Source organism: Athene noctua, chromosome 6 (assembly GCF_965140245.1).
Source record: "Athene noctua chromosome 6, bAthNoc1.hap1.1, whole genome shotgun sequence".
In the NCBI taxonomy this organism is placed as follows: domain Eukaryota; kingdom Metazoa; phylum Chordata; class Aves; order Strigiformes; family Strigidae; genus Athene; species Athene noctua.
In genome coordinates this window covers 14,162,543-14,284,415 of record NC_134042.1, presented here as the reverse complement: position 1 = coordinate 14,284,415, position 121,873 = coordinate 14,162,543, and the positions used below count along the sequence as shown (strand labels likewise).

Below are 121,873 nucleotides of genomic sequence, written 5' to 3'. Positions count from 1 at the left end.
GAAAAACCTTTAGGCTGGCTGAGAGTTGGAATGAATCTGCCTGCGGTTTTCTGATCTGTGAACTCCACCACTACTGTGCTGCTCAGTATCTGCTCTTGATAGGAAGTGGGGAACGATCTCATGTGATAAATAAATATAGAGGAATGAATAGCCTTAGTTTTATCCCACTGCCTTGTCTCTGAACCAAGAAAAAGCTCACTTGTACTGACTCTGCAGAAGCTGTGACAGTTTGTACAGATGCTCTTCATGTTAAACATCACTCTGTTTAATGAATCAGGACCTAGGACATTTGGATGCTGGCTTTGTCGGCGGTTTACATCCTGTACCGGAGTCAACACCTGTACAAAGGAATTACAGATGCCTCCTTCGTAAATTGCTTTCATCTATGGATAAAATATCCTATATCCCCCTATATCTAACACCCCTATACCTATACCCCCCTATATCTAACACATACTTAACAGATAACACGGAGTAGCAAAAAGTGAATCTATTTTTAAGTTAACTTTTTTTTGGCTGCACATTGTTTCCTACTCAATGTGGTGCCACCGTGCCCCTGCTGTTGATGAGGACTGTCAGGCCTTACCTGTACAGATGAGGGCAAATAATTCTGATGACAGACCTCATGGACACAAGGATAAACGTAAAAAGTGAAACACGGTCTGATGTAAAAAAGGCTGAAGACTATCAGCTAATGAAACTGAAAGAAGGTTTGCATGAAAAAATCATGCTGTTTCAGAACCTGTGGTGTACCTGTATATGTGCATGAACACATCTGTCTATGTATGTGCATATGTGTGCTCTGTGTTCACAGTGGCTGTCTTACTGGGTTATAGCTAAGAGCTAGTTGAAAGTAGGGGCCGCAAAGAGAGGCTGAGTTGAATGTGTGCATGTGTTTCTGTATAGCTATGGGTTTCTTTTACAGTAAGAGCTTCCTCCTAAATCATCTTAACATGAAATGCAGTTTACCGAGGGTAGGCTGAAATCAGTTGCCCACTGAATGGCTGCAACAAATCTATTCAGCCAGCAGGGGAGGAAGAAGATCTTTGTAGCTGCTGCTGTTTTCCTGATGAATAATTATGCCACCTCCAGCTGGCTGCCAAAGACCCTTTCTTTAAAAGCCATATGTCCTCTCTAATAAAGCTCTAATCACACCTCCTTCAGGCTTCCCTCATTCTGCTGTACTTGTGCCTGATTTCATTTGGTTCATGCAGTTGTATGGCTGTAGGATGATGGCTTCCTTAAGCTAGTGCTTAGGGAAAGCAGGGCCTAGAGAAAAAGGAAGCATTGTCTGGGACATCCTGGGTCTGTGCCTCTGTGATTCCTGGAACGTTACTCACTGGGTAGCTCATAGGGGTTTTCTTTTTAAATAGCTCTTTAAAGGGTTGCTGGAATCCATGTTACTTTAGATCTGCCATAAAGTGGCAGTGTTTCAGGGCACTCCCCCCCAGATTAATAATTTTCACATTCTGAAATCTGTCAACTGTACCTTCAGGCACTGCCAATTCAAGCAAATACAAAAATAGTAGTTACAACACCTCAGGGCATGATTTCGTCAGATTTCCTACACTAAGCAGGTCTGACCTGCTCGATATTTATCTGGGAGACCTCCAGAGAACAGAAAGAAGAATACAGGAAGGGGCAGATCTTGTGAGGCAGCTGAGATTTCTTGCCAGTATAAATCATACAACATCTCTGGGAATTCAAACCTTGGTTTTTTAAAAAATAGAACGGCTTCTGCTGAGACTGACCTATATTGGTGCTGAAGCAGCATGTGACTAGAGATGCTACCTTCCAAAAGGGATTTAAAAATGAGATTCTGCAGTTCTTTTCTCGAATTCAGGTTGTTAACTATGGCCACATTCCATCTCAAGGCAATGAATTACATACTGTTTCCCATAGTCTTGAATGTCAAAATTATTCTTCACACCTCCTACTAAAGCACACAGTCACTGCCATATTCCACTTCAGACAAGGCTGTATTCAACAAGGAGTCTTACATGCACAGTTAGCAAAGGAGTTGAAATCAGACAGAAATATAAAGTCAGTTTTCTGTTTATTCAGAAAGAAGCTGAAATCCAAGAAAGATCTAGGGAAACTACCAAGGCCTGCAGGGCCTCTCAGCTACTCTGCCTGAGTGGACTCTTGTGCTAGTATGAAATGCAATCGCATGATATTGTGACTTATAGCCCCTACGACATTGTGGTCTTGCAATGCCACTAGTTATTCCACAGATTTCCACAGTCCCTGCTGTGGAAAAGATGCCATCACAATTTTCTTGCAAGAAACACTACAACAACCATCTTTAGGAAGAATGCACATTGCTCTCAGCTTCTTCACTGTGGCCATCACCGCAATGCCATAGCTTCCTCCATACTTCCCTGCAATAATCTCCCCAACCCATGTTTCCTGTGTACACATCTTTGGCCTGCTAACTCTGCAAGACATGGTCCATGCTGTGGATAATATGAAAACACATCCCTGTTGATAAGCCAGCTGGTTTAAGACTATTCTTCAGATTCTGCTAACATTTCCCCTTTGGGAATCCTAATGTTGGCCTCTTCTCATTACCCTGAAATTGGGAGGCATTTAGTATTTAAATTCTGCCTCTGACAATTTACTTGAAATAGAAACTCCCCCCTAGACAGGGACTTACCAATTTAAAAGGCTTAAGTTTCTTAGAAGAAATGGCTAAAAAGAACCACAAGAGAGAGGAAATCCTTTAAAATGGGGAAGATGGTCTTGGGGACTCATTCGCATGCTATGGGAACTGTGTACTTCAGACAGAGAGTTTTAACTGTGAACAAAGATCTTAAATAGGACTTTATCCCAGTGGCATCATGAATCTTTGTTTGGTAGAAATTTCTTACAGTGAGGCACCACTGTGCTGTACTTTAAAGAATGCGGTATAAATGCTGCTAAAATACTGTCGGCTTGGTGTTTGGATATTCTAATTTTAGCCTTGTTTATTATATTTCATCTCCATGGTGTTTTTAGGCAATTCTTGTACCGGCAATGCTAGAAAATTCCTCTTTTTCAGAGCGAGCTTGTGGTCACTGGGACACTGATGATGCTTCTCTGTGTGATTTCTGTATGGACACATTCACACAGTTAGGTCCTGTAATATGAAAGTGGATGATGCCATCACGGTTTTCTTGCAAGAAATGCTACCAGAACCATCTTTAGGAGGAAAGGTCTTCTTTAAACTGCACTGTCTCTAGCAATGGGAGCATCAAGCCATTCCAATTGATTTTTCAACCATGCTGAAGCAGCTGCAAAAGTTTAGGATAGTGAGACTGGGGCCCACGTAGCTGCTAAAAATGTACAGCAGAAAGCTGTATAGAGACAATTCCTAGACAACAAAGAAAAGGAGTGGAGTTGAAGATGCTGTTGTTCTAATGGCAATTTACAGGTTGCTATCAACAAGTTGGTAAGAATTCTTTTTTCTTAGCTGTCATGGGACTTCTTTGTCTGCGTGGATCTATTTTAAACAGTTTTCTCCTTTCAGCACTCCCTGGTAATAAGAAACTTATGTAAGTGCTCTTCTTCAGGGAGAATCTCATTTTGGTCTGGTTATTTTGCCTTGTGAAAACCACAAGGCTCAGAGAGCATACAAAAAGAGCTTACATACTCAAAAGGTGCAGCAGGCAACTGAGACAAACTGCAAGGGCAGGATTAATGGGACTGTGAGCTTCATGGTTCAGATGTTTGCGGATCAGTAATTAGCACCCTCCACCCAGTGAATTGATCTCTGCCTAAGTAGCACTGTGTAGTACTATGGAGAGCTGTATTAGACATAGGGATAGTTGAAAAAAATATTAAAAAGTGCAACCAAACCTCAAACCATTCTTCCCCTTGTGAGGGCAAGAACTGGTCTCCCATGCTGGGAGAGAAGGAATGGTTTTGGCCCACCCCACCAGCTGCTGGGTAGGGTGTATACTGAAAGGGCAGGTGGATCTGGGAGTGCATTTGGTGCCATGGCAGTGATAAAGGTAGGTGTGGGCTGCATTGACTGCTCTGAGCAGCGACCCTGCCAGCACAGCAGGGAGAAGAGGTCTTTTGCTATATAACTTTCCTGCTAGTAAATTTGTGTCTGGTCTGTACTGAAACCTGAGAGAACAGGCATTTTATTTTGTTGTAGTTTTTTTATGGCTGTATTCCGGTTGGGAGGAGGGGTAACATACAGGACTGGCTTTCACAGGGTAACTTTATAGCAATCTCTTAGTGTACAAAGCTGAATCTAGTGTAACTTCTCTGCTAGGAAGGGAGTGTGGTTTGTGAAAGGGTCTGGCCCTTGTTTAGAAGCTTGTTTAAAAACTGTGCGAATAGTAGGTAAGTTGCTATCAGATGCTACTGTGATGGCAATATGTTCAGTAGAGTCCTGCAGTTGTCAAAAAACACTCTACTGTAATTAAAAGCAAATCTAGAACAACCTCCTGACACGTTTTATAAGAAAAGTAGCTACCTTACAGTGAAACCAGGCTAACAAATATCACTGCAGAATTACTTTCCGCTTTCTCTCATCCTTGTAAATAAGCCTAGTTCTTAATTCTCATATGCGATAATAAAATACATTTGTCACCATTTATGACAATAAATAAAATTAAATATATGAATATATTAATAGATAAATAAATGTAACAAACCCTTTTTTAACTAGGTTGTGACTACACGGGAAAGGTGGGGGAAAAAAGTCAAGATTTAAAATTATGTAAACACTCTTAATGCCTAAGTAGTAAGTATATATTTTAACTATTCCTTCTTCAGGAAATCAAAAGGTAGTATACTTCTTTCCTAGGCTGATTATATAGAAAATCGAGTTTTGTCTTTTTCTTTCTTTTTGGAGACAAAGTTGCTGCTTTTGAGACTGTATCCAACCCACAGCAAGTAGTATGTGTCAGCAGGATCCAAAAGTTGGGGTTGAAATGCTGCTGCTGTCTAATTATAGATCCTGAGACAAGGAATCAATAGGAAGAAGTAAATAGAAGTTGTTAGTGAGCCACCAAGGCCTAGTTTGTCAGTCTTTGTCTGAAAACAAATGCAGCATGGAGAAAGAAGTGCTAACCCTCATAATTGTAAAGTAAGTAAATCGGTGTTTTCCTTATCTTCTGCCATTTGTTTCATTAGCTCCTCACAGCTTGGTATCATACTGTGATTACTGTAAAGAAAAATTACAAGGAAGTGCCAATCATAAACTTGTTCCTGGACATAATAATCTTTACCCAATTTAGGTAAAATATTCGTTTAAACTTTCTGTTCACCTCTTGTCCTAATTATCTAAGTTATGTTCTCGTAAAACTTCGGAATTCTCTTGATAACTAATTTAAAAATGATAATTTTGGGTATCCCGCAAAACATGTCTGGAGGGAAAGTGTAGAACTTCATTCTGTTGAAAGAGAAGATAAGAGAGACTAAAGTACTACCAATGGCACAAAGCATGCTGCAATAATAATTTTAGGAACGGCAACATGTTGAAGCATTTTTGTGGCAGGTTTCAGTGTTTTGTTACTGTTTTGATTAACTTCTTGTTATATCACAAATCAGAAACAGTGTGCTCACAAGGCTGGTGAAAAAACTGTGATTAGTTTTAACCACCTGAGTATTTGGTATAGCCTACGTTCCACTGTGTACCACAGAGAGCGCTGCCCTGATTTTGCAAATGCCCTTTCAACCCACTGGAGTGTGACATGAAGTAAAGAAAAATGTTTCTCAATATGATGACACAATAATTCCTCCTTGGCCAAGTCCAGGTTGAAAGAGCCATATCTTTAATATGATGGCATACCTAAGAGACCCAGTAATACTAATTTGCTGCAGAAGTATCCCCAATAGCCTGAAGTTGTGAGGAGGGCACCTGACTTGTACATATATAAAGAACGTGAAGAAAAATGGAATTGAAGTATCATCTGACCAAAATAAATAACAGTTAGTTTTGAGCTGGTCCCCTCCTGTGTAACACTAGCATATGTGGCAAATTACTTCTTTGCCTTAGTCTTGGCATACTAAATTGTAAGAGAAATATATGCTGGAGAAAATTAGGGTGATCTCCAATCATTTGATTTAATGCCCCCTCTAAAATATTTTATCTAAAATAATATCCTCACTGGTGTCATGCTCTGTTCTTCCTAGAGCACATTCTTTTCCTTACAGAGAGTAGTCAGTACCTTTCCTAAAACAGAACTGTAAGGCTAAAGTAGAATGCAGAAGGTAAACTAGTTATTTGTTGGATTGCAGAGGTTTGATGCATAGATTGAACCTACAGCTGTTACTTTCTATCTGGATATAGATTGTTTGTTTGTTTTGGTTAAAAGCTAAAACTGTTGGGTTTTTTTTCTTACTTTGTTAATGATGCCTATGACTGGGCTTGTTATCAATTTTACCTTCAGGCATGGATGGATTCCAGTAATATTATTTCCCCATCTTGTGTTCTAATGTTTTCAGCCTGTCTGCATTTAAATAGCTAAACAATGAAATTTAATTGTCCTCTCAAGCACGTGATATTCTGTCGCTTATTTTACTGGACACAGACTAGATCATGCCATGATGAAGTGCTCTTGAACAGGGCTATCTGTGCTAAACTAGGTTACGCTGATTTGGATCAGAGTTGAGCCTGTAATATTCATGCTTTGTTTCCTCTGTTTGTTTTTTTGCTTTAACTGCCCCCTTTCCCCCGCCCCCCAAGCCTCTGTCACTTCATGACTGGTCCAGTGACTCTAGGAGCAGGTTGGGGAAGCAGCCATAAGCTTTGACTGCATCCAGTCTCTCACACTGGGGCACTGTTTAACATGTATCATTATTATGAGGCTGAGGCTAAACTGCCCAGATTTAATCAATGGCCCCTAAACAGAAGCATAAAGGTTTTCAAAGCATTTACTGCAGCCTTCAGGAATGTTATTTATGAATGTTATCCCTCTTGCCTCCTTTTTTTTTTTTTGTGGAGAAGGTGAACAGCTTTTATGTAACATTCATAAAACAGCTTCTGGAAGAACTGCTTCATAATCCTGATCATTGCAGTATCATAGTATAGTTAGGGATAACAGACCCTAAAAGCTTCATCTTTTAACAGCTGTATTTGTAATTTTAGTTTTTAATGGTATTTTGGCAAATGATATAGTTGAAACAGGCTTAACAGTTTTATTTTTTCTGAGCCTACTGTAACTGGTGAGGCTTGTCTTGCTTGGCTTTACCCCAAAAGGATAAAGGATATTCCCCCTCCCCATCTATGATAACCCTCTGTTGGTTTTTTCCCCTCTTCTCCCCCACCTTCTTTTTTTTCCTTTCATATCTCAATCCTGTTTGACAGAGTGAAAAAATGCTCCTTTGCAAAATATTGCTAGCGTTCCTGTATTTGAAAATGCACTATCCGAAACAATAAAGTTAAAAATGGTTTATTTGTTTATACCGGGGAAGCAAGCCATCATGATTGGGGTTTTCTGTCCATCCCTTCTCCCTACTTTCCCACTGGGGAAACAAAAAATAGATGATCTACATCTGCTTTGAGTCAGTCACTTCTGTCTTCTGGTTTTCCAAGAATAGCCAAATGCTGCCATTGGTTCGCTAACTGTCAGGGAGAAAAACACTGTGGAGACTGTGGCATTAACGCAGCCTCTTGAAAACACCAGCCCAAATGCATGCTCATCATGACTCATGACGGATTGCTCGGGTTATTTCATTCCTGCAATTTCTCTGCGGCAGAGCCCCAGAAGGTGCTATGGCCCTGTCTCATACCTGCTGGAGTGGGACAGTAACTTGTTTTCAGGCCAGAACCTACATGGGATCCTTCTGCCACCACAGAGACAATATCATAATGTGACCTCAAAGCTACTTTTCCCAAATGTGACTGGAGAGTCGGGCAACTTAATCGGGGATTCTCAGTGTTACTCACTCCTAGGGTTTGAAGGAAGAGATGTCCCCTTTCCCCTGCTTGACAGCACTCTCAAAACTCCTCTCGTGTGCCTTTATCCAACGTGTGGCTCGTGGGATGTGGTTGTCTAAGAGGAAAGCTTGAAAAGCTGGGGCTTGATAAGAACTAGTGAACTTCTGTAAAAATAGGTGTATGGGGAAGTTGAGCCTTAAATTTGTGAGAGACTTGTGGCGTACCCATGGCCTGCTGCGCTGAGTTCTCCTTTCTAATAAATCCAAGTGATTCTGCCTTTCTATTTGTTGAAAGCAACAACAAGATAAAGCCCACGGTGGGAACAGGCATGTGAGTTTTGGTAAAATCATGTATTGACGGTAAATGGAAGGACTCCAAAATCAGCAAGGTGGTCCTCTTGCTTTAATTTTAAAGCGTTAAAGCGTAGAAGGGACAATGTCCTCCTGCCTCGCCGGGAGCAAGGCCCTGAGAGCGGGGAAGGAAGAGCCGTTTGCGGCGGCTGTGGCTCCCTCCATTTTCTAGGCGTATCCTACCAGGGTACGCGCCCCGAGAACTGCCCCGGCCAGGCCGCGGGCACGAACCCGCCTCGGTGACGGGGGGTCACGTTCCTCCCGGTACTCCGGGCGGACCCGGCCTGCCGCCGCCTCGTAGGTGGGGTCTGGGCCCGGGCTGCGGCCCGGGGCCGCCGGCGGCGGCAGCGGCTGGCGGGGGCGGCCCGCGCCACCCCAGCCTCCTCCGCGCCGCCAGGGGGCGCTGGCGGCGGCTCTGCCCGGCGGGGCGGGGGCAGCGGGGAGGCCGCGCGCAGGCGCAGGCGGGGCGCCCCCGCCGCGTCGTCCCTCCCCGGCGGCAGCGCGCGGGGCGGGCGTCCCCTGCCGCAAGGGCTGCCGGTCTATCGGCGGCGCGGGGGCGGGCGGCCGGCCCGGGGCCCGGACATAAGATGGCGGCGGCGTTGCTGGGGAGGCGGCGGCGGCGGTTGCGGCCGTGCGGGTTGTCGCGGAGCGCGGGGGGTGCGCGGCTCTGCCCGGGCTCGCAGGGCGGATAGAGCGGGGCCGGCTCGGCGGAGCGGGGCCGCCATGGGCTCCCAGGTGCTGCAGATCCTGCGCCAGGGCGTGTGGGCGGCGCTGAGCGGCGGCTGGTACCAGGACCCGCACCAGGGCGCCGGGGTCAACGCGCTGCACCTCTACCTGTGGCTCTTCTTGCTCGGCTTCCCCTTCACCCTCTACATGGTGAGCGCAGGCCGCCGCCGCGCCCGGGGGGTCGGTGTCGGCCTGGGCCTCGGGGCGGGCGGGCCTTGTGGGGGGCCGCCCGCCTCAGCGGCGGCGGGGAGGCTCGGAAGGGGGGCGGAAAGGGCCGCGGGCCCGCCGCGCGCGCGCCCCCTGCCCGCGGCGCTGCCTGCGCGCTGCCGCCGCCGCGTTGCCCCGGGCAGGGGCGCCCCGGGGCCCGCCTGCCCCCGCCGGGGCCCGTCTGTCCCCGGCGCTCTCCGGTCGGCGCTCGCCGCCGCGGGGGGTGGCCGGCGGCGGGTCCGGCGGCCGCCGTCGAGGCGGGTCGGGAGGCGCCCGAGGCTGGGGCGGTTCGGGTGCATGGGCCTGTTACCGGGAAGGTGGGGGTGGGCGCTAGCGGGGCGCACCGGGCGCGGCAGGGCTTCGGTCGCTGGCGCTGTGCCATCGTTTTTCTGTTTGCTTTCCTTCAAAATTGGGCATAACTACTAGCTTCCGCTGCAGATTTACTGGTATTGCAGGAAAATGCGCGGTTTGTGTAGGAGCTGTCAATATCTAGCCAGTGTTTCTGCTTGGCAGCTCTACCACTTTGTCTTCTGACTTTTGAGACTGGGGAGGGATGTGCTTTAGGGTCCATAGTCTAGAAGTTTATGTGGCCCTAGTGCGGTGCACTGTGTGCTGGCTGGCACTGTAGCTGGGCTGTGGGTTATCGACGAGGAGTTGTTTAGGTTTTTTGCTCGAGTTCCAGACTTTAGTGTACTTGGTCTGGGAGAATGCCTGTTGAATATATCTTTGCATCTGACACTTGAATCAAAGCTGTTAAAATACTAACCTTTGGACTTGGAGAGAAGTATAGGACAGGTATGGTCAATTATGGGAGAAGGGGGCAGTTTCCTGTTGGCCGGTGCTTTTCTTTCTGTGTAATTTGTGAGATGCTAATATTTTGCTTAAGATTTCTCAGATTATGGTCATATTAGGTGTGTTGTGACCAGTTTTGAGCATATGAGGTGGAAGGTAATTTGCAAGTTTGTCAGGTCCAGATACTGTGACAACTGAAAGTAGAAATAGCCTTGTGAAAAAATGTTAGTGAATGAAACCTTGGAGGAAAAACTTTGCGTGAGTGCACTTGCAGAGACTGAGAGCTCTGGGGTCAGGTATTTGCTTTGTTAAAAAGCAATTTGTAAGATTGCAGTATGAGACACTTCATACTAAGAAACAGGTAATGTGGAAGAGGAGGTTGCAGCCCTGTATGGTTAGTTTTTAATTCATATTACTGTGTCTTGGAAAAGGTAGCTCCAAGGCTTTTTGTTTGAAAACTTTAGACTGCTGGCAAGCAAACCGCAGGCTGAGACAAGCTGGTTTTAAAACCAAAGTTTATGTGACAACAGCTAGATAAAACTTTGAACTAAGCAGATCCTCTATAAAAACTGTGAATCTGTTTCTATTTGGAGTTCCACTGTATATGGGAAGAGAAGAGTCCTTTTGGTCTCAAATGTAGGGGTTTTTTTCATAAGTACTGCTCTTCTGCTTTGACAGAATATTCCATTTAATTAGTATTGCCTTGATGAGAAAGCTTTTCATAAAGGTTTGGTGAGCTGTATCCTGCATGTACAGAAGGCTTTTGGAGGGGGGGCTGATCGATATTGTACATGAGTCTTTTGACAGCTGGTAGATCTGGACCAGCATTTGAGTCTGCTGCTGCTCTAAAGCAGCAGTTAAGCTTCAGTTGCCCATACTGTGGGGTAAACTTCAGTGTTGCTTAAACTTTTTTATTTTCCCGTGCAAAGGGAAAAGACAGGCAAAAGCAAGCTGCTTTGGGTTTTGTTGAGGTCAGAGAAATTGTCTTGCTTCATAGCTCTGGACAAGTTAAAGATGCCACAACAAGTGCCAGCTTCCCTGAGAATAAGTAGGGAGGTTAGTCACAAGTTAAAGCAGATTGAATCATATTTGGCTGTTTTCCCTCTTTCCACCCTCTGCAGTTTAAGTGTTGTCTAGACATAAACTAAACAGGCAGAACTGTGATGGTCATCTTAGCTCTTTAGCATCCCTTAAGCTCATTTTCAGAATAAAAAGCAGTAAATATTGCATTACTGTAGAACATACGTAAATAAGCAGAATTTGCTTAAAAATTCTTAGGTAATCGTAATCTGAATTCTGAGCATGGCTCACTGGTGTGTAGGAGGGAGTTTCTAAGCTAGCTTCAAGTGACTTGTTGCTGGCAGGCAACCCTGTGTTTAAAAAACCAAGGTATATAGAAAGACTTAGAATGCTGTCAGGTTTTACATTATTATAAAACTTTCTCATATAAAGAATTCTAAGATCATGGTGTTGCTTTGCATTGGGGCAGCAATAACGGCAGTTATTCCTAAATTGGATTGTAGCAACAAAGGGGAAAGGATCCCCCAAGAACTTTGCTTGTAGCTGGCTCTTAAGGCTGAATGCATTTTGCAGGAAGCTAATTACTTTTTTTCAGATGTTATTTAACTCCCAACAGGAATGGAACACTGAATCTCTTTTGGATATGGCAGTTTAGATGCACTTATTGCTTAAAGACTTGGTTTATTGCACCCATAGTTGCAAATCTTTTATCTGTGCATTCCTTCTATTGATCCTGTATTTTCAGAATGGAATCTGGGAATGGTTGTGGTCAGCAAGTAATACCATAAATCTGTGTTTCTTTGCCAGGGTTGTTATGCGTTAAAGCCATCAACCCTACTGTAAACCAACTGAAGAAATCGAGAATTCAGCTAGCCTTTCTTCCTTGGTCCCTCATCTGCCCTCTGAGCTTAAGCACATGAAAGTGGGATCTGTGCCCTGTGTAAAGAAGACATACATAAATGTATCTATGTTACAGATGTGGATACTTTTCTTTTTTCTCGTGTATTTATCACTCAACCTGTTCTTGTCAGAAGTGTGGCAAAAAGAGGTGTGTAGATAATGGAGGAATTGGGGTGTAGAGGAAGAGAAACGTCTGCTTGAGTGAAGCTGCTTGAATCTGTACTCTTGGATCTGTGGCTTGGCAGCATGCATACAAAAATACTGCTTTCTAGACTAGTTAAATCTATCCTGTTTGGATATTTGTATTCAGTAACAGACTCAACTGTGCTTGTTGATCTGCATATCTGTTGTAAGAGCTGATCCCTGTTTTTACTTTAATCCAAAACTCAAGTTGTGAGAAGAAAATATGCTACATTATGGGGAAGCTGTACAACTGGGTTGTAAAATATAGTGGTAGAGTTGGAAAAAATACCATAAATGCAGAGGCCAATGTTATGCATCAGTGTTTCAAGGGGGAGGGGAAGAGCAGAGGCTGCCAAAGCACTTCCCCTGGTCGGAATGCTGTTTCAGCCCCACCACGCGCGCAGGAGGGGGTGAAGTCTTGGCTCCGGCACTCGGGGAACTTTGCCAGTGACTGAAGAGGAGCCAGGACTGTACCTTGCTTGGGGTGATGGGCTTGTATGTACCTACAGAACTTGTCTGTCAAAGTCAAGCTCATTTAGACAACAGTTCACTTAATACACACTTGATTTTCTGACTTGTGTACATAGTTATAGAAGTAGGTCATATAAATGTAGCTTCATGTGAAAGTCTCTTCCCAGTGAAGTGTCTGAAATAGGTGCTGTTTCTTAAACTAAGCATTTAAGTACTTGAATTTGGATGTATGATGAGAATCACTGGTATCCCACATTCTCTAAGCCACATCCAGTTTCTTGGCTACTCGAGTTTCATTTGCACAGCTTGAGGTTTCAGTCAAAAACTAGGCAACTCATAACTGAATGAGCTTCCTGATAACAGCAGTTCTTAAGGGCTCTGGCTGTTCATAAACAAAAAATGGGGACGAAACCACATCTACTGTTGCTTTATCTTTCCTCATCTCCTGGATAAATGCTTCTATAAAATACTGGCCTCAAAATGTTTGAGCTTGAAATCATTTTACGAGACAACTGTTACTGCTTAATGAATGTTTGATGGATATCACTTTTACGTAAGGACTTGCAATCTGATTTGGGTTGGGAGACTTTCCTATGAATGTTCTCAACAGGTAACACCTACACATCTCTTTTTGAAAAGAATCTGGAAACCTCATTGCATCTGTAGTGTCTAGCTAAAGCTAGGTATGATTAGTTAAGATCCATATAATCTTTCTTAGTTAGTATGCAACACAGCCTGTGATCAGTGAAATTCCCTCTGGTTCCTGGTGTTTAGGTATTGGAAATAGTAAATTGAGATACAGTGACCTTTGTAGTTCAAGTGGGAATATTGTAGTCCTGTAACTAGTGGTCTGAAGTTTCTTTTCTGTTCTAGGTTGACCACTGTAATCTAGGAGTACTTAAAGCTTTTTCTACCCACTCTTTCACAAAAGATCTGCTGTGATACAGCCAAAATCACTTAAAACCGGCAAGACCTAATAGCCAGCAGCTTTCGGAAGGGACAGTCCCACTCCTCAGCTGTGCATTCCTGCATCTTACTTTTGTCTGTGTGTATAGTATGGATTTCATAAGCTGTCTTGAAAGGTATAAATTTGGAAAGTAACTTCTGAGGGAAAGGTGGTAGAAAAATCTATGTCCTTCCCCTCTCTCTCTATCTTAGAATACTAAACTTGAAGGTTTAGGGAAATACTTGCAGTGAAGAGTTTAATGATTGGTTTGTTCACCATAAGATGACTGAAGTTTTCAACAGAATGTAATTAAAGCAGGCAGTTTTTGTATGGTCATGTCTAGCTCTTTCCTCTACAAGAGCTTCAGTTTTGACTACTGCTGTTCAGTGTGTTTTCTTTTGGTGTTAATGGAAGTGACTGGAGATGTGCAGTTAAACGGGATGTTGTCTGAAATGTTGTTGCAGCTACAGACTTGTAGCCAGCTGGTGTCTGCTAACAAGCTCTAACCTGAGGTTCTTCGTCTGTTGTGCCCAATAAAAATGCTTTAGTACTTGTGAAAAGAACTCAAATGAGATCTAACTGCAAATTTGTAGGACTTGGATTTGTATTCCAATCTTGAAAATGATATTGTATAGGATACTCAGTTAAGATGGTGACAGATCCGTCTCCCCTCAAATGTGGTAAAATATCAAACATAGTTTAAAATACTAATTCCACTTTAATTTGCCTTGGCTTGTGGAGAGAAGACCCCAAATGGAAGTTGAATGCTTCTAAGTTTGGCAAAGAAAAATAGAGAAGGCAGTAGTGGTTTAGGTTAATTGTGGTAACTCTTCCTCTTGAGGCTGGAATGCATTTGAGTTGCAGGTACAGTGGGTAGCACTGCTGTGCCACACAGCATGAGACTTAGTATAGAGTATGATCAGACAGCAGAGTATGCCAGACATGCTAGAATTTCTTCTGGCCTATCCACAGAGGAGTACCTACTAATGAATATGAGGAATAAAAAGTAGTGAGTTAACTTATTTTTAGCTTTCTGCAATTCTGTGGAAACAGGACGTGAGGTAAAAGCACTCTTTAATTCTTTACTGGGTTTGCTGCAAGTTACGTGAGGTGTTTCACCTTTTTCCCCACTTATTCTCAAAGCTTTCCTTTGCAGAACAGAATGTGTAGATTTTGCATTCCACAAAATAAACTGGGTACGCTGTGTGATCCCGCTGTTGAAGGAGCAAAAGGGACAAATTGAAGAGCTCTACAGGCAGAAGAGTATAGGCTTGCTTTTTATACACTAGCTTTTGTCATCTAGTGTTAAAAGGACTCTTCTGGTAATGGCTTCTGAACACTGGTACTTGTAAAGGAGAGGGTAGTTTGTGATTGGGTAGCAGACTGCTTAGCAGGTATGGGAAGCTCACCTATTTTGCCAGAGTTAACGGGCTTGCCCTTGCGTGCAGGGAGCTAGATGCCTCTGAAGTTCTTGGACGTGGAAGCGTGGTATTTCTTGAGGAAACCCTTGTAGCATTACTTCAGGGGTTGTGTGGATGCCATTAGCATCATTGTGGCTCCTGGTTGCTTACTGATGCTGTTTTTAAATAGCTTAGTTTCCTCTTTCTCCTCCTGAGGTGGTGCTTGGTAAGTGAATCTCCCTGTCCATTAGGGTCTTGTCTAGCTCAGCATGCAAAAATCTTAAATTAACATACCTCAGCTTAGTTTGCCTGTCCTACTTCAAATGTTATGTTAGGTGTTGACTTGTTTTGGTGGAAAAGGTAGATAGAGCTTGATCTCTTTAAGAAAATAATCCTAATTAGTAATCTGCCTCCTGATTGATTCCAGACTCAATTATTTATACTTGTTCGGCTTTAGAAATGTTATATTGATTATTTGTTTTTTGCTTACTGCCAGAAAGCAGCCAGATTAAAGACTGGGTTTGTTCTGAAATCAACAGTCAATACAATATTCAGAAATGTTTATTCTTTAATCACCTTTATTAGTACAATATTTTGTATTTGGAGATCTGTTAAAATGGTGTTTTTTCTAGACTCATGAATTAAATTGTGTGACAAGCACTTCCAGTTCTTCTAGGACTAATAAGCTCTGGTATATGTAGAAATATTAATGTTGTAATCAGATCTCTTTTTAAATGAATAAAACTAGCTTTATGTGCAGAACAGAGAGGGCTCTCTTGTTTTATTCTCCAGTCATGTTCCCTTTCTAATTCTGCAAAATGTGCACGCTGCTTTTATCACCATAAAGACTCTTCTCTTGCAGTGGTCTGTATAAGGAGGGAGAACTAGGTATATGAGTCAGTCTGGAATTCGCCTTAGGCTAGGAGGTCAAAAAAGACAGTTCATTTATTCTCATCTGTTAAATTAATGTTTGCTGGGTAACAAATGCTGTTTAATTCTGACTCTTCTATGTCTCTGTGTGTGTGTATATATATGGCTATTGGAATTTGGTATCGAAGTACACCACCAGTGGAGTAAAAGATAGTGATGCAGCAAGATATTTGAGAGCAGACTTAGTGCTTTTATAAGGAAGGTGGTCTACTTGTGGATGAAGACTAAGAGTTAATATCTCATTTTGTTTAGTGACTGCTTAAGGAAATGACAAAATTATAAATATGAATAAAAAGTGAATTAGAAGGATGAAAGCCTTGAAATGATATCTGAAGTTTAACTAGTACTCTGAACACTTCTTTTAACTAGCTGTTAGGCCACACTTATTATCTGTTGCTGAAGTGATAGATCTGTAAAATCATTATGGGCCTTGGCAAAAGTTGCAAGAGAGGTCTGAACTCTGAGTGGAATTTCAAAAGTTGGTTTCAGTGAGGTTTTTCACATGGCTTCTGGCCCCCTTTGACACAACTGAAAAATTCTCTTTGGAACGTCTGCATCAGCTGCCTTTCCATGGGCATGTAATAGTCTAGCACAAATAATCTTTGCAGCGTATGGTTTTGCAGGTTATTGTGGACTACTGCTCAAATGTGTGAGCCACAAATGTAAACAGCCTTTTTTTTTTTTTTTTTTGTATGCAGGTACGGAAAAGTTTGACTTTTGACTGATCACTATTTTGTTATGCAAGCGTAGCTGTTGGAAGCTGACAAGCTAAGTCAGAATGTCTATGTTGGGTAGTTGAGAAGGTTTTCTCCCATCCAGCATGACATCAAAGTCAAGTCAGTCTTTCCAAAGTGGACTTGGTGCTGTGTACTAGTCCTGAAGTAAGGTCATACCCTGTGCTTGGTTTAGTTTTCAAGTTGTTTAAAATCTTCTCATCTTTTCTTATTCATAACAACAAATCAAAAATATTGGGTGTGACACAAAAAATCATGCTAGCTGTAGGGTTCCTAGTCTAGGTCTTGCATTCCAATAGCCTGGAAAAAGAGAACAAGAGTTGAATTTGGATCTCAAGCTTCAGTGATAGGTCTGCTTAGCATGCTGCTGTGGTGTTTTGGTATCTTGTAGTTCCACTGTTCCTTTTTTTCTAGGTTGCTAGACTTCGAACAATCTCAACACAAAGTTTGACTGTAGGGGATGTGTGTTTAACCTTCATTTTCAGTATGATCAATATTTTCTGTATGAAAGAAACTGTTGAACTCTAGATAGCTTTATGTACTCTAATGGACATTTGATCTTGTGTTCATTAACTCTTTCTTACTCTCTTTTGAAAGGCTCTTCCTTCTTCCATGATGATAGTAGCTGTCTACTGCCCGGTGATAGCAGCTCTCTTTATCGTTTTGAAGATGGTGAATTACCGTTTGCACAGGGCACTGGATGAGGGAGAAATTGTGGAGAGGAATGCCAGTGAGCATATGGACAGAGGTGCAAAACCAGAACAAAGCAATGTTTCAGCCAAGAGGAAAGACAGCAATGGGCCCAGGTAAGATGTCTGCTGATGCTTGTATTCTGCTTCAGATGATAAAACAGTCTTGTTTTCATCAGATGTGTAACTGGAATGGTGGTTGAAATAAGCGCTGAGGAATATAGATGCAGACCTCTGTAGTGCTGACAGACCGTTTCAGTCTGGTCTTTAAAAGCAGACTTATCTATGTATTGGGTATGAAATGATGGATTCACGTTAATTTCCTGGTTCCTTCCCCAGAGGAGTTCCAGGACAATATCGAAAATGCTGGAAGCACTGAAACAATAGTGTGGAAAATGTGTGCTGGTTAGGTCACTAAATACTTAATGAACACAACCAGTACATGCAATCTTATTTCTGCAGTAGACTTAGTTTTAAAAATGTAGCTGTCAAAGACCACATACTACATGTTAAGTCATTTATCTCTAAAAGGATAGTTTTGCAAAAGCAGGAGTCAGATACAATGCTTGACTGCAGTCATAGTCTTGCTCCAGGAGAACACTGTTCTGTGAATTTAGAAATTCTGAATTTCTCAGCTCAGTAATGAAGATGACGATTCTGAAGTACTTCAATAGGAGGTGATTCCTTTCCACAGATCTTTGCTGTCACTAGCATAAAAAAACCCCAGAGGTTTTCCTCCTTTGACCAGACTATTTGGAGAAAGAGCAAAAGATGACTCATCAAGAAGGCCAGCCTAACCAGTCTGGTCAGGCTATGGATGTGTTACCAGCTCTATTATCAAAGCCTCTGCCTGGCTCCAGATAATTGAGGCCATCTTGAGAGTTAGACTGCATGAAATAAATCAGCCTTGAATTGCTAGCTTTTACAGAAGACCTTTCTTTTGTCTGTGAGTTTCTGATACTAGTAGCCATGAATAGTTTTCAAAGTGATGCAGTTAGTATGCTGTCCTGACTCTTAAAAGGTTGTGTGTGTTGTCTTCAACCCAAACCAAAACAAAAAAAACAAACCTGAAACTTCTACATGGACACGTGTGCTATAAGGAAGTGTAGATGAAAGAAGCCTCTTAAGTCTGTTTATCAGGATGCTTAAAGAAAGGAAGTGTGAAAGTGATACTCTTGGAAGTACTGAGCCTAGAAGTAAAAGGACTTCACTGTGCATATGGGCTAGCTTCTTAGGAGATGGGTCTTAAGTTCTTCTGTATCTGCTCTCAGCTCAGGTATTGTTAGCAAAACCAGTGTCTTAGATTCCTTTAAAGTTGATATACAGTAACTTCTTGTATCAATCTTTTATAACCTGACCCTTTTTCCATGTTGTGTTTGGTAACTGAACCTGCTGATTTTAATTGTGACTCCATCTAGATCACCATATACCTTACTAAAACCGTATTGAGCTGTTTTGGCAGAATGCTTGCCTAAATGTATGTTAATGCTTCTTCTGCTTAATAAAATTCATGAAAGTAAACTAGTGGTCTGTTCTGTTTCAATGCAACCTTGCTAATGCATGTTTTAGCTGTGATCCTTAGATTCTGTTTTGTTTTGGTTGTTTTTTTTTAGCCATGTAGCTTTTGCTTCCAAAACAGTAGCCAAGACTTGGCAAGGGACTTCTTTCGACTGGTATTGTGAATTACTTCTGGATGTTTCAGAAGTTCTGTTTTGTCTAAGGAGCAGCTGACATGGGACAAATTACTACATTATAAACATTTGTGAGCTCAGAAGTAGAGGTTAGTTTGCTGTGTGTCCTGCTTGCCAACTAAAGTTTCATTAACTTTTATATGATCCTTGTTCCCACTTTCAGGTCTCTTAACTAGAACTGGGAACAAGGTCAATGCAGAAATTACGGAGTTACTTTTTGGTAAGTGGGATGTACAGTATATACTAATCTTTGCCTGGAAGCTTACAAGAACTCTGGGGTAACATTCAAACCAGTAGAGGGGATGTAGAATGAGTGTTTAATATTGAGCTGTCACCTTCTTAGTAAGTTAAATTGGAACACTAATTAAAAAAACAGTCTTGGAAGAAAGTGTGTATGTAGGGTTTGTTTTTTTTTAAACTCTGCTCCCCTAGCATAAGGTGGAGATAGGGGAGATCTAAGCAGACATTCTACCTTAAATATTTGCATAATCAGAACATTAATTTTGATAGCTTAGTCTACAGCATGTGATGCCAAATAAATACATAGTATAGAGTGCAAAGCTGTCCTCTGGTCTTCACCCCACCCCACACATCCTCCCTGAGATCACTTTAGATAGGAATATTAGTATTTCTGAAGGAATAAGCAATAGTCTGGTTTCTATTCAAAAGTTATGTTCAGGGTTCTGTTTAGCTTCTAAGAACTACTGTTCTTTCTTTCTTGAAGATGTTTATCTGCAAAGTGGTGCTTTCAGGTATTGGACTAAAATTATGTGCTGTCATTTGTAGGTTTACATGAACTGCTCATTTATTTTTGGTTCACATTACTTTGTGAATAGGATCCAACTCGGAGTTTTTCATCTTTTCATAAAACTTTGGCATGCTTAAGCAAAGAACAACTTACTGTTCCGTAAGAAGTGCCTTATTTTTCCTCATCCTCTTTTAAAGCTGAAATTCTCTAGTTAATATTTTTGAAAGAAGCTAGTCTAAATTTAGAGATGGGAATGTGAGTTGTCTTCTGTAGCTTCTAGTGCAGTTGCTGCTTTCATACTTAAGGGTGTAGCGTTAGTAATGCTTTTGTGAGGTTTCCCGAGAACAAGTAATGGGGATACAGTCCCCTAATCTCACATGAAAGGTAGAAGGAACAGTACAAGTGTAATCTTTGTTGGGTATCAGGGGACCCACACAGATACCTTAAAACACTCAAGTCAGTCTTGCTTTTGGTGGTGTGACTATGGCTTCTTTCTTGTGTCAGTGACAACTATGGGTCAAAGTATCATAAAGCATTAACCTAGTGACACTGGTGTCCCTGATCTTCATCAGCATGGGGGAGCTGTAATCATGATGCTATGTGAATTTCACATGTACTTCTACAAAATAAAACTGACAGTTGGGGAGTGTTACATCTTTGAGTTATGTACAGTCTACTGAAACAAGTATGAGCAAGAGAATTAAAGAAGTAATCTCTGCAACTCAGGCCCTGCCTTTGCTATTTCTTCTTGCAGTTTTCTGTGGCTGGCAGATGTGTCCTTGAGCTTGGAGTTGTTTTGCCTATTTGACTCTATAGTTAGTGATTCAGGCTTTAACGAAAACTTCTTGATACTTGAAACTGTCATGGTCTAGTATTTGCAGTATGTGCTCTGGTTCTGCTGTGTTTTGAGAGCAGCCTCCTGACTAGTTATCCTGCTATTTTCGTTGGAAATTAAGGACAGAAGAAGGTATTCAAAAGAAAATAATAAAACACTTCCTCTGCTTTGTCCTGACATCAGAATTGCTCATTCCAAATTCTCTCTGGAAGTTCTACTCTGAATATCAAATTTCTGTAGTCAGTCAGCGTAAGTCAGGTTTTAAACTTCTGAATTCATGTAGGCTTACAGCCTCTTCAGACTTTTGGTTAGTCTCTGACACGCTGATTTAATATAGATGCAGATAGTAATTTCAGGAAGGACAGTTACTAATAATTAATAATATTAGTTTTAATTTTTGTGCAGTCTTTGCCTCTTCAACAGCAATCTCCATTTCAGGTAGCTGGACATAATTTATTCAAGTCTTCTCAATTTGTGTAGTAACCAGGTTTTTTTGCTTCTGAACTGAAAAGCATAGCACTAGCTCTAGGGTATGAATTCAGTAAACTGTAAGAAACTGTTCACAGAACTTAATAGTAGAAAGGAATGGCCACAACACTAGCAGAAAATAGCTCCCTACATGCTGTTGTAGTCCAGGTCCTTATGTGTACAATAATTAATCCTAGAAATCTATAGTTCTTGCTTGTTTCTGCAGATTTTTTTTGTTACTGTTTGTTATTAGCTTTTGTTAATCCATTAGTTTGTGTGTGCTGTCACAAAATATAGCAGCTGTGAGTAGAGTGGTGGTGTTGGGTTGTATTGTTGCTTATGCTGATATATGTTGGTTCACTTTTAGACAAAATTGCCTCTTTCTCCCACCATGGCTAACTACCCAGTTCTGTAAGTGAGAGCTTATTCTCATTGACTTATTTTTCTACTTCATAGGGCATACTTAAATCATATGCAGTGTCTCTCAATGTATTATTCAAACAGGAAAGGAATTTCATCTTTCTGTGAATGGTATTCTTTGTTATATCTTCAGTTATCATCATGTACGCTGAACTTAAACATTGTGAGATTTTTTCAGTTTAGTCTTTAAGTTCATTTTACATACTTATGTGTTCTTAAAGTGCTTACATAAGGAATACTTTTTTTGGCTAAAGCTGGTGGAAGTTATTGAAGCTGATTTTTTTTTTTTTTTTTCTTCTCCTTACCTGGTTCTGCCTTAGAATAATTGATAATATCAGGTCAGAGAAGGCTCTGTAAACAGCCATCAATAGGAGCATGCTTATGTGTCACTGCTGTACCAAAATAATGGCTTTTCACTTCTTTCTTCGATTTGCTGGAGTCAGACCACAATTGTTCTGCTAACTCATGATGGATTTGTCTCTTAAGTTAACTTATTTTTACTGAAGTAATGTATTCCTAACTTCAGTCTATTTTGTCATCTCTTTGATGTAGGAAGGTTCAGGGGCCTCCTATATGGTCTAGAATGGTTCCCAAGGCTGTACATTTATGCCTCTCTGAGACGACAAGAGCTTGAAATGTCATGCTGCAGAATGAATGATGTTTCAGGTCCTTTAGTCTACTGACAGTTTGTTTATAATATCCTAGATCAATGTCCCTATATAAATTAAGTGTAGGTCTTCTTGCATGAGACTTTTCCATGACACTGTCTGTTTCTATGAGACAGTGCTTCTGTCCACTTCTGTTCCCTTTTCCAGAGAGGCTTCATCTTTAGTTTTAGTACAACTGGGGAAGGGTTGTGCATATGTTCTTTCTCCAGTAAAATGTTGGAGTGGACTTCCCACAGCTCTCAATCAATGATTGTTGGGAGGCAGTTGATCATCTTTGGGAAGGAGCAGAGAGGGTCATCGTCAAATTACACTATAGTTACTTCTGTTCACAAATGTCCTGGATCACGATGGTTGAAGAGAACTATATTGGGAGAGGAAAAAGGATGCCTCAACTTCTCGCTCTTTGCAGTGAACAAACAGTGCTAGGTTGGATCTCTGACTTGTAGTCCACAACTGATTCACAGCCTGTTGTCCTAATGGACAGCTCCAATTTGCCGTTGTTCCATAAATACCTGCCTTTGACAAGTTGAATTACACTGAATTACAATTTGGTGATGTTGATCGAGGAAAATACTTTCAAACTAATACTTATTGATCCTGAAAGGGTGAAATCATTAGGACATGTTATAGATGTTTTACCTCAAAATATTTCTTGGTAAGGCCTGTAAATTGACTGAAGGGAAGTTATTTTCTGGTAGAAAGAAACGGTTTGCATCCCTGGGAGAGATACCATGTCCCTGTATGTCTCTGCCTTTCTGGTAACTTTTACTGACAGTGTGTGGCTTTCTTGGTTAACCCATCCTTACTCTTGCTCCTAGATCCAGTCTAAGGAAAGATCTGGAGTCCTTTCCTTGCTCTTTGAAAGAGATTCTATTTAGTACTTTTTCTGCTGATTGATTTGAACAGGTGATCTGAAAGTTACATGTGTGTACACACAGACAGAGAATGTCATACGTGAGCATTCCTTGTAGTTCCTGTCTTCAGGGTTTGTTGGCTGGTGACAGTGGACTTCACAAGGCAGCAGCTTCTGTGGCAGTATATAGGGTACTCCTGCTCTGACTGACCCTCCTGTGTCAAATGGGCGGTGTTCATCTGAGGTACTGGGCTGTGCTTGAGCCCCTGATACTTGAAAAGGGTTTTGAATCTGTGCTCAGTGTAGACAGACAAACTTCCGTTTCACTGGAAGGTTAATGGTTTGGGTTTTTTCCTTATTTGTTTCTCTCAGTGACCCTGGTGGAGGGATTGAGATGTCAGAGTTCATACGAGAAGCAACTCCCCCTGTTGGCTGCAGTTCACGCAATTCTTATGCTGGGGTAGATCCAAACAACCAGGTAAGAATTAAAGCTACTGCAGTTGTTGCCTTAGTACTGCTGACTTTGCAATCTGTAGAGTAACCTTCGATATATTCTTATTATTTTGTTTATCCTAATACAATTAAAAACACCCTAACAACTTATCTTTCTGTGTTTTAACTGCCTTGTTAGAGTGGCATTGCACTCTCCTAGCTGCATAGCTCTTGCTTTTCCCACCTTGTGATCATTTTAGGAATGGCTGAATTTTACAAGGGAGCCCACTGTCGCATCAGAAAGTATTCCCTTTTGCTCAGTTAGTTTTCTTATGATTGAATAAATCAAAATGGCTCGGAGCATGGTCAGGTAAGTACTAAGACCCACAATGGTGGGCTTCCTTTCTTTTGCTATCAGTGAGCCATTAGATAGCTCAAGCTGTAACTTCATCCTTATGCTCCAACTTTGGTTTCCTCCCTTAGTTTTGTGTGAACTGTCATTTAAATGCTTAATTGGCAAACTTCAGTTATCCTGAGTTTGAGGAGGGTTCTGTTAAGTCCTCTTAGAATGTATCTGCTAATGATGATCTTTTGCAGTGCTTAAATGGCTTTCTAAAAGTTGTTATTCCTGACAGTTCAGACTCTGCAGTCAAAAATGCTAGGTTGCTAAGGTCCAAAGCAAGATAAACTGGTAGAAATGGAAAGACTAAACCGGTTTATTTCTGGATGACCTCTGCAAGATCTTCACTATATTGACACTTCAGTAGGGGTGGGAAGAAAGCAATAAATAGGGGCTGCTGTGAACCAGATGGAAGCTCTGGAAGTGCTAAAGAACTTGGCTTTATTAGAATTTAATGCAACTTCATTATGCTCTACTTGCATTGTGATTTCACTGGGGAGGTTGTTCTGTTTCCTTATGATGTCTGCTAGATTTTTGCTTTCACCTTCTGTAGTGCTGCATGTGCCGTTCCTTCTGTTTGGCTTGTGATGTTTAGCCAGTTGTGGCATATTTCTTTTGCCAACTCTTCATGAGGACAAGTAGATTGACTGGCCAGACTGTATGGTTACTTTAACAGTGAGCAGTGCAGCATCATATTAAAGATACAGAAGCTATGTTTGAATGATGTGGAAATCCACAATGTTGTATTACAATATCAAGTCCTTCTAATTAGCTCTCTGAGCAAGCAGTAGATAATGTAGTGCAGTGTTATGGTAATGTTTGTTTATCTGAATAATGCTTCATTATGCAGCATAAATAAGAGATTTTCTTTGAAGAGAGCAGGTACTTGGTAGCGTTCAGAGGAATAGGAAGCAATGGTCCATGTAGGAAGACAGAAGTAGACTGAGGATCGTGTTTCTTTGTCTGTTTTTTGGAAAAAAAAAACCAACCCCAAACTATTCCAAACGTACTCATAACAGTTTCAGTGTTAAAGCATGTGAAAGAAGCTCTTGTGCTCTTTCCTGTGTGCTTTAATGCTGACACTAAAACATAGTTAAAGCTACTGTGAAAGCTATTATAGTGTTTAAAATGTGTTTATGCTGATAAACTTAGTGCTCACTAGTCCCCTGTAATTGAATTTGCAGCATCAAAAGGTTACATGAACAATAAGTATGGGAGTTCAGTTTTTTGTGTGAAGTAGCTTTCCTATGCTGATGCATTTGCATTTAGCTACAGTATTCAGCAAGGCATGTTACTGAAGGGAAAGAAAAGTTGAAACATGATAAAATTACTAACTAAAAGTGTGCATGACAGTGTAGAAAAGAAAATGTATTAAACAAGCTCTGACTGCTTTTTTTGCATTGCACATAGCAAAGCCATTGTTCTTCTGTCGTATGGCTGAATAAACTCTGCACACATCTTCAGATTACTTTAGATTTGCCTTACAGAGAAGAATTAGTAGGATTATGCTTTCTTTTCCTCGGAGTTGTCTGAACTAAGGGATTTTTGGAAAACAGTATCCCAATAAGTATACAATAAAGTTAAATTGCCATCATTTTTTATATCTTGGGTTCAGATTTTGCCTTTGAGTGCCCTTCTGTCTTATTTCTGAGTGGTTTAATTATTTGACACATGCATTTTTGTGTGCTATTCGAAGCTCTTTGAGAGAGGTGGTATTGGAAATATTATTGAAGGAAAGACTAAATTCCTAAATAATCTGCTACAGATTACAGGACACAGAAAAGGCAGACTGCAGACCTAAATTGCGAGTGTGTTTTTGTATGAAGTACATGTCTGCTGGTTGACCATTGGACATGGCTGAAAAGCAGATACTATAAATTTGAAATGTGAGTGTAACTAATATCTAAGAATAGATCAAGCAATATTGCAGTCTTCCACTAACCAGGTTACTTGCCTTGAGGTAACTATAATCTGTGAATTTGGAAACTGTCTTCAAAAGAAAAAATGGATTTGCAGGAACGAGAGGGAGGAATAAGATACAGTAAAATGATTAGGTTTAATTGTTTAAAATTTATTCATCTGCCAGCAGGGACCATCCCTGGTCATGCTACTGCCACTTTCCATGTACCAGCACTTAGTTCTTGTGGTTACCTAGTCACTGGATCAACTCTGAGACAGACCTGAAAACTAATCCTGGTAAAAATACGTATCTTATCCAATGGGAACAGTTTCTGGATTTAGCTTGGTGTTTACTATGTTGAACAGAAGAGTTTTATGTTAACATGGTGTTGTCTTTAAGCATTTTAGACAACCATGATCACTGTGTTAAACATTTAGCTTTACAACAGCAGTTATTACTGTACCATCACGCTAGTAGTTTGTTTCCACATTAGGTATTTTCATGGAAAAATTCTAGAATAGAAACATTTTAAAAGCAGCCTAGTAAAATCTCCAAGTGCATTTACTATAAAACAGAATAATGCAGTGATATAGTTGGAAGCATAATTAGATGGCTTGTCATTTCTGTTTGCAATAGAAATTCTCTTGAGTTAGAAAGGATATTACAACACTGTACTGTTGGATGGTTTTGTGCCTTTGAAAATCTCTCCTAAATATGTAGGCAAGTGCATGCATTGCAGTAATAGTAAATGACAGTTGGGTAATTCCTGAAAGTTTACATCTTTTTATGTAATTCCCTGTTTCTAGGTTGGATCTGGGTTATCTCGTCTGGGAACAGCAGTGACCATCAAAGGTGAGATTTGTGACTACTTCTTAAAATTACCTTGCAGTAGTACTTCAGATCACTATTGTTTACTATGTTGTTTCCAAATACTGTCTACCTTGTTCATTTTCAAAACTGTTTTGTAAGCTGTGTACAGCCTACAGAAGAAATTTTCCTTAGAGTTACAAATTACATGCCTAAAATACTAGGAGAGAATATCCTGGAATCCTGCTCTGTTTTCTATGTCACATCAGGTTTTTCTTTTGCTTGTGAATGCAGAGCCAAGGGATTGGTTTGAGTGGACTTTTCCCTATTATTTTGAGTTCTGTGCAACCAATTGCCCTTCCAGTGTTGTATTTCAATGACTGGATTATTTCTAGTTGCTTGGCATCTAGTGAAAGTATTGTTCAGGACAGCCCTTGAGAACTCCCCTGAGGCAAAAAGATAAATTATTTGTAATATGAGAAGTTGCTATCTTGTAAATTTGTTAAGCCAGTAAGATGACAGAAGAAAATGAGATGTGAGTTGTTGTCACCTTCCTGATTTTTCCTTAGCTACCTTTACATGTGTTTTGTTACAATCTACCTCTCATTTTTATTGGCATGTAGGCAAAAAGGAATAGTCAAATATATCTTGAAAGGAAAAAAAAAGGAATTTTTTCCATTGGGTTCTGTGTAACATGCTTTTCCAGTTCTTCATGGCAGATCTGTTTAGTAGAATGAAAGCTTTCTTATATATGTAATAAAATAAATAGAGTAAACAATACTTAAATTTTGTGTGACTTGTAATTATTTACCTTCAAATGAATAAATAAAAGCAACAGTCTTTCATGACAGGTAAGAAATTTGCAGTGTATGTGGATGTATGTGTTAATACTTTGAGCACTAGTACTCTGCTTTCTTCAAATTCACAGGAGATACTGACACTGCCAAGACCTCTGATGATATCAGTTTAAGTCTTGGCCAGAGTTCTAGCCTATGTAAAGAAGGGAGTGAAGAACAAGGTAAAATTTCTTCTTCTGCATATTAAACATGGTATTTTGTTACCAAAAACCCTTTGCTTAACATGCTAAAGAAATTAATGCAATTTGTTGATAGACTCTAAGAAAGGGTATCTTGAAGCTCTCTGTTTCCTTTCTTAATTAATCCAAGTTCCTGGGATGCATAACTTGAATACTTATAACTTTATTCTTGGGCTGTGTGTTTCTTGTTCTGGCATCTTCCAGCAGGTAATAAATATTTACTGTCTCCTTACTGCTGAAAGATCGCTAGCTTACATGTCTCTAGATGATCTCTCTCATACTGAAAGTGGCTTGGGTTTCATGGACTTAATTATAGACTAATTTGCTTTGCTTTCCAGTACAGCCAAATGAATTTTTTTAAATCAGGCATGCTTTTACGTAAAGTAAATAATCCCATGCAGAGTTTTGTGTTTCTGGACCTACAGACTGCTTCTAATACGCAAGCTATCAAGAGTTTTGTAATTGTTTTTTCCTAGTATGTAAGGAAACTGCTAGCTTGTGTTCTTCAGCTATCCAGTTTTGTTTCAGATCTCGTTTTTCATTTAGCTTTGTTGCCAGAAAAGTGTCTGCTCGGACTAAAGCAGCATAAAAGTTAAGGGAAATCTCTTGTTTACTGTTTTTTAAAGTATGTGGTGATTAGCAGGAAGTTAACTCTGGGAATACTGTAGTTCATTTTGGCCAGTCTAATCAGACTGATGGGTTCCTTTCAGTCCTTAGTGTGATTCAGCACAGAAAGTATGTTTAAAATAGAAGACTACAGGTGACTGTGCTGTTGTAATAGGCAGCAGGGTTCTGCTACTTTCAGCAGAGTAATGGAACTGTTGGTGAAGTCTCTTTAAGTTATACATATGCAAATACTCTCTACAAAAACTCAGTAATTGTAGTAACTTAACTTGGCCTTCAGATCTTCTATATTTTTAGTGACAGTACCAAAAAGTAGCCTGACTTGCAATACTGCCTGCAGGTGGATACTTCTATAGGAATCCCACTTGTGATGGATAGCAGAAACAGTTGCTCTGACCAAGAGCTAGCAGCAAATCCTCATGATTTTCTTTAACAACACCAGTTTTAGAGGTAGTAAAACTCAGTAACTTCGTAGGGAGTTTCATTATAGTACCAGTAGACTTGTGTCAGTGCCTCCATCCTTGCTAACTGTGAGCTTACTTAGTATCTGGTAGGAAAGGTGATTTTTTTTTTTGGGTAGTTTTTTTTCTGACTGCAAATTTAGTGGGGTTTACTCTGTTCTCTTTAACTTTAAAGTTTATGTGAAACAATTTACTGCAAGTAGGAAATAAAACAAAAGGCAGGCTACCCTTTTATAATTAAGGAACTTTGAGATATATAAAAAACATTAAGTCTGAGGCATGAACAATAGAGGAGGTTGATGACTTGTCGGAATAATGTTGTCTTATTACCTGCTAAGATTAAACTCGTGTTCATTGTTTCTTCTTTATAAAAAACCAGTCTCTATCAGGTTTGCCCAGATGCTAGGAATTCTTTTAAACCGTAATGTGATGCATAGTACTTGCAGATGTATTTGCCAGCTTATTTACTTTATCTGACATAAACAAGCAGTTGTAAAAGCAGATTGTGTAACTTACATGAACGTTCTACATGAATATTTTCAAATATGTACTTAAACAGATTTGGCAACTGATCGGAAGCTTTTTCGTCTGGTGTCGAATGACTCCTTTGTCTCCATCCAACCTTCATTATCCTCTGGACAGGATTTGCCAAGAGACAACAGTGACAAAGTGTGCCTCTCGAACAACCAGCTTGTGGACCAGTCTAAAACCAGTGCATGTGACACAGAAGTAGCTTCGCTTGTAACTCTGCATTCTCACTCCTATAGGAAGGATCATAGACCACGAGGTGTACCAAGGACTTCTAGCTCTGCTGTCGCTTTTCCAGATGCTTCACTAAATGACTTCCCTCTCTATCAGCAAAAACGAGGACTAGATCCTGTCAGTGAGTTAGAAGCTTCCAAGCCCCCTTCTGGATCCAGAGAGTCCTTGGCTGAGAACTCTTGCATTTCAGGAGTTTTTCAATTAGATGACATTCTGAAAAGTAGCAGCCCTCAACCATTGGCTAAGAGTGGGAAGAGCAAGTCCCTGAAAGCAGACAAAAGTGTGGACAGTCTGAGAAGCCTGAGTACTAGAAGCAGTGGTTCAACAGAAAGCTACTGTAGTGGGACTGATCGCGACACTAACAGTACCATCAGTAGCTATAAAAGTGAACATACGAGCTCGACACATATAGAAAGTGTGTTGTCAGAGCATGAGGAGGAGTCTCCTAGAGAAGAGAAAAAGGATGGTAAGAAAAAGGACTGTGGCATTGACTCAGAGGAAGACAGTAGTTCTACTACTGACAAAAGGACTAGTAGCGAAAGGACTGCTGTGGAAGTGAGCACTACCAGTGGTGTTCAAGAGGTGAAGGGTTCAAATGTGTCTGATGAGGTGCACAGCCAGAAAGGTCTGGGTGCCTCTGCTTCAGAAGAGGCCAATAAGAACCCACATGCCAATGAATTGACTACACAAGCTGACAGGCCACCGGGGAAGGCTGCTGAACAAAGAGATGAGCAGAGTGAGAAACTGGCTGTGTTAGCAGATTCAAGAACTTCTAAAGAAACAAGTGGAAAACAAAAAGAAGGTGATGTTCGACCAAAATCTTCTAGCTTAATACATCGAACAGCCTCTACCCACAAGTCCAGCCGGAGAAGGACAGGAAAAAAACGGGCTAGTAGTTTTGATTCAAGTCGGCACAGGGAATATGTTTCCTTCCGAGGTGTATCTGGTACTAAACCTCACAGTGCTGTGTTTTGTCATGATGAGGACTCCAGTGATCAAAGTGACTTGAGCAGGACATCAAGTATGCAGTCAGCTCACCAGTTCAGCAGTGATAGCTCTTCCAGCACCACTTCCCATTCATGCCAGTCTCCTGAGGGGAAGTACAGTGCTCTAAAGACCAAATACGTTTCTAAGGAACGTGGGGGCACAGACCCTGAAAATGCTCACAAAATCCATGTAAGCTCTGAAGGAATTAGCAAAAAACGATCTACACGTCGGACTTCTAGCACAAACAGTGCCAAGAATCGTGCCAGAGTATTAAGCCTGGACAGTGGTACTGTAGCTTGTTTAAATGACCCAAATAGTTTAATGGCACCAGGTAACATAAAACAGTTAACTACTTCAAAATCTGATTTGGAAGCCAAAGAAGGAGAGGTGCTAGATGAGCTATCTCTGTTGGGAAGGGCTTCACACTTAGAGTCAGTCACTCGTTCTAGGAATAGCTTACCAAGCCAGGCTACATTTCCTGAAGGGGAAGAGCAAGAATCAGCAAGTGGAGGTAAGTAAATGACCTACCAGAAGTACCTTGCTGTTAATGAGTCTGGTATCTATGACTTAAGTTACTATACTTAAGTGTCTTCCTGTTTCTTCATTCTTGCCTAATAAAACTGACAAAGCATTTCCTTCATAATCTCTTGGAAGATCTACAGAAATGGGAGTTGAATTCAAACAACTGTTATGAAATCTATGGGTAGAGGTGTTACGGGTGTGACTGGCGGTCTTTGTTAACCAGAGCTGTATCTTAAAATTGTTATTTGTGACCAGATCAGACCTGCTTCAAATTGTGTGTACTATTTTAAATTACCTGTACTATTTCAAATTGTGTGTTCTATTTTAAAAGTTAATAATAAGAGAGATTGTTGGGTGTTTGGTTTTTGTGGTTTTGTCTTTTTGTTTTTTTTAATTGTGCAGTTTAGAAAATTTGGAAGTGATTGATTGTAGTTACTGCTGCTTCTTAGATGAACTCTCTGGCATGGCTTGAGGTGGTATAAAAAAAAATCACAACAAACAACCCTTACCATGCTGCCTTGAATTGTGCATTCTTACAGTGGTCTAGTTACTAAGCTGAATTCTCCTGGGGATTTGATTTTGCTTAGCCTTGCCATTGTTGGCTAGACAGTGTTGTTTAGTTTGGTTTTGTTTTAGTTGCTTTTTTTTTTCCCCTCATTATGAGAACACAATAACCTTCCTGTGCCGGAGAGAGCAATGTAGTTTCCTCTTACTTTCTATAACTATTGCTTTTCTTGGTGTAGTGTAATGTGAGTACTAAGCTTACATGTAGTAGCTGGTATTAATATAGGTTAATGGGGGCTTTAAAAAAAAAATTTGGAGCTCTTAATCATGTTTTATTTATCACTTGTTATGACGTTTCAGTCTCTTTTCTTGGTTAGTCATATTGACTGCCTTAACTGGAAAGGTTTTTGTGTCATGGAAGATAGGTGGGTTTCAAATATGTTTTCAGAGCAGTATGGAATTGCTAATTACCTCAGTCTGACTTCTGGGTTGAGGGGAATACCTACCAGATAATCTGGATCTTGTTAGCTAAGCATACAAATGATTCATCAAATTGTGGTTTAGATCAAGACATAGACACTTTAAAGAAATTGTAGCAAACTTACTGTCCTTGTTATTTAGATTGCCGAAGCAAAGTAGTGACTTCTGTCTTAAAAGGAGAGACTTCTGGCTCACAGTGAGATGAAATATGACCAATAGTGCTTTTGTTTTTCCCCTGAAACTGACATAAGAACAAAGTCAGAAATGAGTACAATTAATTTTGGGGGAGGGGAAGAGTGTGTGGTATACTGAAGTTCAGCTGTGTATCAATTACTGATCAAATTTGGCTGGTTTACAGTTAATTCAGACATATTTAGATGCCTTCACTTCTTTAAAAAAAAAAACAAAACAAAACCCTGCATATTTTGGTAATTTCTGTCTTAGTTATTGCTAGCAACAGAGTTCTGCAGTAGCTTTAATGAAAGAGTCCAGGTTGCTTTTTAGTGCTAACTCTGCAAGCTAAACACTTAACATACATTCTCAACATGCCTTGTAAAAGTGACAGCTCTTCTTTATGTCTACTGAGAGTAACTTGACTAATAAAAGTTCTGCTTTATGTATTTACTGTTTTGACTCTATGCTCTCTTTAGCACAAGATTTAATTTAATTTTGGTACAGCTTTAAAACGGTTAAGGTCCTCTCGTGCAAAGGAGACAATATACCTTACATTATAGAACATGTCAGACTTTGTATGTGCTCACCAGTCATTGGTGGTCTGAAAGAATCAGTGCATGACTGGTGCTGTATATTGCCAAATATTTTGATTGCTCTTTTAAAGAGTGAAATGGGGAAGACTAAACCTAATGCATTTAAAAGCAATCTTAAGGATCCAAGTCTGTAGCAGCTTAAGCAGGAAGTGTTGTCATTCTTGCTGGACTATTCTCTTCAGTTTCCCTTTGAAACTTTGTTTAGATAATGGTCATTTTGAAGTTGTTAGTATTTTTAATAAATGGCGTGCACCCAAGTATTACTTGCCCATGGGTTTTAAGCTGACTTTAAGAAGCAATCTGGATTCAGGTTCAGGTTCTCCAGATTTGATGACATCATAGGATTAATAACACTTGGTGTATCTTATGGTTCTTATTACCAATAGAATAGAAAATACTTCCTTTATGATTGTAAGAAATTAATGTCATTCTGCTTTTTTGGAAAGCAGAACAAAAATAACTTTTTTAGCATTGCTGAAATATTTATGCAGTCATTTCTAGCATCAAATAATTTTGAATTTATCTGTTCATGATTGATCTGAATAATTTCTTTGTGTTGTCCTTCATTTCTACTGGTTTTTCTTTAGTCTGTGGTGTTGGGAGGTTTTTTACCCCCAGATTTATAGTGTATATTACAAGTTTTGTAACAGCTCTGTATTTAACTGTGGCTTTGTTTTTTGGGCTTACCTGTGACTAATAATAATCAGAGAAAATGTTTTAACATTTTAGAATCTGAGTTGCTTTATATTTAGTATTTCTCAGTATTGAGTTGTTTTTACCTTTTGAGAGTGTTTCTAAAGACATCATACATGTGTATGTGTATAGAAATTATTTGAGAGGATTAGAAAGTTATTTACATGTAGCAAATGAATTGCAGAATAAACTTGGTTGAGATTTTCATAAGATCAGAGGATATTAGTTGAATGAAACTTTTAGAAGTTGTCTGGTCCAACCTCCTGCTAAATGATTATTTTACAGTTTTATGTAAATATTTTTTAATTTCTGTGATTGCTGATGATAACTTGCTGAAACAAACAATTAGCAGATGCATGCTGGGATAACTAAAAGGCTTGATTGTAATACTGTGTCTTCTTTTTGTCAGCAGCTTTCAGTTCCTATTTTTCAAATTCGACTTAAATCAGTAATTTTAACTTGATTTTAAGTCTTTAGGGAGTAAACTAAAAAGTACATTCTTACTTGTTCATATAATCACTAAAATGTGTTTCATGATGCATAGAGCCTTTAGTGAACTTAGGAAGCAGGATGCTATACAAACCTGTACATCTTAGACTTCAGCAGATATGATGTAGCAGTTTCATTTCTCTTATTATGCCAGGAAGTGGTGAATGACTCACTTCTTACAAGATAACTTGTGCATTTGAATAGAAATTGCAGTTCATTTAAAATGCAGACAAACAACGTTTGAAAATTGTGTAATAAAATACATGTGGTGGATGTATAACAAAAAAAATGGAGGATATCTTACAATAGTTATCTTTGTTTAACTACTCAGCCTCTAAAAGTAGCTAGTGAATTGATGGATTATGGGTTAGATGAAGTTCTTTAGACATCTAAAAGTTTGTCTAGATGTCTAATAGTATTTTGGAAATACCATCTTAATATTCCCTTGTGCCTGGTTTCTGTCAAATGTATGCTATTTCTGGATTGCTGTTTGTAAAGATTTAAAGAAACAACATAATGCTGTATGTGACGGACTGACATTTTGTAAAACTTGAGCTGACCTGAAAAGTCAAAGTGTTCTCCCCCCGTTTCATATTAAGTATAAAAGATGTACCGTTTAAGTTGCTACTGTTTTACAGCTTGCTGTAAGTTAAGATTCATTTATTTACTTTAAGTTCTTGAGTTTCATACCCTTTTGTAACTAAAACTGCATGCATGTCATGTAATGCATTTTTCCTTCTGTGCATTGTATAGTGATATTGAAGTAATAGCTCACTCTGTCCTTCTGTGTTTTGTGGTCTGCAGTACATCTCTAGAGGCAGGCAAAATAGGGTTTTGTGTTTAGATTAGAATCTTGTGATTCATATGGCATATGGAAACCTGTTAATCTCTTCAGTCTGTGTGTATTTGTACGTATATGCTTAGCGTATCTGTCTAATCATTAGACCGTATCCTCTCCAAAATTAAAAATACAATTCAGTTCTCTGCTAAGCAGCCAGTGGTCACGTCAGCTCTTACCGTTATAGCACGTCTTCCCTACTGTGCTTATGTCATGTATGGCCTACAATCATTACTTATTTTGCCTGTGTTTGTAGAGCTGTCCATGCTTCTGATGGCTTCAGTTTGATAGTTTTCTGCAGGTGGAATTAATACAGTTACAGAAGATGGGGCTTCTGGTCTGTTTTCTGGGAGTCTATCCAGTTCACATTCAGACTGCTAAATGAGTTTTCCATGAGAAATCAAACTCTGAAAGATTTTAGAAATGGTAGAAACTGAAAAACATGTCAAGTTATTGTAATCTGGTTGTGTATATGTTGGCTATCTCTATTCATGTGTTCAGCAGGAGTCCTCCTGTAACTGGATCAGATTAAGCAGATTAGCGACTGTAAGGAGCTCTCTTCCGTATCAGGTTCTTTATTGGAACCAAAGGACTGTGTTCCATTACTGATTCTTAAACATCAACTAACAGTGTCATAATGTACATGGCATTTGGTTCAAGGATGACATAGAAATTTTAATGTTAGCTCTCCCCAAGATCTGTCCTTGGAAGCATAATGTTCTGTCACAGCTTTGGTGTATAAAGGTTGACTTGTACAGAATTGCCTCTAATTCTGGATGTCTTGTCATCTCAGCAGAAGTGGGATGTTGTCATTCAACACTTAAAGATGTAAACAGTGTTCAGAGTGATGTGAGGCTGAAATGGAGTTCTGCAGTTTTGAAACTTAACAATGAAATAACACTTGGCATGAATCTTGCATCTACTAATTCTTCATCACTATCTACTAAGGCAAAATGCAGTTTTAGTAAACATTGCATGGGGATTCCATCCTGCCTGTGTTGTCCCCTTTCTGGTGTTTATGGATAATAAGGGGCTTCCATTACCTTCCTGATACTTTGTGGTTCCATAAAGATGGGGATGGGGAACAAACAAGCAAAAACTTCAGGTTTTGTCCAACTTGCAGCAGTGGCTGTTGAGAGCCAGGAATATGTGTAATGGCTTGGCAAAAGCTAAGAGAACTACTGGTAAGAGGCTTACTGTCACTTAGTAACACGCTCATTTTAGTGTGTCACCTACAGAGTAGTAGGTATTCTACCTAAAGTTCTGTAGGGCTAAGGAAATTATTCTGTAGTTCTGTATTTCTAAGGAAATTAGGATACTTGATGAGAAATGTATGCCACAGCATTACAGCATATACCAAAAGTTAAAAATGAAGCAGAATACACTTCATATCATTTTCTGTTTGTTGGGTTTTTTTCCCCGGGAATATAATTTATAAAATTTGATCCTGGTTAAATTCTTTCAAATGTCCTAAAGAAACCAGGAGTAGTAGTTCTTTTAAAATACTTTCCATTGCTATGGAAGAGAGTTATTTAAATGTCTTTGGTAGTGCAACTACTTCTCGCAACAATTTTTACTTGATTTGGAAAGAATGGTTCCATTTTCTTGACAAATGGCATGTGTTGTTCATAAACTTGCTAAGTATTCATCTCAAACAGGAGTTGAATAAGAACTTTTGATACTTGGTGTAAATGAAGCTGCATCTACTAACAAGTTGATAAACCACATTTTTCATGCTCCTTTGTAGATGTAACTGGATTTATTGTTATGCATATAGCTGAGAAAGTTCTGAGAGCTGTCTGAATTGTAACAGAAGTGCTCACGTTGCTGCCAGAGGTAGCTATGAGATATAATTGCAGGATATATTGAATCTGGCTACTAATTAACATTTGGTGTTATAGTTAATAGAAGCCCATTCAAAGCAAACATGACTTTCTGTGTATGATATACTAATATGGAATACCACTTACGCTGGAAGGGCTGTGTGTTCTAAAGATTTAAAGCATCTTTTCTTTAAGGTGAATAAATGCAAATACAAAGTTGTAATTAAGTTTCGTAAAGATCAGTGTAGGTTATGAACATATGTCTGCTGCATGAACGTACTACCAATTATTGCTACCCAGATCCCTGGATATAGGGACTCTATTGGACAGCGGATCAGATTAGGTCATAGCTTTTGCTCTGTGACTCCAAGTCCATCAACATCATATTCAAGAAGTATGTGTGAGTAACACCTAATGCTTTTAAAAATTGAATAATTCAAGTGAGAAATACAGTGAAGTAGAATAACTGAGACTCCTGGTTTTATCTTTGGCATTACTATAGAAATTTGTCTATAAGATGATCTGTAAAAATGTTGGTTCAGAATTCAAAACAAATGGTTTCATTGTCCTGGTTATTTCCTGCTTGACAGTGTTTTACTTTTTGGATTGTTGTAGTCGCTGGTTTGATATAATAGTAGATGTTCCCCTGGCCTAGTCTAAAAACTGTTTTTTTTTTCTCCATACATTCAACCACAACACATAAGTTTTGGGCTTTACTTCCCTTGTTTCTCTTCTCTCATTTTCTTTGGTGACAAGCTTTCCTTCCTAAATTGTGTGTTCTTTTTTTCTCTGTCCTATTTTCTTGCAAAAGTTTGTATCTTAGATCTTCTATTCTTCATTGCTTCTCCTTTGCTGCCCTCATCTTGATTCTTCAGAAATTGGCGGTAGTGATATTTTTCATTAAATGTCCACAGTAAGTTATAATACTGTAAGCCAATACTTTGGCTTTTTCATCAGATAAGAAATCCCTGCAATTGTAGATCTTAAAATGGTACATAATCCATGGTGATATACTGAAGATACAGACTGAATGGACTCCTTTCTACTTGGCTATCTTACAAGTATGTTTTTTAATAGTGTTAGGGCACATAAGAATAAACTACGAGTGCCTCAACTGTGAGGAGAGTGGTGGTGTTAATCCATAAATGTGTGAGAAGTATGGCTTTTCTCAGTTTTTGAACACAAATGAGATACAGAAGAGCAAGATTTCAGCTATTTGGTTTGGCAAAGTAAGTTTGGTCTTAGAAGACAGATTTCATTGCTTATGAGAACGCATGAACCATAAACTATTCATTTTGTCTCTCGTTGAGAATTTGTAGGGTTGGTCATTACAAGTCTTTGAAAATAGATCACAATTTTCCATTTGATAGGGAGAGAAATGGTATGTCTAAGGATCACTCTGGTTCCCTGCACACATTAACCGTGCTTAACCTGACTAATGTTCCAAACCATCTAGGCTTCAAGTGCTGGGTGGCTTTTTTTCCTTTCTTTAGAAGACTGAGGGACAATGTGCTTCCATTGCTTGTGGGTTTTCTGGTATTTTGTTTTCTTTCCAGTCAGACTCATGTTTGCATTTTTCATCCTGAGAAGTCTGTGTCCACGTGGATATTTCACCTCCATACTGCATTTTTCCAGGAGTGTTCTTACTTGGGAAGAATTTATCTGTCTTTGAGAGATTCCGAGGCACTGGTTTTAGAGTTTTTGCGTAGCAAAAATGAAATGGCACTTGTTGATGAAATAAAAGTTGAAAATTCTGTTTTTTCATCTCATGCTTCTTCAGTTTATGTCTTTGAAGTTTGGGTTAGAAGCAGTGGTATGTACAATGCAGGGTGAGGTTGTAAATGTTTTGGCCTGTATGTGTAAATGTTCCTGCTTGAAAGAAAATATTTCTGTGTTACATTTCAAGCTAGTTGTATTGTACAACAATTGTATAGCTTTCCTGTAAAACTTGGTCTTCAGTTCTGTTTAAAGCTTTGAGAAACTACAGAGGTTTACATCAAAAATACTTGTGTAGTATAGAACAAGAAGTTTTGGGAAGGCATACCCTGCAGGCACAGTGGTTCAGCCTATGTTCAGATATTCCCAGCTGTTTGGCGAAGGGATGTGAATTATTTGTTACTCTAGAACTTTCTCTACAATAAATTTAGTTCTTTTATTGGGAAAGTACCTTTCCAAATGTATGACGATGATGAAATGATACCCTCATGACTTTCTAAGTATGTAACTGCTAATGTGGCTTTTTTCCAAACAGAAATGTAATGAAAGAAAAAAAAAGGATGAATTTTAAAAAATATATGTTCATATGCACAGTTGCATTAACAAATACAGAAGTCAAATTATTTCCTCTTTGAAATCAGGTGTATTACAGTTGGGAATAGGTGTGGGAGGGTTAGGTTTGCTACAGAGTTGCCGTTAGGTCTTCACCTCTTATTTTATTGATCTCTGGCATGTAAGTTTGTAATTCTAACTTCTGCACTTTGAACTTCAAACCTGATCTTTCTGTTCTTGAGAACAGATAATGTTGGGAGCTCAAATTCATATGACAACAGGCAGAAGAAAATTCTACTTAAATTTTTTGAAATTTCTGTTGAATCACTACACTGAAGTTGAGAATGAAACAGAAAAATTAGAACAGGCTTCAACAATAAACACTATAACCTGAAAGACTAGTCTTCCTTTACTGATTTACTTAAAGTGAGCAGGAACTGTAAAAGAATAGCCTATGTTATTTCTTTGTGTTATATCTAGATTTTGTACATGAGTGTGGATGTTGGATCTTACCTTTCTGGAATGTAGAGTAAGTGGTTGTAAGTAGCAGCATCAGAGAAGAGAGAGTGATGTTCTAAAGATGTATTTAAAAAAACCCCTTGTCTTACAGGGCTATTTTTATTTGTTTAGTTTTATTTTCAACATTAAAACATCATGTTACTTTGTAAATGTTGAAGGAAGCTTATTTATGTTAAAACAAAGCTATTTCGATTAAATTGCTGTCAGAGCATGATAGAGGATAATATTAGGAGCTTTATCTTACATCATACTGGTGAACTCAAAAGCAGCTGTACTACTTCTCATTAAAGACAAGTAGAAACACAAAAATTACATATTAACATCAGTAGCTTTCCATGCTGGTGTGTGTATATATATATATTTTTTTTATCCCGTGTGTTATGTAAAATGAGGAGTTTGTGTTTTGTTTTTTAAAAGAACCAAAACCTAACTTTGCTCAGTTTGGCTTTCTACGCTTCAAACAAACTGTAAACCTTTTTTCTCAACTGGCTATTTATTTTACTTTCTTAGTCATGGTTTCAACATGTAGCTTCTTGAGATCTTGCATAATGTTAGTAGACTTGGAGCTTGTTGAGCTTTTTGAAAAGCTCTGCAGTCTTTTCAAAATAACTTACAGACTTGCTTAGTGATCCTGAATGTCAACACCTACATTCAGGAAGAGTGTATATAGATGATGTTCATTGAACATAAGTTTCAAGATAAAACAAAAATTCCTTGGTAGATAGGTAGAAAACTATACCAAAACCTATTTTGATTTTTAAAGGTTAAAAGTGAAATAATAAAAAGTTAGCAAATGCCAGAACTATTTGTGCAGCTTTGAATTTAACCCCCAAGTACATGTGAATTTTGATTTTAAATTTATTTTAATCTTCGAACATGTTTATATCTCTATTTTTCTCACAGGACCCGGCCTCAGTGAGTACCTGAGGTAGACTTGCTTTAGTGATAGATTGGAGCTGTGTAGGAAGGACCTCTAGTGTTTCTGTAATCTGGGTTTCAGTTATTGCAGAAGGTGATGTTTACTGAATAAAAGATATGAAAAGAAAACCAGATGTTGCCAGTGTTAACTATGCTGTCTTGAAGAATTGCTCTTGAATACTGCTTTTGCTAAGTAGTTGCAAATGGTAATTAAGATGTAATGCTGATGTTTACCATCTTAATGGTAATTAGGATGTTTACGTTTCAGTTAAGACTAGTCACTGTTATTTATTTTGTGGTGATTAACTATGGCCTGATTAGCAGAAATGTGTTCAATCGCTCTTGCATCTCAAGTCAGTGGAAACTGTGTTGTGAATGTATGAGGTTTTATATGCTCATGTATACACTGGAAAAATTGGAGCTTTGCAAATTGGCACACAAAATTAATGGACAGTTTTGACTTCTTGTCTGTGAACTTAATCCACCAGAAAAAAGTCGGGGTTCATACTCTTGTTTAGTGTGTTTCACTTTCCCACTACTTCGAGAGCTATAAAGAAATCCTCAGAGAAATTAGGCTGTGTATTATAATAAAGCGTGAAGCTGTATATTAAACCACAAGAGAAATGTATTGAATTCTTGCTGAAATACACTGAAAAAGAACAATCTATTCATGCTTAGAATAATAAAAACATTTGTGGAGAAGGGAGGAGAAAGTGAGCAATCCCACAGTTCTCCTGAAGATCTAGGAAAGGAGTGAATTAAGGTTGGCCTTAACTTCTGACATGTTGGTAATGAAATGCTTGTAACTTTAATGTCAGTCTGAAAGTGTATCTCTTCATGTAGCTTTTTAGCTTTTAAAGCAAGCTACAGATGGAAGTTTCATGTACAGGATTCACTTGATAACCTGTGGTTCATGGGTGGAATTATACTCTTGTTCCATGCCCTCTTCATTGCTTGAACTATGGCAGTCATAAACAGCAGCAGTAGTAGTAGTAGATTGCTATAGGTTGCTGTTCTCTGCAGACCAGCATTAGAGTCTTTGCTGCTAAATTTTGAAAGCTTAATGACAGGAATGTTGTAACTTGATACATGCTTAAGGGAACATGGACTATTCTGCCAGTGATCTTTCTGCCGTAAAAAAAGCATTGCTCCCTTAGTGGTTTTTCTTTTTTTCTTTTTTTTTTTTTTTGTTTGTTTTGGCTTGACACAATCCTTAGTTTTCTCACTCCAGTAATAGGCTTCTTAGCTACCAAGTTGTGACTTTCCCCTCGAGATGTGATTTTCCTCTTGTACTGACTTCATGTCAAGTTGTTTGTTTGGTTTTTTTTTTCTCCTCCTTCACTTGCCTGCCAAAACCTAATTTTCTCTGCCACCTATTCATCTGAACTCTGGTGCTCAGCATTGAAATTGGTTAGTAGATTCCTTGGTTCAGGAGGAAGACTGGGGCTGTAGACACACCATGAAGTAGTCGAAATCTGAAGTTGTTCAGACTGTGAACCTTAGGGAGCACAGGTGCATTCTGGGGGTTAATCTGTGGAATCAGACTCCCAAGAGTACATACAAACTGTCTTTACAGGGTTTGTTGCTTTATAAGTGGACCAAACCTTTTGTTTGTTTGGTTTTGTTTGTGGAGTTGAAATAACAAAACCACCAATCTATACAAAGAAGTTATTCTCTCAATCTCAACTCCCTGCTTCTTCAAATCATAGTGTAACGAGCCTAAAATGAGCAACATATAACCTTTAGTGCTTATGAGGAAAAATTAAAAAACAACTCTGTTTTTTCCCCTGAGGAGGTGTGATGAGGTTAACCTCAACCCTACCTGTTTGGCAGAAATTATAAAATTGAGAAGGGAGTATTATGGTGAGGAGTGGCAGACAATCCTTCTAGATTGTCCTTTAGGCTTCTCCTTTAATTATCTATTAAATGAGATGAAGGGTGGAATCAGTCTTGTCTCTTCCTGCCCTGTGTAAATGGAAGAGATTTGGGATATCCAACTATTTGCAACCCGGCTATTTGGATCTGGGGGTTAAAAAAATCAAAGGCATATTCAAGAACACACACACACTCCACCCCCCCAAACACCCAATCATCCAAATTTTTACTTAATAATTGTGTGTTGTGATCCTTTATTGAGGCAGGTTATTTAAACAGTCAGTGTATAAGCTACTTTATTGTTGCAAGTCAAGTTCATTAACTTGGGGAGGGTCAGGGGGAAGAAAGGAGTCTTAAGTTACTGTGTACGTAACTAGGATGGGTTCTTATTTGACCTAAAGTCTGTCTTGATGCAGCAGCACAAGCCAGCGAGGAGACTGTCACATTTCGTCGTGAACGCAGCACATTTAGGCGTCAGGCAGTACGACGCCGGCACAATGCAGGGAGTAACCCTACCCCTCCTACATTGCTCATCGGATCACCCCTCAGGTAGGGTATCTAAATGTTCCACCATATTTAGCATGCATGCAGCAGACCACTTCTCCCCACACCCACCAGTGTTGCCAGAAAAGCACTTTTTACTTCCTTCCCCACCATAACCTCCTTGAGCTGTCACTGCATGTCACTGTGGGCTTGTTGAATTGTGCATGTATATGTGGCACTATTTTCAAAATGATCAGGATAGCCAGTCTCTTAACATGTTATAGCTGATTTCAGATTGATAACAAAATGAACTAATGCTAACAACCTTAAACTCAGTGGTTTTTTATCTGAAACTTTAGAAACTTTTACTTTCAAGCAAGGAGAAAAAAACCAAGAAAATATTATTCATGACTCCTCATTTTGGTTGTCTTTAAGCATTAGGGACTAGTACTGTAATCACTTTTCATGTCTGTAGATAGTGAGAGATAAGCATAATAACAAAATGGCAGATTATTATAAAGAGCTAAGTCATACATGCAAAGGTTCTAAGTCTAAAATACAGATAGACCATTGTATGAATATCCTGCAGCTTCTTACACCAAAAGAAATAATGAAGTAGTAGTGACGCTTTTGTTGCAGAATGCACAGTATTTCTCAGTATTCAGTCTAATTGTGTGGCACTTTGCATGCCTTGATGATGCTTAAAATGTAGTACATATAGGTATCCCAGGAGTCCCCAACCTCTACTGGGCCATTTGTTAACAATACTGAGCCTAGTGATATGTTACATGGAGCAGCTCTGGTCTGCTTGAACAGTAGAAGCAGCAACCGCAATAATTTTTTAAACTTGCCTTTTAAATCTTTCATTCCCATGGCTGCCTATGGTGTTGGAGAATCTGGCAAGCAGAAAATTACCTGTAGAGGAAGGAACAACTCCCCTGTACACATCAAATTAATTCTTCCTCCAGTTATGTGATAAATATGCAGGAATAATTGTATATGTTGTGTATTCTTAATAATCTTCATTCATATGCTGAGGTACCTTTTAATAATAGGAGCAGTCTGGTTTTGTGTTTCATGAATACTTGTGTAATTTTTTTTTAAGTGGAAAAAGCTATAGAAACTGAGCAAATAAAATCAAAATACTTTAAAATAGAGGATGAGGGCGGGAATTGTGCTATCTTTGTGGCACCACTGAAATAATCCAGGTCTGAGTTTATAAATTTTCCTCAGGCAGGAGGATTGCAAAAATGGTAAAATCTAATGAATGAAGGATTGATGTCTGCTACATCAAGAACTGAAACTAGTTAGATGTGTTTTTAGTGACTAGTGCAGTATGTAGCAGTAATCGCATCATTTCAGATATTTTTGTTGAGCTTCTTGTCTTGCTGAACATGGCTTGTTTGACTTTTACTGATTTACTTCATAGTGAGGGATACTGAAACTTTGCATTCCCTTAGATCACTTTTGCTTTACTCTTCCATTACATTCACTTGCTTCTGGTATTTTTTTGTATGTGTTTTCCTTTACACCCTTCTTTTAAACAAAAATATAGTTTTGTGTATTGGCTCCTAAGAGGCTGTGCAGAATAATCAGCACCTTAACTGTGCATTAGCCAGGAAACTTGAGTTTCTTTCCTTTAGACAGGTAGAAAGTAGGGGAAATAAAGGACTCTGTTTTAAACCGGGGCTGACAGCTGCCTCATTTTCTCATGCTAGTGCAGTCATTAAGGTTCCCACGGTTTAAGCTGGACTTCAGTGAGACATCATGAGAAAACGGAACTTGGTAGAAGTAACTTTTTAATCAGACAAGATGTTCAATGGTGAAAAAAGCGGATCAGATATTCTACCCTTGTAGTTCCTCCAAGCATCTTTGAGTTATCTAAATTTGTTCCTCTCTAAATAAAAAAAAAAAAAAACAAACAAAACAAAACCCTGTTCTTCTTCTGACATAATGACATACGTTATTAAAACCACTTGTCTTACAAACATGTTCAGAATTGAATACTTAGTGAGGTTACTTTGCTCCAGGCATTGTTTGTGATGCTAAATGACTGTCCCTTGCAGTGGGGTTAAATTGCCTTAATTCAACCAAACATCGAAGTGCTTTCAGATTTGTTTGACATAAATTCCGTTTGTACTACCAACTGTGGAAGGAATCTGAAAAATTGTATTTATTACCATTCTGATTTCTAGATGAATAGGCTGAAGAAACTTTATTTTGTATGGGTAGCTTAATTTTAGTGTAACTTTTAAGGGTTTCTTCTTCTAGAAACACATAGGAAAGGTTAAAAAAAAAATTGTGCATAAGGAAGAAATGTCAAGAAATACAGATATTTTTTTGCCAGTGACCACCAAGTTCTTTTCAAAATACCACTGCAACTGTACTGGCATTACTTGTGTATACTAGTGGTCAGCTGCCTCAGTCTAGTTCCTGATATTGTTAATCCGTATGACTTCAGATGTTAAACTTCTAACAGTATTAGATCTACTAATCTTTGGTTGCCCTGATGTTACTTCTTTCTTATTCTTGCCAGCAAAACTTTAATCTCCTAATCTTCTAACTCTGGCATAAAATTGGATATTGTGGAGATGTTCCCTTTGAACCTGTTGAGTTCAACCTGATTATTTTTTAAAAATTTCTCATTATTGCAATTACTCTTCACTTCCTCTGTGAAATCTTTAGTAAAAGAGACAATGGCATTATATATGTGTGTGTTTGGTAATAGTAGAACATGGTCTAGTAAATTCCATTGTATTGATTTTAAATTAGACACAAGAGTATGTTGCCTAGTAACTGAAAACAAAACAAACCGCCAAAACCCACCACAAAACAACCAACCACCTCTGATTTTGTCCTGCCTAAATGTCAACAATATTTTGGGTACTTCAAGCATAAGTGTGCACTGGCATCCTATGTACTTAATGCTGTATTCATGTGTGTCTGATACAAGGTAGTAAGTGACTGTCTTGAGCAGAATTTTATTTTTTGTAATTATTACTTAGGCAGAGAATAAATCTGTCTTTATCTGTGTAATCTGTTAATGTCAGTGTTTCGGTTTGGTTTTTGTTGTGATGGAGATGGATAACCACTGAAGGGCAACTTTGTATATGCATTTTGATATGTAGCTAGTATCTAAGGGAAAGCGGTATTGTTTAGTGTTGTTTTGGTGATGCTGATAATACTTAAGGGAGACAGTGAAGGCTGGCACATCTGTGAGCTTCTTTAGGGCTCTTGTTGCCACTGAAAGCCTTGTGTACAGCAGCAAAACACCAAATTTATAGTTCAGATTAAAATATGTTAGAATACAATAAATAATGAATTGGTGTTTTTACTTCATGAGCTGTGTGCATGTCTGCTTTATTTTGCATGAGCTTTTCTTAACACCTATTTTTATACTTATATCCATATTTTGTTTTCCAGTGGTGCTCTAACAAAAGATGAAAAGTAGACGTTCTAAAAAATACTGTTAAAAGCAAGTACATCAGATATAAGCCCTCAACTCTTAGTAAGATCTTGCTTTTTCAGTTGCCTCACTTGCCAACTGTAGCATCGCACTGTAAACAGAGAAATGTTAAAAGCAACAGGTGATTAAGACTGTTTTCAACGGTGTTTAAGGTACTTTCAGTAGTCTTAAAAATATAAATTCTTATATTTGTCTAAAAAAAAAAATTGATTTATCGTCTCACAACTAATGACTGTGACAACATCTTTAAATGCACAAAATAATGGGGCTATTAAAAAGCTAATTTCACAAAGTAGGTGTGATATAAAAGTACAAACATCTGTTCTGACACTTTACCATGATTAATATTAAATAAGCTATTAAAAATATCTACATTTGTAAATAGCTTTATAAAATAATTTTTGAATAAGAAGGCTGTGAAGAGGAGAACTAACGTTTTCAAGCATTGTCTACTCATGGCTGTAGACTTACAAATTTCTCTGAAGCCCAAGTTGAGTTTTAAAACCTGTATTTTGGTGCAGGTATGTGTCCGGGTATAGGAGAATTTCTTTGTGGTAGTAATAGTGAGTAATAAAGTTTTTGCTGTACTGTGAAAATAATTTCAAAACAGACTTAAAAATTTTACCAATTAATAATTTGTTATAAGCATTCTTAATATGTTAAAAGAATAACTGAATCTAAGCATTTAACTACAGTTATCAAGGAGGTCTGTGGTAGCGTATGGCTACTGATAAAGCTACTAGGAAAACTTTTCTAGTAGATTAATAGCAAGGAAAGTGGTGTTATTGTCACCAAAAAACCCCAAATGGCCCACTAAACAGTTGATCAAGTGATCTCAATGAACAAAAAGAGCTCTAGCTATTGTGAGAAGACTGGAATAGTCCCTACTGTATGTTGGTGATACCAACTAATTGTAGACTAACCACCAGTAATTAGCTTTTGCACCCACAAATTAAGGCTTAGAAGAATATACTTGAAGGTGACTTGGGGAGATTTTAGAAAGCAATACTACTTCTATGAAGTGTGGGACAGGAACTGTGTTTCTAGATTACTGAGGAAACTAGTGTCCAAATATGTTGTTATACAGGACTCATGGGTTATCTTAACCCTAGTAAGTGGCTTCTTAATGCTGTACTCTTTAAAGTTTTCCTCTTTAAACTGAAAAGTCTTGTTTTGCTTCACTTCTAGCTATTTTTTCTTCTTCCTGGTAATGTGTCCCCAATCCGTGTTTTCTCGTAGCCTTCAAGATGGTCAGCAAGGCCAGCAGTGCTCCTCCCAGGTCAGAGTGCAGTCCCGCCCCCCTTCCCAGGCAGCTGTGCTCGGCGCTAGCGCCTCCTTGCTGGTGAGAAATGGGAGTGTCCACTTAGAAGCATCACATGCCACTGCATCTGCTGTAGGCGGTAGCAGTTTGCACGATGAACTTGGTATGCAGGCCTTATGTAACCTTGGTGACATGGAAGTTTTAATACAGCAGATATATCGGTAATAATGCGGTGAAAAGCAGCTAACTTTAGCTTTGTTTCTGAATCTTGTAGGTGTGTTGCTTAGAAGGCCATAGTGCTCATAAATTCCGTGCCTTTCGCAGTCGCCTTTCCTGGCACTTTTCTCTAACAAATGCACGATGGGAAACATTCTAAGAGCACATAGATAAGAGTGGTGTGTGAGAGTGCATAGCTACACGTGATGATGTGAGAGAGCTTTCATGACTTGAACAATGTAACACTTGTAATGAATAAGTTTTCTCCCATTGTCACCAGTAGTTGTGCAGAGATTGAGACCTACTTTGGGGATCTGCTGGTTCCTGAAAAAAATACTTATTATGGTTCTTAGGAATTCTTGATCTTACTTTTTTTTAGATGAGTCTTGCTTAGCTGCTGTTCAAAAAATAAATCCTTGTGTAAATGAAAGTGCTTTACTTTTTATGTACATCTCAATTTAGGAGCTTGAGATTGGAAGAAAATCTGGAATTTTACATCAAATGTCATATTTCATGGAGCCTTTTAGTGCCTTTTAGTTCTTCATGGTCCATTTCATTTAGTATTCTCAACTATTTGTTAACTTCTATGCAGCTAATAAAATTACTAGGGAGAAGGAAGTTGAGATGGTTATAATAAGTGTCTGATCTCCCATGACACAGTAATGCAGAGGCAGAAAAATTCCTGACAGGGATCTTTACAGCTATCTATACATGGCCTGAATGACTTATGACTTCAGCATTAATATGGAATTTTTCCTTGAATTATTAAAATGGGCATCTTTAGAACTGACAATTACTTGTGACAGTATTTTGAGCAGCTGTCAGTTGTAATAACCTAAAAGTGCAGGTTAGCTCAGAGCACTGACAAAACACTTTTTTCAGATCTTACTGTAACCCACTACTAAAAGATAAGTGAATTGTCATCTTGTTCCACTAACGGGGAAGACTTCAGGAGTTGCCAGGCTGTGGTACCCCTTTAAATATGAGTTTGGCTAACAAGTTGCCTTTTTTTTTGTACCATCTAGCTGCAATATAAGGAAAATTTGAATATAAGCCTGATGTTCTCTGAGATGTTCTATAAAATCTAATGACAGATGTGCTAAATACACACAGTCTACTTACCTGATAATTTTGTTTTAGGTTCTGTGGCTCTACTAGTTTCTAGATAGAAAAATGGAGACTTCTGTCTCACTGCTTGTATGTGTGTCTGAACTATGAAAGCTTATCACATGAAACTATGGATTACTTTATTTAGTTTGGACTCTTCTTGTTTGAAGAAATATTGGAATATAACTGAAATTCAGGGGTACTGGTTATATCAGTCCAAGGTTAAAGTTGATATTTAATCTTACAGCTACCATTATTGGATTTGAAGGACTGGGTTCATCTTACCCAAAATAATACAATCAAGTTTTATAGAACTCAAGATTTAATACGCAATCTACATAAATTTGAGTTAAGAATTTTGATGTCTACTACGACATAGTAATATAAGAGGATCATTTCAGAAATACAACATTGCATTCGGGCTCTCTAAAAAGGCATGTTTGTTGCACTTAGCATGTATTGGAGTTTTCCAAAAGGTATATAGCTAAATTCTTCTGAAATGGTCTGTACTATGCTTACAGTTGTATGGGCTTGCACATTGCCTTTGGGAGGCACAAAACTCCCAGGATCTGCTCAGTTAAAAGTATGATGTACAGTAGGAATTTATTCCTGATTTAAAACTCTGAGCATCTGTTTGAAAACCTTCTGTGAGTGAAAGCTACTCTTATAGGCAAGATCTGGTTTTATTATTTTAGGGAAATCAAATTTTCCAGTCAGCATAGCAGGCTTTGCGTGACAGGTGCTGTCTTTTGATAGAGTAAAATAGTTGACAAAATGGCGCAAGCTCTCCCATGCATGATTCCTTTATCAGCCCTGACAAAAAAAAAAAAAGGAGAGTATCTTTCCTTATAACTGGTAAATGGTTTGTTTGGTGTTTTTGTTTTGGTTTTATCATCAGTCAGGGATGAAGTAACACGACTGCTCTGTTCCCCTTAACTCTAAGGCTGTTGGTTTTTCTCTGTTGTCCCGAGATGCTTTACAGTGAAAGATAACCCTGTTACTTTAGATTATGAATGGTTTGGGGGTGAGGGAGTATAGTAGTTTGTTTTTTCCTTAACTGTTATTCTGATGCTGATCAAAGCAATGCAGGCGATATAACCAACTCTTTGTCACTGTGGAAATTGCTGTGACTGTCCAGGACAGAAGAAATATTGAAAATAGAGGCTGGGGAAGAGCTATGGAAACAAAACTTGATTTACAGGAACTGGAATATAAGTGACAAATTCAGTAGATGTGGTTGTATGTCTCTGTACAATGCATGTAAGAATTGATTTATTTTTTTTTACTGAAATTCTATTAACATATTCTAGCTCTTTTGGAAGACAGAGTATGTGTTAATTTACATTAAAAGCCCCCACATCTAGGACTCCTGTTTTTGTGTACCAATGCAGTATCTGCTTCTGCATTTTTTCCAGTTGTGCATTGATGTCAAGCTGAAACTTTTAACAAGACACCCACTTTTTTTGTTGTTGTTGTGTTTGCTGTAAAGATTCGTGTCTGTTATCTTGATTCTGATGGCTTATTTTATGAAGGGTCAACCTTGCTGTGTTATAGCTAGCCTACATCTAGTCTGGTTACTATAGCTATCTTTAACTGGGCATTGTTCTGAGAGTAAGGCAAGAGATGCTTTGAGGCATTATCTTTAGTCTTCCAGATTTGAAGTAGAAAGATTTTTATCAATTATGTTGTTGTTCCATGAGGGGTTGGGGGAAGGAACTTGAAAGGATGGAAAAGCAGCTTAGTGTGGAGCAGTAAACATGAGGTAAATCGCAGATGGAATGCAGGACTGTGACTTCAGTGAAGTCTTCAGAGCACAGTGTGGCAGGACTGATGCCTTTTATTCTCACCAATGTCTGATTCTTGAGACATGTAGGTGATGGGTGGGATTCTTCAGTCCTTGCTGTGAAGGTTGTAGGTGTTATAGTTTGTGAAGCAGTTAGGAATCCAAGTACTGAGTTACTAGAACAGTTGCCCAGTTTCTGAAACTGGAGTGAAATAACAACCTCTTATCCTCTACTAGATGATTTTTAAATTATTTTTTGAAAGGAATATTTCTTTTGTGATTTAAAGGGAAGTGGTCATCTGGAGCTTCACAGTACAGTTACACTGCGATGTTGGACTTCTGGTTGTATCACATGTGCAAGTGATGATCTTTCAGATTTATTGGAGTACTCTATGAAGGCAGTTGGATGCTCTTGAAGATCAAAACTTCCCTAAAGATAAAAAAAATGCACTGATTACTTATTTGATTAAAACAAATTTAGAATCAGTCCCTCAGTACCTTTTTATAATTAAGTAGATCTAATTTATTTGGGATGGATGGGGGAGTATTTTCAAAGGTACAGGTAGAAAATAAATATTCTCTTCCCATTGTTCCTATTGAAAATATCCTTCTTGTAGTCTGTGGAATAATAGGTAAGTTACTCTTCTGACAAACTTGGTGTAGAAATAAGAAATGAACCACTTCTGAACTGTTCTAACTCAAAAATTGTAAGTCTGCATACTGGAGCTGAAGGTAAAATTTTGACGTTTGGAAATAGTTCCTTGCACACTAGAGAGTATTCAAATTCTGATGGCTTTGGTTTTGCTGACTAGGTTTAAAAAATACTGTCAAGTAGTAGATGAATGTACCTTGATCTCATGATGGTATAGACTTCAACACGTCAAAAGGTGTTAGTGACATTCAGAACTAGTTTATGAGAAGTTTGAAACAAAGTAATTATTTATTAGATGGGAAACTGGTAAATGTGATGAAAATAACTTAAAGAAACCACCAGAGTACCATTGTAGTTGGGTCCTGAGCGACTTGAAGTTTTCCAGGTTTCATCTGTGTAAGCTCATCAGGCCGTTGCTTTCACCGATTCCCATAACTGGGAACACCAGTTCATACAATGTGAACTGCTACATGGTTGTCTCTGGATTTGGTGATGAAATTTTTTTGTCTTTTGAAACAAGGAAGCTTGTTTCAAAGGAATGCATTCATCTTTTACTCTCCATGTCAGAGCAAAGATATATTTTGGATTTGTGTGCCTGAGTATCAATGACTTTTGTTATTTTTATAACCTGGTCCAAATAGAATGTTGTTGGAGTGACTTTAATTTGCTAAGAACTCAGAGCTCCCCTGTTGAGGGGTGGGGTAGAAGTTACAAGCATTTCTGTTTAGTGGGCAAACATGCCATTTGCTGTATTTCTTGATTTGTAAAATAAGTTTTTAAGTCTGCTATTTGTTCACAATGATGAAACTACTGTCCTTAGAGAAAGAAAGAAATTTAAGCTTCTTCAGTGTGATGCTATAAAAATATTTCAGAGAATGCTGTGGCAGAGCTAGGAATGGGAGGGGAGAATTACTAGGATAACTAAAAATGCTAGGTGTATCCATAGATGTTGAATCTTGTGAGCACCGAAATCCTTCATTAGAGTTTGTGCTGAGAGGAAGCTGCTGTTACCTTGCACAGTTTAAAAAGTATTTAATTGATGGGATTTTGGTGCTTGGTCATAGATTCTTCAGTCACACCTTGAGGTTTGTGTCCTCAACAGCACTGAATAGTCCTGTCATTTTTTTCTGTTTTGGATGAGTTGAGGCTTTTCTGGAGAGCTTTTTGATTTAAAACAAATAAACAAAAACCTCCCAACAAAACACAAAAGAAAAAGAGGGCAGGCAACTTGGTTTTACTGAGAAGCCATGCTTTTCTTGACAGAGAGCTAACTTTCAGTAGGAAGTCTAGATAAGTAGGGGGGTAAATTGCAAGTGTGGCAAAGCACGAGTCCAATTAGTAGTTTGTGTTAAACAATTGGAATTAAGTGTTCTGTCTGTTTGCTACCTCTCCATTAAGCAAATTTGTTTTATCCCACCACATCCGTGTACTTATATCAACAACACAAATACAGTAAATTTTGACAGATTAAAAGGTGAGTGGATGTGAGGGAACTGTAGATGTTTTCTAATGTGAAGTGGTTTATGCTACATATTTTTGTAGTTTGAGGCTCTTTTCAGACATTTCACGTGAGTGTAACAGTTAATAAACTTCTCCTGAAACTATATATGACATTTTATGACAGCCCAAGAGAATGGGAAGTTATATCTTGCAAGTAGTATATTCTAATCTCTGTGACTAGACTTTCATTAATTTAGAAATCAGAAAGTTTAGTTTCCAGGCTCACATTTCAGTAGTGCAAAATCATGAAGAATTTAACCTCAACTTCCTTGTCTCTCTTAAGGACTGGTTTCCTGTACATTTTTTTCCATAATAAGTTATGCATAATTTTGTTCTGACTAGAACCTGAAGTGTGTTATCTAATACCTTCATGTTTGCTGTTAAAATTTTTTTTACTGATGCAGTTAAGAAATAGACCTGCGTAACTAAGCTTATTTATTATTTGTGGGAAGGAAGATCCCTAATGTCTTGTGCTAGTTTAAATTTTAAACTTCAGTAACACTGTTTACTACATTGTGCATTAAAAACCAAAGGATACTTAACAGAAGCTTTCATTAAATCTTAACTATTGAGGAAAAAACCCTAACAAGTGAACTTTCTGCTTGTATTTCTTTACAAATGCGTATAGTGGCTGTAATTAAATATTGAGAGAGCGCTGTTGCATTGCTGAGCTCTGACCCACGCTGTACTTAACTTCTGAATTATGTAGCTGATTGTCTTGTCAGGATGGTTGGTCTTACCATGGCTGCAGTATGTGTGTAGTTGGTCTGAAGTGCCCCCTCTGAGGGTAGAAAGCTTTATGAAGATGTTTTCAGTATACCAGTATTGTTCCTTAGTTTTGCTGGTTTTAATCATCCAGCTTGATGTTTTAACCTTCTCGCTTTCAGACACTTCTAAATTGAACTTAATTGTCTGTGGGTCTGAAGAGAAGTTGGAGCAGGATCATAGTGTGGCTTTTTAAAATAAAATATATAAAAAAACACCGTATCAGAAGCAAGTTATGTTCTCAGAGAGAGGAAAGAGAATGGAAGCTCTGATCTTGTTAGGCGTTTCTCCTGGGACTGCTTGTTACCCTGTATCAACAGAAAAAGAAAGCCGCAAGACCTGCGGTCCAGCAGTGTATACAGTTTTTGCTTCAGATGCTCCAAAGTGGGATTTTTTTGTTTGTTTTGCATGAGCAGATCTTAAAATAGTGCATGCTTTGCATCATGGCTTAAGAAGAGTTTTGAGCTAGAAAAGATGGAGAAGTTGGCAGAACACTTCATATGAGATCACAATTTCAAAATCAGCTTCCTGTATTCAGAGCTGAAATATATTGAACCTAGCCTTCAGGGGAAATTACAATGCTTATCTCTCTGATCGGACTGTTGTGGGAGAATGGCTCTGTGAAAACATCATATTGTAAAGTAGTTTATAATTTGAGTTATAATCTTTGGCTACTTTTTTCTTATTTATATATATAGGAATAACTTGGTATTGTTCATTCAAAACATTTTTAATAACAACTTTAGGAAATTATGTTTAATGGAGTTCTGGTGACTCCAAATGGCTTGCTTGAGAAGTTAGTTTGCAGTTTTCTGTTCTTATACTAAAGTGTTGGCTTCTGGCTTATAGAATAAAGCTGCCTGCCATTGCTTTTTTAGTTTTTCTAGAGGTTTAATTTACAAAGCATCGCTGGCCACTTCTTTCACTCTTTGTGTTTCTTCTCAAATAGACATGTGCCTCTCAAAAGAATTTTATTCAGGACCCTTGAGGAATCTCTGCCTTAGCTAAATGCCATTGTTCTTAGATGCTCATAGGGACTGATTTACTGATTGTACTCCTGGGGGTGGGGAAGAACTGAAGAAGCTGGTCATTGCAAGTTGCTTGACTGGTTATTCTAAAAGGGGGGGGGGAGGGGGGAAGGCTTACATTGTGCTGCTGTTGTGTTAATGGTGACATCTTGTAAACACAAACTCTTAAAATTTAATTGAGTATTGCAGTGTACTGTATATATGTCATATAAAATGGTATGGAAGAGGACTGAGTAGCTAATGTCTTGTCTGCAGTGGTGACACAATGTGTAATCACATTTTATATTTTGACACTGATGTAAATTTAGATGTCTAACTTGATCTCATTAGTAAGTTAAATACAAGGTAGTGCCAGTGGGATGAAACATTATGAAATCTTGACCTGCTTTTGACCTTTTCTTTAATAGGTAAGTTCAGTTCTACGCTCTACGAGACAGGGGGCTGCGACATGTCGCTTGTGAACTTTGAGCCAGCTGCAAGAAGAGCATCCAACATCTGGTGTGTGTGAAGGCCAGTCAAGAGTGATGATTCTTGTCTTACTGCAAACAAATCTTTGATGTTAATCTTAAAAGGTTATTTAGTATGGACTACAAAAAATCATTATAAAATATTATCCATATACTTCTACTTTTGAACCCTAGGTGATTTTTACTAGAATATGACACTAACTGCATAAATTATCTTCTCAACTTAAATCTCAAAAAATGAAGACTACTGTTAGCTTAAGTAAATATTTTTTTAAGTAATAGATGTCCAAACCAAGAACTTGACAAAATGCATTTTTGATTGGCTTATAGAAACTCTTTCTTAAAGGATTTAACCCAGGTTTGGGGAAAGTAGGTGGCTATTGACCATAATGGCTATTAACTTATTTACAAATGAACTTCCAATTGTGAAGCAAATGTAAACTGATAAACTTATTCTCAAGTTCATAGATGGCATGAAACAATACATGGAAGTGTTAACATGCCTGAGGTTTAAATTTGACTTAGAGTTGAAATGGCCAGCTACATACGGGATAGTTCCTCTCCGTTGGAAGGATACCCTTTCTTTCTCTGAAGGGACAGGAGGCAGAAGAAAGAAAGAAAAATAACCAAAAACCTTCTGCACTCCCACCCCCCCAATCCACTCCACTACATAGAGCTGCTCTGAAGCTATTGCGTCATGCTGAATGCTACGAACTCCCTCCACGTGCAGATGGAACAGCTATTGGAATTATGGAGTAATGAATATAAAAGCTCCCATCTTCTAATCTTTCTTGTGGAAGTGTGCAAGTGCCTTTTGTAGAGTTGAACTTTGATGAAAAGTTCTATATTCCTTGCACAAAGCTGCCAATGCCTGCCTCTACTGCTTGCATGTTCCAGATGCAATGGCTTTGCTGATGGCTGCTGTGATGAAGTTATATGTGCTAGTGGATGGAACAAAATGGCCACATTCAAATAATCTGACCTCAGCTTTAAAGAATACTTGAGTTTCAGTGAAGTAAAATTGATAACAAAGAATGTTTTTATCTTAAGGCAAGGAACTGAAGGAAAGTTGCATAAATTTGGTAAAAGTCTTACAGCCATGTGATTTACATGGAAAACTAACATCCAAAAGCTATCCAAAATTGGGGGAAAAAGCAGTGGTTGGATATGGACTCTCATACAGTAAGAGAAATTTCTCATCTCTAATGAATGGAAATCGCCAAGTAATTTTGCTCTTCTTACCAGAGGTTTAAGTTTATGTAAAGTTTTTCAAAAGCAATTTGAGATTAAGTAACTCAGTATACTTGTGTTAAGCGTGTACTGTTTTTGGCAGTTTTGGGACCTTGGTAAAAACAGTATAGAATTAACAAAAATTCTGTATGTGAACACAAAGCAGACTCTGCGCTCCTGTAAAGATGTGATGTGTGTTTGCCCATCAGTAGGTAACAGATAATAAAACATCTTTGTTTTTTTCAAGTGGAATAATAACTATCATGATCATTCGTTTTACACAATTTAAGGACTAGGTATTTAGAAAATTATACCAAGGATAAGGGTAAAGAGTCTTCTGACATACTATAGCTACAGAATTTGCTACAGCACTTAAGACTAAGTGGATAGTTGTATTTAAAGTATGTGATCAATGGAGAAACAAAGTTTTTTAGATAAAATTCACAAGGAGTCAAAACTAATTTGGGACGCTAGAAAATTAGAGGGGCCTGTTGAAGTAAAATATAGTTTTATAATCTGAAGTCTTTCCCCTGTTCTTATAGTGACACGGACTCTCACGTATCGAGTTCTACCTCAGTTCGCTTTTATCCACATGATCTAGTAAGTTTTTCTTATTTATTTTTAAAGCATGCAAAAAATCAGAAGACTTTCCAGTTTTATAGCACTGATTAATCATCCTATGTGGTAGTCCTTAAAAAGGATTTTTGCCTGGGTTTAAATGACGATAAAGTATTTCTTTATTGTTGCAGTGTCTTTATATATACATACAAATTCATCTTTCTGCATAGTGCTTTAAATATAAATGGTTTCCTCTCATCTAAAGCATAGTGATTTTTTTAAACCATGTGGAAATTGGATGTTCTGAGATACCTTGTAAAGGTTTCCAGAGATGATTGGACGACTTGGACAGAGTTTTCATTCCATGCATTACTAAGATTAGAAGACAGCAGAAAGAATAAATTTTGTGTTCTGACCAAGAGAAGCTTCAGTAATTTCCCTGAAAGGAGTTTAAAAATCTGTCATTGGAATCTGTTGTACAAAAATTGAATTCATATGCGAGGAGTGACTGGGAAAAAAGTCAGAGGCTTATGCTATTTAATAATGCAAACAGCTTTAGAATTCCTTCGTTTTGTGATTTCAAACCTTTTATATTGTTGTCAAGTCCAGACATATCTGCCCTCTTAATTCTGAAGTCTTATACTGCTGTGTCATGAAAACAGTGCAAATGGTCATGATTCTTAAGTTAGGAAACCACAGTAAGGTATATTAAAGTACTTAATGACCTAATCAAGAGGGTAAAATGAAAAATGGTTTCAGCATTTGGCAGAGGAGCAAGAGACCTCCATTTGCTGACCATGCTTTTGATCAGGAATGTGCTTTTCAAACCTGGTGTCTGCTAGAGGAAATTTCTTTGCTTTCCACCATCCCCCTCAAAAACCTCTTCAAAAAGGAGGCTGTGTTACTTGCTATGTGCTGTTGGTTTGCCAGTGTGGTCCCGATGGAGGGAGGAATTCTGTTTAAGGCAGACTCTTATTTGTAAAAGCTTAGCACACGTGCCTAGGTTGAAGTTTCCACTGAAATTTATTATTAATAAATGTTATGTTACGGTGATTCTACCTTTTAAGAAACCAAGTTCTTAAAAAGCTGTCAAAAAAGCACCTGTTTTCTGACACAGCTTATCTGAGGTATTATGGTTTGTATTTTTGAAATGCCTTTAGAAAGGGAGTGTTCCTGCTTGTTGTTTCTATTAGTATTTTTCTAGGAAAGCAAACCTGGCTGAGAATAGTTACAGTAAACTGCTTTAAGGAGTCATGAAAAAAATTTTTAAAAACAAGAAATCAAATGTTAAACTTCAAGGCAATTGTAAAAACAAAACCAGCAAAGCAAAACAAAATGGCAAACAAAACCACCTATCATTTTGACACTTACAGTAACAACATGAGTATTTAAATTTTACTCTTTGCCTTAAAAGATTGTAATGATTTTTCATTAAATGTCATTTTAACGATTATATTGTTCAAGAATAGAGGGCAGTGCATTAAGATGTTTCTTGACCTGTTAATAAAACGTATAGGGTGGGTTAGACGACACATACATACTGTAGTAACTTTTAAACCTTCTGAGTACTCTCCTTAAATGTCCTTTATGGTTGTTAATATTCCTCTGATTTCAAGAGCACTCTAGAGTGACAAACTACAAAACAAGTGGGAAATATAGTCAGTCATAAATAGTACTTGACTAGTTAGGACAGAGCTTTTTTTTTTTAGTTTGTCTCTGAGTGTGTTCTTAATGTAGTGAGTTTGAATTTAATCACTGACGCATGCATACGTTGCTTTATCATGCAAAAAAACCCATTTGGCATGGATGTGCATGCAGAGTAGCTGACTATAAGAAAAGTGGTGTAATTTATTTAAATTCACTCTTGGATTATTCTTGTAGTAGATGTTATTCCTGATCACATATCAGTTTACTTGTCTTCAAATTTGAAGCTTTCAGAGTAAATGGGATAATGTGCTTGGAAGACATATTCATACTTCATTTGAAATAAGGCATATGCTAAAATGCCAAACAGATGTGTTGTATGCAAACTATTATTAGGTCAGGAAAAGTAAGTAAAAGCCTGAGAACTGAAATGTTTAACATATAACTTCTCAAGTGAAACTAAATAATTCTATCAATTTTTTTTCCAAAGCCATTTTTGGTAGAATACAGTAACACAGTAAAAAATGAGCTTTTGTTAATACTGACTTTCTTTTAGCTTTCTCTTCCTCAGATCAGGTTGAACAGGCTTCTAACCATGGATACAGATCTACTGGAGCAGCAAGATATTGACCTGAGCCCTGACCTTCAGGATCACATGCAACCTCAAGAGGAAGCAGCTCAAAAAGTCAAGCAGTACTATCGCTTTTGGATCCTGCCTAAACTTTGGATTAGCATCAATTTTGATAGATTAACTCTTCTGGCTTTATTTGATAGGTAAGATCATCATATATTGCTAGACCTCAGAAAGTAAAGATTAAGAACTGTACAATTAGAGAATTGTACTTATTTACTGTACTGTGAAAGATGAAAGAGTAATACAAAATGCAGTTTTTCTAAAATAATGAAGGCTACGCTCCCTTTTTCTTTGGCAACGCTAAAAAGAAAAAAACCCGAACGCTTCACGTGAATGGAGTGAAAATGTATTTGAGTAGTCAGAGAGAGGTGGTTGCTACTCTTTAAAGCTAGAAAATAACCTTCTCCAAAAAAACTAATGGAAAGGTTCTAGAATCTGGCATACACTTATATTGTTCTATCAAACAGAGAGAATTTACCTGCTGTTTCAAAGCATTTTTCCAAGGGTCATCTAATACTGTAACCTGTTGTCCCTACTGCATTTACTTAGTGGAATACAATGAAGGTGACTCCCCACAGTTACCAGCTTTTGGAATATATATAGTATTTAAATTTTGGTAATGAACTTCCTCGAGATAAACAATACAGTAGTGATTCTGTCCAGGCAGAAACACTATTAATTCTGCACTATCCATATCATGGAATTCTCTTTACTCCACTTGGCATATTTTAGCCACGTGAGAGTATTTTTGGTTTCTTCATTACAAAATCATGAATGACAAATTATATACAGATAAGCTATCATGCATGTATTTTTTCACAGGCTTGTAATCATCCTGTGTGAGCCTTGAATATAGATTTGTGTTATAGACCATGCTTCTGGTTGAGCATTTGAATTATTTCTGAAATTATGTCCTGTTTTAAAGTTCAATTTAAGCTATCATTGAAATGGTAGCTTCTGGCTTTGCTAAAAGACAGTGTGCTAGTATAGTCTGTGCAGGTTTGAATTTTGATGACTTTGCTGCCAGCAGCATAATTCTTGCTAACTTTTCACCCTAACTGTTCCTTTGCAGCTTTTTTTAGACATAGTTAGCTTTTAATACTATTTTTTAAAAAAATAATTTCTCTCCCTCTAATACAGGAATCGTGAGATCCTTGAAAACGTGTTAGCTGTCATCCTAGCTATTATAGTTGCGTTTCTGGGCTCTGTACTTCTTATAGAGGGCTTTTTCAAGGATATTTGGGTCTTCCAGTTCTGCCTGGTAATAGCCAGTTGTCAGTACTCACTGTTGAAGGTATTTTAATTTCTATCTTCCCTTTCTATAAACAATAAAATTAACTGTGGTTAGAGTCTTAAGGAAAAAACTGCATGTTTATCATTTAAAAATGAATACAGTTCAGCTTCATGGAAAGTTTGATAGATGGTCATACAAGGTCACTTCACTAGAATGGTTCTGTGTATGTTTGTTAAACAACCCTTTATTTGTTGTTCTCATGCACTTCTTGTTTTCCCAAAGAGGAGCACATTCTTACTGGTTGAAAACAGCCAACAGAAGGAACTTGAAATTTTATTGTGTTGTTTTGGTTTTCTTTAGTTGGGTACACCTCAGTGCATTCATACTAAGCAATTAACATCTAAGCATACTTAGTTTTTATTAGACAGTTGTTAATGGTATTTTTGAAATTTAAGAATGATTGCTTATTTCCTTATGATTAGACCATTAGGGTGGAAATTAGATTTAAAATAGAAGTGCATAACACATTTCGTGTTTTAAAAAAAGGTAAAAGTTCTAAAAATTGGGGTTTTTTTAAAACTTTGACTATAGAGATATTCTTTGAACAGATTTTATGGTTTAGTACATTGTGCTATTTAAAAGCTGTAGAGTGGCTTGACAATTGTAGATAATTAATTGTAGATATTGTTAAAAGAACTTTAATCAAGAAAGGGGTGGAGGGGAGGTAAACGCACTTATCTGTAGATTGGGTAACTTTTTCCATTTTGATTTCAGAGCGTTCAGCCAGATTCTTCTTCCCCTCGACATGTAAGTCATGGGCATGTAACCCCGCAGATGTAGAACTTAGGCAATTGATCTTTTGGGCATTTCTCTTATGTACCTTCTCATAAGGCACAAGAGGCTTATGTTGTCTTAGTGTGTGAGAAGGGAACTGATACTCTTTCCCCCCCCCCCCCCCCCCATAGGCTTTATTTGTATTTAGCAAATCATGTCTTCCTTGTTTTAAGCCTAGCTTTTGCTATAGAGCCATACTGTGATAGTTTTTTTGATTAATCTTTAGTATTCAAGTAATTATTCTGAGAAGTGTTCTTAATGTTGTCATGTGCTGTACTGATATTAACTGACACAGCTTTGATGTTCTATTCTGGTCTTGTAGATCATTCAGTTGTCCTAGTGTGTGCACAGCCTTTTTTTTTACTTAAGCTGAGTATGCAATACTCTAGTGAGCATTAATGTTTGAGTATGGAAATGTTAATGTGCTAGTGTTGCACAATATGTTTATATTCTATTGTGCATCTGCTAGATTGCCAAGACAAAATATTTTTATGTCCTAAATAAGAAAAGAAAAACCATTATTCCTCTGCAGCAAGTCATATTATTTTAGTTAATAAGTTGTATGTTTTAATGAACACACAAATTAATTTTTTTAAATTCTAGCAGGAGCAGTATCCAAGTAATAAATTTTATTTGCCTTTTCTTCAGAGTTAATATATTCTATCTTGCTTTTGAAGCCTAGTCAGAGTTTCTCTGGCATTTATTATTACCAGAAATGTACTTTAAAGCTTAATGGACAATAAGGGTAAATATAGCTTAGTCTACCTTAATTTAATTGTTGTGTCCTTGTTATAGCAAAGGCTCAAAAAAAAGAACTTAATGCAAGGCAATGCATTAAGGATTTAATGAATAAAACTTAAGTATGTGCTGAGGTGACAGTATATTATTTGATGAACCATGATTAATTTTAGTTATGACATTGTTTGTAACAGAAGAATAACAATTACTTTTTCTGCTAATAATGAAACAAATGTTGTTTTGTTTTTTTTTTGTTGAACAGGGTCATAATCGTATCATAGCCTATAGTAGGCCTGTATATTTCTGTTTATGTTGTGGTCTTATTTGGCTGTTGGATTATGGCAGCAGAAACATATCTACAACAAGATTCAGGTTGTATGGAATGGCTTTCACCAACCCATTGCTGCTGCTGTCAGCCAGGGACTTAGTTATAGGTGAGTGACTCTTTCATGGATTTTAATGGTTTGCTTCACCTCAGTAGAAATTTTTTTTATCACTCTCTATCTTGTTATGACTGTTGCATCATCTCCTTCTAAATGCAGTTCATTGAGTTTCCTTTGGAAAGAGTAGTTCTAGCTTTGCTGAAGTTTATGGGAAAATTCTCCCCTTCTGTAGCTTTGAAACAAACTGCAGACGTGTCAAATAATATGGTGTCACAGGAAAAAAAAAATGTTTTTAGCTTTTTAATTATTTAGTACCTTAGTCCCCATAGCTGAACCTTCTGTTCTTCTGTCTTAACTTGGACCAGGATATGATACCCGGTGCTTGGACCTAGCTGCTCAGCAGTTAAAAAAACTTTTTGATTTGGACATTTTTGTGCTCTCTAGAGGGACTTGTGGCAAGTGAGTAGGAGTTCTCTTAAATCAGGTTATTTTTGTTTAGCCATCAGGTAGAACAGTACAGATATAATTTTTAGAAACATTATAGACAGATTAAATCTAATTTAATATGTCTCTTCTCAGAACAGGCCTATCAGCAGTACCAAAAATATATTTTTAGGCTGTATAAGGTACTTTGATTATATTCTGAGCAGTACAGTTCATTCACAATTCTGCTGGCATTTAACACCCCTCTCCCTCCCCCTGCAAAAAACCCATCCCAAAGAACAAACAACACCCCCACCTCCCCCTCCCCCAGCAAACCTTTCCCCTGTTTACTTAAAAAATTTTATTGAAAATAGTAACTACATAAACTAACTACTAATAGTAGCTACATAAACTTAGGCAGAGCCCATGGAGAGGAGAGAGAGACAATGTAAATGTTTGAAGACCATCTTATCATGGGAACTTTGTGCGTACTCTTTAATGGGGCAAAGTTATTTGGATGATCCTCTGTGGATCACCTCTTCGGAGGGGGAAGAAAATCTGTAAGAATTCATCTAAATTGAACACACTTGTTCTTCAGTTGTAGCAAAATATCTGTGCATGAAGGATTACAGCAGTTAAATGTTATGACTGCATGCCTCCTGTTCTTAGACAGTCTTCTGTCCAAAAAAAATGAAAACTTGATCTTGGTTTTGATTTTTTTATTTTATTTTTGACTTTTAATTGATTAATAAGAATTACTGACTCAGACATTTTGGGAATTAGTTGTTATTACTTGATTTTAGGAACATCCTGAATTTTATACCTTGTATAGTTTCTCTTTGACTTTCTGGTAGTAAATCTTTGTTTAAATTTAAATGTCTAGAGGGAAGAGGTCTAAGCCACTAATTTACTAACAGAGTATTGTCCAGGCATTTCCAAATGTGCTTTTCTACAGATTCTGTGGATCTATTAATGCACTGGCATACTTCATTCTGTAGCTGTGATGGAAGAAAAAGTTAGCACAGAAAATAATTTTAACTTATTCAAGATATAAAGCTAGCTTCATTTCCCCTTGGTTATGCCCTGTCAGTTTCAGAAGTCTATTCTTCCCTTTCTGGTCAGCTTGAGTCATTGCTGTAATGTATACCTATATCCTCATATGTAATACATAAATGTATATGTTGGTGGTGTGGTGTTTTGTGAAAGTGACCTACTTTTTAAAAGTACTTAAGAGTCTTTTTCAGGTTTAAAGCCATACTGGCATCTTCACCAGGCTGTGTCCAGTTTGGGATTCATTTCTAAAACTTCTCAGTTCAAGAGTTCTGAATGCTTTTTTATCTTTTATGTTTTACTGTTCTTCTCAGTTATCTTGCATTAGCTTATGTGGCGCTTATTTCTTAGCAGTTCTACCAAAAATAATAGGATTGCCAGAACAGCTCTCAATTCTTAATAACCTACACTGCTCCACCCCACACAAATACACACCCTTGCCTTTGCAGCAACTCTTAATGTTGCTGAAGAACTGTTTCAGAAAGCTTTGTGTGTATCGCAAAGCAAGCTGACTGCTAGCAAACATACTTTAACACAAAGTAAAAAGCTTGGTTGCCATTTTTTCCCATTCCCAGTCTTCTAGAACAACACAGCTGCAGGGCAAGGTATGTTTAGATAACGTAGTTGCTGAGTCCTTGCCAACAGACAAGTGAGGACTGGCATAAATTTTTTGTTTATTTATGTCCCACATATTGGACTTGATCAACTGGTTTAACTCTGCTCCACATTTCTAACAATTATTTTCTGTTTTCACTGAGGTGGTCCCAGTTAGAGAGCAATTCTGTTACAGACTTTAAAAGCCATCAGAAATGTTGGCTTTTTGCTGGACTGCACTTTTAAAATTGTGTATTCCCACATCTATTTTGTAACTTCGTTTTCAGTGGACCCAAAATAGTTCAACTTGCATGCCTTCACAACTGACAACTTTTTAACATGTCAGTGAAAGAATAATTTATTTGCCTCCTGTGTAGGCTTCCTTGAGTAATGAATTGAGATAAGGTTTGGCTTGAGAACTCTGGAAAAATATTTTCTTCAGGTCCTGAGTAGCTGGTCCTTAGTCTTATATTTTCTAATTCATATCAGTAAAAAGATGTGGAACTGAGTGTTTTTCTCAAGCTCTGAACCTACATGTTTTTAAACAATGTTTAGTTATTTAACAAGAAGTAGGAAAAAAAAAAATCAGATTCTCAGTGCCTACCTCACTGTAATATTTCTAATATGATATCCTTTAGTATCCAACCATTCTGTGAATATGAAGTTGGAAACTTAAAATTGAGACTTGTGATTCTTGAAAATTGGTCACTGAAGTTTCAAGTCAGTAAGATTATGGAAAATCTTCCCTAAACTGTCAGATTTTGTCTTCTAGGGTTATTTTCATGGTTTGATCCTTCTGTCCCTCAGAATCTAGAACTTACAGTATATTGCTGCTTGTGAGTCATATCTGAACTACTTAACAGCTGTGTAAAAAATTGTTATTTATGCATCTTTTATGAAGATGGAAAGTAACTTATATATACAGGTTGGGATGTACCATTCTCTGCATTGTGGCATTCATTTCTCTTTGCATTCCTGTAATTTGCAGAGGTTTTAATGGTTCATAGTTACTCATTTTCATTTAGAAAAGTCATATAGTATCAGAACTTTTCAGGAGTGGTTTGGGAAAACAAGTAAAATTGTCAGACACTAGTGGCAGAAAACCCAGAGGTGAAATGCTTGGCTTCTTTTACATCAGTGTGGCTGGTGTTAGCTTGCTCCTGTAACTCCAGACAGGCAGTTAGGCTCAGATAAGCCTCATTTACAATGAATGAAAACTTACAAATCTTCTAATCTGTAAACACTCTTGGCTGATCTTTGCTAAATAAAAATAGAAAGCATGAATTGGCCTGTGTCCATTTCTACAGCAATTAAAACAGAAGTACAAGAAATCTTCTGAGTACTGGTCTATAACTTCTATATTCAGTCACTTCTGAGTCATGGAAGTAGAGCTTTACATAGTGGGTATTTTCCTTAACAATAATAGTAGAAACACGTCAGTGATGTTGAGTTAAATGGTGTGTGGTACCCTAGAACTTATATATGGTAAGGTACTCTTCAGCTTTATTTTTAATATTCACCACTTTTTCAACTGTTTTTTTTCTCCGTAGTGTTTACACTATGTTTCCCCATAGTATTCTTCATTGGTCTCCTGCCTCAGGTGAATACATTTGTGATGTATCTCTGTGAACAGCTGGATATTCATGTCTTCGGTGGCAATGGTAAGCATTGCTTTTTGTGTCAGCAGCAAAAGCGTTACATCAGGAGCAGCCATCAGATCAGTAGGCTAGTTAAAAAATTTAGTGATTACACTATTTGTATTCCTACCCTCTAAACATAGAATACTAACTGTATCTTTAGAAAAGCTAAAGGTCTTCTGATTGATTATTGAGAAAAAGAGTTACTGTCCTAGTAAGTCTGTCAAAAATAGACTTTCTCAACTAGTTTCTGTTGCAGTTGTTAACCATTCCCATGGTAGTGCTGTTGAATAATTGAGGAGGTAAATAGTCACATAAATTGCTCTTTAAAAAAATAATTTGTAGGGGAAAATATAAGTAGTTGTGGGTTGGGTTTTTTCTTATGTCAGAGGGGTGTTGCAGCTGGGGGGCTATCTCAATCTGAAATATGTTGTATTCTAACCTAATTACATAACGGTGTTTAATGTTTCTTTCTTTTCTGTGATATTCAGCTACCACAAGCCTGCTTGCAGCACTTTACAGTTTTATCTGTAGTATTGTGGCAGTAGCATTGTTGTATGGACTGTGCTATGGTGCCCTGAAGGTGAGCAAAATTTTAGGCACAGCATACATTAATGTTTTGGGTTTTGTTCTCTGCTTCCTTGTATCTTAAATACTTAAGTATGCAGAAAGTGAATTAGAAATACTAGTCTGATTTGGTAGGGTTTTATACTTGCTCAGTTGTGGTGTCAATAAAGGCGATGCAATGGAGGAACAGAGCAGATTTTTTGCTTTTGAAAGGTGTATGATTTGTGCCTGCATTAACAGGCTCTTTTTTTGGCTGAAAACACATGACCTTTACGATGAGTTCCATTTTACATTGTTTTTTGAAAAAAATCACGTAAGTGGCTTGTTTCTTGCACAGTCTTGATGTTTTTGCTTATTAACCTTGCAAAATGGCTCATGTGAGTACTTTTTCCAGTGCTGCACCAGAAAGTCTTTTCAAATTAATCTTTACTTGAAAAGAAACCAGGAAATAGTTTGTAGTGTCAAAGTGAAGATGTGTGCCTATCTAAAAGGGAAAAACACCCCAAACCCAACAGCTTTTTGTTTCTTGAAATGCGGTTCTGTTTGAAAACAGTGTGGTATTGGTTCTGTTTGTTGGTTTCAGGCGTGTGTCAATAATCAAATGCTCTTGGTTCACAATTAATTGTAGCATGTGTGCCTTCCAACTCAGAGTTGCCTGGCTTTTTTCCATTCTGTCACAGAGAGTAAAAAATTGTTAGAGGAAATACTCTCATGTTGCTATTGCCCGCAGAAGTTCATTAGCTTTCTGTGAATTTGTACATATGTCTCGTTAGCCTTTTGTAAACACATCTATTAAAGATAAACAAGCTTTAGTAAAGAATCACTGTCAAATCTTTGCAGATCCAGTATAGATCATGAAAACAAAAATAAAACCACTGGTTTAATCTGAATTCAGCACCTTAGAAAAAAAATGTCCGAGTAAAACCACGTAACTTTCAAAATTTAGAAGTGGTTAAATGCAACTCAGGAATCTGTGGTCTCAAGGAATGCAGGAAATTGTTCATAAGAGTTATGAAAACTGATGATTTTAATGATTAAGACAGTGTAGACTTAAGGGATGTATACGCTATGCCAGAGTTTCTGATCTATAGTTAGACCTAGGTAAATACTGAACAATATTTTTATACTAAAAGTCCTGTTTCATTTTGGTGGAATTGTAGTTAATGTTTCCATTCTCTTAATATGATATACAAAGTTCTTGCATGTCAGATAAGTGTTATATACTTCATCTCCTTTTTCTTAACATTTCATTTCTGTCTCCAGGATTCTTGGGATGGGCAGCATATTCCAGTTCTCTTCTCCATATTTTGTGGTTTATTAGTGGCAATATCGTATCATCTCAGCAGACAAAGTAGTGACCCTTCTGTACTTTTGTAAGTAACTCAATTTGTGTCCCTTCCCCAAGGAAGAAGCAAGTCACAAGGGGATGTTATTTATAATGTTGGATGTTAGTACTGTTTGAACTGGTAGTCACCAGCATTATGAAAAACAGTATGATATCGGTTCAGTAGCTAGAGAGAAATTCTCACCTAGTTCCTTCTCGAACAATAACCTTTCTTTGTGACTTCTGCAAATCACTTGTGTGCCAGAATCTGATCTAACTGCCTGCTGGTGTTCTCCAAAATGCCAGTCAGGTGCCATCTTTCTGCTGGTGTGTGTGTGTGCTGAGCAGCCTACTCTGTATTTAGAGAGGTGCTCAAAGCACTAGTTTAAGATGAAGCCCACATGTGGATTTTTTGAACTGTTTCTCTCACTTTGTTACTTGTTCTTATCTTGACTTGTATGTTCAAAGCAGTTTTTCAAATTATTTCACCTCGGATGCAAAACAAGAGGGATCTGTTTTGGTGATGAGTGTTCCTGTCTAGCATGAGGGAACATGTATTCACGTTGCTATTCTGAGTTGGAGTATTGATCTGATGGTGAGAGTATTTCTGATTCAGTTAATAATTATGTGTGTAAAACACAATAGTTCCAGTAGAAGAAACACCTCCCACAGAATAGCCAATAGAAACTCAGTCACATACTTGGGTTAGGCAGATCTTAAACTTGGATTTATATTTAGCCATAATGTTGGATGAATTTGATAAGCAGTAGTCTGGGGTAGGTAGTGAGGGGCCTCTTCTGTTAACAGGGAGATTAATGATTCGTGACTGTTCACACAGAAGGAAAATTCTTATCTTTGGGTTGACAGCTAAACCTTGTCCTGCTACTCTTAGTTCAGGTGACTTTACTTGATAGGAGGTCCTTGTGCCTAGATACCTGTTCTTTTGTTCTTTCCAAGTAATATAGTCTGGATGCTTCAGTTTCATCTGCAGGTTCACCTGTTTAGCCAGATGTGGAACAGTTAAGAATTGCAATACATTGCAGTATGTAATTGCCTTTGAATATCTAGGGCTCTTTTTGTGGCAAGCTTCCTGTCTGTAAAATGAAGTATTACATATTTCTGTACCACACAGGGTTTTGTAAGAAAAATCACATTAAGGGGTTGTGAGATACTTATGCAGTACTGCTAGCCATAGCTAGGGTCTTCTAAAAGCTTCAGCTTAAGTTTTTTGGGCTTTAGTGCCAGCAAGGTCTGCTAAGAATTCAGTAGTTTAGTCAGCATGGCTAATTGATTAATTAATCAGGGTAGTACATATTTTTGGTTTTGTTGCTGTTGAAGTTTAAATTAAACCAAAATTGGTGTTGACAAATAGACTGCTTCTAAACTTTGCATCAAGTTAATTTTCAGTTCATTTATTTATGAACTAAAGTTTTGTTTCATGAGTACTAAGAATTCCACTTAAAATTCAATATTTGTTCAGTTACTCCTGTTTGATACTGGAGAAACTGCTGTTTGAATAACATCTGGCTACTTGACTTTAATGGTGGTCATCATGTGCAACCAGAGAACTTAATTATTTTATAGATCTCCTCTTTATGAACTTGCTCAGTCTTATGAAAGAAGGATTATTTTTTCTTGCAATAGAACTTTTGACTTTTTCTTCTAAAAACCAGATAGAACAATACGTACTTTTCAGTGGGTTCTTCTTTTGTCTGTCTTTAAGCTCTTTAGTGCAATCAAAATTTTTTCCTAATTCTGAAGACAAAAATCCTGAGGATCCTCTGTCTGAAGTAAAAGATCCTTTACCTGAAAAGCTTAGGAATTCTGTGGTAAGCTTTTCATTTTTTTTTTTTTTTAATTCAATCTAAGCATTTACTTTGTGTTGGTTTGTAATCAGTCTGTATCTTACTTAGATCACAACACTTGTTAATGACCATGGTGTTGATTAGAAGGGATGTCAGAGTCATTCCTTCATCTCCAGATGAACCAATGTACTACACTAAGAGTATAATGCTGACACTGCAGTTTAAGTTATTTCAAAGGAGGCATGTGAGAGTATTGGAAGTCCCTAATGTGAATTCAGTGAAGTATTATTGAGGATTTTCTTCAAGCTCATACTGATAACAATAAATACTTGCTTTTATGCAGAAGTTAGTGGGAAAGAGTGGTAAAACTATACTAACTCAGTATTTCTAGAATTGTGAGCAAGAGGTTTGTGTGTGCTGTTCCAGAAACAGAAAATAAAAATGGTGAAAAGTGTTGTGGTTTTTTTGTGGTTGGTTAGGTTTGTTTTTTGAAGAGCAGATATAACCTGTTCTACTTACTGTATAGAGCACATACTTTGAATTTTTAAGACAAAGTAGTAATATTTAAGCAATACTCTTTTTCACATAGTGGAGCAGTAAGTAAAAAAAAAACCAAAAACTTAAGAAACTTAGTATGTTTGATTTGTACAGAAGAAGGTTGAACATTCATTTAATCTAGTGTAAGGCTTGACTGTAGGGAAATAGTATAGATGGGGTTTCTCCTAGTACAGCAGGCACAAGTGTGACAAGGTCCAGTGTGTGGAAATGTCAAGTAAATATTTAAAGCAGAGAAACTTCAGTTCTTTTAAGGTTTAAGGCAACCTGTGTTGTTGTTAGTCACCAAGGGGGCAGGGGAGCTGAGAACTATGATACATTCTTTCTTTCAGTGTTTTTTAAATCGGGCCTTACTGTTTTTAAGTAAGTTGTATCCCAAGAAGTTAAGGCCTTGCAGTGATAATTTCTCTGTGTAATGATTTGGCCGATTTTGGAGTAGTTAATGCTTTAATGATTTTCTGGGCTGAAAATACTAATACTGTATTTACAGAGTAGGGAACAGGTATAAACTTGGAGACTCCGAGTTTTGGTGGCCTTAAGTACATATTGCCCCCTTGTGACTGAACCTGGCATTACTCGTTTTGTTTGGGGTTTTTTTTTGGTCTATTATCAGCAGCTTGTCTTTATTTTTTGGGGGGGGGGGGGGGGGGGGGGGTGGGAACAGAAAAATTCCTCAGGGTCTTTCCAAAGCTATCTTTTATCTTCTGCAAAGGAAAGGGAAAAAGGGTTGAGGAGCCTACTTGTTCCATCTGGTCATTAGCTTTGTCTAGGCAGCTATCTTCCAGAGTTCTTAATTGCTCCATAGTCTAAGCTGTTCTTAGATCATAAATAGGAAATTTGGTTAGCCCTACCAGCTCTTTTGGCAGTGCTGTGAGGGGGGGTGGGATGTCCTTATACCTCCTCACAGTCCAGAATGAGAGAGAATATATTTGGTATATTAATTTCTCCTACCGCACTTCAGGTATACACCTTTCCACTTAACCCATTTGAACTAATGCTCTTAGCTGTAAGATTTATCTTGTGAAATTTCTGATCATTTCAATGAAAACAATTAACACTAGCATAATTTGAAAATCTTTAATCAGTTTTAGTGTTACTGCTGGTGGGCATTAAGAATCTGAAGAGGACAACCAAAGCTGCTGTTTTCTAAAATTATTTTGTTTTGACTCCCCAGAGTGAGCGATTGCAGTCTGACCTGATTGTGTGTATAGTCATTGGTGTGCTCTATTTTGCAATTCACGTCAGTACAGTATTTACAGTTTTACAGGTAAGGTGTTCCATCATGTTTGCCATTTGTCTTCTATATACAAATGCTCTAATGTGATATAATGCTTATTCTGGTAGTGCACTGAGTCTCCTGATTAGATTTAGATGGTCTTTTATAGTGAGAGAAGTACATGACTGAAGGTCTTCACATTCCAGTTTTACGTGCTCAAAAACTTTTTCCCCTGCTCTTTCCTAGTTACTTCTTACATTTTGGATTTTTATTTTAGTCTCTGACACAAGATGCCCTCTTTCTTTCACTTCATCTATCTCAGTTGAATAGTGTCAGGATCATTCTGAAGTAAGGAAAAATGAAACATTTTTTTTAAACAAAAAAAATTTAAAAGGTTTGATTCTTAAAGATGGAGCTGCTGAACTTTGACTCAGCAATTGCATGCTAGCGTGGCTGTTTATAGATTATAGGGGAGTACCCCTTTACTGGAATGGTTATTTACAGGACTTCAAAGAGCCTTTAAGTTCCAAGTATTTTACTTGTCAGTCTAGCTAATATTACTGCTTTGGATACTTTTAATGTCTATATATGACTCCTACTTCATGATGATATGGGACCAGATCCTGTACTTGAATTTAAGTAAAGGCATTTGCCCAAAGTGTGGCAGTTACTGAATTTCTTATTTTGTTATTGCCGTGATGGCACCATTGGTTAGTTTATGAACAGCCTTACGTCAGGCAATAAAAGTTTCTTGCATGTGTTTTAGAAGGATTTTGCCCTCCTGTTGCTGCCTACAGTTAAAGTAAGAAACTAATTTTAAAAAGTATATGTGTTTAGGTAGCTTGAGGTTTTCAGGTGAAGTGTCCTGGTGAAGCTTGTGTACTATTTTTTTCTAAGGAAAAATCTCTTCTGTTGTATGGCTGGACTTCAGCACTCCTTCCAAATGTTTTCTCCCATGTTTGAGAAACTTGGCTATATGTTCTTCACCAATTGTATAGTTCAATAGGCTTAGGCTTCACAGAATTTTGGAACCAAGACCTTATAACAAAGTAATTCTAATTTTGCTGTGACATATCTAGAAATTTAGAGAAAACTTTAAAAGTATAGAAAGCGTTATGTGAAATCCAGTCTTTATACCATGTTAATAATAGTAGTATTTTATGATTTCTGTGAAGGAGTTTAGTCTTGGTGGGAGGCTTCTTACTCACCTTCTTCAAGAGAATATAAGATTAATGATTTGGGTTTCCTTATGCTTACACCTTCTTTTATCCAACAGATGAAAATGTAAATTGGGTTCAGCTTTTAGAGGATAATAGCTTTATAATTTATAAAATGAAATGCAGATGGGTCAGAAGCAATGGACTATGAAGGAAGATTGGTGTACTATTTTTACTTTAAAATATTTCTCAACTTAGTGAAAATTTGTTAGAAATAGATGGCTTATTCTTTCACAGGCATTTCTTGTTTGATCTGAAAGTTGGTAGTACAGCTTCTCATGAAGTAGTACATTCCCAATTTAGTATTACAGGAGCAGGTGCCATGATGCTGGAACAGTTATTATTACTGTATGATTTTAGTTTTAAACACAAACCTTAATTTCTTAAATTCTTCTTTTTAGCCTATTTTAAGTTATGTTCTCTATGCATTGGTGGGTACAGTAGGCTTTGTGACCCATTATGTTCTGCCTCAACTCCGAAAGCAACTTCCTTGGCATTGCTTTTCTCACCCGCTGCTGAAAACCAAGGAATACTATCAGTTTGAAGTCCGAAGTAAGTATCGTTCATGACACTTTTTTTTTTTTTTAAACTTGCTCTAGTTGCTGACCAACTCGAGTTACCTATTGATATACTTAATCTCTTTTATTATTCTCACCACCGGAGTATTTAATGACATCTAATCCAGAAATGTCTTCATTTCCCTGTTCATCAGGCTTTGATTCCATGATACTTTATGTATCTCCTAACTGACGATGATAATATATTATATGCGCTGTTATCTCAGAGCAGTTCCATTAAAGCGGTCTTCAAAATCTGAAGTTGCAGTTTGTGCTAATGATTCATTTAATTTTTGTGTAGAGTGTGTTTCACTATGTATTTCTTAAAGATACTAAATTTTCAAATGTTTTAGAGGATTAGGTATGCTAAATGCTCTTGGAGACTTGATCTTGTCATGGATTTGATTCTTAATGGTATTGTTGAAATGTTTAATGACAGAAAGTAGTGCAGGTAGCCTACTAATGGGAAAACACGCTGAGGAACGAGTCTTGCTAGTTGATCTGCATAGACACACTTGTACCTTGTGCTAAAGTCTGTGTTTCCATGAAATTTTTCCCTGGAGACTGCAGAAAATAAGAAGTTAAGTTATACTGTTGATCACTTATCCAGTATGGATAAATAAGAGTGGTAGATCCTGAGGAACTGTTGGAACATTTCTACTAACAGCAGACTTAAGAAATTTCTATCAAAAATGGCTTAGAAACAACTGAAACTACTTTGTTTACTCTCTATAGTTAGTTTTCAGGGTAAGAATGTAATGAAAAAAAAGTGAGCATTCTGTTACTTTCAAGAGCAGAGAATTACCAGAATTGATTTGCACACTTCCTACCTTTGTAGCAACTATGCAGCGTGTCTTTTCATTGATGTTTAAATTGTGGGTTGGTTTTTTTTTTTAGTGATTGGGTGTAAAGATGGGTAAATACGAATAGTAAATGTAATATGATGCCAAGTTGCTGTTTGAAGGAAGAAATGAAAAGTGTAACTTGTATGCCTTAAATTTTTAATCTATAAAATTACAGAAGCTACAGTTGGTGCCCTTTTGCTGATAACCCAACTTCAGTATTTCCATATGTAGTAGTGTTTTCAGGGAAGATGAAAGTCATATTCAGTGATGTTAAATATAAGTTTGTAGCATCTCCCAGTTTGCTCTCTGTAACTTAAAGAGAATTCATGCCATGTCAACGACTAGTTGTCCTTATGGCTCTATTGTGGAAAAGGACCTTAAGTTTTTGCTGGGACTCATCTAGGCATGTACAGTCATTCATGTCAATGAAGAGGGGTGGGCCTTTTTTGAAGTATGCCTTTAACCCTTTATATATGCAGTAATGTTAAACATAACTTCTGACATAGACTCTTCCAGCCTCTGTTTGTACTGCCTTGTAAAATAAATTTTCTCCTTATCTTCATTTGCATTAATTTGAAATGTAGAAATCCTGTTACATAATTTGCAATTATTGTAGAAGTTTAAAAGAAGTTCTCAAGTCTCAGACATTTGTGTTGGCAGGTTACATATGCTCCTGTGCATTGTAGAGTCAGCAACCAGAAATCTTTCGATTCAAAAAATGGTTGGAAAACATCCATGAGATAAAATGCGTAATGTCAAACAGCTTCATCAGTATCAATGTTGAAATTATTGAAGAGGTGGCAACCCAGTTTGTTTCCTGCTGTGTGTAGTAAGCAAGTAGCTTGCAAACTGCTTATTGTAATACGTTTTGTACAGATTCATAACTGCAACAACTCTACTGGGGCTACTGACAGTAGCTTAGAAGGAGCTTCACTTATTTCGGTTAGATAAAACTATGGAAGTCGAGTATGAGACTGCAGTTAGAGTTTGGCTCCACAAATCACTTGGATCAAAAATCTTTGTTAGCCGAGTTTGATAGTGCAATCTGATTTCTTCTTTTTAATATATCTTGATAGATGCTGCACATGTTATGTGGTTTGAGAAACTTCACATTTGGCTCCTTTTTGTAGAGAAGAATGTTATCTATCCACTGATAGTCCTCAATGAGCTTAGTAGCAGCGCTAAGAATATTGCTAGTCCAAAGAAACTGGATACTGAGTAAGTAGAAAAGGCTATCAGGTAATCTGAGTATGTCTGCTGTGGTGGGAAATTAAATAGTGAGTTCTGGCCTCAATGTGAAGGCAATGCTATTGCCTTAAAACTAAGGCAAGGAATAAATTTTTTCTTTATTTAAAAGCTCTTGCTGAACCAATTCACCTTGCTGACTTAAACTGAATAGAGTATTACAGTGTTAAACTAGGAACCCCCACAAAGATCAATCATTCAATTCATAGCATATACTATAAAGATTGTAGGTTGCAGAATTATCTAGTAGTGTGATATCAGGATTTCCTTGCTGATCTTCAGAATCTCTAGTATGATTATCTGGACTGCAAGTTCAAGATGGTGACAGTACATTGTTATTTTGTTAGGTGTAAATTTAAGACTTGCGCAATGATCCCCAAATTAGTGTGCCAGATTGCAGCCTCTCTACAGCTTTCTGCTCTCATCAAGGAATTCCCCAGGCCTTCCAGCCCCTAAGTATAATCTGTATCTAGATGGAATTGCACATTGCCTCTTAAATTGAGCCTTAGTTATAATCCATCAAGCAGTGTATCTGACTCTCAGCAAATGAGAGTTCATAGGCCCTGCATATTTGCCTCCAAGAACAGTGGCCAGGTGGCTTTTTTTGATTTGAATTTCTATTAATTTAAAGTGTTATAGAGAAAATAAATCTTGAAACAAAACGAAATATGTACTGGGGGGGCTGTGTGTGTGTGTTAGATTGGGTGGGGTATGGGTTTGGTTTTCTGGATTTAATAATCCCTGGATGTAGTGAATTCTTGCTTTAGATTCATTACTCTTACTACTACAAGATCTTTGGGATGAATATTGTAATCAAATTAATTTAAATGTTATTTTTGTAGGCGGTTCTTTGATTCGTCAGTTACTATCTCTGAAAAAGAGTATCACTAAGTGTGTCATCAAGTTGCAGTTCCCCCAATATAAACTAGAGCAATGTAGTCATGCAGGAAATAATGATAATCCAGTGTTCCATTAACATGCTCTTGCTGATTAATATACAGCACTTCTAGCATTTTGGCATCTCAATATTCATAACCTGAATTAAAGACCAGGTTTGTTTGGAGTACAAGGATACTTCACCTTTGGGGGGGGTGGGGGGTAGTCTGTGGTTTTTTTAGTGAGACTCTTACAAATAATGCTGATCCTTGAACATTGTTTGGCTTGAGTATACTGATAGAAAGACTGTGATAGTAACCTTTTAAAAAAATAATAAATCTGAAGTTGTCTTCAAAAAAACAACCAAACACCCACTGCAAAAGCTAAACCCAAATCTAAACCTTGAATTTGAAGAGATTGGCATTGCATGACAGCAACAATTTAGGTGGTCTTTAAACTCCTTTCAGACAGCAGATAAGTAACTGTTTTGTGTGAATTTTTTACACAGGTTGGGTGCTTTAATGATCACAATAGCTGGCTTGAAGTTACTGCGTTCGTCATTCAGTAGCCCAACGTGCCAGTATGTCACTGTTATTTTCACAGTGCTCTTCTTTACTTTTGATTACAAAAGTTTTACTGAGACCATGCTGCTAGATCTCTTCTTCATGTCCATACTCTTCAGCAAGGTAACCTTCACTCTCTATTTCTAGGTGTTTCAGGTCATCCAAAAGGGAAAACATTCCTAACTGATAGGTGATTTTCCAGATCATCAGTCCTGTTGGTGCTGTAATCAATATGCGATGAGACCACTAAGACTCTCCTTCCCAAAGCACTTATGTTGGCTTGGGAAAGCGTGTGTAACTTCTTAAACATTTCATGAGGTTCTGTTAGTAGAACAATGAAGTACATACTATGTTACTTGCTTCATTGATACATCCTTTTTGTAAGTCTCAAGGCTCCTGGTATACCAGTATGAACTCTAGGGTGACCAGTAAATTGCTCAGGATATTTGTGTACTGCAAAGTGTGTTGATTCTGAGCCAAATCACTAAAGTTTTCTTCTTTCTTTTTCTTTTTTTTTTTTTTTTTTTTCCTGTAGCTTTGGGAACTCTTTTATAAATTGCGATTTGTATATACCTACATTGCTCCCTGGCAGATCACATGGGGATCTGCCTTCCATGCTTTTGCCCAGCCCTTTGCTGTGCCACGTATCCTTTGAAAATGCAGGCTTTTTTCCTGAAGTCATGTATTTATAACTTCTGACTGTTACATTATAATGGATTGTGTTATGGGCTAAATCTAGTGAATAAACAGGTTTGTCTAGTGAGTACGTATGAAAAACTGTGCACAGTTTCTGCCTTGCTGCAATGCTACAATTATACAATAGGAATAGAATTCTGTCATAAAAGAAACATGGAGCAACTTCTGAAAATGACACAGCTTTTCTTCTGACAGTCATTCCTTTCTTTTCCAAGAGTCAATAACTGTGGTTTTAGTACTTGAGTTTTGCATTTTAAGCTTCTGTAGGCTGGTTTGAATGGAGTGTTGTTAGTATTCTCTGTAGAATTTTAAGAAAGAGAGTGACCACCACGTCTAGTGCCAATTTTTTAAGAGTTATTTTTGTTTTAAAAACAGAAGTAATCCCCTTATTGCTGGAGATACTGTAAAGATACTTTGTTGCATAAAAATTCTTAGACATCTTGTTTTGCTTTCAACTGGTGTTGCTGTCTATTTCGGGTACTATCACAGAAGCCTGAAAAACAGTAGTTGTTGCTTCGCTTTCCTTAATACTGTTATCCTACAGATTCTGCAATGTTGTTTGTCCAAGCAGCTGTGTCAGCTTTCTTCTCTACTCCACTGAATCCTTTTCTGGGAAGTGCAATATTCATCACTTCATATGCCAGGCCTGTCAAATTCTGGGAAAGAGACTACAAGTAGGTGAAATAAGACATTTAAAGTTTGTGTCCTTTGTTTTTAATAATGTAACTATGGCTAAATGTGTTGGTTTGTTTTTTTCATTGTGGTGAGGGTTTTTTGGGTTTGCCTTTTTTTTTCTTTCAAGTGTTGCCTTTTTTTTTCCCCCCCAGAGGATACTAGTTTATAGCACTGAAAGTTGTCAACAAACTTGTTTCTGAAAAACTGTACCAACTGTTTTTTATACTAGCAACATTTTCTTTAGCTTTCTAGGTAATTTCTAATTAGAGGTATGCCATCCTGGTAATTTTTTTAAAGATAAAAATTATAGTATTGTGAAGTGCAATTTTAATCAGAAGTTGAATTTATGTACAGGAAGGGGGGGGGGGGGGGGCAGTTCATAACTGTATTTGACCTGTGTTCATTATTGCTCATTTTACAGCTAAAACTGGTTAACTTCAATATAAAAATCTTTAAATATTTTTTGATCAAGGTGGGATCAGTAGTAAAAGATCCTTCGTGTCAGATGATACCTCCCTTTGTTTTATTTTTCTGAAGTCCACTATTGTTGATGGAGTATCAGACCATCAGAAATGTTAGATAAACAGCATAGGGCAAGATGAGCGGATAGTTCTGGTATTTATGGAGAATTAATTTTTCAGTTCACTGCTTTATTGCTTCTTTTCCTTCTAACATTAGAGCAGTTTAACATACAATTTGAAACTTTGTATTTAAAGAATTAAGGTTGTAACTTCAGCCATAATAACTTTTTGAAAATTGCCCTTACAGTAAGGTCTACTGGAACGTTTACTGTGCCGATTTAATTGTTTTTACATTTGTCACATCTAAAACTTTGATATCTATGTAAGAAAATACATGCACTTATATCTAAAGCTAAAGATTATTCTGTGGCTACCTACTGTGGACAAACTTTATTAGATATTGGATTATAAGGCTATTTATAGGCAGAAAATACTTTTACACATAGCAGTAAATTTGCATATAAAATTATTTCAAAATAGATGAAACTATTTCAGTAGGAATATTTTTCTAACAATTTTTATTCTGTCAGTAGTTTCTTCCCTTAGATTTTGTTACAGTAATAAATTTTGTGTTAAGTATGTTTTATTATTTTCAGCACAAAGCGTGTGGATCATTCAAATACAAGACTGGCTTCACAGCTTGATCGAAATCCAGGTTAGCTTTCTTAGTCTGATGTGGGTGGGGTTTTTGGAGTCTTGTTGGGTAGGGTCAGGTTTTTTTAAGAGTGGTAGTTTGTCAAATGGCTTTCATAGGATTCAAGATCAGTTTGCCCTCTGATCTTCTCCAACCTACCCAGCCTTTCTGTTGTTCTGTCTACTGTGTTCTCCTCCCATCATCTCTCGCTTGCTTTATTCCTTAAACACTCCTGTAGGTTTTTCTTTCTTTCCCCCTATCTTTGTGTGTCTGTGTTACTTTTTTATTTATAATCATAGTATACATTAAGCTGTTTTGATTTTTATTCTTCTTAAGTAATTAAAATAAGCCAAACATTAGACAAGGGTGTCTCAATGTCATGGTGATGAGACTGGTACAACAGTCATTACTGGGATACTTCTGTGCTCATTGGCTTTGCACTTTATTATGTGGAATAGATTGATGGGAGATGCATGACTGGAACTGAAGGAATAATTTGGAAAGTGGAGGAGTAACTAAGAAGGGGAAAAAAATTGATCACAAATACTAGAAGTCTCCTAGCATACTTTTGGAGTAGTTAAAAACGTGGGGGTGTTGGGGTGGAGAATGACCTTGAAACAACGTTGCTGTTAGGTGTCTGATTCAATGTGAAGTGATAATTGACATTCAAGCTTGATGTTTTTCTGCAGTTTCAGATAATAACCCAAACTATCTTCTTGCAGGTTCAGATGATAACAACCTGAATTCAATCTTCTATGAACATTTAACACGTTCCCTTCAGCACAGCCTATGTGGAGACTTGTTGTTGGGTCGGTGGGGAAACTATAGTACTGGGGACTGCTTCATCCTAGCCTCTGACTACCTCAATGCACTTGTACACCTTATAGAGATAGGAAATGGCTTGGTCACCTTCCAGCTGAGGGGGCTTGAATTCAGAGGTGAGTGTGTTACACTCTCTTAACTGTCTGTACTAAAAAGTAGACTTCTGCTTTGGAAACTCGAGTTATTTTCAGTTCCATCCTGTAAATTAATTGCTTTGAAAATGGGCTTCAGGGCCTCTTTATGCCCCCATCACTTGTGAGGAAAATAGCTTGCTCTAGCAGAGTTGATGCTAAGTCTCTTTTTCCATTTTACTGTGACATGGATACCATAATGGATTCTTACAGACACCAAACTAAAACGTGATCCTAGAGTGGTAAATTAAGCTATCCAAAGCTTTTGTGTTCATTGACAGATAGTTCACTTTGCAATACAGAAACATAACTGGAGATGCATTGTATTCTAAACCCTTCTTAAACACAAGTCAACATTAAAGTGATCATATGAAGTGTTTAACTCTTTCTTCTTTTATCTATTTTTCTCCAAAGGAACTTATTGCCAGCAACGAGAAGTAGAGGCCATCACTGAAGGTGTAGAGGAAGATGAAGGTTTTTGTTGCTGTGAACCAGGCCACCTTCCTCACATGCTTTCCTTTAATGCTGCTTTTGGGCAGCGTTGGCTGGCTTGGGAAGTGCTTGTGACAAAGTATGTTCTGGAGGGTTATAGTATCACTGACAACAGTGCAGCTTCCATGCTTCAAGTCTTTGATCTCCGGAAAATTCTCACCACTTACTATGTGAAGGTATGATTTGGATCAGTACAACCTTTGGGGGCAGCTGGGCTGGGTTACATTTTGGAGCTCTGTGATGTCTTGAATATCTAATGTCTTCCATATGAGGATTGTAGACTGTGATACAAATGATAGACATATGAACACCTTCAGCAAAGGAAGACAGAGTTTGCTGTACTGATGATTACTTGATACTCTGGTGCATGAGCAGGATCATGACCCTATAGTGTAGAACAGAGAGAGGACGCTTTCTAGCTGAAGCTGGCATAGAAACTTGAAAGCTGTTACCCAAATGTAATAGCTCTGTTGTAAATGAAAAGTTAAATAGTGTGTTTCTCTTAGGAAGTCAAGATGTTTCAGTCTTCAAAAGCTGTCCAAACCCATCCTTGTTTAAAAATAAATAAATAAAAGGCCCTGCCCTTCAGTTGTAAGAGGACTTGAGGCCTCAGAATCCCTTCAGATAATCGTTTACTGAGATCTTTCATAAGCTACTCTCCTTTAGAGAGGGAAATATTTCAACATGAAAATTTTCGCAAGATACTTATTCACACACAAGTTGTGTGGTTCCCCCCTCCAAACACATGGGTGTTAAACTATCTTGTCTTTTAGTAGCATTTGAATTCTTTAGAAATTTAGTATCTAGGTCTCCATGTTAACTACATAAAAATTGCTATGTATTTGTCTGTTTTCCTGCAAAATTACAGTGAGAGTCCTGTCCCATCCTTTTTTCCTTTCTTTATTCATTCAGTGCATGCTTCAGAAATCTTGATGGTCTTTGAAAAATGCACTTGTATACAAACCTGTATTGTGGCTTCTGTGCAAATTTGTTGCTTCTGTGAGCTAAATAAATGGTACTGTGTATCAGTTTGTTCATTACAGGAAAATAATGGAAATGAGTTGAAACAATCGACACTGCTGACTTTTTTTTAATTGCAAAATACTGACTCATATTTTTAATGACTACTGTTTCAGGGGATCATTTATTATGTCACAACATCTCCCAAGCTAGAGGAATGGTTAGCTAATGAGACCATGCAGGAAGGACTGCGGTTGTGCACAGACCGCAATTATGTTGATGTAGACCCAACATTTAACCCCAATATTGATGAGGATTATGACCACCGTCTAGCAGGGATCTCGAGAGAGAGTTTCTGTATGATATATTTGAACTGGATAGAATACTGCTGCTCTCGAAGAGAAAAGGTAAGTATGAGCGTGTGAGGAAAGCCATTTGCTATTCTACAGTGGTCTCTTTTTTTTCCCCTGTTGGTTTGACTTACAGGCTGGTTTAATATTTTTTTTTTTAATAAAGTTTTATATCTGAAATATTAATTTATAATTTACAGATTTTGATCTTCTACTCCTGAAATATGAATTTAAATAAATTCTCTAAGTAGTGTATGATTGAACCTGTTCATAAATGAATTGTCATTTACCAACTCAGATGAATTGAATCTTAGGCATTTATCTACATACAAAAGGGTATGTTTATATAATTGATGTTTTGTGCTTAGATGTCAGTGTTTACAAATCAACCCAAACTAAAACCTCCAAAAACCCAATTACCTGTTGCCAGCTTATAAGACTGACCACTTCTTTCTTAGTGGACATACTATACCACTCCTTTGGACCACTGTGATAAAGATCATCCCGTATTCAACTCTCTTTTCCTCTCTAAATCCTTCCATCTTTTGAATAAAAACATAAGTATGTTTGTAGAGGAATGCCTTCACTTCTTACTGTTTATGAAAAAGCTATGTTGTGTAGTCAAAATAGTGTTGCCTTTGCGAATAATCAGAAATTGATTGAGATTAAAGAGACAGAAATATAGTTGGAATGTATGTGTTTAATGAAGGATCTGACACTTGAGAGTTTTTTACTTTGGAGGTAAAAGACTAATTAGAAGCTCATTTTAATGGTGTAAGATTTAGTGTTCTGCAGTCAAATGGCAGACAACAGCCGAATAAAATTAATTCTCTCCATCATGGTCTTGTGAAATATTTTGTGTAGGTATTAAAAATTGAGTTTACCCTAATAAAGCTACTACTGGCTTTGAGCTGAGGATGAGTTTTCCCCAAATAAAGATGTAATCCAGAGAAGTTTTTTGTTAACTCAGATTTATATAATACTAACCAGTAAGTGAGAAATCACTTTATTCACTAAAAATATTTTTGTCTTAACCCCATAATTTTGCTTATCAACAGTTTGCATACAAGATACACAGTATCCATGAGTAATGTTGCACGCATCTGTTTAGCTTACAATTTACTTCAAATATAGTATGTGTGTGTCTGCCTTTACAAGTATTCTACATAATTGCAAAACTTCTAAAAAAAGAATTCCTATTGAAAGTCTGAGCAAGGATAACTAGTGTTGTAGGTACATAAGCATGCTTAAATTTGTGTACCTGTGTATGCGTTTGGGTCTTTTTACTCCTCCTGGCAGAACAGGTTTTCTGTGGTGACTTCTTTAGTCCGTTCACCTGAATATTCTTTTCTCTTTTCTTACTACAAGCCACTGGATTCAAGTAAAGATTCACCCCTGGTGACATTGTGTTATGGACTGTGTGTTCTAGGGCGGAGAGCATTGGGAACAGCTTCACATCATATGTCTAGGTAATAAAATACTGTTGTTGTAAGCTTCCCTTCCTCAAAATCCCTCTGGGTTCCTAGGTTAGGTATTAGACGAGTACCTCTTCATAAAAGAAACAGGTATTTAATGTCATGTCTCCTTAAACTGCACAAATATGCATTGCAACTTGTCTTCATTATAACAGCCAGCGAAATGTAACCAAAGAAGAGCAAATGAGGGAGAACTTGAATTTGAGCATTTTGTTTTATTGAACTAACGCAAGGAGAGAATTCTGGAAGGATCAATTATAACTGATGAAAAAAAACCCTAGTTCTATAAGTAAGCTCCATTTCCTGCTCTGCATATGTACCCTATATGGAAAAAGGGGGAAGAGGACAGCTTCTTAAAATGAAGAATATACGTGTCTTGATGGAAGTCAAATCAGACCCTTATAAGTTTCACAGTTTAGCTGGCTCTGTGGGAGGCAGTTGTGTTTTGTACAAATCTCCTTCAGCTCAACTCTGTCATCATATGGCAACCTCTTTCTCACAGGCTGACAACCTCAACTTACTTTAGAAAGCCAATGTAAAATATAGTTGTATGTTTCAGGAAATCACAAGGTGATTAAAAAGAAAATAAAAAGAAGCTTAATTGAACATGGAAGCTATTGGTCAGCTGGGTGCCAGCTGTGAAACTTGTTTTACTTCACTTCCAGGGAAACTGTTGACTGATTCTTCTAAGTACCAGCCAATTGACCCCTGAAGGTCCTGTGGATATGCAGTCACAAGAGTGATCAGAGCATATTTTATTTTTTCACTCTTATCTTAGTAAAAGGAAACAATGCCTTTAAGCATGCGGAAGTTGTCAGGATTTTTATTCTGTACTCAAGCATGCACAATTGAAGCTACACGTCTTCCTCAACTGGTCCATTGTGGTGTTATATTTCCTGAAAAGTATTCTGGAGATTTTTAAAGAGAAGCCAGTCAGGCATTCCTCACAGTGTTCCTGTTTACTTTAGTCTGTGTAAATAGTCTGTTGCACATGTGGCTTATTCATTACCTGTCTCGTGCATGTGGACATCTTGTGTCCAAGCTTTGCTCACACACACACTGTTAGTCATATGTTCTCTTCTCCCTGACTTATCCTGTAAGCTATCTTTATAGAGAAGAATTGTCTACCTTTCTGTACAGCTCAGTATTTTCTGCTCTTGTCAGTCATGATAATTGTAAATATGTTTATATTTCTGTTAATATTTGGGCTGTTCTCTTTTTTTTTTTCCCCTTCTTAACAGTAATCTGGAATCCTTCTTGTATGGCCTGCACGCCCTATTTAAGGGTGACTTCCGTATATCTTCAATTAGAGATGAATGGATCTTTGCTGACATGGAATTGCTGAGGAAAGTAGTGGTTCCTGGAATACGGATGTCACTGAAGCTACATCAGGTGAGAGATTACCCAGGAAGATGTGTCCAGTTCTTTTTATTTCTGTGCATTTGTTCTTTTAAAAATAAGTGGCTTGGAGGCAGTAAAAAGAGGAAAAGAATAAAAAGCCATGTGATAGAGATGGACAGCTGAAAATGAGGGGGTATCATGTCTTGTCTTTTGTTTTATTATAGCTCATGTGGAAGGTGATACAGAGGAAAAAGGAATGCAGTTGATGCTTAGAGCTTGAAAATTGCATCAACTGTAGATCAGAGAACATGTCAAGCCCTGTTTCATACCCATCTAGAGATAATTCCCTTATGAGCAGCCTCTCTGATAGTTTCCCCTCCCTCTTACACTCTCCACATATATGTGATCAGTTATCATGCCATTCAAAGTTGCACACCCCTCTCCTTCAATGGGAGTTGGTTTTCTTGTTTGTTTTTTTCTTTTCTTTGAAGTATTGTAGTGACAGAGACTTTAGCATTAATCATTGATCCCATCAGTAAGGTTTCAGGTGAGAATGAGGTTGCCTTTCAGTAAGCTGAAATTGGAGTTGGTCTTTATAGTGAAGTGAGGGTAAAGATAGACAATCTCAAATTCTGTCCAGTGCATCTATTAACTAGGCTCAGCAAGTTCAAGAAAGTATGTACCAAGTGATAAGCACTCTGAGGGGGGCGGGGGGAAAGTGTTGGTACTCTAGAAGAACAGATTACTTGAAAATCATATTAAGTAGGCAGATAGTTGAACTTTTTCGATAATAATTAAAGTTTCTTTTTTTGTCTTCATTACAGAGTCTAGAAGTCCCCCAAAGGTAGCAGTGGTTGAATAAATTCTTTCATGTAAACAAACTGCCTAAATTCAGCAGAATGCATATGTTAGGACTACATGTAGCAAAGTGGAATAATTACAAAATCATTGTTGAAACCAGCAGAGATACCACTTCAGCAATTCTGAAGTGTTCTCAGTGTATTTGGGTTACTGTGCACAATGGGCTTGAATTCAGAGAATGAAAAGTGACAAAAATACAAATATCTCTAACAGTAAAATATGTTTTTTTTCTGAACATTATTAATCCGTAAAAGGCGACTTTAGTCACTGGAAGCGCAGTAGCATATCAAGGGTTCAGCCAGTGTTGGAAATTTAGCTATTAACAACTATCCTTTTTTAACCAGAAAGTAGTGTGACCTGGTACTGAATTGAACATACACATTTTGTGTGTATTTGACTGGCAGAAATGTAAGTTGTCTGATAGTATCTGATGCTGAAATAGTCTGTCATCAAGTACTAATGTGAACTTTTTAATACAAACTACAGATAAATCTTACTGGTTTTCTTCCTATTGCTATTTTCATATAGTAGAGTCTCAGTAAAGCACTGGTAATTCACTTAAGTGGTTTTTACAGTTGGAGACTTGTGGATAAGTAAAGAAGCTAAAATTAAAATGCTTCTGCAGGCAATATAAATAGATATAAATCTAGTGTAAAATTCAACTGGAATCAATAACAGGCAGGTCATTCCAATCATTTTGGTTTTAAGTTAAAAAAAGAAGGCAAATACAAGCAAACAACTAATCTGTTGGAAAAGCAGTCACCTTTACCTATGTTCTTTAGTAGGTATCTGATATTTTTTGTTGTCTTTGTAATGCATTGAGCCTTTCAAGAGTTTGAGGTGTGAAATATTTTATTTTTTGATGTAGTTACATCTGAAATGTTAATCATATCTTACTGAACATCTGTTCTTGGAAATAGGATCACTTCACTTCTCCAGATGAATATGACGATCCCTCTGTCCTTTATGAAGCCATAACAACCCATGAAGAAAATCTGGTTATAGCACATGAAGGGGACCCTGCTTGGCGGAGTGCAGTTCTTTCCAATTCTCCCTCTCTCCTTGCTCTGCGTCACGTGATGGATGATGGCACCAATGAATATAAAATCATTATGCTGAATAAACGGTATCTCAGTTTCAGGGTCATTAAGGTGAGCTTTGTGCACGCTCCACAATGTGACAATATGTTGTGGTGTATTTCAGTAACTACACCGAACTGCTACTTCAACTCAAATCGTTACTTACTTATTACTGATCTGTCATTGCTAGGGCTACTTCTTCTCATATAGTGGAAGTATTTAATCAGAAGATCAGGTCTCATCCCATTCTTAGATTTGCTTTATTTGCACTGTTGCAGCCTGTGTCCCTAAATTCAGCCTTTTAAAGAAGTGAATATGAATGCTTACCATTCTGCAGTGTGGTATTGCGTATGCTCACAAAGGCCTAGCTTTAACAAAGCAGTCATCACACACTCATTGTTTCACTTTCTGACACAGTCTTTCTGCTTGGCTTTTGCAGGTGAATAAGGAGTGTGTGCGTGGCCTGTGGGCAGGACAGCAGCAGGAACTTGTCTTCCTGCGTAATCGTAATCCAGAAAGAGGAAGTATCCAAAATGCAAAACAAGCTCTGAGGAACATGATCAACTCCTCTTGTGACCAGCCAATTGGATACCCAATCTATGTGTCACCTTTGACTACTTCCTATTCAGATAGTCATGAACAGCTGAAGGAGATTCTCGGGGGAGCTATCAGCTTAGGAAACATCAGAAACTTCATAGTGTCTACATGGCACAGGTGAGCTGAGGAAATGAGTTCTTATTAGTATATGTTAATGCTTTCATAACCCGTTAACTAGCCTTGTACGTGCCAAACATGGCATAATTTATAATATTCAGTCACATAAAAATAAAGAAGCCTTGACTTCAGGCACATCTGTAGCATATGGCAGTTGGTTTTGATACAGGAATAATCTTCAAGGCATGTAAGTAATATGCCACAAACAATGTAAATGAGAGCTCAGAAAAAACAGGACAAAATCGAGATGCAAGGTTCTCATGTCAGCTCTGATAATGAGAGATGATACAACTTCTGTATCTTTTTCAGTACCATTACTTTTGCAGTCTTAATACCATTTTACAGATTCAGGACTATTTCATAGGGTTCCTGCCTGGCAGGTATTTAGCGTGCAAGTGTCGATATTAATGTTGTTAGGGTATGCTCATACACAGTAACACAATCTTTAGCTGTTGTTCAGAATTTCATGAGTGTTTATAAATATTCTGTATGTCAGAGCCAGAATGAGTAACTGGAGTGATAATAATATAATCCTCCCTCCACTTGACCCCTCAGTAGCGCAATACAGACTCTTGCTGTGGTGTGTTTTAATAGGTCATGAGAACTTCTACTGCACTTCTGGCCCCATTATGACTGTGGCTCCAAAAGCAACAGTGGCAGCTGTGTGTGGCATTCAGAATTGCGTGTCCCAGTTCTTACTAGTTTCAGGAGCTGGCGCCACAGCTGGAACAGTCCTGTAGCTGTTCTAGTGGTCATACTTACACTAAAACATCTACAGCACATCAAACCAGAATGTGCTTCACCCCAGAATACACCATACTTACTACAGTCTGTGTGATGGTCTTCTGTCACCATCTGCTTGTCTGACATGTGGATAGAATAACAGGTGAAAGTATGACACACAGTATTTGGATCCAAGCTGTGTATGCTTCAGGATTCTGAATCCCAGGGGCAAATGAAATTGGGAAGGAGTACTCAGTGTATTTGAGTGTGACAGAAAGAAAAGAATAATAAAACGTAGCAATTGAAGGGAGGAGGAATGTGTTGTGTTTTTTGCATCCATCTGAAGTTCATTAATGCAAACAGTGTGGTGAAAAGCCTGTATGGTTATATACACTGGAAAATGTTGGCTAAGCTACTGTCTGAATGCTCAAAATTCACACTAGAATTTTATTCCAATAATTGCAATGCATGTTTCAAACAACTGTGAGTACATTACTGAAGGTAACAAGAAACCAACTATGTCAAAAATACCAACCAACCAAAACACATTTTCTTCCTGCTCATCTGAATAGACAACAATTTTACAGTATAAGAATATATGTACAACAGGTCTGTTAAGGAGCATAAGTTTTACTGAACTATTACAGAAGAACCAGAATGTTCTATCAGCATTTTATATTTAGAATTTTATCACTTCGTTGTGCTTCAAAGGTGGCTTGATTTTTTTTTTTAAAAGCTATTTTGTATGAGCATTTGGCTTGTTATAAGTTACTGTTATTTGAATAGCTGTCATGAAGAAAATTGCAGTCTCTTAGAAAACAGCATTTATATTTGCAAAGCATGTTCTGAGAAAATAAAGTCAAGTTTTAGCTGATTTTAGGGAATGCTGTAGGTTGTGCTAACTAAAGCCTGTCATCATAAAGCATTTCTTAGAGTCTTGGTGATTTGGAGGCCTGACTTAGTGTGTCAATTGCGTGTGTTTTCAGGCTAAGGAAAGGCTGTGGAGCTGGCTGCAATAGCGGTGGAAATATTGAAGATTCAGATGCTGGAGGTGGAGCTTCTTGCACAAGTAACAATCCAACTATCAATGAGTCACAAGGCAGCATGTCGCAAGGAGGAGGGAATGCAACTACAGGGCAGGGACCTGGAGCAGTACAGCACCCTCCTGTTTCAGCTCATCCCACAACTCTTCCTGCAGCTCATCCACCAACTCATCCCTCCACTCTGGGTAAAGTTAAAATAAAACAAAGCAACCATTTTATACAAGTACAATCCTGTAGCCAGAACTGGCTTTTCAGTTCTTTGGATCAGGCCTAAGTTAAATCAAACAAAAGTGACTTGGTTATGTAGTGTTAACACCTGTTGGATTAATCTCAAACTACAGTGCTGTTATGCAATACAAGGTTTCCAAACACAGATTTGAGCAATAGGGGTATAGTTGTGCTGGCAAAATAGATTAAGTAACTTTTTATAACACCTCTTTTCACTTCTGTTGTATTGCCTGCAAATGCTAAACTTACTATTTTTTGTGAATGTCTTTATATTTCTTATTTATACAGTGGAATGGATTCTCTATTTCCATAATATTTTAGCTGAATCCTATCCAAGAGTCCATAGTGATCTGTAGTTAGGGAGGTGATAAACAATAAAGCTGAGAGATTTCCAAACGCTGCCTTTACTCACAAAGATTAGAAAAGTGTATGTAGTTGAATGAACTTTTTTTTAAATGCAATATAATTAGGTCTGTCAGCTATGGAGACTTATCTACAAGTACTTAGTATAGGAAAAGCAATGACACCAGTGCTCATAAACTGCAATTCCTGCTTTCACTTTAAGTGTATTAAGTATTTTTGAACTTGTCTAAGAACAGCTTTTGCTCTAACAAATTTTCTGACTCAATCTTTGAACATCCAGTCAAGCATAATAAGAAAGAGTATTTAGCAGTTTGAAACATGGACATATCTACCCGCCTTAATGCCTTAAGTATGGGAAACTTAAGTGTTAATATCAAGAAGCAAATTGTTAATGTGGGAAGAGCAAGGCTGAAGCATTTTTCAAGGTACTTGTCTTGCAGGGATTGTGAATTGAACAGAGTATGAAATTCCAAGATGAGATGAATGGGATGTATTCAGATGCTCTGCTATATGCAATACAATGGAGGTCTTCTGCAGTGCAGCTGTTTCAGATGATGTTGATTAGACCCATCAGTTTTGTATCTAGATGCTAAAAACATTTGTGTGTTGGCAATCTAATGTGTGTGGGAGGCTGTACCAAACTCTCCTGATTCTGTATCTTTTACTTTTAGGCACCAGTCACAGCTCTCACTCTGTGCAGTCAAGCCTTGTCAGACATTCCCCTGCCCGTGCCTCAGTAGCTAGCCATTCATCTTATTGCTACGGCAGTCGTCATTCATCTCTTCGCACATCCACAACAGGCTTTGTGCCTTGTCGGCGCTCTTCCACCAGTCAGATATCCCTTCGTAACCTCCCATCATCCATCCAGTCCCGCCTATCTATGGTGAACCAAATGGAACCTACTGGCCAGACTGGGGTCAGCGCGCAGCATGGACTGCCCTCTTCTAGCAGCTCCAGCCAAAGCATCCCAGCCTGTAAACAGCATGCCCTTGTGGGCTTTCTAGGGACAGAAGGAGGGAATAATGCACCTGAAACTCAGTCAGGTGGTAATGCAAGCCCTGCAAATCAAATGCAAGCCAAAAAGGATGACGTTATTTACAGAATCCAGGTGAATAGTCCAGAAAAACAAATTAACCTACGCTTCCACGTGCTTTTGTTAGTGTTACGTTGTATGTTGTTAAAATCACTACTTTTGAATGCACACGCAGTCTGGAAGGTCTCAGCATACAACTATTGTGCAGTTACGTTGGGAGAACTGACATGAGGAAAAGGTTTTCTGGACAACCGGCTGTCCTGCATGCTTAGACATCCTTGTTTACATTACTTACATGTTTTGCTGTAGTGCAGCTTTGAGAATGTCAGCTGAACAGGGGTTCCACTCATACTTAGTTTGCCTTTATTCATTACAATGTGTAAAGCTAAACAGCTTAATTTGCAGGCCAGAAAGCAACTAGCCTTTTTTCTTTTAAACCAGGTAGATTTTCCACAAAAGTAAGTGTAAAAATACTCTCATGTGTATGGATTCATTTTCATATGTATTCTTTGGTTATTGCCCCAAGTCTGGGTTTACTGAGCAGTAAACAGTACACCGGTGACTAAGTTAAATCATGGCAACCTTACTTGTTTTGTGAAAACCTAGAAATTGGTATTCCTGCTCTTCTAGCTTTTATTAGTCCCACATACACGTCTGGCAGGACCTTAGTGGGAAACATCAAGAAGGGTATTTAATAGGACAGATTATAACAAATGTGATTTCATCATTGATATCACCTCATTTTAGAGTAATCCCAAGTAAACTGCACCATAGTGGGAAAGCTAACATAAATTTTGCAGGTCTGTGCTTAGTAGCTTTTGTTTACAGGCAAGGACCCTTTAATGAAACCATTTAATTCCTCTGTGTAAGGAGGATACAGGCGAAGTTGGCGTGTGCCCTTGGATAGTGGGCATTATGCAGTTTTCTCTGTCCTTAAATAGGAAGAAGTTTTCAGGAGTTTTCTCCTGCTGCCCCTGTGGAAAGGCCAGTTTACTCCAAAACACGGGGTGGGTCTCAACTAACCATGCTAGTAGATAAGTAATTCTTCAGCCTAACAGCAAATTCTCCAAGACCATGTTTCTTAGAGATGTTCTGTAAGAAGTGATAAGCCAGTTTTAAGAGCTTATCATCCCTTAACTTTTCCCTGCTACCGGACCATGTGCTGCCAATGCTGATGTGCCCTGCCATGAGCCAGTGTAACAACTGAAAGAAGGGGTGGGGAAGAAAACCAGAGCTGCTGCTTCAGACAGCAGTGAACTGGTATATTGTCAGCTGTGTCTGAAACCACAGTCTGATTTCCAAATTCTGTGCTCCTCAGGCTTTTTCCTAGCCTGGAGCTTGAGTTTCCAACATTGGAATTGGTCAGAAATCGCTTTCTGTGGGTTTAAGCCAGTTCTCTGGAAGTATGCAAAAGGTTGCAGTTTATCTGTTTCTTTTAAATTTTGGCTGAACTAACAGTCAAAACTCAATTCCTACTTATAGTTAATGGATCCCAGTCAAGTACTGGAAGGGATCAACGTGTCAAAAAGGAAAGAGCTGCAGTGGCCAGATGAGGTGATACGGCTAAAAGCTGGAAGAAACAGCTGGAAAGACTGGAGTCCTCAGGAAGGCATGGAAGGCCATGTAAGTTTTGCTTAGCTGACAAGCTACTTTTAAAAAGGCAGTGTCTTGATTCTATGGCAGTCTGCCTAGATGTCAAGGCCAAAGACACATGCAGTAGTGAGTTGGATCAGCAAGTCACTGTTGCTGGAAGAGCAGGTCTAGAATCCTAATTTGAAGCAGAGGAATATTTCTGCAGCTGTATCCAAAAGATTCAGGATGGTGATTCAGATGTCGCCCACCTCTCCTTCCTTGCCTTCTTCCAGCTCTTGTCATGAACTCTCAGGCATTGTGTTCATTCATCCAGCCTTCATTTTCTTTTCATTAAACTGTGAATCCTTGAGCAAATGTGGAAGGTCAATTTACCAACGAGTCCGTAATTGAATGGGTAACAGCATTTGTTGTTAAATTATTCTGATAAAAATAAAGTGAAGTAAGATTGTCTTTAGATGTCCCTATTATATAATAGGTATGTGATAGGTGTTTACTTTCATTTAAGAAGGAAATCTGCTCTAAGTAAAACCTGCCAAAAGCTGTGACTTTAAAGTCCATCCCCCTTTTTCCTCGGGGTGTTATCTGCATTTTATAAAAATTCACTGCATTAGTTAGAAAACTTACCTCCAACTTAGGCTCTCCTTAGGAGGAAAAATCACAGCTCTGTCTTGAGACTTGTTGGATATTACCAAGGCATAAGTTTTTTTAGACCTTTTTGTCTAAAAAGATGCTCCAGTGAGTATTCTTTCAGTGATAGTGAAAGGGAAGAATCACTGACATTGTGTCTGCATTGGTTCATTGATATAATTGTATTTGCATTTGGAATATGCTAGTTCTGACAGTTTGTGAGAATTTGCTTTGACTGCTTACCACAGTTGGAGGTGTTAGTTATAAATTGGATTCAGGGGCTGGATTTTGCTGTCTGAAAGTCCACATCACTGTGGATATATGTGCAAACTTCAAGTAAGAAATGGCAATATGCTGATAACAAGTTTATGCCAAAACTACTTCGATGTTATATGTATGTGAAGGAAGGGCCCTGGAAATAAATTCCTTCCACAAATAATTGTATCATAGTTGACAGTCCACTCTTAAGATAGTAGGCTTACCTTATAGGTAACACCTAGGAGTAGAATGCTGTAGTAAACATTCATAGTTATGTTGGGTTTAGACATTATACTTTTGGTGTTTCCTTATTAACTATTGCAGATCAAGAATGTCATAAAGATGGTGAATGTAAAGGGTTATATCAAAATGCATTTTGTTGCCTGTATCATTGGACATATTTCTCTCAGGAGTTCATGAGTGTATTTTGCAAATTGCAGCATGCTGACCTGTACAGTGATTGATGTTACACAAAGATTAAAACGAGGATTTCAAGGTCAGAGTAAGCTACTGTTCTGAATGCACCAGATTGTTCTTACATTCTGAAAGCACTGGGTTATCTTCTGTGTGATTAGGAGGAGAGGATTTAACTTGATGTTTCGGCTGCCTGTGGTTAAACTAGTATCAGTAAAGCCATTAGGTCTTAGGACAGTCTTCCCTTACTGATCCTGCAGCAGGCAGAAGTGATTCTTACCTGCTGAGATGCTGCTCATCAAGCAGTTTAGCAGCCAAAGCGTTATGTCAGTGCTCTCAGTATGAAGTTCAGCATTTTTCCTAACTTTGCTTTTTATTTTGCTGAGTATACAGTACAGTATATATAATGCAAAGATGTTATAGTAGTTCTTGAAGAAAATTAAATTTAGCAATCCTCTTTGTATTGTAGCTACTTCTTCCAGGACTTTGATTAAGGTATACTCTGCACTATCTTTCTGTGATACCTGACACTGGCATGCAGAAGAACCCTTTTCCCCCAAGAAATTATCACCTCTTAACTATCTAATGACATCATTTTGCATGTTAGCAGTCATTTATGAGCATCAAATAAATGTCAATCTGATAGAAGAGATGGTAAAACTGAGTGTGGGGGGACGGTTGCAGTGAGTTATAATCTATGTGCAACTTTTTGCATATACACAGTTTTTAAGGAGCCACGATATTGATGCCTTGGAGTCAGCCCTCAGCTACCTCAAAGGCACCAGTTGTAAGTTGGACAACAAGGATGTAGTACTTCTTGTACATGGTTTGTGTCTGGGGATAGAATATTCCTAGCCTCACTCGATACAGCAGCATAAAAAGGTTATCTGGACAGGTTTTGATGAAGGCAGATTTCAACAGGCCACGTAAATATCATGCTATTGCATCAAGCAAAGGGGAACTAAGGATGCCATGCTTCCATGGCTGAAATGCTCTCCCTGTGGATGCAGTGTAGCTCACATGCAGTGGATAAAGCTGAATCTTCTTCACTTGGTGTTAGAGAAATTGACAATTATCAGCTGGGTATAGTGAGGATTAAAAGGGTCTCTTGGATTTGATCTTGGAAGATGTAGATTACCTGTGGGGTTTTTGTCCTTTTTTCCCCACCTGTATCTTTAGGACTCTTGAAAACTGTACTATCCTGGGTTTTGTAAAAATTAACTTTATTTGCTTTTTACTGTACCTTGTCTTGAATTTAGGGTTCTTTTCCCACAACTGGCAAATTTGAGATAGTTCTGTGGAGCTGGCAATACTTAAACCTGTGTTACTGGAGCATCCTTGTGGTTCCTTTGGGGTACCCAGAGGTTAAGGGTGTATTTTTATGGAGGCAGCTGAGCAGACACATACAAGGTCGTGCAAGGGCCTGTATGGAAAAGGGACCTTCTGATGGTCAGTATCAGGCAGGATCCTTGGAAGCAGCTGATCAAAGTACCCTGAATTCTGTAGATGCAAGTGAGTATGGGGCAGTAGTTTGTGGCACTATTTCTGAAACCCTTCGTATTTCTAGTATTTTTTCAATTTAAATTATCTTTGAACAGTTTAATTTAAAAGATCAACCTTGAATTCAGAGTGAGTAGGGAACAAAATTAGGGGAAGAAATTTGACTTAGTGGAGATGGTAGTTTACACCTAACTCCTGATGAACTACAGTTCTGTGCTATTATGTGCTGCGCAGCACTGAAGCAATTTAAGACTATTACAGCTAGACCATCAAAATATCCCAAATCTGTACCTGTACACTTTTCTCAATTGTTATTCACTTTGCATGAACTGTTTGGTTCTGTTTTGGGTCAAACTATTTGCTCCTGCTGAAATTCACATTAAAGGCTGACTATTTACAGGTAAGCTGCAGATCTCCAAGAAGACTTCAATGAGTAGCTTAGCTGTGGGTATGCTGTCACTGAAAAATGAGCAACTAAGTCAGTGTAGCACTTACGTTATTGCTCTTTTTGCCCTGTAAGTGTCACGAATTATCAGCCGTAACTTTGATATGGCAGCTTTCCCTATGGAACTTATGTTTTATTTTACTTTTGTTTCCCCCCAGGTGATTCACCGCTGGGTGCCTTGCAGCAGAGATCCAAGTAGTCGGTCCCATATAGATAAAACCATCCTGCTGGTTCAAATCGAAGATAAATATGTTGCTGTTGTTGAAACTGGAGTCCTTGAACTTGGGGCTGAAGTGTAAATCTCTTTGAGACTGAAACTTCCCCTTCTGCAGTGGTTCAGAAGAGAGAAGGGTCCAGAAGAAGCAGCTCCCAGGACATGAAACTTTGGTCCAGTTGTAGGAAAGGACTTGAAACACAGATTTGTCTAAGTCCCTTTCCCCCAAATAAACAAGTGTAAGAAATTTTTTTAAGTTGTTAGCTGCTGAAGAAACATTTGCATGAAGGATAGATTTGTTGAGACATATCTTTTTTGTTTATAAATTTTGTTTATGCATTGCGTAATGCTTTAAATCAACAAACTTTTCAGTTCTAAGATCAGAGCACCTCATATTTTTCTAATTGTTTTGCCAAAAAAATGCCATGTCTTGTCACAGAGTGCGTGGAATTCATCCACCTTATTTTAAAGAAATTGACTACAAACCTTCAGTTTGGTGAAACAGTGTAAGGGTTTCAGGTGTGGCAAGAAGAGACTGAACAGATGTATAGATTCTTATTCCTTATGAGCTAAACATTAATGAGAACTGCACTAATTTTTTTACAGCAATGCACTAAAAACAACCCTGAGATTGCTGAGAACATTTATTTATATATATAAATATAAGTATATAAAATACCATTATTTAAATTGCCTTTGGGATTAATCCCCTCCCTCTCCATATACATGTTGATGGTAAGGGCTGTGCCATGGGTTTGGTTCTATGTTCTGTATTTCGTACAAGTGCATTTGCTGCATCCTCTTCACAATAAATGGTAAAATAACAAATACGTAGAAAAGCACCTGAGTATCCCTGTACTACATCAGACTCTACTGTGGTGGCAGTGGTACCTCAAATCTGTACAACATGTCTAGCTTTAAAGTAGACCCAAATATACTACCTTTCATCTGTCCTCCCTTCACTAGCCATGGCTACTTTGCTTCTTTACACCCAGAGCTGGCTATGTTGTTTCATTGGCTCTGCTCTGGCAGAGACAGTTGTTTGAGTTTTGTAGGGGGAGGTGCTGGTCCGTGATTACTTCATGGATGCTTGAAGGTTTTTTTGATTCCATCCAATTTAAAAAGAAGAAACAGCAACAACAAAACCCAGAAAAACCAAAACAGAAAAAAACGTAACAAAAACTTGACTTCAGCTTTTAAAGAGCTTTTATAGAAGGCACAGCCCTAAACTTGTATCACTTTTACCACCTTGCCTTTTCTTTCCCTTTAGTCTTCATTCTTTTCTATGACTTGAATTTTATTTTCTGTGATTATATATTCTATGTAAGTGTAATTTGAGTATTTATAACTGTGAAGTTGAATTATTCATGTGTTACATATCTTAGGTTTTATTGTATTTTTTTAAAAAGTGTGTATTCAGGGAAACAAGTAACTCAGAACTATCATGGGAGTGTGAGAGGGAAACTGGTTTGTTCTTGACTTGCAGTTCCTATGACTCACTTCTCTTAATCCGTAAGAAAGAAATGTACCTGTTGTGACTGTTTCCTGTTTCTGACCTGTAATTATGTAGGACTCTGTGGGGAAACTGCACACAGTCCTAGCTTTTGGGAGCAGCCATCTTCTTCCCAGTCACCTCTGCTTCTTTATATGTAACGTAACCGGAAGAGACTTCTGATACACCACAAGAGGTTATTTTAATTATTTCTCTGACATCAGAGAAACCTTGTCCATTGTGTACCTAATGTAAGTGTAAAATTATATGGGATGAGACAAAACAAAGGAAGAAACAGCTACCTAAGAAATCCTGATATTCCAACTCAAGTCACTGTATGCCATCTAGTCATGTAAGGGTAAGTCTGTGTGCCTGATAGCTAGTCAGTTCTTGATACTGTTCCCAGTGAGTTGTACTGGGACCTTGCTTACATCATAGACTATGCAAACTTGTACTCAAAGTACTGTGCATCTTACAGTTGCATATTGCTATTAGGTTTATGCATATGTAGTCCCATTTAATCTTGGTATAAGTGCACAGTTCTGGATCTGCCACCATTGAAATAATTTTGCTGTTCCACATAGGTTATCATATGTGCACATTATAGCGTAGTTGAATTCATCTCCTGCATATCTGAAAATGTAGTACAGTAGATGAACCTTCTTCAGCAGTCTGGTAACGTTGCTATAAGGAACAAAGAAAATGTGTAAGTTTTGAATTGAAAGTGTTTTTAGTTAAGGTTTTAATCTGTGTCCTTCCCATCAGGTAATTACAGGGTTTCCTGTATCACTAGGAATATTGTGTCATGTTAGAAAGAGGAATTTGTTTGAAAATAGGCCCCCATTTGATATTAGTTGCACGAGGTTTTTTTTCCTGTACTGAAGCCTTGAGGTAAACAAATGACTGAAAAACAGAAGACATAGTGGTTTTTGATTTTTGTTGGTTTTATTTTTTAAACTTGACTGAAGCAACTTTCAGTATGTTAACCCTGGCTCTTGAACAGTCTCTTTCACTCTCTTCAGGGCAAAATAATGACAATGTCTGTTGCTGGTAATAGACATGATGGGAATTAATGGCTTGTAACATAAAAATTCTAGAGAATATGTAACTGCCTGGAATTAGATCAGCAAACAACACATGGGGAAAAAGAAAGGCTTTTTTAAGGGGCAAATAGAATTGATGGATCTGTCTTTTCTTTTTTAATCTTAAGGCTTTTGGTGTGTTGCCTTCAGGAGATGGATTTTAATGTGTCCAGTTACCAGGTTAATACCTTCTTTCAGATACTCAGCAAACACCTGTTTGAAGACATTCACACAGTGCTCGTACCTATTCCAGTTTTGCTCCAGAAACCATCTAGTTGAAATTTCATTCTTGTGTAAGGTTTTGGAAGACTTAACTTTTTCAGAAAAGCTTTTCCTGCATTCAGAACTCATATATGATTTTATGTTGGTTTGTGCAAAGTTTGTCTTGGATTCCACTGTGCAAGTGACAAAACCGTGTTTGTTTTCTTCTAACTCCCCACAGGATAGATCTGTCCATGGAAACCTCTGTTCCTGATGGAGATGATTTCATCTTTTGTTATCTTTTCTTTGGCCTTTGTCTTGATTCATAATATTTTTCTCCTGCTGTGAGTATGAAAAGATGGGTATTTTCAAATTAGTTATGTCAGTCCAGATTGAGCTCGGCATAGAGCAGGGGTTTGGTTGTGGTGGTTTTTTTTTTTTTAGATCTTTCTAGGCTTTCATGAAAACCCTTTATAGATGAGTGCTTTAACTCTGTCCACTTGCATTGTATGATATTCTTTTGTCATAAGAACATTCCAGTTGAGTCCCGTTGTTTTAGCTTCCAGGTATATCCCAATCTATTTTGTTTCTTTCATATTTCTTGAAAGGTGGTATCGGTGTACATATGTACGAATTTACTGCTCCCTAAAACAAATAGTTACAGAAAACTGCTGAAAACCCCACTAATCAGATTATGTCCATTAGTAAAAATGGCTGCTACTTAATTTTTTTAACCCTCTTCTCATTTTACCTCCCTGTGAAATCTTTTAAAATGTTCTGATTAAAACAAACAAAACCCTAAAATGTTATGTGACACCACTGAAACCTCTGTGCCACTTGCACTGCGTGATACTTATGATGAATTCTGGAGATCTCTCTTGTGATTCAGCATTTATGACATTATTTCAGAGCTGGGGGTAGAGCAGGGGGGAAGATGATGACAATTTTTTTTAAGGTAATTCCATGTAGGTTGAATGGTCCTACAGGCGCTTTGCCTGGGACATGTGGCGTGTTTCTGAGTGGTGATCTCAGTTTTCCAGTCCTCTTACCCTCATGTTCACAGCCCCCACGGGAACTAAAGAACTCTTAGGAGAAGCCTAGATGACTGGTGAAAGTTAAAGACTTGTGGCACAGGTCCATGCTCATGGCTGTTTGACGAGTGGCTATAAAGCTTGGTCCGGACTAGGATGTGACGGGCGAGGCAGGAGAAGAGATGCCTTACAACTGGATTCAACTTAAGAGTGTTTCTCTGATAATGCACACACCACCATACGATCTAGGACTGTAGATACAAAGACACTGCTTTCATGATCTTTCTCAATTACAGAATTCTTCATCCACAAAATGGAGCAGGATAGATTGCATTTCTTACCGTTAACAATATTATTCAACTTATATTGGATTTGGGGTTAAACCACCACAGGTTTTATGTACTTGATTTTATTAAGGAATTTTATACCTATTATATAGGCATCTATTCTTTTCCTGTCTGGCTTGCTGTTTGATAATCTAATGCAGTACATTCAGTGGCGCTGGACTCTTTCAGAAACTATACTGGTAATTACTGGTGCCTTAGTAAAAAAGTGGGTACATAACACCTTGGTGGAAAGTAAAGCATGTGGCTTGTTTCACCCCAGCATGATATGCATATTTCCAAAAAGGAGATTAAGATGGCTGCTCCAAAAGATTTCAGGAGTATACATATATCACTCAGTCAAAAACATCTGAGTTTGAGCGATTTTTATGACTTCTGGTATGTACAGTTTGAATAGATAATCCCAGTACACCTAGTCCACAACTCTGAAAAATGGCAATCAAATAGCTGGATGTGTTAAGTTGTTTACACAGATGCCCCCAAAAGCTTGATGATAAGCTGCTGGCTAGGAAATGGAGGGAGAGGGGAGTAGAGCATAAATGAGAGGATGGTTTTGATTTTTAACAGATGATGAAAATATATATTGCCTCTACCAGCAAATGGATACCTTGCCAGGGATAGGGATATATGTATCTGCGTGTCTGTGAGTGTGTATGTGTCTGCGTGTGTTACTGGAAACAGCCTGTAAATATTGTAGCTGTTTAAAATGGAAAAGGCAGAGAGTTTTTGCAACATGTTGCAGCAAAAGGACAGTATTGACAGTGGAGAAACACTGAGAAATAAAAAAAAACTTTTTTCACTTGTTGTCATTTATTGCACTATTACATTCTCTTAGATATCATTCTCACAAATTCCTTGTAAGAACTGTTTTACGTTTACTCAAATCACCTGTTAATGAAGGATTCTCTTATTTTAAAATCTTTTCTCTTATGTAGCTGTAGTAGTAGAAATGAGAACCCCAGCTATTCCTGTTTTACTGGCAGCATCGTACTTGTTTTCATGCTTTTACATAAATACGAGTGCCACATGCCCTTTCTTCTACAGTTAAAATGTTGTTCTCTGGTCATTGTTGAAGTGGTTTTTTCTGTGTTTATCATAGCTTTCCCTTCTCTGCATCTTTTTCAAAGCCCGGAGTGCTATTGTATTGTCTTCTTGCTCAGTAATTTTCCATTTTTCATACTTCCCAGGGAGATATTTTACCTAGTGCGGTTTAATCGGTGATTTCTAACTTTCTGCCATTCTTGAGCTGATAGCCCAGTGCAGCATTGTGTAAAGACCTGATGAATGCTACGTTTACACGTACTTGTTGATACACTGATACTAACTTAAAAATATTCAGCTGCTGTCTGTACACTGTCTCAGATTTCTTCACACTAGAACAGAGAGTTACAACATCTCAGATGTAAAAATGATGGTGATTTATTCATTGGACAGCTCTTGGTATTTCAGACTGAAGATTGGATATTTCTTTTTTTTTTTAAATCAAACCAAAAATTATCCATCTCCTGGAACTTGCTTCTCTTTGCCTGTACTGGACAAGGTGGTTTGACCAACAGCTGCTTCGGGCCTTAACTTGTGAATGAAGGAGGTGAGTACAGATGTAACACGTGTTCTTAAGGAAAAACAAGTACTATTTAATAAAAGGTAGTGAGTCTCATTGAAAAGATCAAAAGGTCTGTAGTTACAGAAATGTGCTTACAAAAAGCAGCTGAGATTTCAGCTGTATTTTTAACAATGACCATATTAAAAAAAAACACAACACAAGCAGCACTTAAAGCATGATTAAGTGGTGGGAAAGAAGATGGATTTACGCTGTATTCCACTCTTTCTTGCTGTTGGTGTCAGCCTGAGGACTGCAACTGGTAAAAAAATGGGGGACTGGAGTCCCAGTTAGTGGTTGGAGGCATCCATGCTCCCAAGACTGTGTAACCATGTGAGCCAAGGTCTTGGAAGATGGGAACAGGACCTTTCCTTCAAAAACACACCTAGTCTGTGCGAGTGTGATGCCAATCACAGGGCTTCCCTGTAAGGCCAAAGGTGATCCTGGGTTGTGTTTTTAATAGCCCGCCTTCTGGAAAATGGTTCTTGCATAGAAAGGGGATACTTGGGTTCCAGCAGAACATGGCTATGCCTACCTTTGAGCATCTCTTAAGAGAGTTTTCTCCTTTGGTTGGATCGGTTTAAATGGATCTTGCCCTGAGTCGTCAGAACGTGGTTTGGGTGTTTTTTCTAGACACGGGTGCAGCACCCCTTGGCCTGTTGCAGTGTGAAGGGCATGTAGTGCTGATGATGCGGGGCTTCCAGAGTGCTTTTGGTGGAAACTCAAGTTACTTGAGAAATGAACCCACATAGTTAAGCTGCTTGTGCAAGCGGTCTGTTTTAACTTTCCCTTGGCGGTTCAGCCTCTTCTGGGCTTTGCTACATAAATGGAAAGAGCACCAGGTTGTTCTGTGGCTGTAAGTAAGGGAAAACTCTGGATGGATGAATGTCACTGAAAAATCAGGTGGGTTTGGGCCTTCTTCAGCCTACTAAAAAGGGTTTAAAACGTGTGTGTGTGTGTTCAAGGTCTGAAATGGGTAGAGCGGGTCTCTGTTAGTGCCAGGTTTTTAGGTTTAGTAATGTAAATGAGCATGCCTCATGAGGTGGGATGCTGAAACTCTTAAGATGATGTTTAGGAAGAGAGGAAAAGTTATAATAGCGGTCTCTGACTTCTGGAGTGTTCAAGAGAGAAATGGTCACCCTCTCGGAAGGGGGCCCAGGCCGCAGGGGGTGGGTAGCTGGGTGGAGGGGCCTCGCTCTCTCCTCGCGGTAGCAGCGCTGCCCGGGTGGCGGCAGCCCTGCCGCACCCCGCGGGGGGCTGGGCAGCTACGCTGCGCCAGCCGGGGAAGGAGCGGCGGCCTTTCCGCTGATGCTCCCGGTGCCGCCGGCCCCCCGCCACCGCCCCGGGCGGCCCCTGCCACCACCCCGGGCGGCGGGGGGCGGCCGGCAGGGGGCGGCAGGAGCCCGCGCGCGCCCGGCCCCGCCCCCGGCAGGCGGCGCGCGCTCGTGTGAGGGCGGGCAGAGCGCGCTCGGCGCGGGGCCCCAGCGCTCCCCAGCGCTCCCCAGCGCTCCCCAGCGCTCCCCAGCGCTCCCCAGCGCTCCCCAGCGCTCCCCAGCGCTCCCCAGCGCTCCCCAGCGCTCCCCAGCGCTCCCCAGCGCCTGGCGGGGGGCACGGTGCCTGTGGCTGCCGAGAGCGGCGCTTGAAATCCCCGCCTGGCTTTCAGCTCGCTCGTCTAACCGAGCCGGCCTTCGGGGGTCGATTTCTGTCAGCGGTGTCATTTTGGTCTCCACCCTTTACCACAGCATCCAGATGTTTCTGCGAAGCCGCTGGCGGCGTTCACACGCGATAGGGTAGCGCTGATCCCACTACCCTCAATCCCGCGAGAAGAGGGCCCCCAGCCCTTCCCTGTGGGGCCGGGGGGCTCCGGCCGGAGCACCGGCGGCAGAAAGCCCCTGCTCGGTCACGCCCTTGGGCTGGGGCTGCTGCCTCTCCCTCACTTGGCAGGGAACGGACCTTGCTTTAAAAACGTCAGCCTAACTCCGGTGGGGGACACAGCGCCAGCAGCCCTGCAGCGCGAATGTGCCCGGGGCAGGGGCGAGCAAAGGGCAGAGCAACGGTCCCTCCAGCCAGCGCAGCGGCCGAACGCTTCATTTAAGGATCCTGCAGTCTGGAACAAGGTGCCTGGGACCTTGCTGAACCCAACCACCTATTCATATTGACTAGCCTCCCGCGCCTGTCAACGAAAACTGCTGAGAAAGTTTATTCACGTGGCGTGGGGAGGAGCAGAGTAGCTCCTATCCTGCCAGTCCCACACCCCTGACACCGATGTACTGGGACAACTGGTGCTGGCTCCAGACCCACACTCATCAGGCACGCCAAGGGCGGTAGCAGCGTGTGCCCAGCCACTGCCACAGCCTGGTGTGACCTCGGGGTGGTTTTCAGGGAGCCTTTCACCCCCAACAGCCCTTCTGCCTTTGGCTTTATTTGGGTCTGTGCACTTCCCTTTGTGGACCAGGACAGGGATGAATGTATTTGGTTGTTTGATTTGGGGGTGGTTGGCATTGTTTTATAATGTCCTTTTGGATGTCAAAAAGAAAGGAAAACACTCACCCAACTAGTAATTTTCTTTGACTGTCAGTGATCCATGGCTGGGGAAAAAGTAGAAAGAAGAGCAAACAGCAAGAAAGAGGAAGACACATGTACTGGGGAAAGGACATGTGAGGAAACAAACTACCTTCATCATTCTGAAAGCTGCAAGAGATGAAGTCAGGAGGTTCAATATAATTTCTCAGCCTCTTTCCAGTAATTCCCCTGCGTTTAATTTAACCAGAGGTGAAATCCACAGAAGTACAAAGTAATTTTCAATATGCTTCTAATTCAGCAAACACCAGTCTTGGAAACTAAGGTCATAATAGACCACTTCAGTGCAAAGTTTTATGTATATTATCATGCATTATCATTGCCTTGCAAAATTACAGATTAAACCTTGGTTTAAGAGCACACTGTCACTGCTCCTTTGCAATGCTGGGAATGAAATGGCTGCTGTTTCCACATGCAGTTCTTGGAAACACACGCTAACTCTTGCAACCTAAACACATATCTGTACTGCAGTCGCTTGAAATGCGGGATGCTTGTTTTGGACCCTGCGTCCCTTCCACTGGTGCGGCAGGTCTCACAGGATGGCGTGGAGAGGCGTACCATCAACCTGCTAGGAGTTCAATACCTCTTTTTTGCTCTTGCTGTGGAAAGAAATCCTTAAGACCCATGCCCTTGTGAATCTCTCCAGCAAGCCTACCTGCTCCATCTGATGCAGTGCCGGAAAACGCAGGCAGAAGATTGTTGCTGGTAAGTCAACGCTGTCTTTTTAGAAAACAATTTCTTCCTTTGTCGGCGGAGCATGTTTTACATGTCCTGGCAGTGGCTGCCAGGGATGCAGAGGCTGTAGCGATGTTCCCCAGCAACAGGAACCATTCCAGCCCTCCTCCTTTTTCACTGTGGGAACATCAGGGGTTTGGAGCACACCAGCTCCCCCTCCCCTGCGCTGTGATCGCTACAGTACATGAATTTTTTTCTCTCTTGTGCGCTTCATGTTTACCAGCGCTTTGAGCAATCGGCCCTTGGTGTTGCCTGACACTCTCCGAGGGAGGAAGCCAACGCCATTCACAGGTCTTTATTTTCCGGCGCAGTCACAAGCCCTGTCCTTCAGATGTGTGGAGAGCAAAATCAGTAGCAGCTCATCTGTCTGCGGGTTACAAGATGGCAGCTGCTTCGGGAAGAACAAGTGCTCTAACACAGGAGCAATTGCAAACTACAGCTTCTCCTCTTCTTGTCATTCTTGTTTGCTATTGATGGAGCGTTTTGTTCCATCAATGTATATTGTGTACATCTAAATCAAGACTGGAGCTGCTTCATCCCCTAGAGCTGCAAAGAAGTTAGCCCAGTGGGGCTAGTGATAACTCATGGCCCAGCCACAGTAGAGCCCAGCACTTGTATTTCTTGGCTTCTCAGGATCTTTTCTATGAAGGTAACCTGTTTGCTGCACCCTGGTTTTAATACTTTTCTCTCACTTTTGCCTAAGGCTTGGAAACCACTGGGCTGAAGCTTTCTGCCACAGTCTTGTCTTTTGTCACTTAACCTATGAGAATGATCCCTGAAAATTACTCCTGGCTGTGGCCTGGGTGATCTGCCTTACGAGTGCCTCACCTGATTTTTTAAAAAAAAAAAAAAAAAGTATTTGAAAAATGCCTTATGCTTCAAGGTAGGTTAGTCTGTTGCTGTCAGAGAAGTACTTGGGTAAGCGTCCCCTGGCTGGCCAGGGCTGTTTACTGCCATCCAGGGAGTCTGGACCCCTGGAGCTGCAACCACGTTTCCCACAGCTCCCCCAATGCATCCTGCTGGCACCGATCGCTTCCAGGGCAAACAGTGCCAGCTCAGTGCTGCCGCAGGGCCGGCTAAGGCAGAGAGGGGTGATGTTAAGGGCAGCAACACTGACGCACTCACCGGCAGTGTCTGTGCAGAGCCTTCCCCTGTCCCACCCCACAGCTACACGTGCTGCGCCCGCTCCCCTGCTGGCCCCTCCACTCGTGCTGCCCGTCGGCAGACCCACCACCCTGTCTGCCAGCCCCTTTGCCTGCTGCCAGCTCACAGGGAGCTGCGGCTGAGGTCTGAGAGATGATTTGCCATTTCCACCTCTTTTTCAGTTCAGCACGATGTAGAGTATATTAGGATCGAGGAAGCCAGCACCTGTGAGAAGGGAAAGCCCTAACATCCTCTAGAAGTGCTACTGCTTGGGATCCTTGAGTCAAGTGGGCACCCTGTGCGTGGGGAGGTCTTCCATCTGCTGTGCAAACCTGTCAGCCTAGGTAATGATTAGCTGCTGCCAGGGAGCTTGTGCCTGGGTAAGAAGTGTGCTGGGTATGTACCTGCGTGGGGTAGCAGAGGAAGGTTTGGGCTGGAAGGGACCTTCAGAGATACTCTGGTTTCAACACCCTGCTGTGGGCAGGGACACCTACATCAGCTTGCTCAAAGCCCTGTCCCCCTTCCAGGGAGGGGGCAGCCACAGCCTCTCTGGGCAGCCTGTGCCAGTGTCTTGCCACTCTCACAGTGAAGAATTTCTTCCTTATGTCCAATCTTAAACACATCCTCTTTCAGTTTAAAGCTGTTGCCTATTCTCCTGTCGCTACATGCCATGGTATAATGTCTGTCTTTCCTATAAGCCCCCTCTATATACTAAAAGGCGACGTAGTTGCTGGGTGTGAGAAGTTGGGAGCACCGAACAGCAGAAAATGTTACGCACTGTGAAGTTGATAAACAGCTGAGATAGATGTTAAACAACCAGGTGGGACCAACCCAAGGGGTGATTAGGTGAAAACCCTGTACACTTCTGCCTGGGTCTTGCCGCCACTCCGGCTTTGCTCTTGCAGCAGAGGTTGGAGGCCTTTGGAGCCCCACACTCATGCTGGGGGATGACTGCGAGCAGCCAGCTGCTCCCCTCCCTTGCCTGGCACAGTAAACCGCCCCCCCCCTCACAGATAATAATGGATGGAAGTGACCTGTGTAATGAATAATTGGCTTGGAGCGTGGCCCTGGCCGCGATTACGAGTTCATCTGTACGTGATGTTACGCTGCATGGCTCCCTAACTATTTTCAAGACAATTGGTTTTCATTATGGAGAATGTGTTCCCTGAAGGAGACGGCAGCGGTGCTGGTGGAGCTGGACTTCGTCTCGAGCACGAAACTCACCGCACAAACACGAATAACTGACAAGTCTGGGGAAAACGGTGCTTTTTCCACTCCTGTGCCAAGCTCAAAACACGTGTTCACCATTCCCCATGGCCAAGGAGCTGTCAGCACCGAAGGGGTGGAGGGAGGGGAGCACCCCCTCCCTTCTCTCACCCTTGGCCACCAGCTCCTCTGGGAAGGGAGCAGACAGCCCCCCCTCCCCCCCGCTCTCCCCGTCACCCCTCGCTGCCCCTGCTCCCCCTGCTGCGGGAAGGGGGCAAATGCCACAGCACTGCTGCTGGGAGGCCTTGGCAAGGACATGACTGGAAAACTGTATGGGAGCCATCTCCAGCTGCCAGCTTGGGCTTTAGAGGCATGCCATGACTTACTGCTAAGTTATTCTCTGTTTTATTAAATACTTAGCAGCGGCTGTTCTAGAGATTAGTGGTGAATGATAGGAAAAAAACCCAAACCACACAGATGACTTTTACAGTCAGGTTTGGTGTACCAGTACTCCTACGCCCGCGTTTCTCTCCCAACAGGAGCCAAATTGCACAGCTTTATGTAACCAGCTATATAAAGAGCGCTTTGAAGGAAGGTGAAAACACCGCCCACCCCCCCCGCCTCGCCCCCCGGCATCCCCTGCCCTCTCTGAGGTGTGTGGGCTACTCACGGCCCAGCCACCCCCCCAAAGTTCTGGCAGCCCAAGTGCTGTTGCTTAAAGATGCCCCAGTGCCACTCAAAGATGCCCAAGTGCCAGCTATGTGCCCGATGTGCACTCAAATACCTGAGATGTATTGGACCCTGTCTGCACCCCCAGGAGCTGATTCTCACTCTGGCCTGTAACTGCCGGAGGTGTTTCTGTGGTCAGGGGTGGGGGGACGAAGGAAGAGGAGGGAGAGCTTATAGACACCATTCAAAGCCTAACTTAGGCAGGGTGTTCAGGCTGAGAGCCTTCACCCACCCAGCCGCAGACACCATTGGGGCAGGGCAAGCGGTGGCTCAGCCTTGTGGCTTGTCTCTGGGCCTTTCAGGGTAGTGCAGGGGCAGTCCCTGGTTTGCTAAAGAATCCCAGGATATATTCTATGTGTGTGTGTGTATATATATATATATATATACACACACACATATTTATATATATACACACACTAGCTTCTGAAATTAAGGCTGCCTTACAGAGCCGTGTCCTGGGATGTCTGCAGCAAAGCAAGGCATCGCACAAGGATTTAGGCAGAAAGCGCGTGGGTCGTGTGAGCTGGAAACTCAGAGAAAACTGTAGCTGTAGCTCAGCATTCCTGCCTTAGCCCAGCTTGGGAATTTGCTACAGGGTGCTCGCATCTGTGACTGCAAATGCATTTCATTTTCATCCTGCAGATGATTTATAAAAAATGCCTGGGGACAAGCATGGCTTTACCGGCTCGCGCTCTCATTCATAAACATGCAGATGCTCACCTTTCCTTACTCTTCTCTAAATGCGTTCCTCGCTGGTTTTAAATGACGCCTGGGAGGATGCAAAGGGTGGCAGTGAAGGGAACTGCCTCTGTTGTGCACATAATTACAAAACAGTCATGTAAAATACATAATTGCTTGAGTGAGAACTGCTTAAAATATGAATTCTGACTCAGCTGGCAGCTTCTGTACCAGGGGCCAAGGATGCCATGGGAGAAGGTGTCTGTGCAGAGGTTACAGCTGAGCAGTGAGGCACGGGGGTCTGGGTTGCAGTCAAAACTCTGCTGCTATGCTGACTTTTGGATCATTTTAATTCTATCCACCTCCCTCTTCATACCTTCTTCTAGGTGAAAACAGTTTTATTCACCTCATGGGAGAGAAGTGTTGTGGGAAGCAGTTTATATATGTATATATATATATGTCATGCTATAAAGGTTTTCATAATACTGATGTAGATGTGAGCTTCAGATTTTCTCATTTTTGGGAGGAGGCAAGGTTTCTGAATCAATTCACTCCACATGCAGCTCGAAGCCAGCTAAGAAGCAACCCAGCTCCATGAGCACTGTCATGCTCAAGGGTGTTAGAAATACAAACTCTCAGCCTTGAATTTTGCAGTCATAGCCCTTTCTTCTGCCACAACTCTGAGGGGGTTGCTCTGAGGGGGTTTCTCTGCAGCCACCGTGCTTCCCGGGGGTCAGGAGAAAAGCCTTTGACATGATAGAAACACATTGTGCATCAGTATAAGTCCAGTTGCCCATGATGGGACTGAGGCTAGAAAAGCATTTTCTGTGAGAAGTACCTACCCAGGGGTAGGGTATCTGCTTAGGCTGGTTCCACCATGGGAGCAGTGCATCTCAGGAACTCTTGGCTCTGGACTTCCGTCCCTGTATCACTGCTTCTCATTTTTCCCTTCATCTCCTTTATTGTACCTTACCATAAGCTAGATTTGGTGCACAGATCTGGTCTTTCATGTTTGTGCAGCTCCTTAGACAATCTGGCTTTTGAGTGCTTATCATAACACCATTATTTCAGTGCATTGGCAGCTGTTCAGATTTCCTGGGCACGGTTATAATATTGTTTAGATCCTTCAAATGTGAAAGTATCACTAATGCAGGCTGTGCTGGTAATGCAGACTAAAGCCAGTTTATTTCAGTATGCATGAGACTTCTTCCTATGCAATAGGGGAACCTTCCTGAAGTCGAACACGAAATGAGTCATTACTCCCTTATAAACGCACTGCAGACAGTCCCCTCCACCGACATTAGCTCAGTGCTATCTCCTCATTATGACACTTACAGAGAAATGGCTCTGTGTGTGTGTCTGTGTCTTTCTTCCTCTCCCCCTGCTGCCCCTGGCTTTCCACAGTAATTGCCATTCTCCTCTATTCCCACAAGTACAGGGAGATCTACAGGAAATTATATTGCTAATTAAGCTATGGAAGAGAGTACAAAAGCCCTAAACTATAAATACTCCATCTGTGTTAAAAACCAGTGACATGTATTGTCATTGCTGGTTGGAAACCAGTGCAGCCAAGGAGGTGGACAGAAACTTTGGGGAACAGGCAGAGTGCTCTCAGAGGGCCTCTCACTGCTGCCCCCAGACTCAAGTCACTGCAGCAAGAAATCGGGATTGCAAACAAAACCCCATTTCCTCAATTATCTAGCTTTTCTAAATACAAACTGTGTCAAATTACAGGTGATGGCTGTAAGATTTTTATATAGAGTCACACTTAAAGTAGTTTTCTAGCAGCAGCGTAGTATGTGGTGATGGGATGAAGCTGAAACACTCACAGCCCCTGCAGCAGCATCCCAGGCGAAAGCAGGCACTGGTGTGTTAGTTCACCACAGACACACACACCACACACCCCCCGTACCCCACTTACAGACCCTCTGCAGCTGCCTGGAGCGTCGGTTGGGGCAAAGCCTGCAGCCAGCGAGTGCCAGTAGCAGCTGTTTGGTGCCCAGTTCACCCACCCCCCCAACCCACGGGTCCTAACCAGCTTGGGGAGCTGTGGCGGCCTTCCTCAAGGATGTGTCCTCAGGGTGTGGGATGGGGGACGGGCTGGGTCCCACTCCTGTCACCCAAACACTCACCAGCTGACCATTCCCCCTGAACACCCACCTTCTGCCTGATGCCGTCATGCCACAATGTGCCTGCATGAAGCTGTGCTTCATGTTGTCATCAGAGTTTCTGCCTGTAAAATCCCAAATTGTGTGCAGAGGAGTTAAAACCACTTTTTGTTATTTTGTACTGAGGCAAGTGGCTGAAAAGGGAGAGCAGGCGCTCAGAATGATGCCTGCAGCTGAGCAGCCCTGGCGAGGTTTGCCTTCTGCTCCTGCACCTACAGACTGTGCCTGGGCTAGAAGTTGTTCTTTTCAACCAGAATAATCAAAACTTTTTCCATCTTGATGGAATTTAAGATTTTCACATTCTTCACAGGAAATTTAAGAAAAAAAACAATTATTCAGAGAGACACAATGAACCTTGAGACTTAGCAATGCTGTGTATGCAGAAAAAAATATCATTTCTAGGTCATGGAAATAGGTTAATTCAGCACTTACAGGAGCTGAAACTGAGTCCACAAAAGTACTTGGACAGAAAATGCTACTGGTCACTACAGGTGCTTCAGATCAACGTTTCGATCCTCAACACCAGTGTGGGGATGCTGAGATAACAGACTTGAAAAACGTTCTGGCCCATTAACCAGAGCTACAAGAAATGCCAGCAGTGCTCCTTCCCCCTAAAATGATCCAAGCAGCAGGAGATCAATTAGCTAAAAGACCCAGCTGTTTCTTACGACAGAGGGGGCCGTGGCCACGCACTTCTCCAATAAGCTCGTTCACAACTGGGCATTACTTCGGTTTCATAGATCAGTCTGTTGGATACAGTTGCTTTGTCATTACAAAAATAGCAAGACCTATGCTAAAAGCTACATGTAAAAGGACACATTTCCTGATGGAAGCACTAGGAATTAAGGCATTTACAAAATAAAGTTGTGCTCCCCTCCTTTGTTATTCAGTGTCTTCTTGTTACAGCGCTGCTTCATTACTTAATTATATGGTTTTTTGCTGTATGTTTCTCGCCAGACCTGCTGAGTGTTGTGCAGTGAATGAATCCGAGTATTGGAGAGCCCATCCTGCCTAGCGAATGAGGCAGGTGTCCTGCAGGAAAATAGTGCTATCGTCAGCTTCTACTGTTGTTTGGGTGTGCCAGTAAGCCAGATCAAGGTGTTTCAAGCAGATGTCATCTCACCTCTGTTTAGCACTAAAGGAGAATTTGCACCTTGCAGCTGATGTGATCTAGCAGCTCTCTGCTCCCTTCCCTCTCCCAGGCTCCCAAACAAGGGGTCCTCACACTCCCCTCTTTGCCTCCCCTGGGATCCCAGCTCAGGGAGCAGTGCCAGCTCTGAGGGCTGCCAGGGCTGCTGTCGATGCAGGGAGGGAGAAGTGGGACTTTTCCTTTCCTTGGCAGCAAGCTGTTAGATCAGCTCAAGCCATAAATAATACCAAAGGACGGTCTTTATCCAACAAGTACATTGCCCCAGGAAAACTGCTCTCTGTTCTTAATTAACTGCCCAAGCTGCAACACACAAACTCACTTTTGGGCAAAATAAAGTCCCTGCAAAATGAACTTCCCTGCTTTCCACATCCTATCCAGTTTGCCTGCAGGGTTCCCTGCACAGCCCATGTGCAGCAGGATGAATGCACACCAGACACTGAGGAAGAGCAGACAAACCTGCTCAGTGGGGTAGTCGTTTCTCACTGGAGACCCCCTCCCTCCCAGGGAAGGGACAGCTACAGAAGGCTTTCAAAACCCAAACATTTAGAGGAAAGCCTGTGACTGCATTGAATACTGCAGGATCCGCCTCTTTCCCCCGGTCACGCGAGAGGAATGCATCATCCCATCTTCCCCTGCACACTGCAGGTACCCAACATCTTTTTTCTGATTAGCAGTAGTTGGTTATCTGGTTACCGGCAAGGCTCAAAGCTCACATGAGCTGCTAGATTGCTGCAGCAAGTGATCTGTAGTCCTGCACGATCCTTCTACCATCAGTGGAGGGGCATAAGCAGACCAGAGTCACAGAATCATAGAATAGTTTGGGTTGGAAGAGACCTTTACAGGTCATGCAGTCCAGCAACCCCCCTGCCATGGGCAGGGACATCTTCAACCAGATCAGGTTGCTCAGAGCCCCTTCCAACCTGGTCTTGAAAGTTTCTGGGGATGGAGCATCTACCACCTCTCTGGGCAGCCTGTTCCAGTGTTTTACCACCATCATCATAAAATATTATTCCTTATATCTAGTTTGAATATGTCCTCTTTTAGTTTAAAACCATTACCCCTTGTCCTATTGCAAGAGGCCCTGCTAAAAAGTCTGTCCCCATCTTTCTTACTAACCCCCTTTTAGTACTGGGAGGCTGCTCTAAGGTCTCCCCAGAGCCTTCTCCAGGCTGAACACCCCCAACTCTCTCAGCCTGTCCTCACAGGGGAGGTGCTCCAGTCCCTGATCATCTTCGTGGCCTCCTCTGGACCTGCTTGAGGAGGTCCATGTCCTTCTCATGTTGGGGGCCTCAGAGCTGGACACAGCACTGCAGGGCGGGGTCTCATGAGAGCAGAGCAGAGGGGGAGAATCCCCTCCCTCGACCTGCTGGCCACACTTCTCTTGATGCAGCCCAGGATACAGTTGGATTTCTGGGCTGTGAGTGCACATTTCTGTCCCTAAGCACCACATACAAGCATCTTTTAGATACTTGTGGGGATGGTGACTCAACCACTTCCCTGGGCAGCCTGTTCCAATGCTTGACAACCCTTTCGGTAAAGAAGATTTTCCTAATATCCAGTCTAAACCTCCCCTCATGTAACTTAAGGACATTTCTTCTTGTCCTATTGCTTGTTACTTGGGAAAAGACCCACCAACACCCACCTCTCTACAACCTCCTTTGAGGTAGTTGTAGAAAACAATAAGGTCTCTCCTGGGCCTCCTTTTCTCCAGACTAAACATCCCCAGTGCCCTCAGCTGCTCCACATAACACTTGTACTCTAGACCCTTCACCAGCTTTGCCGCCCTTCTCTGGAGACACTCCAGCACCTCAATGTCTTTCTTGTAGTGAGGGACCCAAAACTGAACACAGTATTCAAGGTGTGGCCTCACCAGTACTGAGTACAAGGGACAATCACTTCCCTAGTGCTGCTGGCCACACTATTGATCATCATGTCCAGCTTTTCATCCACCAGTACCTCCAAGTCCTTCTCCGCACGGCTGCTCTCTATCCCTTCATCCCCCAGCCTGTATTGATGTTGGGGATTGCCCCAACCCAGGTGCAGGACCTTGCACTTGGCCTTGTGGAAATTCATGAGGTTCACATGGGCCCACTTCTTGAGCTTGACCAGGTCCTTCTGGATGGCATCTGTCCCTCAGGCATTGTCCTCTTCATCTTCCCACAGGTGCAGGTTAGATCGAGCTGTGCCTGCTGAACGCCATGTGCTTCCCTGCCATGACTTTTTAACACTTCTGGAATATGCCCAGTATTTCCTTAGTGTAGTTCTGTAACATACTTTAGATCTTTTATTTGATGACTGATTTGAAGTAAGCTTTAACAAATGAATGTAAGAGGATGGGTGTTGGGTCTCATAGCAGCCTCTGTGCTCAGAGGGCCTTCACTTTTGGTACAAACCTTTCTTGTGATTTTTCTCTTTGAGAAGCTCCCAGCTGTGCTGTGGAAGGACAAACAAGCCCTCATCTGCTGCACACGATTCCACTTTGGTAGACTGAGCTTGTTAACTGTTTCCCTGCTTTTCTTTTAATAACTTAGAAAAATGATGGTCTCCTACAAAAGCAATAACCAGATGTGCTTCTTAAGGGTAGGGAAATGTCCTCCCTAAAGCAAGTGCTGCACATGCTGGCTGGGAAAACCAGGGGTTCCTAATGCAGTTGTTAAAGCTTTCTCCTCTCTCTGGAGCAGCACAGCATCAGGAGCTCAAACCCCAACCTACCACAAGCTCAATGCTGAACGGAAAGCGTGTCAAGATGAGCAACTTCATCAGTCAGAGTCCTGCTCAGCAGTCTCCTGCAAATTAATTCGAGGGACCCACCTGCATTGCGACAGCCATCAGCATCACCACCCTTCAAGAGCTCCTTTTCTCTGAGAACTGCCTTTGGCTGTTGGGTAACACAGCTTTTCTTACAAGGCACATGGTGTTAGTCCAGGCAGAATAGGACTGGATTAGACATGTTATGTGTGCACCGAGACATCACCTTTTTAATGATACAGTTAGAGACTTTTTTTTTTCCATTAGATTTCTGCTTTATTAAGAGTCCACTGTACACACTAGGAGAAGGAATTAAGGCAACACAGAAAACTGTCAATTAGTCCTTGTGCAATTTTCAGGTGCCCACACACCCTCTGTTAACTAACCTGCATCAGCTATGCCATTAACGGTGCATGCGCACATACATTTATGTGCATATGTATTGCATAAGGTGCTTATATTGCAAGGCAAAGATTGGAAAGAATGTTCTTCTTGTGTTTGACAATACTCGTATCATTCTGCTAATGGAGAAAGTAAATTTGCATGAGTTTGGACATGCAGTTGTATTAAGATTTGTAAATTATGTGCCTTTTGTCAACAATTTAAACTAAAGACTATATCTAATATAGTTGAAGTTGTTAGGCTTTATAAGGCTAGTTCAAACATGATTTAGATATAATGCAAGCTATACAACAAAATAACGACTCCTGTTCCCTCAAACTGGGCTGTAAATGGAATTTAGGCGAGCATGCATTTGTTTCACCTGATGGAAAAATTTAAGCCTATTCAAATGGCTTTGGTCCAGGTACAAGGAGAAAAAAGATCTTTTATCCTTGTTGTTGTGCTTTGTAATAAAACAAAGTATTAATGAGTAAGAAAAACAGGCTATTTTGCCATGTCAGGTACCAATACCTTTAATGAGTAAGTCTGCATGTCTGTTAGTCCGAGTGTGAGAGCTTTTTTTTCCCCTTGCTCCAAGGTGACAGCTATTTCGGAAAGCTGGACTAGTGTCTTCCATGCGGATAAATGCTGAAGGTGGCATTTCACAGCTGTTCTCTCCCGAGAGCTGAGGTCAGAAGGGGATGATTTATTTCCACCTGTGAAATTCCTGGGTTTGCTACCTGAGATTGCTTTTTTTCACTGGTACCTGAAGTAGTTATGCCACTTGTGGCTGAGATAATGATGAAACCACACGTACCTGTGGCGTTTATATCTAGAATCATACAAAAATCCTTCCAAATCTCCATAAGAATAACTTGTCAGGCTGAATATTCAGTCCAGGTCTCTTAGAGGGATGCGCAAGGTTGGATTGAATGCCATTTCCACTTTCTGAGAGAGGGTGTTTATAACATGTTAATACTAAGAGAAAAGGAAAGCCTTGAGCACTAAATATTTTCGGAAAGGAGGGGTGGTAACACGTTGGCATAATCTGTGCCACAAAGTGCAGGGAGAAGTGCAGGACCAAAACCTATATAATCGTTGCCCCACATGTCCGAGCTGCCAGAGCTGCAGAGATGAGCTGGAACTGCACCAGCACAGCCTGGGACAGGGCACCCCAGGAGCTGCGTTGCACCAGGTGGGATCTGCCCTGCTGCTGCCCCATGCATTATTCTGTACAGGAATGGCAGAATATGCTCAGTTCTCCTTGCAAAGAGCAATGTTTTCCTTGTTGAGGGTAGGGTCTAATGAGTTTTTGTCATAAGCTTATCATCTAGCTTCCCACCCAATTTAAGGCTGTCCCACAAAATGACAAATTTGTGAATGGATGGGGATGCTGGCCTGAATTTTTCCAAAGTGATTGCTCTAATGTGGAAATTGTTTGTTCTCTGGCCAGGGTGACATTATTAAAATGTGTTGACCTTCATGAAAATCTTGCTGATGAACTGAAATGGGCAGAAAGCAGGCAAAAGTGCAGCATTCCCAGTGCTGCTGGCCAGTTTTTGTGTCAGATATACTTCCTTTATTGCTCTGAAGTGGTGCAAGGAAATAGATTTTTTTTTTTTTTAATGCTTTAGATATCCATCCATCACCTGAATTTTTCTTGATATCATTGCATTGCTCTGGGGGGCATCTGGCATCTGTTTACTTGTGCTCTGAGAGCTTGCCTAAATGAATTGCTGATGGAAGCATTCGGCATTTCTCTGCTCATCAGAGCTGTTTTATTTGTTTAATCAGCAGCTCTGTGCTCTTGGTTGTCTGTACCCTGTTAGGCAGTGACTGTGCCTCCGTGTTAGTATTAGATGAGGATTACATTGCAATTCAGCTTGATCTTTCCATTCAACATCTAGCTATGCTTACTTTTTCATTTGCGTTAGGCCAAACCGTCACATTGCAACTGAGCTACATCAGTTTATGCCTGGTGAAGGGCCCTGCGAATGCAGCATTCTTCAAAATGCTGCAAAAAGCAGATACTGATAGATTAATTGCCCACACCACTAGCAATGATCAAAGCAATCACTCTCAGGTGAGGCTGTGAAGAGAAACCCGGAAGTTGTGATGATCCCACCACTGCTTGCAGGAGTAATGTGTGTGTCTCTCTCCCTGTATCTCTGAACTCTTTGGGGTAAGCACTCATCCCCAAAGACTTATTTTTGTAATGGCAGAAAGTTGGAAAAGGGGTGTGAGAAGATTTGCTATCTGCCTCCTCTTGCCTACTTGGTGTATTTCTCAGAAGTCATAGTAGGAGATGATGGTGAAGAGGAATATTAAGATAAGATGAGAAATAGATCTGTTACTGTTAGCGAGGGTGTGGTTTTTAATCGGTCTTGCAGCAGGCATATTAAAATACATATATTAAAAAAAAAAAATAACAACAAACCCAGTACCTGCTGTTTTCTCATTGCAGAAGGGACAGGAAAAAAATTACTTTCAAGAGGGATTTAAATGCAGTTTGTGAAAGTCCCAAGAGGGCATTTCAGACAGGACTGGTAATGCCATGTAACCACAACAGATACACCCTTCTAGACAAAAATAAATGCTTTGTGCTTCCTTATCAAGTTTCACACAAATATCTGATGTCTGATTGTTTGTGCTGATATTTTACTAATTCTTTTTGCATCTAATTGAGGCTTGCTGTTATCCTAGAGGAAGGCTAGAGAACATGGCATGACTAACAGACTGATCCACTGGGTTTTCTGTATTCATGAGGCTCCACTTCCATAAAGAGAAACTGGAAATCCTTTTCACTGGGGAATAATGTGCAAGGCTCAGAGTGGATGAAGTTTGTGTGCTCTTTTTAATAAGCACTGCTTTTCTTTCTACAGACACTCAAGCTCCCTGAATTAGAGTGCTGCCTGAAGGGACAGGTATTATGAAAAGAGCTGCCAAATCTTTGTGTGTCAGTGGGAAGCCCCTGATTATCACAAGAGCATCTAAATGGAAAGGTGACATTCAAAAGACCATTAAGATAAAAGCCAGGATGAATTTCTTTCCAACCTCACTTAATAGAAACTTTTGTTTAAAATCACCTTTCATGAGAGAAGGAAGGAAAGTCCGACCTATGTGATTTGATATACGCAGCTTACTCCTTAATTGGGTCCAATCAGCTGCTTAAGAAAGCAATAGCTTAGCCAGGAGAGGTAATAAGATTAATGGCAGAGGTAAAAAGAATGTCAATATATGTGACAAATACGCATTTCTAATCTTTCAGCCATGGAAGTCCCATGGAGTACATAGTACCAGCTACTTCCAGATGGTCTTCCAGGACAACAGGCACAGATATGGTATAGACAAAATTGCCTCCACAAGGAAAGCCAGCTTTCCTTGTGAATGCTTTTGTGGAGCTTTAGGAAATTGAAATAGGGGTTTTTTTTATGGCTGATTTTTGAGTTTCTGTTTGCTTGTCCTCTGGAGTCCCTTCCAGATTGCTGCCTGCAGCACACTCTCCAGTGCTCTTGGTAGCCTAGTTTTGGATGAAGTATGAGACTGGGCTGTGTCCTTTCTGCCTGAAAACTGTCTCACAGTTTAACAGTTCTCCCTGCTTGGCCAGGGTTTGCAGCCAAGAAATGTTTCAGTTCTGTCCCATTTTTCCTGTTACAACCTTGTGACTTTTCCCAGAAAAATACATAGCAGGGTGTGTGTGCATGACTGGTTCTCCCTTGTGAGCATTAACCAGATTGCAATGTAAGCCTAAGACTTGAAAGTGTGGACTGAGGAAAAAGTGGTCACAATCACTGTTAATAGTGATATTTGTAAAGCATAAAATATATTAGGCCTGATTTCCATCTGGCCAGTCCTTCCCTTGTACAGCTGGTGATGCTGTCAGCCTCACTGGTCCCTGGGAGCTGCTGCTGTTCAAAGTTACCCTACAACTTGAGATGATTCTGGCCAAGATCTCAAGACCCAGACTAGTATCTAAACAATGCTCCTGTCTGCTGTGATAACAGATATGGGTAGCCACACAAATCTAACTTGCTGTGTCTTTGCTCTCCCCTCATATACTACCCATGTCTCAGTAGCAGCAGAAATAGGCAGTAAAAGGATTGCTTAATTTGCTAAAGCCAGATCTATAGGTATCCAATTGGCTGTACAATGATGTGTTGCGCTGCACAGCTGGGCCTTATAGTTCCCAGCTATTGTTGAAGGAAATACATTAAACGAGTAGGTCATTTTATTATGTAGTATCTGTGCCAGTTCAAAGCTGCCTGCTGCCTTCATGAGTTATAGCAGGGTTTTTCCACAACTTCCTTTTTTCCTGAAGGGTTGTGTCTCTCTTGCAATGCTGGATCAGATGTCCTAGAGCCCCTCCACCAAACCTGCAAACGGGCACAGAGCCAGATCCGCAGTGTATCACATCGTGCCTTGCACGGATGGTTGCAGGGAGCTGCCCTCTGCCCCTGTCTCCTGCCCAGTTCCTTGGCTCACCACCATGTTAAGGCTGCCTGCAACTCAGTGCCTGGCTCAGCTGCTTTGCAAGGAGCTGTTTTAACCTTTGGGAGCTTAAATACTCTTATTAAATTCTCACCGTAGTAGGCTGTGATCTTGATAGCTTCACTGAAGTCCCTCTTTATGTGTGTAACTAATATTTAGTCACAGCTGGGAGAGTTTTATCTTCTGAAGGATTTGGGCAAGTGACGTAAGATGAAGCACACTTGGCAAACAGTCCCATCCACCATCATGTTATCAGGGTTACCCTGGGGAAGGTGGAGGAAGCGATGTTGGGTTGTGCAGGAAATCAGTGGTAGAACCCATCACAGCCCAGCCCTGAGTCCCCCATTGCCACAAGAGAGGCTTTTTTTGCAACATCTCCTGTAAAAAATGCCTAATTTAGTCTGGGACTAGAAAATATTGATTACATCTATTTTACAAGGCAAACTAGGGGAATATCATCAATAGTCCAGAGGTGTGAATTCTAGTTAGGATGCTATAATGACTGTCTATTATGTAGTAAACTAATTATATCACCGTGTGTGTGTGTTTATATATATCCTATTGTTTGCTTTTCCATCTACTTCTAAATTTCTCTCTCATAGTATTTGTTTTAGAATTTTGTTTTGTGTCGGATTTTTCTTGATTTAGCAGAGTTGAAAAGCAGTCTCAGCCCTCATGTTTTTTTCCTGTTCTTCATAGATCTGTCTGGCAAAATGTCTTAAAATTGCCAGAGCTAGTAGTAGGTGCTCTCTGTTACCTGCTATTGTGTGAACACTTTCAGTTTCCTGCTTAGAAATGATCATGCTAACAGCCAGCTCCAAGGAGCTGAGGATGAAAATAGCCTGAGCCTGTCTTCCTGCTGAAGCAGAACTGTTATCTTGCATTCACTCACTATCGCTTTGTCCAACTTAATTTTAAATGTACCAAGCAGTGGAGCTTCTGCCACTTTAGTCTTGAGATAATTTTGCATATCTCACTGCCACAAAGTCCTTCCTGATACTCCACATTTTCCTTTCCTATCTTTACCCTTGAATGCTGATTCTATCCTGGTCCATTCTGCTAATTGGCTTCTTGCTCTTCATAGTATTTAAACCCTCTCAGGTCTTCCTGTCATCATTTGACTGTGCTAGAAGCATTAACTCTTTGAGCCTTGGTCTTTTTCTGTTTGCAGGTGATTCAAGTGTTGCCATTGACTTAGGAGGCAGCACTGCAAATCTTTAAACCTGCCTCATAAGCAGAGTGGTGGAAATTATTCTTTGATTCACTGTCTGGTAAAAAAAAAAAAAAAAAAAAAAAAGTCAGCATGAATAGAGCAAATTGCTTCATTTTGAGGACTAGTAGATTTAATTAATGCATAAAGAAATTTCTAATCAAAATGTTGGCTTTGATTAGAAATTGCAAAATAAAGCTACTTTGTTTTTAGCAGTCCACCTAGATTTTCTTTGAAGTCATTCATTGCATTGTTTACTTTGTTGATGTATCTCCTCTAACTTCCAGCTGCATGAGGGTGCTTAGCCAGGCAGATCTTCACATGTTTGCAGTATCCACAAGGAGGAAGGTTAATAGCCCAAATGATCTAGCATTTGCAGTTGCCTAGGTATGAAAGCTTTCTTTTGAATTTTTGTAGTTTGAGAAGACACAATGGATCGTTGTAAATACTGGGAGGAGATACATTTGGCACGTGGGGCGGGGACTGGGTCCCGCGGTGCTGGATGCGGCTTGTTCCCGGGGACAGGTACGAAAGGCGTCAGGGCTGTAGAGACCAGAGCCATCCTGTGAACCACTCGCTGAAGCAGCTTGCTGAGAGTTGGTCTTTCCCAACAAAGTTGCTTATTCAAACAGAAGGCCCCAAACTGCTGTAGGGAAAGAACAAACAGAGGACTTGTGGTATTTAAAAGGTAATCTTCTACGATTGATTGTGGTACATCAAAACTGCTGTCTGCATGGTGGCAGAGTCCTTTTGTCACTAATTGCTCGCACTTGCTGTGTTCAGGATCTGAGTATTTTGTTATCTGTTCTTCTCTACTAACAAAATGCCTTCCCTTCTGCAATCCTCTGGGTTTTTCTGTCACTTCCCAACTAGGATATCTGCATGCCTGACAAACCATGAGCTTGCTGGGTACAAAGATAACCTGCTTCAAGAAAATCTGTAAATGTGGATGAAGTTGCAAGGGTCAGGGATCAAACACAACAGTGTCACTTGGGACGTGCGAGGCAAACATCCCTCTCTCCTCACCCTCACAGGGTGTGCAGCTGCCACTTCAATATACATGTACCCATGGCAAGCCCAGGGCTAGGACCTGTCACGTGTTTCAGTAATGTGGCTGTTTATAGGTAGGCCATGCATTAGTCCTCTCTGTTCTGGTATTTCTTTCACAGCTCTTTACACCTGGAGAGTTCTTTTGAATTGGGCTGCTCCCTGAAAAACAGAGCTATCTTCAGGAATGCTGAATAAT

At 39.5% G+C, this 121,873-nt stretch overlaps 1 protein-coding gene across 9 annotated transcripts; it reads left to right on the top strand.

Moving 5' to 3' along the window:
• The first annotated feature begins 8,755 nt into the window (after positions 1 to 8,755).
• PCNX1 (pecanex 1) lies at positions 8,756 to 97,204 on the top strand. Of its 9 annotated transcripts, none has more exons than XM_074909654.1 (36): positions 8,756 to 9,102; positions 17,133 to 17,341; positions 23,280 to 23,385; positions 26,446 to 26,491; positions 27,375 to 27,464; positions 29,127 to 30,827; positions 42,429 to 42,561; positions 47,201 to 47,385; positions 54,681 to 54,771; positions 56,513 to 56,570; positions 58,729 to 58,946; positions 59,947 to 60,100; positions 60,815 to 60,847; positions 61,875 to 62,046; positions 65,613 to 65,723; positions 66,191 to 66,282; positions 67,530 to 67,639; positions 69,314 to 69,419; positions 71,125 to 71,217; positions 72,785 to 72,935; positions 74,862 to 75,003; positions 76,415 to 76,592; positions 77,005 to 77,113; positions 77,710 to 77,839; positions 78,958 to 79,016; positions 79,718 to 79,933; positions 80,363 to 80,616; positions 81,577 to 81,807; positions 83,119 to 83,219; positions 84,467 to 84,617; positions 86,348 to 86,578; positions 86,946 to 87,220; positions 88,930 to 89,130; positions 90,244 to 90,685; positions 92,093 to 92,233; positions 95,606 to 97,204. In XM_074909654.1, the coding sequence occupies exons 1-36, from the start codon at positions 8,950 to 8,952 to the stop codon at positions 95,744 to 95,746; spliced, it is 7,014 nt and encodes a 2,337-aa protein (XP_074765755.1). In that variant the 5' UTR covers positions 8,756 to 8,949; the 3' UTR covers positions 95,747 to 97,204. The 9 variants fall into 9 exon arrangements, with proteins under 9 accessions (XP_074765755.1, XP_074765754.1, XP_074765761.1 ...); XM_074909653.1 differs by having other exon boundaries at positions 8,757 to 9,102; positions 88,930 to 89,171; positions 90,249 to 90,685; XM_074909660.1 differs by lacking the exons at positions 42,429 to 42,561; positions 47,201 to 47,385 and having other exon boundaries at positions 8,757 to 9,102; positions 58,744 to 58,946.
• The last annotated feature ends 24,669 nt before the right edge of the window (positions 97,205 to 121,873 follow it).

Bases quoted from the DNA above. Each gene is read 5' to 3' on its own strand.
- PCNX1 (XM_074909653.1), top strand. From the start codon at position 8,950: ATGGGCTCCCAGGTGCTGCAGATCCTGCGCCAGGGCGTGTGGGCGGCG. The intron at 42,562-47,200 runs GTAGGGTATCTA...GTTTTCTCGTAG, and splicing joins CTCATCGGATCACCCCTCAG to CCTTCAAGATGGTCAGCAAG. The intron at 79,934-80,362 runs GTGAGTGTGTTA...TTTTCTCCAAAG, and splicing joins GAGGGGGCTTGAATTCAGAG to GAACTTATTGCCAGCAACGA.